The sequence below is a fragment of the Enhydra lutris genome, unplaced genomic scaffold (assembly GCF_002288905.1).
Source record: "Enhydra lutris kenyoni isolate GAN:26980312 unplaced genomic scaffold, ASM228890v2 scaffoldscaffold57, whole genome shotgun sequence".
Classification (NCBI taxonomy): domain Eukaryota; kingdom Metazoa; phylum Chordata; class Mammalia; order Carnivora; family Mustelidae; genus Enhydra; species Enhydra lutris.
The window spans coordinates 9,957,809-10,101,987 of NW_019154141.1; the positions used below are offsets into that span (position 1 = coordinate 9,957,809).

At 37.9% G+C, this 144,179-nt stretch overlaps 2 protein-coding genes across 2 annotated transcripts in view; both read right to left on the bottom strand.

The window, feature by feature from the left end:
• Positions 1-14,003: 14,003 nt before the first annotated feature.
• Positions 14,004-105,327, bottom strand: LOC111158199 (EF-hand calcium binding domain 13). The gene is made up of 22 exons (XM_022520115.1): positions 105,298-105,327; positions 101,573-101,733; positions 93,661-93,775; positions 91,240-91,370; positions 90,357-90,439; positions 88,225-88,368; positions 75,125-75,268; positions 69,925-69,996; positions 56,366-56,860; positions 53,906-54,043; positions 52,380-52,451; positions 48,667-48,810; positions 45,493-45,567; positions 40,125-40,268; positions 37,427-37,498; positions 33,734-33,877; positions 33,149-33,220; positions 28,032-28,082; positions 24,321-24,464; positions 20,782-20,853; positions 17,813-17,956; positions 14,004-14,176 (listed from the first exon to the last, which is right to left on the bottom strand). The coding sequence occupies exons 1-22, from the start codon at positions 105,325-105,327 to the stop codon at positions 14,004-14,006; spliced, it is 2,820 nt and encodes a 939-aa protein (XP_022375823.1).
• Positions 105,328-120,233: 14,906 nt separating this feature from the next.
• Positions 120,234-144,179, bottom strand: part of LOC111158107 (integrin subunit beta 3) — a 48,848-nt gene continuing 24,902 nt past the window's right edge. Inside the window, exons 5-15 of the mRNA XM_022519953.1 lie at positions 142,881-143,043; positions 142,087-142,248; positions 140,158-140,253; positions 139,551-139,640; positions 138,431-138,565; positions 136,794-137,223; positions 132,396-132,618; positions 131,404-131,504; positions 129,136-129,255; positions 123,552-123,718; positions 120,234-121,636 (exon numbers count right to left, since the gene is read on the bottom strand). Coding sequence (XP_022375661.1) covers positions 121,571-121,636; positions 123,552-123,718; positions 129,136-129,255; positions 131,404-131,504; positions 132,396-132,618; positions 136,794-137,223; positions 138,431-138,565; positions 139,551-139,640; positions 140,158-140,253; positions 142,087-142,248; positions 142,881-143,043 — 1,753 coding nt within the window. The 3' untranslated portion in view covers positions 120,234-121,570. The remainder of the gene's footprint in view (positions 121,637-123,551; positions 123,719-129,135; positions 129,256-131,403; positions 131,505-132,395; positions 132,619-136,793; positions 137,224-138,430; positions 138,566-139,550; positions 139,641-140,157; positions 140,254-142,086; positions 142,249-142,880; positions 143,044-144,179) is intronic.

Below are 144,179 nucleotides of genomic sequence, written 5' to 3' on the forward strand. Positions count from 1 at the left end.
AATATATAAAATTATTAATCTTTCCAAGTAGTAAAAACTCTTACAAAAACCTAATAGCTGAATTTCAATTTCCTCTGAATTATCCATAACATCACACATAAATATTTCTTATTCTTTGGAGGACAGGGTTCAGGATACATTACCCACAAAACACAGCACCTCAACATACTGAATATTTTAAGCTGAAGAAATTTGAGAAATGGAAGGTGCAGTTAGGATTCAGACTTTCCCATCCTCCCTGAAGCAGGTCATTAAGACTCTCACATGAGAGATGCTCTTGCTATACCCAGAGGAACAGAGCATCCTTATCTCTAAAGACTGAGGGTTGGAGGGACACCCAGAGGAAAGTGAAAGAACAAGCCTTGTTAAATTTCTCCCAGTTTACCACCCTTAGCTCGTATCATTTTGCCCTATCACATTTTCCACCACTTTCTATCCTTTATCAAACATAACATTAAAACATTAGGGTTTAACCACTTCTTTGGGTCTTCATTTCCTTATGTATACTCCCCTTTCACGTAAGTTTATATTGAATATATATGCTTTTCTCTTGTTAATCTTTTGTTACAGAACTCCAGAAGAGTTCTAGAGAACCTAGAAAGGTAGGAGGAAAAGATTTTTTTTTCCCCCACTCCTATAGAATCCTGCTTCAGGGATCACAGGCTCACAGACTGAATATAACCGAGATACAGTCATTTTCATTGTCTTAGGGAGTGTTGGGGTTTTCTTCTCATTTGAATTTAATTATCTTAATATAGGATATGTGCCCTCAAGTTACCCTACAGTCCACATCCCTTCCTTTCATCTTATACCTAATTCATTTTATTAATTTTCATTATGTCCCTGGCTACTGCAGACATTTGAGTCAGCTGACTCTGGTCTGCTTCAAAAGTTACCCTTCTCTGGAAGCCCACTGTAATTTGTTTAAAGAGCAAATATTGGAACTATTGCACTGTATCTCTTGAAGTGGTGGATGATTTGACCCATCTTTCCTGTTCTTTTTTTTTTTTTTTAAGATTTTCTTTATTTACTTGTCAGAGAGAGAGAGAGAGAACAGGGAGAGCAGCAGGCAGAGCAGGGGGAGGGAGAAGCAGGCTTTCCGCTGAGCAGGGAGCCCGATGAGGGACTCCGTCCCAGGACCTTGGGATCATGACCTGAGCCAAATGAAGGCAGATGCTTAACCAACTAAGCCACCCAGGCTCCCCCCTTCTTTCCTGTTCTAAGCAGTTAGTTTGGCCTTAAGTATTTCCTCACTCTTGAGATTTTTGTAGATTGAAAGTTTCTATAGAGACTGCTTGTATAGAAACCTGGAGTCGTTGAAGAAAATATACCAAATGCCTAAATAACGAGGAAGAATTTCTCCTGAGTCAAAGAAGCAGAGAGAAAGAAAGAGAGGGAGGGATTAGGAGGGCCGAGGGGGAGAGAGACTAGAAGTCTGATGGGAAAGAATGAGAACTGCCCTGTGGGAGCACCCCGTTCCCAAACCCCTTCCCATAGATGCAGGATTACCATAGGCTCCGTCCACTAGGTGTCAGTAGAAACAATGCAAGGGAGGTTTTTTGTTTTTGTTTTGCTTTTTAACTTTTTATTTATTTATTTTATTAACATATAATGTATTCTTTGTTTCAGGGATGCAAGAGAGTTTTAAAAGTTCTTCCTTTATCTCCCACATTATGGTGCAACCTTAGAATTGGAGAGGGTGCCAGTAATGAATTAACCTAGATATCTGGATCAACCATTCTACTAAAAAGGACTAAAAATTTTAAGTAAAATTATTGCTTTAAAATTACCTTAAATCAATTTGCTGCCAAGAAAGTAAGAAATTTCCAGACTAACAACCGATTGAAGGCTGTAATCCAGAAACATGATTACTGTTTTTCACCCAGAGTATTTGCCAAAGACAAAACAAAACATTGGACAAACTTAAGTTTGTATTTTCAAAGGTCTGACAAAGCCTAGGTTTCTCCCAAATTGGGGGGTTTATCCTCAACTTACAAAAATGTTTCTCTAGATTTCAATACCCAGAGAAAATATCCAGAATAAGAAAAAATTCCTTTTATAGATAATTCGGCTTTTCTCTCTAGCTACTTTAAGATTTTCTTTCCTTCTGGTAGGCTGCAGTTTCATCATGATAAACTTATGTATGTATGGATTTCCTTTCATCCTATGTGGGATTCACTGGACTTCTTTAATTGGTAGGTTTAGGTCTTTCTCGTTCTGGAAAATTCTCTGTTATAGTTCTCCAAATATTTTCTCTGCAACCATTCTGTCTCTTCTTCCCTGAATGGATATATATCATGTCTACTCGTTTTTTCTTTTTCTAGCTTTACTGAAATATAATTGACATATGGCATTATATTAATTATAATGTAAGTATAAAGTATGTAACATTGTAGTCTGATATACATATATATTTCAAACCAATTCCTGCAATAAGTAGCCTTTTCATTCTGCCTTCCTCTTAGCCTCTTTCTTGTATTCTATCTTTCTATGCTGCGTTTTGTATAATTTCTTCAAATTATTTGGCAGTTCATATTTCTTCACCTATGTTTAATCTGCTGAGATTATTGTCCATTAATTAATTTTAATTATTACTTTTTTAATTTCTAGAAGTTCTGTTTCTTTTTTTCAAATTTTAGTCTCCCTCATATGGTTCCAAATTTATCTTTTTTTCTTTAGAAGAATAAGAATACAGGAAAAGTGAAATTAAATGAATGGAAAATACTTACATAAAAAGGACAATATATCATGAACAAAATGGGTTCTTCCAAATTTTAGGTTTCATTTGATACTTTAAAATTAACATAATTCTCCACACTCACAGATTATAAGAAAAACCCCTATGATCTATCTAAACAGATGCACAAAAATTGTTTGGGAAATTCATGATAAACCAAATAAACAAATATAAATTCAATCCTTTAGCAAACAAGGAATAGAAGGCAATTTCCTCAGTCTGGTGAACAGCATTTATGAAAAATGCCACAGTAAATATCACATTTATTGGAGGAGCTCTGTTTTTAAGAATTATCCTATCTCTGGAATCCAGAGTTGGAGAAATGGAAGAGCAGGGCTCTATCGTATTTATTATTGTGACCATCATAATCTAATAAAGGAGTATCTGGTTTTGAAACATAGATAACAAGAATACTTGCTTCTATTCGTCTTCTCCAAATAAAGACTATCCACATGCTTTCCAAAAGGGTTCTAACAGTTCACAGTGACCAAGATTTACACATCAGTTCTATAACAACCTTCCTAAATATACAGCATTATTATTCTTAAAAAAAGATTAGCCTGTGTGAGCGTGTGTATTCTAAACAGGAAACCTGTGAGGTAACTCAAGTGCTCACCATCTGTTGCAGAGTTCAGTGATGCCTCAGGTTTTTCTTCACTTAAAGGTTTCTCCAGGTTCTCCAAGGCAGATAAAAGGTCTTTAAGTTCAACTTTCCCATCAAAGACACTATTAACAATGTTGGATGCATCTTCTATTTCTATATAGAGAAGTGACAAAACGTGAAGATATTAGTTGGCCAGTCTATCCAGATAAGCATATCACAACTTGATTTGGGTGAAATGTATTCATTTTCTTGAAAACAGTCTTGAGGGTTTTGCTTCTCTGAAATATGCTCCAAACCGAGAGCCCCCAAAATTTATAGGTTTAAATGTGTGCATTAAAAAATAAGAAACGCTTGCTCCTCCTCTGGCTCCCTGCTCAGAGGGGAGCCTGCTTCTCTTCCTTTGCTGCACCTCCTTGCCTGTGAACTCTTGCATGCTCGCTCTCGCTCTCTCTCTCTCAAATAAATAAAATCTTAAAAACAAAAACAGGAAATGCTGAAATATTTTATTAGTTCAACTCGTGAAGCTCAACAAAAACAACAAAATATCAAAATGACCCCAAAGAAAACCGCACCATTATTGGGGAAGTGGGGGAAGCAGCCCATTCTGTCTTCATCCAAATGTTTGGAGATAATGACAGTGTTGTTGATGAGATGCCAACAACTTGGTGATTTATTAATCAGTTTTAAGTATTATTCATTTATATATTTTAATCTCATTTGTATCCAAGTTATGACGGTCTTCTTTTTTATGTCCTATTTTTTTCCCTTCATCGTACTTCCTAAAGCACTCTCTGTCAATCTTTTGAAAGAACAAGGTTTTGGTTATATGGATAATTTCTCTTGTGTGTGTGTGTGTGTTTGTGTGTGTGTTCTGTTTCACTAACTTCTACCTTCAACTTCGTTAGCTCCTGACTAGTACTTTTTGGGGAGATTGTTTTTGCTGTTTTGTTGTTTGTTTCTTGTAAGCTTCATGAGTTGAACATTTAAGAAAAATTATCTTTTAATGTTTCTTTTTTATTATTAAATTCAGTTAGCCAGCATACAGGACATCATTCACTTTTGATGGAGTGTTCAACAATTCAATAGTTGATATAACATATAAAGCATTGTGTGTTATTCATTTATCCTATTTTTTCCTTTCTTCATGGAACCACATTATTACTGAGGTCTCTCTCTGGTGCAAATGTAAATCTAGTTATTGTTATGGTGTGTAATATGTATGGACCATATTTTATTCAACCATTTCCCTGATGATGGAGGTCTACGTTGCTTTCATTTTTATCCTCCCATAGTTTTGCAGGAAACACCCTTGAACATGTCTCTAACAAGAAACTTCTCTGGGTTATTTATCTAAAAACAGAATTATTGAGGGGCACCTGGATGGCTCAGGCCTTAGGTCTTCCTTCGGTTCAGGTCATGATACCAAAGTCCTGAGATCAAGCCCCACATTGGGCTCCTTGCTCAGTGGGAAGCCTGCTTCTCCCTCTCCCCCTGCTTGTGTTCCCTCTCTCACTATGTATGTCTCTCTCTCTCAAATACATAAATAAAATCTTTAAAAAAAAAAAGAATTATTGGGCCATAAGAAATATGCATACTTGACAAGTACTGCTAGATTGCAATCCAGAATGCTGTACCATTTTACCTACTCACCAGCAATTCGTGAGTATTTCCAAATCTCTTCATATATATATTTACCTATTTGGGCTTCACCTCCTGTACTGACTCCTTAGATCCTTGCTTATTTTTCCAATTGATTTTTTTTTTCTTCCTACTGCTGATTTGCAGAATTTCCTCATATTTGAGATATTAATCTTTTGTTAATTATCTTGTAATTATCTTTTTCCAGTCTGTTATATACTTTAGAGTTCTTCATTTAGCAGAAATCCTTAATTTTGATGTAATTACATCCTTTTTCACCCTATGGTTGCGCTTTGGGGGAGTAGTATTTTTAAGAAGGGATCCACCACCATAAGGCACAATATTTTTCCTTACATTTTCTTCCATCAGTTGTATAGTTTTACCCTTGAGATCCATTTTCATATCCATTTGATTCTTGAAGGTTATTTTTTTATATGGTATGAAGCGGGATTCTACTCTGTTTTCTCCCACATAGTAAGCCAATTTTCTCAAACCATATACTAAATATCTTTAACCCCCTGACTGACGATGTCATCTCAATTACATTCCAAGTTCCCATTAACAGGAGTCTCTGCTGGTCTGTATTATAATGCATTGGTCTATTTGTAACACTATATTGAAATAGTGTTATGTAAAACTAATGAATCACTGAAATCTACATCAAAAACTAATGAAGTATTATACAGTGGCTAACTGAACATAATAAAGAAAAAATTTTAAAAATAAAATAGCATTGTAATATGTACTAATATCTGATAAAGCAACTTCCTCATTATTATTTTTTCAAAAGGGTCTTAGCTATTCATAGACCTATAATCTTCAAAAAAAATACAGAATTATTTTGTCAAGTTTCCTTCCAAAATGATCCTGAGATAGTGATGGAAATGCATTCAAAGTGCAGATCAATTTAGAGAGAATCCACTGATTTCAATACTCATTTTATTTTTTTTTTTTTTAAGATTTTATTTATTTATTTATTTGACAGAGAGAGATCATAAGTAAGCAGAGAGGCAGGCAGAGAGAGGAGGAAGCAGGCTTCCCACTGAGCAGAGAGCCCGATGTGGGGCTCGATCCCAGGACCCTGAGATCATGACCTGAGCCGAAGGCAGAGGCTTTAACCCACTGAGCCACCCAGGCGCCCCTCAATACTCATTTTAAAACCCCAGACTGAGGACCATAATTCTCAATCTCAATGTCTGTGGTCCAAGGCTGTTTCAGTGTCTCCATGATAGAACTGTGTTGAAATTTCAAAAAGGACTGAAAAAAGTTAAGCATTTAGCTTAAGTTTTTGACAAAGAACTATAGAATAAGTGTAAAAAAATAATAATAAAATGGGGAAATAAATAAATAAGAACAGAAGAGAGCAAAAGTCACTAGAGGTGATTAAAAAAACAAAATCCAATTACTTTGATAAGAAAATGGATAAACCTGTCAGCAATAATAAAGAAAAAAGAGAAAAAAGTAATACAAGGGGTGCATGGGTGGCTCAGTTGGGTAAAGTGTCCAATTCTTGTTTTTTGGCCCAGGTAAGGATCTCAGGGATGTGGGACAGAGCCAGGGGTGGGGCTCCTCACTCAGCAGGGAGTCTGCTGAAAAGATTCACTTCCTCTGCCCCTCCCCCCCACTTTCTCTCAAATAAATAAATCTTTTAAAAAAGGTAATTCAAGAATATTATAGGGGCTTCTGGGTGGCTCAGTCATTAAGCATCTGCCTTCGGCTCAGGTCATGATCCCAGAATCCTGGGATGGAGTGCCGCATTGGGCTCCCTGCTCAGCAGGAAGCCTGCTTCTCCCCCTCCCCATTCCACCTGCTGGTGTTCCCTCTCTTCCTCTCTCTGTGTCAAATAAATAAATAAAATCTTAAAGAAAAAAAAAAGGATATTATGGTATGAAAATTATGTGTTCATATGTTTAAAAACCTAGAGTTTAAAAAATATACACATCAACTCTGTTTAAACAAGAAAAAGAAAAAAAGGAGCTTGGTAAAGTATATATAAAAATATACATAATTTATACACACACATAACTATATATACACCAACCCCAAAAAATGAAGTTTCTTTTTTCATATTCTTTTCAAATTCCATACTTACTTTGGCACTCGATAAATTCATCAGTTTTGGTCAATGTTCTGATAAAATCCTTAAAGTTCACCACTTCATCTTTTTTTAAAAAAGAAAAAGAGAAAGAATTTAGATTTTCTTGTAGAGAAGACCATCTGATGGTATAAACCAGAACTATAAACACAAAAATAATGGGAGGACTGGCAATCCTATTGTGATGTACATGATATGCAGATTAGAACTAAAATAAAGTTATAGGAGATATACTCTGAAAATTAATTCCTTCAATACAAACCCATCAATTGAAAGAAAAGAAAATACATTTTCAATTTTTCTTTTTAAAGATGTAAAAGGGATATATCTTCTTGAGCATATACAGTGAAACTTCTGAAATACTAAAACTTTGTTATTTTAAATTGAAATAATTACTCACCATTAGGATTAGTATTATCCAAAGCCTCCTTTATTTTATCATCTGTTAGATAGATTCCAATGGGATTTAAATTTTGCTTAAGGTCAGGAATGGCTGTAAGTTCATTTTTGTGAATGTTGATGTCGTAAAATTGGTTTTTATCTCCTGGGAAGAGATAATCACCTCCAATTAGAGAGAAATTTTCATGTATCTCCCTTATGTTTTAAAGATAAGTGGGAAAAAATATTCTAATATATAAAATTATACTTAAAAGTCAGTATTTGTATTTATCTATGTACCTCTCTGTTCCTAAAATAATTTAAAATAGGTGACAATAGTCATATATAGAATTTAAGAAATAAAACCAAAGAGCGTAGGGGAAGGGAGGGAAAAATAAAACAGGATAATATCAGAGAGGGAGACAAACCATAAGAGACTCTTAAACATAGGAAACAAACTGAGATTTGTTGGAGGAGAGGCGGGTAGGGGGATGGGGTGACTGGGAGATGGACATTAAGGAGGGCACATGATGTAATGAGCAATGGGTATTCTTTTTTTTTTTTTTAATGTTCAGTTAGCCACTGTATAGCTAACTGATAACTATAATTAGGTTTTGATGTAGTGTTCTATGATCCATTAGTTAGTATAACACCCAGTGCTCATCATTACAGCACATGCCCTCCTCAATACCCATCACCCTATTACCCCCTCCCCCTAGCCTCCTCCCCTCTGAAACCCCCAGATTGTTTCTCGGGGTCCAAAGTCTCTCATGGTTCATCTCCCTCTCTGATTCTTCCCCCTTTGGATTTCCCTCCCATCCCCTGTGGTCCTCTGTGCTATTGTTTATGTTCCACATAAGAGTGAAACCATATGATAATTATCTTTCTCTGCTATATTTATTCCACTTAACATAATCCCCTCCAGTTCCATCGTATCAATGCAAATGGTGGGTGTTCATCATTTCTGATGGCTGAGTAATATTCCATTGTGTATATGCACCACATCTTCTTTATCCATTCATCTGTTGAAGGGCATCTCAGCTACTTCCACAGTTTGGCTGTTGTGGACATTGCTGCTATGAACATTGGGGTGCACATACCCCTTCTTTTCACTACACCTGTACCTTTTGGGGTAAATACATACTAGTGAAATTGGTGGGTGGTAGGGTAGCTCTATTCTTAACATCTTGAGGAACCTCCATACATTTTCCTTAGTGGCTGTACCAACTTGCATTCCCACCAACAGTGCAAGAGGGTTCCCCTTTCTCCACATCCTTGCCAACATTTGCTATTTCCTGTTTTGTTAATTTTTGTCATTCTAAGTGGTGTAAGGTGGTATCTCATTGTGGTTTTGATTTGTATTTCCCTGATGGCTAGTGATGTTGAGCATTTTCTCACAGAACTCTGGGTATTCTATAAGACTGATGAATCACTGACCTCTACCTCTGAAGCTAATAATATAGCATATATTAATTAATTGAATTTAAATTAGAAAAAAAGAAACCCCTCAAAAAAAGGAGATATAATAGACAAACACTAAACAAGAGAGAGCAGTATAGCTATACAAATATGACAAAGTAGACCTTAGTGAAGAGGAATTTTTAGAGATAAAGAGAGACATTTCATAATGATATTTTTTTTTTCTTTTTTTTTTTTATTTTAAAGATTTTTATTTATTTATTTGACAGAGAGAAATCACAAGTAGGCAGAGAGGCAGGCAGAGAGAGAGGAGGAAGCAGGCTCCCTGCTGAGCAGAAAGCCCGATGTGGGGCTTGAACCCAGGACCTGGGATCATGACCTGAGCCGAAGGCAGCGGCTTAACCCACTGAGCCACCCAGGTGCCCCTCATAATGATATTTCAATCCACTAGATGGACATAACAATTCTAAATTTGTATGTACTTAATGATAGAGTCTGAAAAACATGTAATGAAAAAACTGAAGGAACTAAACAAAGAGATGGATAATTATATTGTGAAATTTTTAAGTGCACCAAGAATAATTATTTTCTTATATTGCCTATGGATGATTTAATAAACTCTCTGTAAAATAATTTAGCAATATCATTTAAAAGCTTTATTTTAAATAAAATAAGATACATGACAATAAGTACATAAATGTATAAATGTAAGTAAGGAAATTGGAGGAAAGGAATAGAGGAGCAATAAAAATAAGACAAAAGACAGCAATAGACAAAGTACATGACATAACTCCTATGGTCATATACATAAATTCTGCAACACCAAATGTGTACATCTAACAAGAGCCTTCTAGTAAGCTAAAACTTACAGAATTAAAGGGAGGAATAGATGAACCCACAATAAGCTGCAGATAAGGGCATCTTGCACTTAGTAATTAATAGAACATGTAGAATAAACATCAGTAAGAATTAGAATATTCAACCAAACTAGCAAACAATCTAACCTAATGGATATTTACAGAACACTACCGGATAACTATAGAATATACATTCTTTCAAGTGTACATGGAATATTCACCTAGATAGACCACACGCTAGTCTTTAAAACAAATCTTAATTAATTTAAAAGCACTTAAATTGTGCAAAATAAATTCTCTGACCAAGGTATATTAAATTAGAAATCAGTAACAAGAAGATACCTAGAAAATATCCAAATATCCAAATATTTGGAAATTAGTACATTTCTAAACAACTCACATTTCAAAAAGCTATCACAAGATAAATTAGAAAATATTTTAAATAAGTGATTATCAAAACATAATATAAAATTTTGTAAGATGCAGTGAAATTGCTCAGAGGGAAATCTGTAGCTTTAAATAATGGAAAGGCAGAAAAGCAGTGGTATTAAAAAGTACTGTTATGAAATTCTTTTTTTTATTCTTTTTTATAGTTGTACAGTATAGAAGCTATAGTTTATTTAACTAATCTCCAAGGTTTACACTTTAAGTATTTTCCATTATTTTGCAATTTCAAATAAGTCTGTAATGAATAACTTTATGCATCTGTATTTTCACATTGGTGCAGGATATCTTCAAGGAAAATTCCTAGAAGTGGGATTGCTGAGTCAAAAGGTAAACGCATATGCAGTTTTGTTAGACATTGCCAAATTCCCTCCAAAAGAATGGTAGTATTTTACATGCTCATGAGCTACAGATAAATGCCTTTTTCTCTACAAACTAACAAACAGAGTATGTTGTCAAGGTTTTCAATTTCTGTCAGTCTAATGGGTGAGAAATTGAATCTCCATTTTAGTTTGCATATTTCTTTTTTTTTTTTTAAGATTTTATTTATTTATTTGACAGAGAGAGATCACAAGTAGGCAAAGAGGCAGGCAGAGAGAGAGGGGGAAGCAGGCTCCCTGCCAAGCAGAGAGGCCAATGCAGGGCTCAATCCCAGGACCCTGAGATCATGACCTGAGATGAAGGCAGAGGCTTTAACCCACTGAGCCACCCAGGTGCCCCTAGTTTGCATATTTCTTATTATGAATAAAATCAAACATCTCAATATGTTCTTGGGCCATTTTATAAATTTTTAATTATTTCTATATCCATGACTTTTGGCCATTTTTCTATATTTCTTCTGTGATATACACTGCAAATAGTTTCTCCCATTTTGTTATCTGTTCTTTGACTTTACCTATGGTATTGTATTAATAGACAAAATTTGGGGTTTTTAAAATGTTTTCAAAGACTGATGTCAAAAAGCTTACTGCCTATGTTTTCTTCTAGGAGTTTTGTGGCTTCAGGTCTTATGTGCAAGTCTTTAGTCCATTTTGACCTAATTTTTGTGCACAGTCTAAGATAGCAGTCCAGTTTCATTCTTTTGCATACAGCTGCCCAGTATTCCCAGCACCAGTTACCAAAGAGTCTGTCTTTTCCCATTGTTTATTCTTGGCTGCTTTGTCATGGACAAATTGACGAAATACGCAAGGGCTTATATCTGCACTCTCTGTTCTGTTCCATTGATTTCCATGTCTGTTTTTATGCCAATAACATACAGTTTTTATTACGATAGCTTTGTAATAAAGTTTGAAATGAGAAAGTAGGATGGCTCTAGCTTTGTTCTTTCTCAAGATTGTTTTGGAGCTTCAGGGTCTTCTGTGGTTCCACACAAGTTTTAGGATTATGTGTTCTAGGTCTGTGAAAAATGCCGTTGGAATTTTGATAGGGTTTACACTAAGTGTGTAGGTTCCTTTGGGTAGTATGGACATTTTAACAATATTTGACTTTCCAATCCCTGAGCATGAAATATCTTTCCATTTGTTTGTGTCATCTTCAATTTCTTTTGTCAGCGTCTTATAGTTTTCAGTGTACAGGTCTTTCACCTCCTTTGTTAAATATTTTATTCTTTTTGATGTAATTATAATGGGATAGTTTTCTTAATATTTTGTCCGATAGCTTATTAGTGAATAGAAATGCAACTGGTTTTTCTATATTGATTTCATATTCTACAACTTTACAAAATTTATTAGTTCTAACAGTTTTTTTGATAGGGCCTTTTGGGTTTTCTGTATATAATATGTTATCTGCAAATAGGAATAGTTTTACTTCTTTTTTTTACAATTTGGATGCCTTATATTTCTTTTTCTTATGTAATTGTCCTCAGTGGACTTCTAATACTGTGAATAAAAGTGGTGAGAAAAATTAAAGCATGGGGAATATAGTCGTTAATACTGTAATACCATTTTGTGGTGACAGATGGTAACTACACTTATCATGGGGAGAACTGAGTAATACACAGAACTGTTGAATCACTATGATGTACGCTTGAAACTAATACAACTTTGCATGTCAAATGCACTTCACTAAACAAAACAAAACAAAAAAGTGACCAGAATGGGCAACCTTATTTTGTTCCTGATCTTAGAAGAAAAGCTTTCAGTTTTTCACCATTGAGTATAATGTTAGTTGTGGCCTTCATTATGTTGATGTTCTCTCTATACCCACTTTGTTGAGAGTTCTTATCATAAATGAATGTTATCTATCATAAATTCATATTTGGCAGTTTCTATCAATTTAAATACACACTTACCATATATCCCAGCAATCCTACTTCTTGGTATTCAGCTAAGAGAAATGAAAATATATGTACACACAAAAACCTGTATATAAATGTTTATAGAAGCTTCATTCATAAGCATCAAAACCCAGAAATAATTCAATAGTCTATCAATTGCTAAATGGATAAACTGTACATTCATACAATGGAATAATATTCACCAATAAAATGAAACAAACCACATGCAAAATGTCGATGAATATAAAGTATAATATGCTACGTGAAAGGAGCCAGACTCAAACAAGCTTCATATGTTATGATTTCATTTATGTGACATTCTAGAAAAGACAAAACTTTAGTGTCAAAGAATACATCTGTGGTTACCAGGGATGAAGGTTCAGAGAGGGGATGGACTATGCAAGGACACAAAATCTATCAGTGCCTTCTATGAACAAGGTCTATCCTCAAGAGCAAGGAGAAACTATCTTACTGGAGCCTAGTCAACTAAGGGGAAAGGGAGTCCAAACTCCAGCCCCCTTTCACCTTCTAGTCTCCCTATGCTAGCCTCCCCCCAAGGGAGAGTGGGTGCTGGAGCGCTCTTCTAAAGCTCACAAAAGACAAACCTAAGGCTATAGAATTCTGGACTGCTTTCCTTCCCTCACACCCTAGCACCACATCCCTGCGTCTCCTATGTAATAACTGGGAACACAATGGAAAGAACTACACATCTCTTAACCTTGAAGTTTCTAGGGAGCCCCAAAGACACTGACACCAGAGGAACACTTAGCCTTTGACACAAAGCTTTTTATTTTTTTAAGGGCAATTTATTGTGCTCCCAAGGGACCATGAAATTCACCTCTGTAGTCTGCAATCCAACTTAGTACATTTGGAACCATGCAGTTATCACCCTAAAGATATCCCTAATGCCCTTCATGTCCCCTCTTCCCACCTCCTGTCCAGGCAACTATTAATCTAATTTCTACGTAGATCGGACTCTTGGCATCTTGTAGACGTGGGATCGTGGGAATGTCCTAACTATTTTGTTTTTGGCTTCATGCCCCCACCCCACCCCCCACCGGCCCCTCGTAAAAGAAAAAAAAAAAAAGAAAAAGAAAAAGAAAAAAAAATATATCTGGGGTGATATATTCTATGTGCTATTTAGTAATGGTTACATGACATTATTATCAACAATTCAAAGAACTGTACACCTAAAATAGGTGGTTTTACTATATATAAGTCACATTGTAATAAACATAAACTTGTCCTAAAATAGTGTAGTCAAGACAGTGGCTAAGGATACATTAAAAACAAAGAAGATAAGCATAAAATCCCCTTTGCTAGGTTTGTCAAAGTTTTAAAAATTATTTTCCAACCATTTATAATTTTCTAATAAATTTAGGTCAGGTATACCTAGCAAATAATCTCAGAGAATATTATATAATCCAGTAATTTTCTAGCATGATTAGGGTATACCTACAGTTCTGAGTTTAGGGAAAGCTTAGCAGTCTTTGCCAAATAATTTGGACAAAAATTATATAACCCAATATTGTATTGTTTTATCTTCATATTGTTTCTTACTTATCTATGCTCTCTCTAATCCTGTGTTGTTTTAACATGAAAACCACTGCTTGCCCTTCCAGATATAGGCAGTAGATACCTATGAAGTAAAACTCACCTGTATCTTTAGGAACTCTTAATGTATTGCAGAACTTAGTTAAAAATTCTTGAATGGTAATCTTGCCATTTTCTGTAATGCAAAGTAAAATTTGGCTGAAAGAGCTATTGCTTCTGAATTAATATACCAGAAACTAAGAGTCAAATTATAATCAAAGTGAAAAGCCTGGGAATCAGCCTATCCTGTTCCTTCCTCCTTAACTTCTGCAAACAATATGATTACCAACTTCTATTTAATTATTTCCAAATACTTCTTGAATCTATCACTATGCTAGTTAATGTCTGCACTATTACAACAGCATCGTTAAAACTAGCCACAATAACCAAACTATGGAAAGAACCTAGATGTCCATCAACAGATGAATGGATAAAGAAGATGTGGTATATATATATATATATATATATATATATATATATATATATATATATATACAATGGAATACTATGCAGACATCAGGAGAAACGAAATCTTGCCATTTGCAACAACGTGGATGGAACTAGAGAGTATTATGCTAAGCAAAATAAGTCAATCAGAGAAAGACAATTATCATATGATCTCTCTGATATGAGGAATTTGAGAGGCAGAGTGGGGGGTCATGGGAGGTAGGGAGGGGAAAAATGAAACAAGATGGGATTGGGAGGGAAACAAACCATAAGAGACTCTTAATCTCACAAAACAAACTGAAGGTTACTGGAGGGGTGAGGGGGTAGGGATAGGGTGGCTGGGTTATGGATATTGGGAAGGGTATGTGCTATGTTGAGTGCTGTGAAATGTGTAAGCCTGATGATTCACAGACCCGTACCCCTGAAGCAAATAATACATTATATGTTAATAAAAAAAAATCTATGCCATTAGTCTCATTTCTCTACATTTATTTTCTGCAATGCAGCAAAAGAGGTCCTTCTCTTTAAAAAATCTGGTTACTCCTCTGAAGAAAATCCTTCAGTAGCTCCTACTTGCCCCCAAACTATAAGAAAACAAAAACAAAAACCCAAAACAAAACAAAACAAAACAAAAATAACCACATCGTGGGTAGGTAAGAGGCTATAGACCAATATTCCTTACAAATGTGTTAAAGTTCAAGTAAAATACTGGAAAGTAGGACATAGCAGTATATCCAGAAATTAAAGTTCTAGATATGTTTAAGACATACATCCTCATGTAGAGCAATAGGTTTTCAAGAAGGAAAACCAGTTCTTAGAGGAGAAAAAAAAAATCTTAGCTATTACAATGGTTTGTGGCCATGGGACATCAGTAAATATTTATCTATGACATTAAATGTTCATAGGCTGTGGGGTGAGGAAAAAGAACAAAAATGTCCAGAGTCCAGAAATAAACCCCCACATATACTCAACTAATATTGAACAATGGAGCCAAGAACATTCAATGGAAAAAGGATAGTTTCTTCAATAACCGGTATTGAGAAACTGGATAACTACATCCAGAAAAATGAAATCACTCCTCCATCTTATACCACTCACAAAAATGTTACCTCAAAATGGATTAAAGACTTAAATGTAAGATCTGATATTATAAAATTCCTGGAAGAAAATATAAGGAAGCAGCTTTCAGACACTGGTCTTGGCAATAATTTTTTCACACGACACCAAATACAAACAACAAAAGCAAAAACCAACAAGTGGGACTACATCCAACTTAAAGGCTTGTGTACACATCAAATGGATACTATTTGGGATATACTGTCACAAATAAAACATAGTATTAAATTCAAAAAAAAAAAAAGGCTTGTGTACAGGAAAAAAAAAATCAGCAAAACGAAAAGGCAACCTACAGAATGAGAGAAAATATTTGCAAACCATGTATCTGGTCAAGGGTTAATATCCAAAATATATAATTCACACAGCTCAATAACAAACAAACAAGCAAACAAAATGATGAAAAAAAATGGGCAGAGTAACTGAATAGAAATTTTTTCCAAAGAAGACATCCAAATGGCCAACAGGTACATGAAAAGTTGTTCAACATCACTAATCATCAGGGAAATGGAAATCAAAACCACAATGAGATATCACTCACACTTGTTAGAATGGCTATCATCAAGAAGAGATCAAGGTTTGCACAGATGTGGAGAAAGGGAACCCTTATTCACTGTTGTGGAGATGGAAATTGATACAGCCACAATGGACAACAGTATGGAGGACTGCCCCAAAATTAAAAATAGATCTAACATATGATCCATCAATCCCCCTTATGGGTATATATTCAAAGGAAATGAAAACAGGATCTTTAAGAGATATCTACACTTCCACGTATTTTGTAGCATTGTTCACAAAAGCTAAGATATGGAAATAACCTAAGTGTCCATCAACAGATGAATAAAGAGATGTGGTATGTATATACAGTGTAATATTATTTCAGCACAAGAAAGAAGGAAATTCTGCCATTTGCAATAAAATGGATGGATCTTCAAGGCATTATGCTTAGAAGAGATAAGTCAGACAAAGACAATTACTGTATATATCACTAATATGTGGAATCTAAAAAAGCCATTCTCATAGAAACAGAGTAGAATGGTAGTTAGTAGCAACTCGGGGGGTGCAGTGAGTTGGGGAGATATTGTTAAAAGGTGCAAATTTGCAGTTAGAAGATGATTAAGTTCTGGAAATTTACTGCTGTGCTGACCTAAAACTGTATTATATACTCGAAAGTTGCTAAGAGACTAGACCTTAAATGTTCTCACCACAAAAAAACAAATTACAGTCATGTGATGTGATAGAGATGTTAGCAAACACCATAGTGATAACCATTTGCAATATATATGTATCAAATCAACACACTGTATATCCTAAACTTACACAATGTTCTATGTCCATTATATCTCAATTTTACAAAAAGGTAAAGAAAAATTCTGTGGAGACTGGGTGGGAAAAAAAAAGCTCCAAATCACTTATATTGAGAATGAAAATGAAGATATTATTACTGATCAGGCAGACATCAAAAATGATAAAAAGTAGAGGTCAAGGGCAACTTTATCCAAAAAATTTGAAAAGTTACATGAAATGGATGAATTCCTATAAAAATACAGACTGCCAATATTAACAAGAAAGTATGGTATTTTCTTTGTAATCCCATATAATTTAAGAAATTAAATCAATAATCCATAACTTTCCCGTAAATAAAACTCTCGGCTCATTAGGGTTCGCCTTTGAGTTCTACTTAACATCTGAGGCATCTCTTACAGATAAGAGAAAAATAAAGACTACTGCTCCTCTCTTTTGAAAATGTAGCAAAGATAACATTCAACAATACCAATCATTAAAATAATGAAATTATTTTGTATGTTTATAAATATACGCTTCCCTGAGCCCCAAAACCATGTGCAATACCACCAGAGGTATTCCTGGATATCAGCAGTTCACCTTCCAACGGGTTGATACCTGGCAAAGGGCCTCAAGGACTCTGTTGTACTCTGTGCATGGCATTCTGATTGAGTACTGCCCATGCCAGCCAAAGTAGCCTCATCTCCCAAGTACCACCACCGACAGAGATAAAGTAGGCCCTGATTTACCCCTCCATTTGGTTTCACAGGGCTCAGACTTGGCACACCAGGGTAGCACTGGTGTTCCTCAGTCATCCCACTGCAGCTCCCACAGCATGCCTTCCATTGTTGTGTATCCCATCCATACATCTCCCACCCCCACTAGTAGACGATGGCCTTTATAACACAGATGCATTCAAACTACCAACCATGTTCAGGTTCATGTCTTAATACTTCATTAAGTAAAACATTAGCTGCATGAAAGTCATTGTTTATCAAAAATTCTTCAAGGTCAGAGGCATCAATTAGATCATTCTGGAGAATTTGGGTAGTAGCTAAGAGTAGCTGTGTAGCTGCAAAAAAGAAGAAAACAAATATTTCAACAGCAGAAATAAGAGTATATTACCTACCTTCACTTAAGCTTGGATTGCATAAAAGAATTTTATTTTATTTATTTGGAAGAGAGAGACAGTGTGTGTGTGTACACCAGAGAGCATGAGTCGGGTGGGGGGGGAGAGTGAGAAGAAAGCTCCCAGCTGAGCAGGGAGCACTACACAGGCTCGATCCCAGGACAACAGGATCATGACCCGAGCTGAAGGCAGATGCCCAACTGACTGAGCCTCCCAGATGCCCCAGAATAAAAGAATTTTACATGAAACTACTAGTATAGTTTTAAAAACCATTGTATATTGTAATAGTTAGCAGTTACTGAAAACTTACTAAGTGCTAGAGACTGTTCTAAGTACTTCTACTTTACCTATTTAAACCTTATAATAATTCCAAGATAGGCATTACTATCCCTATTTTTAAGATGAAGAAATTGAGGTTAGTGAGATTAAGTGATTTGCTAAGGAATATATTGGTAGTAAGTGGCAGGACCAGGATTTAAGTCCAGGCACTGCAGTTCCAAAACCCATGCCCTTAACTAATGTACCTTTCAAGTTGACATGTTAAGTGGTCAACCTTTATGCCTTTGGCTACATAATACTTCATATGTGGCCCCTGAAATAACTAGGAAGCATTACAAATTACAAATAAGTTTACATCAAAATTTGCATTATTTCACTTAAGTTATGTTACAAAGACAAAACAGACAAGCAGCAGCAACAGCTGCTATTGCTGCTACAAGTCCCGCTCTCTGTATTTATCTTACAGCCCCACAAATCCTGACAGCTTTGGCTGCTTTCCAATGCCTTCAAATGGTTGTGGTCGTTAATGCAGTTTAGTTTAGTCCAGATTTTACTAGTTACTCTCAGTAGGAAGGTTGGTTTGATATAAGCTACTCCATCATAGCCCAAAACTAGAACCAGGTGGATCAAACTTACATGTAATTCTGATGCCCGGCTCTGGTTAAAGATTCCTGCCTAGGTTATCACTTTACCACAAAGCTATAGTAATCAAGACCATGTGGTTCTGGCATAAGAATAAATGAAAATCAATGGAATGGAATTGAGAGTTGAGAAATAAATCCGTACACTTATGATCAATTGATTTTTGGGAAGAATGCCAAAACCCTTTAATGGGGAAAGAATAACTTTGTCAACAAATGATGCCGGGATAACTGGATACCTGCATGCAAAAGAATTAACATGGACTCCCATCTCACTCCATGTGCAAACATTAACTCAAATCAAAGATTCAAATTAAAAGGCTAAAACTAGAAAACTCTTAAAAGAAAACATCAATATAAATCTTTATGATCTTGGATTATCTTTAGATGTGACATCAAAAGAAGTGACAAAAGAAAATATAAATTGGATTCCATCCAACTTAAAAATCTCTGTGCTTCAAAGGACACCAACAAGAAAGGAAAAAGACCCATGAAATGGGAGAAAAGATTTGCAAATCACGTATCTGATAAAGGTGTATAGTCCAGAATATATGAACTCTTATAACTTGACAAATAACCCAATTTTAAAATAAGCAAAGGATACACATCTCCAAAGAAGATATACAAATGGCCAATAAACACATGTAAAGATGTTAATAACTATTAAAGGGTACAGGGTTTCTTTTTGAGGCAATGAAAATGTCCCAGAATTAGAGCATGATGGTTGCACAACTTTGTGAATACACCAAAACCCACTAAACTGTACACTTTAAAAGGATGGATTTGATGGTATGTGAATTATATCTCAATAAAAATGTAAATGCGATAAATAATGCCATCAATTATAAAGGTGTTCTAATTTTAGAGATATTAAAATGTGAAAAAGAAAGGAAATTTGGGGGTACCTGGGTAGCTCAGTGGGTTAAAGCCTCTGCCTTCGGCTCAGGTCATGATCCCAGGGTCCTGGGATCGAGCCCCACATTCGGGCTCTCTGCTTAGCGGGGAGCCTGCTTCCCCATCTCTCGTCTCTCTCTGCCTGCCTCTCTGCCTACTTGTGATCTCTGTCTGTCAAATAAATAAATAAAATCTTTAAAAAAAAAAAAAAAAGAAAGGACATTTGTTTCACCAAAGCATTTAGGAATACATTGTTGACAGGGGTGTCTGCATCTGTGGAGATTTCTCCGGTAGGTGTCCCCTGTAGATGTGGGGTTAGGAAATGATGCCAGTATTGAAATTTCAATACCTCCCTAATTTCAAGAAGGATGAAATGAACTTCAGGGACAAAGACGAAGCGATAGTCTTTACACAGGAGGGGCAACGTGATGTAGTTAGGCAACAGAGATGATATGGCAATAAGAATGATATGTGGATCAATACCATGAAGATTTAGAGAAACTGATTAGTTGAAGATTTCCGTAAATAAAATAGATGGGCAATCCAGCTGAGGAGACCTGAAAACTGCAGAGGCCTAACCTGAGATGGCACAACAGACAGTAGTGATGCCTCCCCTGATTTCCAGACCAGATTTCCTTCATAGATCCAGTACCCCTTGAATGAAGAAAAACTTATCTCCTCTTGAGGAAGGACTTTGTAAGAACAGCAAAGGTGTTTCCTATGTATCTTCTTCAACCCTGTTTTATTTCTTTTCCCTCCATTATAACTTTTTCCCATTTTCCTCACTTGTCTTTTACATTCTTATATTATTTATATTTTATAAGTGCCTTAAATCCTTTTTAAAACTATAGAGATTACAGAGTAAAAACATGAAATCTGGATATTGATTTTTTAATATCATTTCATATCTTTATTTTACAGTCATTTGTCTTTGAACTAGTAGTATTCACTTACCTATGGACTCTTTGAAAGATGGACTTTCTTTAATTCTTTCAAAGAAATCTTTTAAATTCACTTCATTATTATCTGTAAAGTCAAAATCAAGCATGCTGACATTAAAAACCCGATACTGTGAATTTCTACATAAAGGTTCTGATTTACAATACTTAAAATTCCGTTCTACCTTATTTTCTATCTCAAATGACTGAAACTATTGCAAAATAACTTTTCATACTTTTAGGAACCATCTATTGAACAGTTAATGATCTTAATAGCTAATTTTCTTGAGTTCTATATGTTGGCTAATTGAACATAATTAAAAAAGAGAGAAAAAAGAACTTACATAATGTTCAGTTCCTTATACAGACTAAGGATCCTTTTATGATGCTTTACATTTATTAACCAAAATCTTCACAATAATTCTATAACATGGTTATACTTGATATGCCTGTCTTTAAAAGATGAAAGCCAAGAGAAATTAAATAAGTTGTCTAGGTCACAAAAGCCAGAAAGTGCTAGAGGATGTGGTATTTGAACTAAGGTAGTCTCAGGCCAGAGGTCACAAAGTTAACTATTAGGATACACACACACACATGCGCGCGCGTGTGCATGCGCACGCGCACACACACACACGAAGAAAAACGCAATAATGCTATCATAACAGAAAATATAGAGTTATCAACTACATTAAGGAGACTTTAACTTATAACAAAATGGCTAGCTGGGTAGCACAGAAACCATCAGACTACAAATCCCTAGGATGCTGTATGAACTACAATATTCTATAAATGCATTACTAAGATATATGAACAGGAAATATTAAGTTAAGTGGACACAGAGATCAAAAGTAGAAAACAGTGAGTACTGAGCCTATAACTATTTGGGGATACGTATCAGATCCCAAAGTGGCAAGGTGCTTGATTTAAATATTCATGCATATTCATAAAAGAAAATTTGGGTCCATGCTACTTGGAGAGTTTGAATTTAGATACCAAATAAAACTTGAATGCTTAAAACCCTATCAAAATCCCATCTATTTTTTTCAAAGAAATGGAACAAATAATCCTAAAATTTATATGGAACCAGAAAAGACCTCGAATAGCCAAAGGAATATTGAAAAAGAAAGCCAAAGTTGGTGGCATCACAATTCTGGACTTCAAGCTCTATTACAAAGCTGTCATCATCAAGACAGTACGGTACTGGCACAAAAACAGACACATAGATCAATGGAACAGAATAGAGAGCCCAGAAATAGACCCTCAACTCTATGGTCAACTAATCTTCGACAAAGCAGGAAAGAATGTCCAATGGAAAAAAGACAGCCTCTTCAATAAATGGTGTTGGGAAAATTGGACAGCCACATGCAGAAAAATGAAATTGGACCATTTCCTTACACCACACACGAAAATAGACTCAAAATGGATGAAGGACCTCAATGTGAGAAAGGAATCCATCAAAATCCTTGAGGAGAACACAGGCAGCAACCTCTTCGACCTCAACTGCAGCAACTTCTTCCTAGGAACATTGCCAAAGTTAAGGGAAGCAAGGGCAAAAATGAACTATTGGGACTTCATCAAGATCAAAAGCTTTTGCACAGCAAAGAACACCGTTAACAAAACCAAAAGACAACTGACAGAATGGGAGAAGATATTTGCAAATGACATATCAGATAAGGGGCTAGTGTCCAAAATCTATAAAGAACTTAGCAAACTCAACACCCAAAGAACAAATAATCCCATCAAGAAATGGGCAGAGGACATGAACAGACATTTCTGCAAAGAAGACATCCAGATGGCCAACAGACACATGAAAAAGTGCTGCACATCACTCGGCATCAGGGAAATACAAATCAAAACCACAATGAGATACCAGCTCACACCAGTCAGAATGGCTAAAATTAACAAGTCAGGAAATGACAGATGCTGGCGAAGATGTGGAGAAAGGGGAACCCTCCTACACTGTTGGTGGGAATGCAAGCTGGTGCAACCACTCTGGAAAACAGCATGGAGGTTCCTCAAAAAGTTGAAAATAGAGCTACCCTATGACCCAGCAATTGCACTACTGGGTATTTACCCTAAAGATACAAACGTAGTGATCCGAAGGGGCACATGCACCCGAATGTTTATAGCAGCAATGTCCACAATAGCCAAACTATGGAAAAAACCTAGATGTCCATCAACAGATGAATGGATAAAGAAGATGTGGTATATATATATATATATACAATGGAAAACTATGCAGCCATCAAAAGAAATGAAATCTTGCCATTTGCGACGACATGGATGGAACTAGATGGAGAAAGACAACTATCATAGAATCTCCCTGATATGAGGAAGTGGAGATGCAATGTGGGGGGTTTGGGGAGTAGGAAAAGAATAAATGAAACAAGATGGGATTGGGAGGGAGACAAACCATAAGAGACTCTTAATCTCACAAAACAAACTGAGGGGGACCGGGGGGAGGGCGGTAGGGAGAGGGTGGTGGGGTTATGGACATTGGGGAGGGTATGTGCTATGGTGAGTGCTGTGAAGTGTGTAAACCTGGCAATTCACAGACCTGTACTCCTGGGGCTAATAATACATTATATGTTTATAAAAAATTTTTAAAAATTAAAAAAAAACCTTGGATGCTTAAAGAAGCTCAATCCAGTGAAAGGGAGATTAAAACACTGTATTCACTGGCCCAAGTAAACAACAAGGAGATGTAAATCTTCCTAATTCTGAGAGGCAGTGGGGAAAAAATCTCCTGTGAAGGATCTCCTGCATCTCATGTGGGTTCGGAGTCTAAATTGATACTGCTCTCATGGTATGAGAAACCCCAGGTCAAAACATATAAATTGATTGAGGTCAATAAAAATCTAGAGTACCTGGCAAAGGCAATAACCAAACCGTGCTCAGGAGGTACTCTTAAACCCACACTCATCAGATTCCCATAGAAAAAACAAGCTGGTTAAGATAAACCCCAAATAAAAAGCCACCTAAAACCAGTGTAACTTACCAGCTCCAAATTAAAGTGTTCCCACATGATTTGACGCTTAAGAGTGAATATATATAGGAAAGGAGACCAAGTATATACTACAAGAAGTTAAAAATGGAAACCACAGATAAATATATGCTCACTTAGAAACGACCAAAACTCAGTAACTGTTCTTCTAAAATGTAGTGAAATTTGGGGTATTTCTTTTGGTTAAAAAACAGAATGAGGCAAGTACTATATAGAAGGACAGATGAAGGTGATCTCCTCTGAAGAAAGACTGCATATCAAAATGAAGCTGCTGGTATCATGTCTTTGTTTTATCACAATGGAATTTTCCCACCCATGCTTATAAGAAATGAATAGTAATTACTAAATAAGCATATATACCTAGATTAAGTGTGAATAGAAAGATATGGTCAATAAATATTTAAATTAGCAGACTATTTTGGCTCTAATTTGTATCAACCTAAGTCTCCAGTGTGACTGTCCTTAGCATTTTACCCACATATATATGCTCTAAGACTGTTTCTTATTAACAGGGAAAAATGAAAAGGACCTCACGCCAAAATAATCCTTACCATTGATGTCGCAACACTGGAGGGCTTCACTGATGTCCTCCTCAGTCAAACTGACATTCAAACTTTCCAGGGCATGCTCCAAGCTAAGTATATCAATCTTGCCATTATCAACACTTGACAAGATATGAGTAGCTTCTTCAATCTCTACAAAGATAAATAAATATATGTAAGATACTATGTTTTAAAAAGTGCAAAATAGTTTGTCCAAAGTCCATTAGAGGTGAATTCTCGAATTAAGCTTATATATTTAACTAAAAAAAAAAAGCAAAATATTTTCCAACAACCCACTTATATCAAGCAGCATTTAAAACCAAAAAATTACATGCCAAAGAGAATATGAGTTATCTGAATCCATTAACCCACTAAATACTGAATGAGCTGTAAGCTTTTCTTAAATAATAGTTAAATCCTTTACATGTAAATATAAAGATTTCTATCAACTGATAAAGTAAACAAAAAAAAGGATGAAATTTGAGATTAAAGCTCTTGATCCCCAGGGCCACCACCAGTCTATATTATGCTTTTGTGTGACTGAGAAAGGGTCCCCTTTGTATGTATCTATTACAAAGAGGCACACCTTCCTCTGGGCAGCTGAAATCTAGCCCTGGTGGTCCAAGTCTGAAGAGCGCAGTGAAATATGGAGTGCATTTCAGTCTCTGCTTGTACCCTACATCCAGGCATCTTTGTGCAAGGCAAAACCCATACAACCATGGAGTAGTCCTGTTGATACCACACCAATTTAAAATATAAAACATATCATTATTGGGTGTTTCAATTTTTCATCAATACCATTTCCCACTCTCTTAATTCCAAAATGAAGTCATTGTGCATGTTTCCACAGTCTGAAAATTATTGTGTTATACCAACAGATCTAAACCTTCACCTGGAAAGAAAACATAATACCATTTAAGACTTTTATTTATTCTACTAATAATTTTTTTGCAGCTACCGAGCCCAATAATGAAAATTTCAGCCCTTTCATCAAAGAGTTTTCCCGTAAAAAAGTTTCCTGTGAATTCCCAGAAAACAAAGACTGAATCTGTCATGTCTATAAATAAAATGATAATACATCATACAGTTGGTATGATGAGAAAAATATGCACAGGATATTATGAAAGCACTGAGACAGTTCACCTAACCTACAACTCTGAAAAGTCTTATGTGACATTTGAGATGAGTTTAGGGGAAAAAAAATGTGAGTTTGTCTGACAGGAAATGTATAGAAAGGAAACAACACATACAAAGATATGGAACCAAAAGCAAATAGAGCCAGTTTAAATTGTAATAAGTACTATGGCTACAGAATAAATACAAATGCAGAAGTGATGAGAGATGAGACTAACGAGATAATAAAGTTTTATTGTCATTGATTCATTCCATAAATATTTATAATTATATGAGTTGATAACATAAAAGATTTAGAAAAATACCTAGCATAGTAAATACTGTATAATATTAATTATTTTTTAAGACTTTATTTATTTGACAGAGGGAGAGAAATCACAAGTAGGCAGAGAAGCAGGCAGAGAGGGGGAAGCAGGCTCCCTGCTGAGCAGAGAGCCCAATGTGGGGCTCAATCCCAGGACCCTGGGATCATGACCTGAGCCGAAGGCAGAGGCTTTAACCCACTGAGCCACCCAGGCTCCCCATATAATATTAATTATTAATAGTAGCTACTTCTAAAAGCCTGCTGAAAGCCAGGATTGTGCCAGGATCTAGAGAAACAATACTAGGATATGGAGCAAAGTAGAGACGTGGTCCTTGGTCCAATGACTCTTCCAGGCATGTAAGAGAAAGAATCATTAATCAAATAATTAAAACGATGACTGGAAAACAGTCAGATTTTAACATGGGCAGAGGACTCTGAAGAAAACATTACAAATAGCCAACAGACACTAGAAAAGATATTCAACATCACTAATCTAGGGGAATGCAAATCAAAATCACAATGAGGTGCCTATCACCTTACACCTGTCAGAATGGCTAGAATCAAAAACATAAGAAATAACAGGTGTTGGCGGGGATGTGGGGAAAAAGGAGCCCTTGTGTACTGTTGGTGGAATGTAAATTGGTACAGCCACTAAGGAAAATAATATGGAGATTCCTCAAAAAATTAAAAATAGTAATACCATATGACCCAATAATTTCACCACTGGGTATTTACCCAAAGAAGACAAAAACACTAATTCAAAAAGATATATGCACTTCTATGTGTATTGCAGTATTACTTACAAAAGCCAAGATAGGAAAGTATCTCAAGTGTCCATCAGTAGGTAAATGAATAAGATGTGGTATATTTATGGAATATGACACAGCCATAGAAAAGGATGAGATTTTTTTTTTTTTTTTTTTTTTTTTTTTGCCATTTTGCCAACATGGATGGACCTAAAGGGTATTGTGCTAAGGAAATATGTCAGACTGAGAAAAACAAATACCATGTAATTGTACTCATAAGTCGATTCTAAAAAACAAAACAAATAAAAAAACAAAAAGTAGAATCAGAGGGCGCCCGAGGGATTCAGTTGGTTAAGTGTCTGCCTTCAGCTCAGGTCATGATCCCAGGGTGTTGGGATTGAGCTCCCTCCCTCTCCCTCTACTGTTTCCCTTGCTTGTGCTCTCTCTCTCTGTCAAATAAATAAATAAAATCTTAAAAAAAAAAAAAAAAGGCAGAATCAGACCTATAAATAGAGAACACACTGATGGGTGTCCAGAGAGAAGGTTGGTAGGAGGATGGGCAAAATGGGTGAAGGGGAATGGGAGAGACAGGCTTCCAGTTATGTAATGAATATGTCATGACACAGTGTAGGGAATATAGTCAATAATATTATAATCACGTTGTATGGTGACTGATGGTAGTTACATTTGTGGTGAGCATGGCATAATGTATAGAGAAGCTGAATTACTATGTTGTACACGTGAAGCAAATTAACATTGTATGTTCACTATACTCAAAGAATTTTTCATTAAAAATTGTATTATTTTGATCCTAATGAATTAAGATGATTTAAGTTATTTAATATTTTTGTTACTTTATTTTTTTCTAAGTAAGCTCTATACTCAATATGGGTCTTATATTCCTAACCCTGAGATTAAGAGTCATATCCTCTACTGACTGAGCCAGGCAGATGCCCTTAATTTTTCTTACTTCATAATGAAAATATACTGAGCATTTCTAGTATCATTTTAAAAATATGAATGAGTACTTTTAATATGAAACAAATGCTATGAATGAGACATGGTTTAAGGAAAGCATATTAACAGAGGAAGTTGACCTAGACTAGCAGATAATGATTGGCTCCCCTAGAGGAATCTGACCTGCATCTGAAAGATGAGTAAACTTGAATAGGCAAAGAGGGTCAGGGAAAAATATTCCAGGGAATAAAATATGCAAAGCTTTGTGGTGGGAGGAAAAGAGAGATCTAAGAAAATGAAAGGCAATGTATTTGAAAGTATAGAAAACAAGGATAATGGTACAAGATTGTTAGAGGACTAGGACATATAGGATGGATTTTGATCTTTAACAGCAAGGGAAAATGTTTAAAGAGTTATAAATAGGGAGATATAACATAATCAGATTACTTTTTTGAAAAAAAATATTACTCTGGCTGGAGTGGGAAAAATGGACTAGGAATCCATTGGCAGCTGGCAATGATTCCTAAAGAGTAACTCTTTTATAGGGAATGTTTTCTTATACACATATAAAGTTCCTACCATCTGCTTTTGGTAATCTCAGATTTGAAGACAAAGCCTCTTTCTTAAAATCTGCAAATTTACAGAGAGAGATTATGCCATAAGGAACAGCATCCTGATTTTATCCAGTTTGAAAGAAAGCCTAGACTAAATACTTCATCTCTCAGTAACATTTCCCATTGACCATTCTCTTCCTCTCAAAATCATCCACTGGCTTCCAAAATATTTTTTCTATTCATCTTCCTCTTACTTCTTTGAGTCCATGGATTTGTCAACCTCCACCAAGCTCCTTAAAAGTGACTGAGATTCTAACGTCATAAATGTTTCTCCTTTCTTCCAAAGAGGGCAGGTTCATCTCCAGGCCCATATATTTGATAAAATGTTTAATTATTAGTCTGAATTGTCCTTCTCTAGTTCTGCTTGCTTACCTATCTATCTAATCCTGGAGCTTCTCCTAAGGACAAGTTGCAGTTATACCCCTCATTCAATATACTTTCTACAAAAATGCAAATTGCTACAGAGATCTATTTGAAGGACAAGTGATAAAAATAAAATATGTCCATTTGCATAGATGGACCATATTACAGTTGGAGAGATGTTTAGAATAACTCACAACTAGTCCAGATATTACCTTAAAACAAAAGGAAGTTAGAATAAAAACACATTATATTTACCTTAATTTTTTTACTTGTTCTAAGCAAGATTTAAAAAAAAAAAAAAAAAACAACTAAGCTATTAAAAAGTACTTTCAAAATAGTAGGTTTGGCAATTTTATAAGATAATTCTAAAACAGGATTTCTCAACCTCAGCAAAATTGCATCTGGGTCCTGATAATTATTTGGGGGAATACCGTCCTAGACACTGTAGGATGGCTAGCAGCGTCCCTTGCTTCTACTCACTACATGCCAGCAGTCCTCCACCCATCAGTTTTGACAATCTAAACTGTCTTCACACACTGCCAATTGTTCCCTGAGAGGCAGATCTGACCTTATTTTTTAGCTGAAGCTAAATTTAAAGGCAAGAAATGGCTTTCCAAATATGGATAAAGTCCATCTGGATATATCCCAGCTGAGAATATAGATGGGTCAGGTAAATTCTTTGTAGATAGAGCAAAGAGCAGCTCAACACTTACATATGAGTGTTATATAGAAAAATGTTTTAATTGTTCAACAATAACTTGTACTTTTCAAAGGGCCTTTCACCTAAAAAAAAAACCAAAAATCTAGAAAATGATTAAGACCTCTCTAAAGTTCATAGAAGGAAAGGGATTAACTTTGAAATGAAATTACTCTAGAAAGAAATATTTCAAAGCCATACAACAACATATATAAATACTTGAGGCCAACTTTACAATCTAGTCCAAGAGATCATCCAGGAATTTGATACTGTAATAACTAAATGGACATATCTGTGGATATAGAATATAAGGTATATCCCTAAATTTGGTCTGCAGTAAATCACATTTCAATACATTTATGGTATTATTTAGGAACTAAATATTATAATATTAACTAAATATCATTAGGAACTAATTATTACCATTTAACTAGTATTTTGGTAAAATATTTAAAAATCCTTAGATAAAATTTTAGAAGAAATTTTTATTACAAGTTGCTCCATCAACTCACCCTCAACAATGGACTCATCTAGTATTTTTTGAAGACTATTATCAGTGAAATGAATTCTATTGATATTTCCAGGTACATCTGCATATTTGTCCTTATCAAACTGATCACTTTCTTCCATAGAATCCAATGTATTGATGATATCATTCAATGCTACAAACACAGAAAATATACACACAACATGTACTTCAGTCCATGGTTCCAAATCTTTGGAATATAACAATGAAATTGATGGACTCTTTGAGATTTGCGCTGTCCAAAATGGCAGCCACTACTCATATGTGGCCATTGAAATAAATAGAGCAATCCATTCCCCACTATAGTTTTCTATAGCCCCTCATCTTTATTCTTAAAATTATTTTGTTAAAACTCTAGGTTCTGGATGGGCTATTCCTATATGAAGAGAAAAGTACACCAGAGTTTCTCTAGTTATCAATATTGAGCTCACCATTTCAGTAAGAAATACCCTCCATTCTTCACAAGTGCTCTCAAACCCCAATCTTTCCCTTTCCACTTTCCTTCCCTACATCTTTTAATCTTATCACCTCATTTCACACAATTTAGAGGATCAGCAAAGCCTATTATGGATAGCACATTAACATAAAACATCTAGATTAGGAAATCCATGGCTGACCTCCCTTAATTAAAAAGCAAAACAAAACTTCAGGGGCACCTGGGTGGCTCAGTCGACTGGGCATCTGACTTTTGATTTCAGCTCAGGTCATGATCTCAGGGTCTTGGGACAGAGCTCCTGCTGGGCTCCAAACTCAGCATGGAGTCTGCTTGGGATTCTCTCTCCCTCTGCTCCTCCCCACACTGGCTCTCTCTCTCTCTCACGGGTTTGCTCTCTCTCTCTCTCTCTCTCTCTCTCAAATAAATAAATGAATAAATAAATAAAACATTTTTTTAAAAACCTTCATTTCTAAAGTATATATCCAAAAAATCATCTCTTAGGATTCATTAAGAGAAATGTATAATAAATTACTTTAAACTAGCCAGTTTATGTAGAAGTAGTATTTAACTCTTTCTGTTGTTCCATGATTTAGTCATTAGTTATTGGTAAAACGTTTCAAAAATAGGCCACATGAGTAAGGGCTGAAGGGAAATGTGAGTCTAGAGAAAAGACGATTCGATGTGAAATGAAGAAAATATAAGAGTTCTCTTCACATCTCTGGAGGGCTACTGATAGGAGGAAGAGTCCAAATGTTAAATATGGTTTGGGAATGGAATTATAAGGCAGGATTTCTACCAAATATGTGGAATAATTGACTAGTTCCACAGCTGTCCAAAATTATGGAATGGGCTGCTTCAAAAGGTCATAAGGATTTCCAAGACAAATAGTAGGATGAGTGTGCATTACCATTAGCCTGTCCCTGGAAGCCATTAATGTAGTTTTTAAATAACATATAATAATTGAAGAAACTCCAAATCTAACAAGCTATCAAGGCCTCTACTATAGACCATAGTCTCTGACCACAATAAAACTAAAAAAATAAATAACAAAGATAGGGCAATAATGAAATTCAAATTGCTTTAAAATTTTAAGTTTTCTCTTAAACAACTCTTACATCGAGGAGAAAATCAAAATATGACTGAAAATACTTAGACAATAACAACAATAATAAACGAAGACTGTTAGATAAACCAAAGTTTTACTAAAATGAAAATGATAGTCTTAAACATTTAATGTCCAGTAAGAAAAAAGTATAAATTAATAATTTAAATAACTTAGAAAAGCTATAAAATGGGCATAAGAGAATAAAAAGGACTTAAAAGCAGAAATTAATTTTTTAACTATGAACAGAAACACTAAAGATAAATTTAAGAGGTAGTGCTTTAAAAAGAGAGCTAAAATGTTCTGTTAGTAAACATAGAAAAAGTTAAGGTTATATATATGCAAATTTAAGAATGAGAAAATAACCAGATTCAAAAAAAATCAAAAGAATTATCACTGCATAGGGCTGTATTCCAATAAAACACCCAAATAAAATAAATTTCCTAGGAGAAAAAAAATACCAACACTGACAAAATTACACCAAAGATGGCAAAAAGCAACCCACCAAAATCAAAGATGAATAATAAACTAGGAAAAAACTTCAATAGGACAGAATGTTAATGTCCCTAATATAGAAAGACCTATTTACAAATTCAAATTCATATGAAAAAGACAATCTAATTAAAATATAATCAAAGCACACTTGACAATCATGAAAAATATGTTTTACCTCACTAGTCATTAAAGAAGTGCATATTAAAATAATAATAAATTTTTTTACTGGAAAATTTTTTAATAACTAATACCCATTATTGATACAAGTAAATTTTTACAACCCTTTGGGAGGATAAATAAGCAATAGCTATTAACATCTTACATCTGCATAGATTTCAGTCTAGCACTGTGACTGCTGAGGAATTTATCCACCAGGAAAACTTTGTGCACATATATACATTCAAGGATGACCATCAAAATGTTTGAATGGCTAAAAATTGGCAATAACCTAAATATCATCAAGAGTATATGGGGCGCCTGGGTGGTTCAGTGGGTTAAGCCTCTGCCTTTAGCTCAAGTCATGATCTCAGGGTCCTGGGATCGAGCCCCACATCAGCTCTCTGCTCAGCGGGGAACCTGCTTCCTCCTCTCTCTCTGCCTGCCTCTCTGCCTACTTGTGATCTCTCTCTCTCTCTCTCTCTCTGTCAAATAAATAAATAATCTTTAAAAAAAGAAGAGTGTTGTGGATAAAATTATAGTCCATCCCCGTAATGGAATATTATGCAGTCCTTAAAAAGAATGAGGTAGTTTATATGATATAATGGAACATGGAATAATATCTAAGATATGCTATTAATTTCTTTACAAAAGCAAGTTGTGGAATATTATGAACACAGTAATTTAATTTTTAAATAACAATTTAAGAACATACAAATACTCACAGATGTAAGTAAAAAAGCCTAAAAGGATACTTACCAAACTTCAACAGGGATATTTTCAGAGGGTGACATTACAAGAGCCTTATGCTTTATATTTCTTACCCTTCTGGTCACTATATTTTTTTATAACAGTTTAGAAATTGCCATTATTATATAATAAAGTTTTTTTATTTAGCTATTGGAAAACATTACAACCTCATGATTTTCCCAATCCTTTCCACTAAAGTAAAAATTATTTTTTTAAAAAAGATTTTATTTATTTATTTAGAGAAAGAGAGATACATGTGCTTGATCCCATGTGGGGCGGGAATCTCAGGGGCCCTGAGATTCCAACCTGAGCCAGATTAAGAGTTGATGCTTAACAGACTGAGCCACCCAGGTGCCCCTCAAATAAAAATTCTTAAATGAAAAAAAATTGTAGTAAAGTTTGCCATAAGTGCAAATGTTCAAATATTAATGAAACAAACATTTGGCACAGATACTACTACATAGAAGATTTAAGCAACAAATATAGTGTTTGACTAGGTGACCTTTAAATGAGTCCTGTGTTGTGGCCATTCAGCAGTTTTACCATAAAGCTCTTACCAATAAAATTGGAAAATTTCTGGTTGTCCTTCAAAACCTTCATACAGTCTTTAACATTCACCATGTTGTCATCTGGAAGAAAGAAAGAGAGAGGTGATAAACAAGAAACCCTGGACAAAGTAATATTAAAAAGCTAGTATAAAAATAAGAATCAGCATACAAGATAGTTTGGATTCATTTTCACCTATTATGCTTTGCAATTAACCTTACAAGGCTGTAGATACACTAGTTCTGATTCTACCTGTAAGGGAACTAAAATACCAAGAAAGTTATAAGTCCAATAACTTTACTTGGCGCAAAGTGGCAAAGCTAGGTTTTCTATTCAAAGAACTGGAATTTCCAAGCCCACTTCCCACAAATTTTTGACCTGCTGTTAAAAAGTATTCTCCTAACTGCAAAAGAGGAATGTGAAAGAAGAAAGGCTCCCTTTCAAGACCTTTACAGGAATACAAGCAACTACCTATAGATATTTGCTCAACAAAGGAACGCCATTTACCTAAACAAAGACCTTGCACACTTTCATTACAGGGTCTCCTATCCAAAACAAACAAACAAAAAAACTGATAGTAATATTTAAATGCTTACCAGAAACAAAATCTGATTGAAGAATTTTCTCTACCTCCTCTTCAGGTGACTTAATCCCAATATTTCCTAGAAAGCTCTCCAAGTTCTTCCCAGGTATCATGTCACCTTCAAGTGCATCAAGGGCTAAGACAATGTTCTGTAACTCTAGAAATAGAAAAAAGTTATTTGGTAAATGAACTAACCTCTGATTTAAAAAACAATGGTAGCTATCACTAAAGACTTTTATCAGTGGCAGTCTGAGATTTATTATAACATCCTGAATTGAAGAATAAGAAATCTCAGTGAAGAACCCAGGCCTCAGGGAATTCTAAGTCCAGCAACACAATGCACTTGGTCCATCATGTTTCTTTGGCGCTAACATAAAATTGGCACAACCAAAATTATTCATATAGTTGAATATTTCACTGCAATTACATAAAGTAGTTATTTTACCATGAAGCTCTAATGGTAGCCAACAAAATTAACTCATTCTGAATGAAGTGAAATGAATTTCAGAATCATGAAAAATGCAAAATATGAAACACAAGTATCACAAGGACTCATTAGTTTTTTTTTTCCCCCAATTCTATCACGATGCAGTTATACCCTGGCTTCTGGAATTGTTTCATTTCCAACCCTTTCAAAGGAGGCAGTGTTAAGTCAGATAGACTTGCATTCATATCCTGGCTCCAGGATCTGTCACCTGGAACTGTGTGACCTTGATCAAATTATTACTACTTAACCCCTCTATAAAACTCAGTAGTCTTATATCTAAAATGAGATAGTAATACTATTACCTCACAAGGTTAATGTGGAGATTAAATATGATGATGTATAAAAAACAAAACAATTCTAGATATATGGCAAGTACTTAATAAACGTCATATTAATAGCAATAAAATAACTACTACTACTACTACTACTACTATTACTATTACTACTACTATTACTAATCAGGAACTAGCTATAAATAGTAATCACAGCTCCTTAGCACCTTTGAACCTGCCTCACTTTCTGTCCTAACATCATGGGGAGGCAACTGAAAATGGCAATCTGAGCTTTGCCGGCACCTAAAAACCTGCATCAGTTCTGCTTCTTCGTTTTCACTAATACTTGGTTTCCTTTAAAATATGGTTTCCTTGCACAACCATCTTGGGTGGGGGCTGCTCATCGTCCCAAGCTCCCATAGGGCCAGGAAGCAGAGAAGCACCCCTAAATTTCTGCTGCTGCTGTCAGGCTACTTTGGTTCCACCTTCAGTCAAACCTTAGCCCTTCGTCTGAGGTTCAGGCCTATCATTCACCTACACCACCCTCCTGACACCATCATCTACTACTGTCTGAGCACACTTTCACCATCTCTGAGGATCTTGGCACCTTGCTCATAATCCTTCCTCAACCCCATTTTCCGTTGTCATCTGATGACAATAAGGATGACCTTGACCTCTTAAGTTCAAAAAGTCTTCACTTACCTTCCAAAGTCATCCAAACCAACGGCTATACTTAATCTTCATCATTACCTAGAATTGGCTGCCCCACCACTAAAATCTTAAAGTAAAAGATCAGACACCTCACCATAATCCTTTATAATTATGCGGTATGTTGAAGGAAAGCATAGAACTGTATTCACAATATGCCCATTTTTAAGGTCTCTCCAAGTTTGCCAACAAATAGTCTAGGCACAATGAACTAACCTTATCCATTATTAATGAAGTGAACATTCTGAAAGCCAAGTTCTCATGTGTCAGCCAGTCAACCTTGCAAGCAGGTTTTTCTAAAGAGGGCAGCTTCAGGCCTGCTACGTTAACACTGGTATTCTAGGGGGTGCTTCCTAACTCTTCCCTGTAGTTATTGGCCTTACACTGCACTATCTGACAGATTCCAGTGCCATTCCCCTAACGATTGTGACCATTTCCCAGATTCAGGTACTTAAACTGTATCTGTTCTTCTTTTCCAATGGCTTAATTTCAAAAATTTTTCCTTCCTCCTCATTCACTGTCCTGAATACGAGTCTCCTTCTGAGCTCTGCTGTCTGATTTCAAAATTAACTACCATTTAACAAGTATATAATATGTGCCTAACAATTGGGTTATACATATGCTTTACATGTGTTTTTGCTCTTGAACCTGACAATTCTATGACAAACAGGATTTCATTAGCTCCCCTGTTTTAAAGGTGAGGAAATCAGAATGGCCTACAGAGATTACCCAGCTGGTAAGTCAAAAAACCACAAACCACCATACATCATACCCCATGGGCTGTGTTCTTTTCTACCTCTATTCATTGTTTCCTAGAGCTCAGCTAACTGTACTTTGTTGACACTAATTATGTTATGTAACCCAGGTAACATATTTATGTCAACAGGGACTTATTAAACACTTTTCTTAACCTAAAAGAGAAACAATAACGTCAGAAATTTCCTATGCAGATCAGAGTGGTTACTGAAAATCCGAGATTTGTCTACTTCTTTATACACAGAAATTTTTCTGCATCTGTTTCCCTAAATATATTGTCACCTTCGCGAGGTGGGGATCCTGGTGATTGGAGCCAAAATGATGGGACTACCGAGGGATGATCAGTAGATAACTTTATTTCTTACAATCGTTTCTTTTATACTTTTCACAAGATCCAGTTACAAACAGGATCTAGATTTACGTGCAGGACATGAACTGCGTGTGAGATGTGAGTTACGTGCAGGACGTGGGCTACCTGTAGGCAATCAAGTGCCACAAGCCAACAACTACAACAACAACGACAACAACAACAACAACGATTATCTCTTAGCTTTAAATAACAAAAGCAAGTTAATGATTCTCCACACTTATCAGATCCATCTAAAGGAGGATGTGAAAGTACTCCCAGGATCCTCCCATGTTTATTCCAGGCGTCAGCCCAGGAAGACTCTTGCCCTCCATCTCCTGGAGTTTTCTCACAGGATCTCACATGACCCCAGTCACATTGCCGGGGATACAGATTGTGTTCCAACATAAATACCTGTGTTTTATTCTTTTCCTGATAATGCTTATTGACCAAATAATCACGAGTGGTTATTCAAATAAATTACATTAAATTTTTATAATTAATTAATAACCATTAATCACCATTAAATGGTTATTCAAATAAATTTGACATTAAGTTTAAAACTTATTTTCTAAACAAAAAAGTACACAAACTCCACAAGTATAATCTTCATTGGTTTTAGTTCTGTTTTAATTTTTAAGCAAAAATAGAAGTCAAGTAGTAGAAATTACCCATGCTACCAAAATGTACATGGTCTCTCTTGTGTTTTAATAAAAAACAAGAAAAGGAACATAAGGAATGTCTACTAAAGGAAGCAGTAGAAGATTCCTGAGAAATTTTATTGAATAATGTAGAAGCCTATACACTAGGTAGAATCCTAAGTCTGAGGCTTAAAATTATACAGAAAATATTCATATCTGAAAAAATTTAAAGCCAGTAACTGACTTTATATAAAGCCCAAACACAAAAAAGGGATTTAAAATAGCATTACACAGACTCTATTCCAGAAAAAGCCTTTTTTCTTTCATCAAGGAAGCTGTCAACTTTTAATCAAAACCAAGTTTCACCTGCTTTAAAACAGATCAATGCCAACATGTTAACCAGAAATTAGCAGAACTAGAAACACTAAAAAACAAAACAAAAAGACATCCATGCAATAAAAGTAAATTTAACAGTCACAAATAATCTAGTACTTACCTTTTAACCTGGAGGCATCACGCATATCCTTTACCACTTTTCCAAATTCTTCTATTTGCACTTCATCACCTTCTGCAAGAAAAACATTTTTATATTATTATATTCAAACATTTTTAGTAGATCAGCCTTACTAAGCAAAATTCAGGATCCAATGCAGCAATCTCTAAAAATGTAAATCATTTGATGTACTCGTATTTCCTTTTCATATTGTTGACTATCCAAAAGATCAATTTTATGGAATAAATAAACCTTAAGATTATAGGAGAAAGGCTGAGTTTTCAATATCCATCAATCAAGAGAAACTGTGTAATCCGTATCCCTAGAGATAACACTAAGAGACAAACCTCAATTTTAGTTTAATCTTTCAAATGTTTACAGATAAAAATACTGTACCAGATTAACTTTAAAGATTTTTCCAATGCCAGATGGTTCTATAATTTCCAACACATGTTTACACTCATTTCTTACAAAGAACACACAGATACTAGAAAGCCAAAGTAACAAACACAGGAGGCAGAGGTGGCTTTGCTTTCCCAGTCAGGAACAGGGAAACTTAGCACAAGGATTTAGAATTATTATAGTCTATGGTCACAGGATAGAATACAGGTGCTATAAAATGAGATATTGGGGAAGTATTTCTAAATTTGCTAAATGATAAATATCTTTTCTATTTTTCAATGTCTTTTTGTAACCACCGTAAAAATATTTTTTACGGACACCTGGGTGGCTTAAAGTGTCCACCTTCAGTTCTGATCATGATCCCAGGGTCCCGGGATCCAGCTCTGCATCCGGCTCCTTGTTCAACTGGAGCCTGCTTCTCCCTCTGCCTCCCCCCACCCCTTCTTCTCTGTTTGTCTCTCTCTCTCTTTCTCTGACAAATAAAATATTTTTTAAAATATTTTTTAAAAACTTCAAATGTACTTTGAAATATTAATGAGTTAATACAGAATACCATCAAGAACCAAGAAGTAATAATTCAATCTCACTAAGTAGAGGGAACCTAAACCATTTTTTTCCTTTTTAACACACCATGATCAAAAAAGAATATCCTTGGTAAGTAATTTTTTTTTTTAAGATTTTATTTATTTGACAGAGAGAGAGCCAGTGAGAGCAGGAACACAAGCAGGGGGAGTGGGAGAGGGAGAAGCAGACCTCCCGCCAAGCAGGGAGCCCGATGTGGGCCCGATCCCAGGACTCTGGGACCATGACCCGAGCCGAAGGCAAACCGTCCAATGATAGAGCCACCCAGGTGCCCCAGGTCAGTAATTTTTAAGTTCTTCTTCATGTTTCTAGGTCTCTGTTGAGCTACTTAAGCAGTTCACTTGGTCATTTCCCCCACTTTAATCAGAGAAACTCAAGTTTTATGATTTATATACTAAGGTACTCTGTAAGAGTTCATTTAGAAGAAAAGAATTCTACTGCTTTAACAGCACCAAATATAAATACAAAGCCAAAAATACAAGGTTCAAAACTTTGCACACCACTGCATTAAAATAAGAATTAAATCTCTGTACTGAAGTTCCAATGTTAAGAGAAGAAATGGTATGACAGATGGGGCACACAACATTTTCAATATTATGCACGTTATTTGGATTTAGATGGTAGAATGTTCTACATTTTACACACTGCATTTTTGCTTTATAGGTATATAATAATGAATAGGATACAGTATTTATTCTTTATTATCACAGTAAGTAATTTCATAGATAGCTGAGTTATTTTTATAGCTCATAAAATGATACGTTATTAGTCTGATTAAAATAAATGCTATATAATACTTTCTCTGGTACATGTTGCCTTCAACTTCCACTCACTCTCTCAAGGGAAACTGAAGCTTTGCAATGAAAGAGAGGGCGGAAATCCCTACTATCAAGTCATAAATATCCTTCTATTTTGATTAACCCTCCTCATCTCAAATATCTCAATAAACAAAACAATCAACACACTTAAAGTCCAAAATTACCAGCATCACCTAAAAAGGAGCTTAATGGAGAAAAAGGGGCGATTAATCCTCACAGGGAAAGACAGTTCTTTGACAAAGACCCCAGAGGCATGCTTCTGTTACTAGGCTAGTTTGGCATAAGCTTTCCACATACAAGAGTACAATAATATATTTGTAACTTTATGAGGGAGTGGAAATGTTTGCCTGTGGTTGCGTTCTCACTCCTGCCTACAGAACATCAGCAGTAAATGATAATCTTATCTTTAAAATTTTGGTCTTTGGTCTTTGTTTTATAGTACTTTTTCAAACTTATTTTTTGTTTTGTTTTAATCTTTTTTTTCTAATTTGCTAAGTAGAAGTGGTAGCCACCATTAGGTGTTGTGTTTTTCTACCAAATTAAAAATTAAAAGCCTATTTCAACAAATTGTATGGACATCCCAAGTAGTGTTAATAAAAAACCAGAACAGATCTCTTAACATTCCCTAACAATCTCTTCTGTGTTCACTGGAATATGCCATTTTCCAGTAACATGTTACACAACTTGAAGGTAAGTCAATGCATATTTGATCAATTCAGAGTAATGATAAGTTAGATACTAACATTTTTTTCTGTAGGACAAACAATCTGAGCTTTCTTTATATTTCCTAAATGTGTATATTGGCATATCAACCAAATACAAGATACAAGGAAAAATAAAGATAGAAGATAGAACCATATTCTTAGATATCTTTTAATTTTAATATTTGAAGTACTTACCATCAACTGTTGCTAATTTCAGTGCACTTCGGAATTCTTTTATTTTCAAGTTACTATTCATCCCAGACAGAGTGTTCCACAGGTGAGAAACATTCATCTTCTCTTTGCTTAAATTGTGGAGGTTTTCAAGAGTATCAGGCAATACTGAAGGGTAGATAACACACAAGTTTTACAACATGCTTGTCTAACAAGTTAGTATAGTAAACTATTATCGGGACTAGTCAGGAATTAAGGCTTTTATGGTTAATAGTAATAACAAATACAGCATAAATGATTGCCAGTTTTCTTTCTTTTTTTTTAAGATTTTATTTTTACGTAATCCCTATACCCAGTGTGGGCCTGGAACTCACAACCCCGAGATCAAGAGTCCCATGTTCTATCGACTGAACCAGCCAGGCGCCCCTGCCAATTTTTTTTTTTTTTAAGATTTTATTTATTTATTTATTTGTCAGAGAGAATGAGCACAGGCAGAGGCAGGGGGAGAAGCAGGCTCCCTGCTGAGCAAGGAGCCCGATGTGGGACTCGATCCCAGGACACCGGGATCCTGACCCGAGCCGAAGGCAGCTGCCCAACCAACTGAGCCACCCAGGCGTCCTCCTGACAATTTTTAAATATTAAAACACAATAAAATATTTAACATCAGAATTAGTGTAACTTTGAGGATTCTGAAATATTTCAAGAACTTATAGTGATGCCACCGCTGAGTAACCACTATAAAGTGCAGTTCACATTGAACTATACAGATTTATAGAAGTCTGAGTTCATAAACAAGCCCAACTGATAAAAACATGAACTAAATAGCTTTTGCTCTACATCACCCCTCAAAGATCTTCCCTGGATCTTACTTTCTCTTCAATCTACCATTGCAGACCATGGGAGGAAGTTTTGTGTGTTTTTTTTTTAATTCCAATAGAATTTAATGGAAGGTTTAATGTGGGTGGTGGTGAAATTATCTCATTACAAATGTGTAGAAGATCACTTTGCTGCTGTATAGAGAATGGACTCTCCGGAAGATCAGGCAGCTAGGAAGCTACTGTAGTAGTTCAGAGAAAAAGATGACAGTGGCTTCGACAAGGGTAATAGTGACGAAGATAATGAGAACTAGACAAATAAAAAGATGTGTTTTGAGAATGAAGCTGAGAATATTTAAGATTTTATTTATTTTTATTTTTTAAGATTTTATTTATATATTTGACAGAGAGACACAGTGAGAGAGGAAACACAAGCAAGGGAAGTGGGAAAGGGAGAAGCAGGCTTCCCTGGGATCATGACCTGAGCTGAAGGCAGACACTTAATGACTGAGCCACCCAGGCACCCCTAAGATTTTATTTTTAAGTAATCTCTACATCCAATGTGGAGCTCAAACTTACAACCCAGAGATGAAGTGCCACACGCTCTACCAAATGAACCAGCCAGGTGCCCCAAAGTTGAGATTATTTTGTGGTGAATCAGACTGGGTCCATGAAGAACTCCTAGGTTTGAGAACTGAGCAACTGGGTGGATAGTGGCATCAAAAACTGAGAAAAGAGAGACTAGGGAAAGAATAAGATTATTGGAGAGCAAGAATTCCTTTTTATACATATTAAGTATGAGATAAATGGGGAGTCAAAAGGACAGAGATATTTAAAGTAGTAAGATTATTTGGGAAGAGGCTTAGAGAATGGGACTCAGAATGGATTCTGGGATCGTGCTAACATTTAAAAGTAAGCTAGAAAGGAAGCAACCAGCAAATAAGATGAAAAAAGAAGAGCAATTTTACAATAGAATATTACTCAGCTATTAAGAAAGAAGGAAATCTTGGGGCGCCTGGGTGGCTCAGTGGGTTAGGCCTCTGCCTTCAGCTCGGGTCATGATTTCAGGGTCCTGGGATCAAGCCCCGCATCAGGCTCTCTGCTTGGCGGGGAGCCTGCTTCCTCCTCTCTCTCTGCCTGCCTCTCTGCCAACCTGTGATCTCTGTCTGTCAAATAAATTTAAAAAAAAAAGAAGGAAATTTTGACATTAGTGAAAATATGGAAGAACTTTAAGGACAATATGCTTAGTAAGATGAAGCAGACAGAGAGAAACAAATATTGTAAGGTCTCACACCTAAAAAGCACTCAAAAATAATTAATTAGTTAATTAATTACATTTTTTAAAAAGAGTAGAATGGTAGTTACCAGGTGGAGAATTTGGGAAGATGTAGTTAAAAGGTACTAATTTACAATTAGAAGATGAAGAAGTTCTGGGGATCTAATGCACAGCATTGTGATTATAGTTAACAATACTGTATTATGTACTTGAAAGTTTCTAACTAAATCTTTGTGTTCTCACCACAAAAAAGAAAATGATAATTATAATTACATGATGTGATGAAGGTGTTAGTTAACACTATGGTGGTGATATATTGCAATATATAAGTGTATCAAATCAGTACTTTGTATGGCTAAATTTACACAATGTTACATGTCAATTAAATCTCAATTTTTTTTAAAAAAAGGAAGAGCCAATAAGGTGGGAGAGAAATTAGAAGATTACAGTGTCACAGAAAACACAAGAAAATTTTTGAGTAAACATATTAAATTAAAATAAGAATAGTTGTTGAATCCTTATGCTGTATACCTGAAACTAATACAACACTGTACATAAATAATACTTGAAGTAAAAAAACTGCTGGAGGTAAAGAAGATGAAAACAAAAAATTAACGATTAGATTTAACAAAATGAGATTTAACTTTTGTGGAAAAAAAAAAAGCTACTATGGAGTGGCAAAGTCAAAACCTGAATGAGTATTTTTAAAGAACTGGCAATATAGTATTCTAACAACAGCCACATTCCCCTTCAATTTCCAACACAAAACATATTCTATACTAAGTCAAAATATCAATAAAAATAATATTTGGTAATAAACTGAATGAAGGAAGAGGGTGGTGGAGCTAGGGACATAAGGGAAAAAAGATCAAGAATGACTCCTAACTTCGGGGCCTAAACAATTGAATGCTAAGCTCAATAGAAAGGGAAATCATCAGATACCAGGAACGGGGAAGAAATATGATTTATGTGTGTGCCTATGCTGATGCCATACCAGTCAGCTGGTATAATATAGAAGTTAAGAGCATAAGCTTCGGGGTGCCTGGGTGGCTCAGTGGGTTAAAGCCTCTGCCTTCGGCTCAGGTCATGATCCCAGGGTCCTGGGATCGAGCCCCACATTGGGCTCTCTGCTTGGCAGGAAGCCTGCTTCCCTTTCTCTCTCTCTGCCTACTTGTGATCTGTCTGTCAAATAAATAAATAAATAATCTTTAAAAAAAAAAAAAAGCATAAGCTTCACTTGAGTTCTAATCTTAACTCTACCACAGACTAGTTACATGACTTTTTTAACCTCCATGCCATGGTTTCACAACCATAAAATAAAAAATAATAATAGAGTTGATATGAAAACCAAATGACTTAATAAATAAAAAGTATTTAGAAGAGTACTGGCACATAGTAAGCATTCAATAAATATGAGTACTAGTAGTAACTATTATTGTTATGTGGTACAGATATGATCTATCTAGAACTATAACTGAGATGCCTACTTAAAACAAGCAGCCTGGAAAGTCTTCCATGCTAAAAATTATAACTAAAAACACTCTGGTCACCTTTTTAGGAATTTAAGAAGAAAGCTGTTCTATGCCTGAGGCATGAATAGGGGGAATAAATCTCCAACAATAACCTAAATCCCAAGGCTATGTTGGGTTTCAAATCAAATGATTTGTTTAATACATAAATTTAAAACAGAGAATTAACATAAAACTGTCATAGCTAATTATCCTTATGGAAAAAAAATTGGATCCCAATTTCGCTCCATACTTAAAAATCAATTCCAGATGAATTAAAGACTTAAATATGAAAAAGAAAAACTTAAAAATGTTTAAAAGAATATATTTGGAAATATCTTAATGTCCTCAAAATAGAGACAGGCTTTCTATTTTTCCTATAAAGGCAAAGTTATCTGCTAAACGTAAGAAGGGTAGACACTGGGGTAGGAATGGAAGTTTGAGAGATGGAGATTTTAAATAGTTACTTCAGAGAGTGGAAAAATATAAGCTAATTGGGGAGGAACAATCACATAATTCCTAGATAATGTCAAGGGTCAGCAGACAGTGTTGATCAAGACTTTATAGTGGAACTCTATTCGATCTGCTCAACAGTGTAATTTTCTCTAGAAATGCTGTCAGCCACAAGGAGAAAGCAGGGTTGGGAGTTTTGTCAGCTAGGTATAACAAAGGGGCAAGAGAATTTAGGGTATTTGAGACACACAGACCAGAGATATTTTTTAAGCCGAGTTAAGAAAGAAAATTGAGAACAGGAAGAGACTGATGGGAAAGGAGAAAGTAGAGGGGGAAATGGATGGAAGGTCCCAATGAGGTATACAAAACCAATAAGCAGTCTGATGAAGATATGAGCAATCAAATGAAGAAAAGAGGAAAAGCAATAAACATAAATGTGCAATATTAAGAATGAGAAAGGAAATTTAACTACAGATATGAATATGTGCTAATAAAATTTTTATCTCCATGAAACTGAAATTCCTAGGAAAAATGAAGTAATTAGCAATGCAAATAATCTCTTCGTCCAATTAATCTATTGTTTTCTTGTATAGAAAACAAATTAAATGGATTTATATAAGGTAAATAACTTACTTAAAATACAGTATTACTTAATAAGCACAAAATAACAAATTGCTACTTTTAACCCCATTTTTTTAAAGTAAGGTCCACACCCAGCATGGAGCCCAATGCGGGTCTTGAACTCATGACCCCAAGATCAAGACCTAAGCTGAGATCAAGAGTCAGATGCTTAATCGACTGAGCCATCTAGGTGCCTGTAACCCCAATTTTTAAAATACACATATATGACCTTGTATTTCTTTAGAATGAGCTTCTGAATGGCAAAGAATGTCTTTCTCAGCTTACCATACTCACAACTTAACATAAAGTCTGATACATAACAGTGGCTCAAGAAATGTTACTGAATAAATTAGAAGATGAAAAAAAATACAGCTTTAAGTAGAAAATCTGCATATTAGTACTCAACTATAGTCACTAGATGGCATCACTTCCCCAAATTGGGAAGACATTTAACTCTTTCCAAAATGAATTTTATATACGCATTTCTAACTCTCTATAAAAAGTGTGAGATTATGATTATTTTCAACTCATTTGCACATAGAAGTCATTCTGGATTTAGGGATCATTACTGGAGAAGATTAAAGCCAAACATATCAGCAGTAAGCCAGGCGTTTATTTGCCTGATGAACCGTAGGATGTCTTTTTGTAAATTATATTCTTCTAAAATCTATCACACCATTTGATCCACTAAAAGCACAAAAAATGATTGTTTTACATACATAATTTTTCAGAGAAGCGTTCCGTATTGGTCAACATTGTATCAACAAATTCCTTAAAATTCGCCTTTTTTGTTTCTAAAAGGGAAAAGAACATTTTTTTCAGTATCTTCAAGTATTAAATTATTAAGACAAATATTGAATTATGTAAAATAAATTATTTAGGGAGATAATATAATTAGAGCCATCAGCTAATATCACTAAAAATATATGGTTATAAGAGGGAAAAGCAATTCAACTTACAGGAAAAAAGTAAACGCTGAAAATTGCCAGGAAAATTAATCAAAATCTTTCTAGTCACAAGTGCACAACATTTTTAATTTTAACTTATATTACCTTGCCTTGGCCTTGCAACAACTCACTAAGATATGTAGGTGAAGAACTAGTATGTTTTAGAAAAAACACTTATACATGATATCATGACTTTTTTCCCAGGTCACAAAAGGAAATAGAATATCAGAGATTAGAAGGGAGCTCTCTTGACTTGTTTTCTTCCGTATCAGGCTACCATTCACACTGCTATCTTTATTCCAGTATACTGTTGAAACTATTAAACACTTTAATAGTCATTTTATACTTAGAAAATATCTCTCCTTGATTATATATAATCTCCCAATATTGGAATGGATAAAAATTTCTAAGAATTTTCTAAGGCCACTTTAAGGGTTTTACATAAATATAATGAACTTTTGATAACTCTACACCTTTGCTTATCCCACTTAAAAAAATTCTAATTCTAATCTATAAAAGATAAGGTACAGCCTATTGTCCTATTCTCAAGATTAAATATCATTGAAAAGTTTACTTTAAAGAGCACCAAATCACTTTGTGTTCTTAGTCAAATATTTAGAGACTTAAAAAAAAAATGCGACTTCAAAAAATTCTGGGGGAATGTTAGAGTTAATGAAGATTTATATTCACTGACAGAACATAGAACTTTCTAAAGCAATAGATTCCCTTATTTTGGTAAGGTCTATTTGATACACATATGTTTCAGCTGAACCACTGAACCCACCATCCATTTGAAGAACATTATTAATACCACTACACCCGCTTCTGCGCTTTTTCAATTCCTTTCTACTGTCTCTCTACAGAGAGAGCATTGCTGAATTTTTCAGTATTACCAATCTCTTGGTTTTTTACATATAAGTTTAAACAGGATAAACAAAATATTCCTTAATTTTGTTTTACAACTTGATAAAAATTATCAGATTCTTAGAGCAATCTGAGACTTGTTTTCATTCAATATTATATTTCCAGGAATCACCTATATAGTATATTGTTTTCACTAATGTACAGACTATTAGTATTTCTTTATGCACCAACGGGCACAACTTTAACCATTCTATCACTGATGATGTTGTTTCTTTTTTTTGTTTGCTATTAAGATCAGTGCTGCCATGAACATTCTTAAACATGTCTCCTTGTACATCAGTGCAAGAGATTTCTGAGATCTATAGCTAAACGTTGATTTTCCAAGTCATGAAGTATGAAAACCATTCAAAACACTACATAATGTTTTTCAAAGTTCCTTTATCACTTTTGTCTTACTTACCAACCATTAAATGAACAGATTTCTCAATTTTTGCCAATCTATTGGGTATAAAAAGACATTTCACTGTGACCTAAATTTTGCATTTCCCTGATTACTAGGGATGTTGAGAGTCTTTTCATATGATTATTAGCAACTTGTGTTCCTTCATCTTGCAATGGCTGTTCTTATAATTTAGTCATTTTTCTATTGGGTTGTTAATTTATAGGGGTTCCCAATATATTCTCCACAATGATCTTTTGAGGTTCAAAGTATTACAAGTAATCTTCATTCTATTTGTGGCTTGTATTTTCATTCTGTTTGTATTATCTTTTAATAAAGAAAAGTCTTTAAGAGTAGTCAAACTTACCAATCTTTTCTAGTTAGTGATTTTGTATCTTAAAAATAATCTTTCCTAACTGTAAGTCAGAAAAATTTTCTTCTCTTTTTCTAAAACTTTTACTGTTCACATCTGGAAATTATTACTGAATATTATACATAGATAGGGATCTGATTTCATTTTTTGCATTTGAATAATTAATTATCCCAGCACCATTTATTAAATGGTGTTCTCCCCCCCCCCCGTGATCCGCCACCTCATTATATATGTTTTCATATGCATGTGGGGATATATTTGTAAGTTTCTTATCCTGTCAATTTCTCAATCTCTGTGCCATTCTCACACTGTTTTATTTACTATAGTTTTATAATGAGTTTTGACATCCAGAAGAGAAAGTTCCCTCCAACACTACTCACACACCTCGATACATGTTTTTTACCCCCCTCAAGAGTGTTTTAGCTATTCTTGGCTTTTGTTCATGCATACAGATATTAGAATTAAGTCATCAAAAAATGTCAAGGTTTTAACAGAATTGCTTTGGATAAATAAATTATTTAGGAGAACTGACTGTTTAGAGTCTCTGAATCCATGAATATGGGGTATATCACCATTTATTTAGGTATTATACAATGTTTTAACTAAGTCTTACCATTTTTTTTCTCATAGGTTTGCTCCTATTTCTTTTTCACTTTTTTTTTTAATTTTTATTATGGAAAAATTTACATATACACAAAGTAAAAGATATATTGTAATAAAAGCTCATTTACTCTCCCCCTAGCTGTAAATATTCCCAATTCATGTCTATTACCATTTTACCTAAAAACCCCACCCATTTGTCTACTTGACTACCAATCATCCCCTTTAGAAAAGTAGCTGCTAAGTTATAAGGCTAAAACTCATCAAAGTTGGCTATTTATAACTATAACAAAGTTAGCTAGTTATAAGGGTCAAACTAGTACCTTCATTATGAATTGCAGGCTTTGACATAATAGAGTCCTTTGTCCCATTTAGTGCCCTTTGTCCTGACCTCTATCTTGTCAGAAAGCAAAATCAGAAACCCTACTTTTTGTTTTCATGTTTGCCTATAGGAAAAAAATGTCTGAAAATATGGTTATTACTGGTTATGTCTGGATAATGGGATTTTGTGTATTTTGCTGTACTTCTGAGAATTTTTCTGTATTGGTTTACTTTTAGTGACCTTTCTTTCTAATAAAAATAATAAAGTCATAATTCTGAGGAGAAAAAATAGCAAAGCAACCGTCTTTCATATGTGTAAGCCCTGTTTTCCTAAAAATATATCACTTACCATCAGCTTCAGTCAACTCTATGATCTTCTCAAATTCTGGCTTAGAAAGGTAAACCCCAAAATCCTGAAGACAAGTATTCAGATCCTCCAAATCCATATTTTCATCTTTAATTTTATCAATGGCTTTAATGACATCAGTCAACTCTGAAAATAAAGCAATATGCTATTAAGTATTAAATATAAAAGTTTAAAAGAAAACACCAATAGTAAGATGAATTTTAGTTCTAATACTAAGTTAACAAACAAGAACTTCAGAAATGTTATGTATAAAAAGAAGTACCAGAATCTTTAATAGTATTAAAAACCAACAAGGTACAAAATCAGAGCCAAAAACATATTCTACTTTGCTATAGTCTCTGTATCTAAGGAAGCGCCAATTTAATTGCAATTTGAATGCATAGGAACAAAAATATTATTTAATTTCCTCATTTAATTCTCTAATAATTTAAAATTTCCTAGTAGTATGTTTCTCGGTAGCAGAAATAGAAGTAGAAAACCCTCAATCCCAAATGATGAATGGGGTAAGGTTTCATTGCAATATATGGCTCAGTCTTTGGTTAATTTATCTTGGTTTATCTTCTGTATATATAAGTATTATTACTTGGAAATAACTATTCTACATGTCTTTTTATAATACTTTTGAATATATGCCTCACAAATTTGGGCAGTATTCCATTCATTAAATTTAAACAGATAAATTTTTACTGCAATAAAAGCTTTCTTAAAATAACTTGCAAACATATAGCATTATTAAGGGGGTTGACAGATGTGGGGGTGGGGGTATGTAAACTTTGGAACAAATTAAACTCAAATACTTTCCCTAATAGATTAGAATAGGTAAAGTGAGGAAGCTGGGCAATGGAGGGCATTAAGGCCATTATCTGGAGTTAATCAATTTTAGGCAATCACTGGCCATCATTACGCTAAACAAAGAAATGATCAAAATGATGTCTGAGTTAGATGACTCTTAAAAAAATGATTCTTTTTTATTTTTAAGATTTTATTTATTTATTTGTCAGAGAGAGAGAGAGAGGGAGAGAGAGCAAGCACAGACAGACAGAATGGCAGGCAGAGGCAGAGGGAGAAGCAGGCTCCCTGATGAGCAAGGAGCCCGATGTGGGACTCGATCCCAGGACACTGGGATCATGACCTGAGCTGAAGGCAGCTGCTTAACCAACTGAGCCACCCAGGCGTCCCAAAAAAATGATTCTTATATATAAATATGTACAAGATACATGTTCCTATCTTGTGAAAGTGAAAGAAATTTTCATGTAAAAGTAAAGAGCTGATGAGTGACATCAGCATAATGGTTCAATAGGAAGTCTAACACACTGCTTCGTAGAAATTCAAAAATAAATTCCCTTTGTGAGAAACCAGAAACTAACTGAAAGGTTCTTACACCCCAGGAGAAGGCAAAACCAGATGCACTGAAGCTGGCAGTAAGATTTGGGACAACCTCCTGCAAAAGCTGGAGAGCCTGCCCCCAGTGCAGCACTTATGATCCAGAAGAGCTCCCAGCTTCATCCAAGGGAAAAGAGCAATTGGTTCACACATCCACCAGTCCAACTTTTCCAAAAGGCCTTCTCAGAAGACTGGCTCTTGTCTTGCCAATCTTGGAGCTCTGATGATTCTAGTATAGCCTAGTTGTTTAGAAAGAATAAAGGTGGTGGCGTGGGCTGGCGGATGCCAGTGATCCTCCCTTCTGCTGAGCACAGAGCAGATTAAAATTCCCAACTCTTAGTCCACCCCCACCCTCCAAGAGGAAAAGCGTTTATTCATGCATTCAGCACCTCAGCTTTTTAAGAACTGGCATGTGTCTTGTCAGTCCTAGAGCCTGGGTAAGGAAAAAGTCCATAGAGGCCCAGAGAATATCTGCTGGACTGATTGGTGAGGGTCTTTCCTGTTTAAGGCCAGTATGTGAAGACTGAGAGAGCCAACACACACCAACAAAGTCCAAATGGAAATTTCATAACTAAAAAATACAATAACTAGAATAAAAAGCTCAGCAGATGGACGCAAGAGTTGAAGGGAGGAGAGAAAGGAAAGTATCAATGAACTAAGAAACAGAAATAGAAATAACCCCATGAACAACACAGAAAACTGACAAAACAAAAAAAAAGGAATAATTTCAGACACCTAGGAATATAAAAACAACCTAAGGGAGCACCTGGATGGCTCACTCTGTTAAGCATCTGACTTCATTCAGTTCAGGTCATGATCTCAGGGTCCTGGGATCAAGCCCCACATCAGGCTTGTCATCAGGCTCCCTGCTCAGCCAGGAGTCTGCTTACCCCTATCCCTCTGCCCCATCCCCCTGCTCATGCTCCCACTTGCTCTCTTTCTCTCTCTCAAAAACAAAAAACAAAAAATCTAACACTTGTGTCCCAGAAGAAGAGAAAGAGACCATGGTTAAAAAGATACTCAAAGAAATAATGCCTGAACATTTCCCAAATTTCAAAAACAGCAATGAAACAACAACTGAGTTGGTGAATAACCTTACATGGTGTAGCATTCAAGAAACTGATTTGCTAATAGTGTCTTCAAGAAATCCAGACACTTAAGCACTTACATTTATCAGAAAGGACAAAGGATGAAGTAGCTTTTAACATGAGACTTTTTTTTTAAAGATTTTATTTATTTATTTGACAGAAAGAGATCACAAGTAGGCAGAGAGACAGAGAGAGAGGGGAAAGCAGGCTTCCCTCGGAGAAGAGAGCCCAATGCAGGACTCGATCCCCGGACCCTGAGATCATGACCTGAGCCGAAGGCAGAGGCTTAACCCACTGAGCCACCCAGGTGCCCCAACATGAGACTTTTTATCTAAGTATAAGAGAAAATCTTTCCTTTGGATTAATTTTCCCTTCTCTGAGAAATCTTTTGGGAAGAAACAAAAAGCTTATCTTTCTTCTTTAGCATATGAATAAATAAAAGGAAATATAAACAATAAGCCTTATCTTTTATTTTTTAATCTTGCTGAAAAATATTTAATTGTTTGTATAAAAAATAAAATCAGTGCAAGCAAAAATTTTTTAAAAACTGGACTGTAGTTATAGTTATATGTCTGTAAATTTCATAAAAATTGCACAGGTGAATTTTATGTATGTAAATTATACCTCAACAGAATTGTTTTTAGAAATGCTCTAAAACAAAGGCAAACCAAACCAGTGTTTCATTTAAACAAGTCCTTTACAAAAAATTAAAAATCAGGGACACCTAGGTGACTCAGCTCAGGTCGTGATCCCAGGGTCCTGGAATAGAGTCCCGCACCATTCCCATCATTGGGCTCCTTGCTCAGCGGGGAGCCTGCTTCTCTCTCTGTCTGTCGCTCCCCTTGCTTGTGCTGTCTTTTTCTCTTTCTCTCTCTCTCTCACAAATAAAGGAAAAAAGTATTTAAAAAAATTAAAAATCAAATCACCCATCAATTGCTAAGAATGTAGCTAATTACCTATTTCATCTCTTCATTTCCTTACTATTACTCTACATTTATGTAGTACTTTACAGTTTTTAAAATCCACATAACAACTCTGGGAGGTAAGCAAGTTAGCTATTATTACCTTGACAGGGAAAGTCTTTAACAAACTGGCAAATGGCTTGCCTGAGGATTTCAGGACTATTAAGTATCTATCCAAAAAGCAAACTCAGTTCAGTTGAACCTAACTCTTTTCAACCTGTTTCTTTCCTCCAAATCATTTTAAAATAAACTTCCCACTTACCATCATATTCAGGAGGACTTTGCTCCATGGAAAGAGCATTCATAAAGTCATCTAAGTTCACCATTCCACTTTCTGTAAAATAAAGAGTTGGATTATGCATTGTTATGTTTTTGCATAAAAGGTAAATTTGTTTTTTAATACAACTAAGAAAGAATTACTTCTCCTTCACTTTGTCATCATCCTATTAAGTCTTCATAACTTGTTTCCCCTAGATGAGTCTTTCTAAATTAGGTCAGTTCATTTCATTTCAACAATTACTTAACAATTTTTAAATATCTATGATAAAGTGCAATGGACTGAGTTAGGTACTCAGTTGTTGATAGATATAGGAAAAAGGAAAAGTGCCCATACAGATGGACCATGAGAAATTTGAGTCTATTTCACACCATCATGAAAACCCACTCAATATGCTAACCATTAAGACACCTTGACAATACTAACCACTCCTTACAGACCCAAGTGTCCCCATCTCTACCTCCTACATCCAGCTGATCCAAATAACTATCTATTTTTAGGTACAAAGCCTCCACAGTGATCATACCAATCCTGATAAGCAACAGAAAGGGCTCAATAGGGGTGCCTGGGTGGCTCAGTGGGTTAAGCCTCTGCCTTCGGCTCGGGTCATGATCTTGGGGTCCTGAGATCGAGCCCTGCATTGGGCTCTCTGCTCAGTGGAGAGCCTGATTCCTCCTCTCTCTCTGCCTGCCTCTATGCCTACTTGTGATCTCTCTCTGTCCGATAAAGAAATCTTTTTAAAAAAAGAAAAGAAAGGGCTCAATAATTTTAGTAGCACCTATTCCTGAGATTTTTTTTTTTTTAACAAATCTTATTTTCTATTTATTTTAGCTAGGAAATTTTGCTCAGGTTCTAAGAATTCATTTCTAACACAATCCCAAGTCAGTCTTTTCCCAAAATGTTGCCTCTGCCTTCTCCTCAACTAAACTTCTGCTATGGGCAGTTCTTACTTAATGATAGAACAACTTCTTTAATACAACAACCCTTCCTGGAAACTTAAACTCTGCCTTGAACTTAGGCTGGTGACTGGGATATGCCATTTAACATCTTCTAGATGCTAACTGACTGCCTTTTTGTTTAAGTAGCACTAGCCCTAAATTCCTAGCTGTAGCACTCCTCCTCCATTTTGGAATCTCCAATGATTTCTTCTTGGATCCTTGGGCTATTTGCTCAGAGATTTTGTGGTTTTATTGCCTAAAGCTCCCTATAACTGGATCAGACTTCCACAGTACATGTTCCAAACTAGAAGGTATAGCTAAGGGATAGTCATGGAGTCCCACATAAACAATTGAGATATAAAAGGCCTAGCTCCTCCAAACCAATCCATTAGGTCAGACTTTCCAGCAACTTTTTTTAAAATACTGTTTTCCATTTTTGTATCTGTTCTTTTAGAATCATCTTTAGCATGGCCCATTCTGCTCCATTCCTAGTTGAATGAACTTATTCCATCATTTAATACTACCCATAAAACTACCTAATTTTCTCAAGAAGCTTGGCATTATCAGTCTCACCATTGTGAGTAGTATCTGTCACAATCTTCTTGAGCTCTTTGTCCGATAAAGTAATTCCTAGTGAAGGCAAAACGGACTGAAGTTCTTCTGCAGCAATGTAATTTTCTTGGAGTTTATGGATAGCTTCACAGATGTTTTCTAAATGTACAAAATGTAAAGTACTATTCGGCTACAGAATTTATGTGTCTTAAGCAACAATTAGCGCCCAAAATCTTTATCTAGTAATCAGAAAGCAAGTTTTATCTACTTATTATTTCACAGGACTGCTTTTTCTTCATATTTCTGTTGTAAATATTTCCCTTGTAGTTCAAACAGAAAACAATCTTGAAAATTCTATAAGCATTTATGAACTATTTGCTTGGAGGAACAACCTGTTCAAGTTGCTCAGCCAATGCTGCTTGCTTCTGATTAAAATATAATATACGAGTTCAAGAGATCATAACACTAATGTGTTCAAATTCTAGGATTCCAAGCAAAAAAATGAGATTTCGTGCCCTTCCCATCACTTTATTGTTTTCTTCTTGTTTTTTTTTAATTATACATTAGTCACCATATAGTACATCAATAGTTTTTTATATAGTGTTCTGTGATTCACTGTTTGCGTATAATGCCCAGTGCTCCACTGGTCTACCATACTTTCCGTTCACAATCTTCAAAATCATTACATTTTAAAAGCAGATATAAATGGCCATGATGAGCCCCCTGATATCATGCACTGAGATGGGCACAATATCACTTCAGTAATATTCCAGCCAAAAATGTATAACCTGAACTTATTCATTAATAAATACAAGGAAAAATCCAAATGAGGGACATTATACAAAATAACTAGTGAATACTCTTCAAAAGTGTCATGGTCATAAAACTACCCCAGATCTGAGGAGACTTGGGATACATGACAATTAAATGTAATCTGAGATCCTGGATGAAACCTTGAACCAGATATCTCATGAAACAAACTGAGGGTTGCTGGGGGAGGGGAGAGGGATAGGGTGGCTGGGTTATGGACATTAGGGAGGGTATGTGCTATGGTGAGTGCTATGAAATGTGTTAGCCTGATGATTCACAGACCTGTACTCCTGGGGCAAATAATACATTGTATGTCAATTTTTAAAAAAGAACATTTATGGAACAAATGAAAAAAATCAAATAAGGTCTTCAGAATAGTAAATAATATTATATCAGTGTTAATTTCCTTGTTCAGTGCATTTACCATGGTCCTACAAGATCTTAACACCTAGGAAAACTAGATAAAGACTATATAGGAATGTCTTTACCTTTGTGTAATTATTATGATTTTAAAATGATTTTTAAATGAAAAGTTAAAAATGTTTTTAAAATGTAAATCAAGTGACAGTCACATTTCATAGATGTTCAATTACCATCAGTTTATTTTGGAAGTCATACCCTATTTCACACTTCTCTATACACAGAACATGAAGCATGGCAATGGTAGGTAATTTGATTTTAGTGACTCCGGGAAGATAAATAACCACTTTCTTCCACAGTCTTCTAGTCACTGGGTAAATGCTTACTATTCCATTATTCCTTTAACTAGGTTTTTAATTCTTCCTGGAATATAAAGAACTCAGAAATAGGAATGAGGCACAGAGTAATAGTAGGGCATTGGTAAAGGACTCAAACAAACATCGTTGTGCCTCCTTAATAGAGCACACTCCCTTTCCAACTGAGTTATTGAAAACATGCATTACTGTGTATGAATCACTAATATTTCACTAAGCACTCATTTTAACAATTACATGTAATACGAAGTGCAATAAAAAGGTCACTATGTTTCTTTAAAGAAAATAAACATAACTTAAGCAACTTCAGTCAAGGACTACAGGAAGGAGTATTTAATTAAGTTCTATACACAGTATTTCTGATAGAGGTACCACAGAAGTACGAAAACATGTATCATTTGGGAAACCTTACTTATCATTTTTTTTAAGCCTTACTTATCTTTGAGGAAGACTATAAAGCCAAGGGCAGCTGAGATGTATGATATTAATTTTCTCTTGATATTCCCACATCCATAGGAAATAATATCTGAGGTATTATTTTATCATACAGCATATGGATATCATAGCTTTAAATTACGGAACCTGAGCAAATATTTCACATAGACTTCCTACCTACTTTGTTAAGTAAATGATAAAATAACCATTTCCAAAAGAAAACAGGCCTTCTATTTTCTAGGGAACTTGAGTCAGTCCGGTTAATTACTGAGTAAGCTTCTTGGTCAAAGTGAGGAATCTGAAAAAGGGAGCATCTGGAAAGGCACAACAGTCAAAACCACAGTGTTCTATGCATTGGCCTATAGACCAGAAGTGGCAGTTACTCAAAGGTACTGACAATTAAAATGCATACAACTATGTAATAACTGATTAATTCAGCTCATTCCTGTGATAACTCAAGAACTCAAGGACCTAGATTTTGACTCACATATAAGATACTGACCCAGAGCATTCATTGCAGTTTTTTCCTTTGATGAAACCTGTTTTAGGGGGCTGGAATGCCTTCTCACATCTGGCTTCTGAAGTCTGGGGATCCTAAAAGTATCACTTTTATCCAGAGACTTTTTGAGGCTTGTAATCCTCTTCAAGTTATACGGTATAGACTTTGAGTCATGAATTTCAATCTTCTCTGAACGTTTCTTAGAGTTTATGCCGTCCTTTGAATATGGTTCCTGGAGTCCTATATTGCTACTAGCAATCCCACTTGGGAATTTTTTTATTTGCAAAGGATTTTTTAATCTTTTATATTCAAGGTAATCATTATCCTCCATAATTTTATGATATTGGAGGTTTTTTCCATTTAACTTTGGGAATAATGATGGTTCAAACAGTCTGGAAGATAAAGTGCTTTTCTTCCTATACTGTAGATAGCATTCTGAAATATTTGATAACTTTCTGTTAGAAGTAGATTCATCCAAGGCTGACCATTCCATAATTGCTAAGCAAGAGAAACATAGTTAATTATTTCATTTACCAGCAAAATTTGAAATAGTTTTTTTTTTAAATAACTAAGTCCTCATTAAAGCTCTTCAACAAATTATCAGTTGCTTAAATATAAAATAAATATGTTTAAAAAATTACAGAGGTAATAACCAAAAGACTGAACTATTAACTAGGTTAAATATAATCTTCGGTTTAATAGATTTAAATTCCTTCATCCAAAGCTATTCAGAGTTAAACTACATCAAAGGTGACAGCCTCGTAAAGCACATAGTTCTCATTCCCCACTCTTTGTCAACTTTGAAAGATAATAGGCTGATATGTCAATATAGCTACAATTCCCTTAGTTAATGGGCATACCAAACTAAAAGGAAGTTGTAGTGGGGAAATTTTTATTTATAAAATCAGAATACAAATATTTACTCTTCTAAAGATTCTCAATACTTGTGGGAGTAAAATAACTGTATATAAAATAACATTTTTAGAAAAAATGAATACAATATCCCACTAGGGCTTCATTTATGAAGTCCACCGGATGGCTCAGGATAGTATGTTACATTTGAATAACACATTTTAAAGAATTTCAAATGTTATACTACTTGGTCATCAAAACAACTCTATGAGATCATCAAGTAAAGTCAAAGAAAAACAAGAAACTTCAACAGAGTAGCAGTAATCTTGACTAAGAAATCATTTCACTTAGAAAAAATAAAAATTTTCTTAGTTTAGTGTGCATTAAAATGAAAAGTAAAGGAAAATATTTGGATTTTCAATGTCTGGAAATCTTTTTTGAAATTAATTCTTTTTTTAAATTGACATATAACATTGTATTAGTTGTAGGTGTAAAAAGTTTAGAAAACTTTAAAGATAGTGACATGGATCTCTAGGTTCTATCAAAAAGAAATAGGCTAGTGAATGGATTAAAAAAAAAAATCTTTGACACTTCTGCTTTGGGCTAAGACACTGCAATAGAGACCAACTTTACCCTCAAAACTTAAATAACTGAAAAATTGGACAATTTATGTGGGGTGAAAATGTTTTCAGACATTGGACAATAAGTAGCACAGGACTAAATAATCCTTTAAAGAAGGGAAACAAACCAGCTAGAAACCCTACAACTGTACCAGCTTACTGTCTGGAAGTAGTTTCCACGTCATAGCATAGGAGAGTAAAACCTGAACAGAGCACGCTGGTCTGAATGAGTAGAGGAAAGAGAGATAAGTGAGATATGAGGAAGGCTAAAGAATCTAGAATATGAGAGTAGAGTGCCAAAGAAGAAAGAACTGCTGAGTTCTGGACATTAGCATTAACTCTTTGGCTGAGTATTAATCTGCACATACATGAGAAGATACTACCGAAGGACAAGGAGACAATTACCAGAAAATTGTAGTTAGGACAATTCCTGTAGCTCCCTGAGAACTAAGAATGATTTCTGATCCCATTAACCAGAGAAGAAAGATCATATAATACATGGGGCCTCCAGTAGACTCATGTGAAGAATACTGCCTTAGTAGTAGAGCTAAGTTAACATAAAAGCAGCTATGTGATCATCATTAAAAAGCTTTAAAAAGCAAGCTTCGAAAGGACCCAACTGATTCCAAGTAATTCAACTGCATCAGAACCAAATCTAACATTATTTAAAGGAGCTCTAGGAGACTATAAAGCACCAAGTAAATTGTGAAGGGGGAGCAGCTCAGGAAAGTAACTTCATAACATTGGGTTCACGCTGAGCTACATGGATTTGATACTAAACAGTATACCATAAATTCTGAGAACTGAACTCCAGGATAAACCACCATCTAGGTCCCAGGTGGGCCACTGGATGTCCCACATATCTGAATAGTACTGCAAAGGCTGTGAAAAACAAATTGACACTGAAACTACTAAACATGGAAAACTGATTGAAACTTGTAGCTTGAACCAAATTGAGTCAAATTTCTGCAAAAACAAATCAATATTTTCCATAGGAGTTGAGATCCACAGTCTCATAACTTAATATTCAAAATGTCCATGATATTAATTCAAAATCACTTCATATATGAAGAACCAAGAAAATCTCAATCTGCTTTGGAAAAGACAATCAATAGATGCCAACACAACCAAGATGACAAAGATGTTGGAACTTTCTGATAAAGACTTCAAAGCAACTATTATAAAAATGCTCCAACATACAAAGAAAAAACATTTTTGAAATTAATAGAAAGAAAAAAAGTGTCAGAAAATGACATAAAAGACATAAAGAGGAACCAAATGGTAATTTTAAAGCTTAAATATAATAATATATAAATATATATTTATATATTATATTTTATATAATATATAAATAAATATAATAAGTTAAATATAATAACCAAAGAAAAAAAGAAAAAAATTTATCAGACAGGCTCAATAGTAGAATGGAATCATCAGTTTATATATGGAAGAGTTTATATTTGAAGATAGATCAATAGAAATTATCTGAACAACCAGAGGAAAATAAGAATGATCAGAGTCTCAAACACTTGTGGGGCAATACGGAAGAGGGCTGACATTTGTGTCAGTGGAGTCTCATAAGGACAGGAGAAAAAGTGTGGTGGAGAACAAATATTTGAAGTTATAGTGGCCAAAAAAACCTTCAAATTTGGCAAAAGACAGATTCAAGCAGCTCAGTGTATCTCAATAGAATAAACTCAAAAAATCTACTCCCAAACAAACCAAATCAAACTGCCAAAAACTAAAGACAAGTATCTTGAAAGCAACTAGAGAAAAACAATTCATTTCATGATTTGAATAATATCAGACTTCTCATCAGAAATTGTGGAATCCAGAAGTAAAGAAATAACATTTTTAAAGTGCTTAAAGAGGGACATCTGCCTGGCTCAGTCAGTGGAGTGTGGGACTCTTGATCTCAGGATTGTACATTCATGCCTCACATCAGGTATAGAAATTGCTTAAAAATAAAATCTTTTTTTTTAAAGATTTTATTTAATTATTTGACAGAGATTACAAGTAGATGGAGAGGCAGGCAGAGAGAGGAGGAAGCAGGGTCCCTGCTGAGTAGAGAGCCCAATGGGGGGCTCGATCCCAGGACCCCGAGACCATGACCTGAGCCAAAGGCAGAGGCTTTAACCCACTGAGCCACCCAGGCACCCCCAAAATAAAACCTTTTTTAAAAAAATACTGAAAGAAAAAGCTGTAAACATATAGTCCTATATCCAATGATAATGTCTTTCAGGCATTAAAGAGAATAAAAATATTCTCATATAAAAAGAACTAAGCTAATTCATTTTTAGTAGATTTACTATTTTAAAAATTTTACTAAAAGAAGCTATTCGTGCAGAATGGAAATGATATACACATAAGTTTTTCTTTCTTTACAATTTTGGAATACAGTTTCTTCTAACAGACCGAAATACATACAGAATCTAGTATACTGCCTTGTTGTCTTTGCCTATCTGATTATATTCTCTTTTTTAAAGTCTTTTATAATTTTCATCTTTATAGTTACATTCTATCATTTCAATGTATTTAATTTTATTTTTGTATATATTTTGTATATTATATATCAAGATATATAAAAATTACATAATATATAATATAACATATATTTTTATATAATGTATATTATAATTTATAAATTTATATTTATAATATGAGTTAACATATAAATACATAAACAAAATATATTATGAATTTATTATATATCATATATAATACATATAATATAATATAGAATATAAACACACACACACACATATATACACATACCCCCTTTACCTTCTTTACAATTTTGGGATATAGTTTCTTCTAAAAAACAGACCAAAGCAAACACAGAGGATCCAATGTATTGCTCTGTTCTGCTCACCTCTCTCTCATTATATTCTCTCTTTCTCTCTCTCTCTTGTTGTTTGTTTGTTTCAGGTCTCTTCTGATTTGTTTAGTGTATATTTCTCTGGAGCATTTTTGCCATTTTAGTATTTTGTTCTCTCATTCATTTATTCTTCTCTGGATAGAATGACAACACAAAAAATCTCACCATGAGAAAAAGAGAACAAGAGGTAGTACCAATTGACAGGGACCTAATTAGTATGGATAGAAGTAAGATGTCAGAAGTAGAGTTCAGAATAATGATTATAAAATACTAGCTGGGTTTCAAAAAAGCATAGAAGACACTAGAGAATCCCTTTCTGGAGAAATAAAATCTTATCAAGTCAAAATCAAAACAGATGTTAATAAGATGCAATAAAAAATTGAGGCTCTAGCTGCTAGAATAAATGAGGCAGAACAGAGAATTAGTGATATAGAAGACTAAATGTTGGAGAATAAGGAAGCTGAGAAAAAGAGAGATAAACAACTACTCGATCACAATGGGAGAATTCAAGAGAGAAGTGATACGATCAGGTGAAAGAGTATTAGAATATTTAAGCTCCCATAAGAGGAGGAAGGGGGGCGCAGAAGGTATGTTGGAACAACTTATAGCAGGGAACTTCCCTAATCTGGGGATGGAAGCAGGCATTCAGGAGGCAAAGATAACACCTCTCAAAAATCAATAAAAATAGATCAATACCTCAACATATAATAGTGAAGCTTGCAAATCTCAGAGACAAAGAGAAAATCCTGAAAGCAGCTCAGGACAAGAGGTCCATAACCTACAAAGGTAGGAACATTAGGCTGGCAGCAGACATATCCACAGAGACATAGTAGGCCACAAAGGACTGGAATAATTCAGGGTGCTAAATGATAAAAATATGCAGCTAAGAATACTTGATCCAGGGGAGAAGAAGTAAGATGGAGGATAAGTAGGAGACTGAAATATCATCAGGTCCCAGGAGTTCAGCTAGATAGTTACCAAATCATTATGAACACCTATACAAACTCAACAGGAGATAGAAGAGAAGAGCAGCAATTCTAGGAACAGAAAATCGACCACTTTCCAGAAAGTAGGACATGCAGAGAAGTGAATGAAAAGCAACGGGAAGAAAGACCACAGGGGGAGGAGCTGGCTCACGGCAAGTGAGAGAGCAGCAGAGCACAAAATTGGAACTTTTAGAAGTCTGCTCCACTGAGGGAGGTCACTCCAGAGGCTAAGAGGGGGGTGGAGCCCTCACGGGGACAGTGTGGTGTCAGGATCCCCGGGATCACAGAAAGACCAGGGGTGCCTGAGTGTGGCAGAGCTCCCGGGTATTGGAACAGGGAAGCCAGCTATAGAGACGGAGCCCAGGAGTGCGCTCTCAGCTCAGTGTTACCTTAAACCATGATCCAAGGTACAGTCGGGCCAATGCTCTTCAAGCAGGGACTCCACAAGTGGAGGTTTCCAAGAGAGCGCCTCCTTCCTCTGCTGGGAGGAGCAGCGCGGGAGCATGCAGCAGGAAATTGCTGGGTTTGGAGAGTCCAAACGGGGCCATGCACCAGAGATAGAAACTCTCAGTCACAGGCTGGGTGAGCCTGAAGTAGGGTCAGAGACCAGGGAGATGGGATTGATTGACTGCTTTTCTCTGAGGGTGCACTGAGGAGTGGGGCCCTGAGCTCTTGGTTCCTATGGGCCAGAGATTTGGAGGCTGCCATCTTCATTCCCATCCTCCAAAGCTGTAAGAAAAGCATTCAGGGGACAAAAGCTACTGAGAGTGAACCCAAGCAGATTACTTAGCCTGGCCACCAATAAGGACGGTGCAATTCCGCCTCAGGCAAAGACATTTGAGAAACACTGCAATAGGCCCATCCCCCAGAAGATCAGCAAGAATATCCAGCCAAGACCAAGTTCACCGATCCATGAGAACTGCAGAACTCCTGAGTTAGGGGGAAGCAACAAAAATTCATGGTTTTTTTCTCATGATCCTTTAGTCTTTCAAAGCTAAATTTTTTTAATTTTATTTTTTTCTCACTCTATTTTTTTAACCTTTCTTATTTCCTATTTTAACATTTTTAAACTATTTTATCTTATCAGTACCTTTTTAAAAAAATCTTTTTAAGTTTTCATTGTTATAGTCATATTTTATCCCTTCATTTTAACCTTATTTTTTGTATACATATAGGCTTTTTTTCTTTAGAATTTTGGGATACAATTTCTTCTAACAGATCAAAATATACCCTAAATCTAGTGCATGACTTTGTTCTAGTCCCCAGCCTGATCACATTCTCTCTTCTTATTTCTTTTTCTAACCAACTTATCTTATCAATTCCATTTTTATAATCTTTTCAAATTTTCATCTTTACAGTAATATTCCATCTCTTCATTGTGTTTACCCTTATTTTTGTGTATACATATTTTTTTTCTTTAAAATTTTGGGAGGTAGTTTCTTCTAAGAGACCAGAATACACCCAAAATCAAGTGGGTGGCTCTGTTCTATTCACCAGTCTAATATATATATTTTTTTTATTTCTAATTTTTTAATTTTTAATTTTTTCCCCTTTTCATCTCAACCTGGTTTTGGGTCTCTTCTGATTTGGTTAAAAAATAAAAAATAAAAAAACTCAACACAAAAAAAAGAACCAGAGGCAGTACCGACATCTAGGGGCCTAATCAATACGGGCATGAGTAATATGTCAGAACTAGAGTTCAGAATGATGATGATCAAGGTGCTAGCTGGGCTTGGAAAATATTAGAGAATCCCTTTCTGGGGAAACAAAATCCATTTCTGAAGAAATAAAAGAACTAAAATCTAATCAAGTTGAAATTTAAAAAGCTATAAGTGAGGTACAATAAAAAATGGAGGCTCTTACTGCTAAGATAAATGAGTCAGAAGAGAGAATTAGTGATATAGAAGATCAAATGATGGAGAATAAAGAAGCTGAGCAAAAGAGAGACAACTACTAGACCACGAGGGGAGAATTCAAGAGATAAGTGATACCACAAGACAAAACAATATTAGAATATTTCGGATGCCAGAAGAAGAAGAAGAAAGAGGAAGAGAGGCAGAAGGTATATTGGAGCAAATTACAACAGAGAATTTCCGTAACATGGCAACGGGAAAAAGCATCAAAATCCAGGAGGCACAGAGACCCACCTCCAAATCAATAAAAATAGGTCCACACCCTGCCATTTAATAGTAAAACTTACAAGTCTTAGTGACAAAGAGAAAATCCTGAAAGCAACTCAGGACAAGAGGTCTGTAACCTACAATAACAGAAATATTAGATTGTCAGCAGAACTATCCACAGAGACCTGGCAGGTCAGAAAGGACTGGCATGATATATTCAGAGCACTAAATGGGAAAAATATGTAGCCAATAATACTATATACAGCTAGACAGTCACTGAAAATAGACAGAGAGATAAAAAGCTTCCAGAACAAACAAAAACTAAAAGAATTTGCAAACACCAAACCAGCCCTACAAGAAATACTGAAAGGGGTCTTCTAAGCAAAGAGAAAGCCTAAAAGTAACAGACCAGAAAGGAATAGGGACAATATATAGTAACAGTCACCAACAATGGCAATAAATTCATATCTTTCAATAGTTACCCTGAATGTAAATGGACAAAATGCCCCAATCAGACACAGGGTAACAGAACAGATAAAAAAAACAAAACCCATCAATACGCTGTCTACAAGAAACTCATTTTAGACCCAAAGACACCTCCAGATTTAAAGTGAGAGGATGGAAAACCATTTACCATGCTAACAGACATCAAATGAAAGCTGAGATGGCAATCCTTATATCAGATAAATTAGATTTTAAGCCAAAGACTATAATAAGAGATGAGGAAAGACACTATATCATACTTAAAGTGTCTGTCCAACAAGAAGATCTAACAATTTTAAATATCTATATCCCTAACATGGAAACAGACAATGATATAAACCAATTAATAACAAAATCAAAGAAACACATTGACAATAATACAATAATAGGGGCACCTGGGTGGCTCAGTGGGTTAAGCCACTGCTTTCGGCTCAGGTCATGATCTCGGGGTCCTGGGATCGAGTCCTGCATTGGGCTCTCTGCTCAGCGGGGAGCCTGCTTCTCTCTCTCTCTCTCTCTGCCTGCCTCTCTGTCTACTTGTGATCTCTCTGTGTCGAATAAATTTTTTTAAAAATCTTAAAAAAAAAATACAATAATAGTAGGGGACTTTAACACCCACCTCACCAAAATGGACAGATCATCTAAGCAAATGATCAACAAGGAAATAAAGGCCTTAAATGACACACTGGACCAGATGGACATCACAGATATATTCAGAACATTCCATCCCAAAGCAACAGAATACACATTCTTCTCTAGTGCACATGAAACATTCTCCAGATCACATCCTGGGTCATAAATCAGGTCTCAACTATTATCAAAAGATTGGGATATTTCCCTGCATATTTTCAGACCACAATACTCTGAAACTAGAATTCAATCACAAGAGGAAACTTAGAAAGAACTCAAATACATAGAGGCTAAAGAGCATCCTACTAAAGAATGAATGGGTCAACCAGGAAATTAAAGAAGAATTTTTTAAAAATTCATGGAAACAAATGAAAATGAAAACACAACTGTTCAAAATCTTTGGGAAACAGCAAAGGCTGTCCTGAGAGGAAAGTATATAGCAATACAAGCCTTTCTAAAGAAACAAGAAAGGTCTCAAGTACACAACCTAATCCTACACCTAAAGTAGCTGGAGAAAGAATAGCAAAGAAAGGCCTAAACCCAGCAGGGGAAGAGAAATCATAAAGATCAGAGCAGAAATCAATGAAATTGAAACCAAAAGAACAGTAACAAATCAACAAAACTGGGAGCTGGTTTTTTGAAAGAATTAATAAGATTGATAAACCCCTGGCCAGACTTATCAAAAAGAAGAGAAAGGACCCAAATAAATAAATCATGAATGAAAGAGGAGAGATCACAACCAACACCAAAGAAACAGAAACAATTATAAGAACATATTATGAGCAACTCTACTCCAACAAATTTGACAATCTGGAAGAAATGGATGCATTCCTAGAGACATATAAACTACCAAAACTGAACCAGGAAGAAATAGAAAACCTGAACCAGTAAGGAGATTGAAGCAGTCAGCAAAAATCTCCCAGCAAACAAGAGCCCAGGACCAGACGGCTTCCCAGGCGACTTCTACCAAACATTTAAAGAATTGATACCTATTCTCCTGAAACTGCTCCAAAAAAAGAAATGGAAGGAAAGCTAACAAACTCATTTTTTAGTCCAGCATTGCCTTGATCCCAAAACCAAAGACCCCATCAAAAAGGAGAATTACAGACCAATATACTTGATTAATACGGATGCAAAAATTCTCACCAAAATACTAGCCAATAGATTCCAACACTACATTAAAAGGACTATTCACAATAACGAGGTGGGATTTATTCCTGGGCTGCAAAGTTGGAAATCAATCTGGTGATACAATATCTGGATATCAATCAATGTGATATAATACATTAATAAAAGAAAGAACAAGAACCATATGATACTCTCAATAGATGCTGAAAAGGCATTTGAAAAGTACAGCATCCTTTCTTGATCAAAACTCTTCAAAGTGTAGGGATAGAGGGTACATACCTCAATATCATCAAAGCCATCTATGAAAAACCCACAGTGAATATCATTTTCAATGGGGAAAAGTGAGAGCTTTTCTCCTAAGGTCAAGAACACGGCAGGGATGTCCACTATCACCACTGCTATTCAACACAGTACCAGAAGTCCTAGCCTCACCAGTCAGACAGCAAAAAGAAATTAAATGCATCCAAATTGGCAAAGAAGTAAAATTCTCACTCTTTGCAGATGATATGATATTTTATGTGGAAAACCCAAAAGACTCCATTCCAAAACTGCTAGAACTCATAACGGGAATTTAGTAAAGTGTCAGGATATAAAATCAGTGCACAGAAATCAGCTGCATCTCCATACACCAACAGCAAGACAGAAGAAAGAAAAATTAAGGGGTCAATCCTATTTACAATTGCACCCAAAACCATAAGATACCTGGGAAGAAACCTAACCAAAGAGGCAACAAATCTGTACTCAGAAAACTATAAAGTACTCATGAAAGAAATTGAGGAAGACACAAAGAAATGGAAAAATGTTCCATGCTCATGGATTGCAAGAACAAATATTGTGAAAATGTCTATGCTACATAAAGCAATCTACACATTTAATGCAATTCCTATCAAAATACCATCAATTTTCTTAAAAAAAATGGAACAAATAATCCTAAAATTTATATGGAGTCAGAAAGACCAGGAACAGCCAGAGGAATGTTGAAAAAGAAAGCCAAAGCTGGTGGCATCACAATTCTGGACTTCAAGCTCTATTACAAAGCTGTAATCATCAAGACGTATGATACTGGCACAAAAACAGACACATAGATCACTGGAACAGAACAGAGAGCCCAGACATGGACCCTCAACTCTATGGTCAACTAATCTTTGACAAAGCAGGAAAGAATGTCCAATGGAAAAAAAAACCAGTCCCTTCAACAAATGGTGTTGAGAAAATTGGACAGCCACATGTAGAAGAATGAAACCGGACCATTTCCTTACACCACACACAAAAATAGAATCAAAATGGATGAAAGACCTCAATGTGAGACAGGAATCCAAAATCCTTGAGGAGAACACAGGCAGCAACCTCTTCGACCTCAGCAGCAGCAACTTCTTCCTAGAAACATTGCCAAGGGCAAGGGAAGCAAGGGTAAAAATGAACTACTGGGACCTCATCATGATCAAAAACCTTTGCACAGCAAAGGAAACAGTCAACAAAACCAAAAGACAGTTGACAGAATAGAAGAAGATGTTCGCAAATGACATATAAGATAAAGGGCTAGTACCCAAAATCTATGAAGAACTTATCAAACTCAACACCCAAAGAACAAATAATCCAATCAAGAAATGGGCAGAGAACATGAACAGACATTTCTGCAAAGAAGACATCTGGGTGGCCAACAGACACATGAAAAAGTGCTCCACATCACTCGGCATCAGGGAAATACAAATCAAAACCACAATGAGATACCACTTCACACAAGTCAGAATGGCTAAAATTAACAAGTCAGGAAATGACAGATGTTGGCAAGGATGCGGAGAAAGGGGAACCCTCCTACACTGTTGGTGGGAATGCAAGCTGGTGCAGCCACTCTGGAAAACAGCATGGAGGTTCCTCAAAAATTTAAAATAGAGGTACCCTATGACCCAGCAATCGCACTACTGAGTATTTACCCTAAAGATACAAATGTAGTGATCCGAAGGGGCATGTGCACCCAAGTGTTTATAGCAGCAATGTCCACAATAACCAAACTATGGTAAGAACCTAGATGTCCATCAACCAATGAATGAATAAAGAAAATGTGGTGTATATATATACAATGGGATACTATGCAGCCATCAAAGGAAATGAAATCTTGCCATCTGCAATAACATGGATGGAACTAGAGGGTATTACGCTTAGTGAAATAAGTCAATCAGAGAAAGACAATTATCATATGATCTAATATGAGGAATTTGAGAGGCAGGGCGGGGGTTATGGGGGGTGGCAAGGGAAAAAATGAAACAAGATGGGATCGGGAGAGAGACAAACCATAAGAGACTCTTAATCTTACAAAACAAACTGAAGGTTGCTGGGGGGTGGGGGATAGGGATAGGGTGGCTGGATTATGGACATTGGGGAGGGTGTGTGCTATGGTCAGTGCTGTGAAATGTGTAGGACTGATCATTCACAGACCTGTACCCCTGGGGCAAATAATACATTATATGTTAATAAAAATAATTTAATAAAAATAATCAAGCATATAAGGGTGCCTGGGTGAGTCAGTCAATTAAGCATTTGTCAGACTCTTGATTTCACCTCAGGTCATGATCTCAGGGTCATGAGACTGAGCCCCACATTGGGCTCCATGCTGGGTATGTAGGCTGCTTAGGATTCTCTCTTCCTCTGCCCTCCCCTGCATCTCCCTTTTAAATTAAATAAATGAATAAACAAATAAATATATTTAAGACCAAGCAAATAAATAAAAAAGACAATTTTTAATTCAAAGAGGGAAAAATTTCTGAGGAAAATAAAAGTAACCACAAGATACTATATAGCTCAGCTATGAACAGTGTTCACATAAACCTACTAGCATAAATTCTGAATTAAAACTTAATCAAACTACCATGTAACTATATTGGGAGGGTGGATAGGTATGGGAAGAGTAAGTGGATATGGTGGAGACAAGGAAGATAAAACAGCTAAATTCTTATTTTTCATAATTAGGAAGTTTACTATATCTACCCCAAATTTTAAAAATCAACAAGTAAAATTACAACATGTTTTTTTATTGTCATGAAGACAAATGTCAAGTAATTGTCTAAAATATTTAAAATGTTTGCCTCTGGAGAAGCTGAGGAAAGGAACAGATCAGAGACTGTTTTATTTGCAGTAAGCTTATTACAACTGTATAATCCTTAAAATTATATACATAGATAATCTTGGTCAAAAGATATTTGGACAAATTAGAGAAAGAATAAGGAATGACAAGATGTGCAATAGGAAGAGATTTTAAAAAGTACTTAATGAAGAAAAACTGAACTAAATCATGAATGATAGTGAAGAATATACTAAAAATGTTTAACTATCAGTATCAGGATGTTCAAATGACCCAAGATTTACAAATTAAATATCTTTTTTCAGTGTTACTATTTTGTTTTAAAGTTTACTTTGTGTTAAAAAATACTAAGGGAAAGATAAAAGTAGAAAATTAAGAGATATTTATGTAACCAATTTTATTTTATATTTTTTATTTATTTTTTTTATATTTTATTTATTTATTTGACAGACAGAGATCACAAGTAGGCAGAGAGGCAGGCAGAGAGAGAGGAGGAAGCAGGATCCCTGCTTAGCAGAGAGCCCGATGCGGGGCTTGATCCCAGAACCCTGGGATCATGACCTGAGCCGAAGGCAGAGGCTTTAACCCACTGAGCCACCCAGGCGCCCCTGTAACCAATTTTAATTAGGTATACTTAGGATATTAAACTTTACCTCCCTAATTTAAGAGAGCAATGGTTTCAGAGAAGGCTTTAAAACTCGTATGATAAAACCTATCAATGAAGGTTTAATTTAAAAACAAGTAATTTATAAACAAAGCTTATCATAGCAACAAGAGCTCACTTACAAAAACCCTCATACTGGTGCTGTAGTTCATCCAAAGTAAATATAATATCTCTAATATCAACCCTGTGGTTACCTGTAATAGAAAGAATAAGTTCAAACATTGTCTTTCTTTTTTTGAACATAAATATTACTTCCATCCTATTCTAATATGAAAATAACACGGAGATGTGTGGAATGCAGAGTGGAGGGCCAGCTATTATAGGTTTTGAATAATAACTGGAATTGTGAATTAATAATTCAGTACACATTGAAATGTAAGACGAAGACCATTATTTTCTTTTCTCCTTAATAAGAGTTTCCCGTCAAAAGAAATTAGTCACCTTTTAAGCCTGAAAGCTAGGTAATCAGGATAATATTTTAATAAAACACTTTTTCTGAGAGTTTACCATAGGTAGAATTTCAAGTTTTAATTCTTGTCTTCCTCACTAGATCATGAGCTCTTCAAGAGCAGAGAAGGTGTCATTTGTTTCCCCAATGCCTGGCAAAGTATCTACTTCCCAACACTTAAAAATTATTTTTTTAAGACTTTATTTATTTATTCATGAGAGACAGAGAGAGAGCGAGAGGCAGAGGGAGAAACAGGCTCCCTGCAGAGCAGGGAGCCCAATGCGGGACTCGATCCTATGACCCTGAGACCATGACCTGAGCCAAAGGCAGATGCTTAACCAACTGAGCCACCCAGGTACCCTTAAAAATTATTTTTGAATGAATAAAATAAACTGAAGGCTGTAAAGAATAATGCAATGTCCACATTGTGGATAGCAGAAAACCATTTATTTAGCATCTTCTATGTGTCTGGCACTCATAAGTATAGTTTCCTATCATTCCTGCCCTTGCCTTTGTCTAAGACCATTTTCCTTCTTAGATAGTATATGACAGAGTATGGGTTCAGAGGCAGTGACCTTAAATAGGTCATTCCAATTGCGCACAGAGGTAGAAAATGCTTTTCCCAATAGTTCTTGCCTCCAAATGTTTGACTTTGCTTGACATCCAAGGTGAAAAAGACCAGGAGCTGACTTCCCTACCTATAAAAACACTAGGTTTATTCTTCCGTCTATGCATAAGAAATCAACTGCTCAATTACTTGCATAAGCAAAGACCCTGAAAAAAACGCAAGCTTTTAATGTGCCTTTTGAGTCAAAGAAGAATTATACACAATATAGTTTTGGTGTTGGGTAGGTTTGATTCATTCTGATTTTTGAAAATTGGTAAGCTGCATCAGGTGCAGGCCTTTAAATTACTGCAAAGCAAGGTAAGTATTTGACCCAATCGAAGAATTGCTAGACCAATTGATGCTAAGTTGTCTTCTGATTAGGAACTGTTTCTTACATTCTGTTTTTTTATTTCCTTGGTATTTAATCTCATTCTCTTCTTGATTTTGGTACTAACACCCCCCTTAGTCTCCACAGGGAATTCCTGGCACTTACTGTAGATTGAGTCCATGTCCTAAGTTCTTAGATCATAGCTTAAGTCCTAAAATAATTCAAGGCTTCAGCCCTCAAACTCTTGAATTTGATGAGTGAAAAGTACTCTGTTGGACTATATATAAATTAATCCAATGGAGAAGGACATATTGTCTATATCCACTCTCCACTTAAAAAACTGCCTTATCTGGAAAGAGGTTCAGTATCAACCAGTGAGAATGCAGTAGCTAACTATAGATTAACTAGCTCTTGCTCAAAATTTATTTCTTGCTTCTATACAAAAATAGATCTATCACAAACCTCCCAAACAAATATTATCTATTTAAATAGTCCCTGGTGGCCAAAGAAGCATTACAGAATCTGAAATTACTATTTTGGCTCCTATCTGGTTTATCAGAACCTTAATGAATAATTCCTAGTTAAGACTGAGGCAATCAGTATAGTTATAGACACAATTTATTTCATAAGGTAAGTTCAAAACAGCCTCCCATTCTCATATACATACTTCAGGGGGAAATTCAACCTAGAAAATATAAATATCTAGTGTGGAAAAAAAATATCCTAATCATCAAGGTCATATTCAGGGCAACATTACTTTGAAGGTGTTAAGTGACTATTAATACTGTATTTCCACAATCTTCACAACAGTTCCACAATATTAAAAACCTCGTCTATCAAAAAAATACACTAGTCACTACTTTTCACCCAGTTAAATTATCAGATTACTAATCACCATGAGAGAAAAAAAAACTACTGCACCAAAATATCCTATTTCAAAAACAAAACTACCTGACACTCCCAGAACTCTCACCAAGTTATTTCCCATATTTCTCTTGCCATATCTTAATGAAGCAAATGCTTTTTGGACTTCCTTGCAAATTCCAATGGCGTAATTCTTTCCTCTCATTGTGAATACTCATAAAGATGAACATATTCTCCACATATCATTATTACTCAAAAAAACCAAAGCAAATACAAAAACAAGAAGTTAAAACAGTATCTAAAACAGGGTGTGTTTATGCCTTCTACTAGTTCTATCACTCCTTACTTCAAAATTCTGTTACAGAAGAATGCATATCTCCTACCTAGGTAATCCAAGAATTCTGGCATTCTGGGGTCTTTGGCATTCTTTCCTTTAATATTTAAGGTAAATAGTTCAGACCCCAGACCATACATGATATGAACATAAATCAGTACTCCCTCCAAAATTTGAGGATTCCTGAGTGTTTTATACTCTCGCAATTGATGTGTATTTCTTCTACTCCCCTGGACTCTCGATCTCACTTACATCATCATATTCTATAGGTGCTATAAATCTCTCCACCCCAAGCCTACCTAACACAGAACCTACAGATCTTTATCCTTTAAATACCCACCAACACTACTAACACAAGGCTATTGTACATAACCAACTTTTACTAGACAACTTGCAATTAATGGGAGTAAGGGAGTTCTTTATAGTACAAAAAGCAACATCAAACTATTGTCCCGAGGTCTATAGTTACTCTCTACTGATTACAGGACCCCCAATCCACTCTTAGCTGCCCTCAATCTTCTTCCTCCAGCTGCCAATTAGCCACTATGGTAATCTAAATTCCTGTTGTTTACTTACATAGAGTACTTTACCTTACCTTTTTGCTCAAACTAGGTGTCTCCCAATAGGCTTTAACTTCCATAATCAAACAAACCTATTAAAATGATTTTCCTAGTGAAAAGACAAGGACCTTCCCTGTGAGGAATTTTATCTTAGGTCACAACCAACTTATCAAAATGACATAGTGAAGAAATCTTGTTCTCTCTGGTTACGGGAGATGGAGTAAAGGGTGAGACTTATTAACTCATTCAACATGTATTTGTTGAGCAGTTAATATGTACCATAAGCACTGTACTAATAGGTACTGAGGATACAATAGTGAGCAAAAAGTAGACATGATATCTGCTTTCCTGGTGCTCTTATTTGAGATACAGATCTTAATAAAACAATAAGAAATAAAAATTGCAATTGTGGTTAGGCCTATGAGAGTGATATGAGAATCTGAGCTCAATAGAGAAGTCATGGAAACATCCCAAAAGAGTTGAGTTTAAATCTAAAGTAGAAGTAGGAATTAACTAGGAGGAGCAGAATGTTCCAGGGAAAGAAAAGAACACATGCAAAGGCTATGGCAGGAGGAGGCATGGCATACAACCGAAAATCTGTGAAGGCACAGTAAGCAAAACAGAATGTGGTCTGCGACAAAGCTGGAGACCTACCGTAAAGGCCAGATATTGCAAACCCTTGACCACAACATTAAAGGGTTCTTCATCCCAAGAAGTATTTTTAGATTTTGTGTAGGGAGGTAACATGATGAGATGTGTATTTTTTAAAAAGAAGATTATTCTGACTATAATGCAAAGGGGGAAAGACCAGATATGGGTGGACTTGAGCCCTAAAGACTATTTAATAATATGGCTTGATTAATCTTTAAAATCCATATTTTATGGATATCTTCATTCCTCAGAACATCCCTCCACTTATGTCTACCAACCCAGAACCCACCATAAATGACTACCTGGTAAAATCCATGTAGCCTGGGGTGCCTGGGTGACTCAGTCAGTTAAACGACCAACTGTTGATTTTGACTCAGGTCATGATTTCAGGGTTGTGAGATTGAGTCCCATGTCAGGCTCTATGCTGGGTGTGGAGTCTGCTTAAGATTCTCTGTCTGCCCCTCTGATTCTTCTCCCTCTCAAAAAAAAAAGAAAAAGAAAGAAAGGAAGGAAGATAGAAAAGAAAAGGAAAGGAAAGGAAAGAAAAGAAAAAAAGAAATCCATGCAGCCTGGTTCTATTTCACACCACATTTCAGCAACCAAAGGCACCCTATAAAGCTACCACTAACAAGTGACAAAAACCAGTGGAAGTCCATTGAAAGGATGTCATGTCTGATTATTTTTCTGCCATATTTATACAAACTATTCCCTCAGTCTAAAATATCTTTCTCATTTTTCATTACCACCTTCAACCAATTAACCCCTACTGATCCTTCAAGATTTAGATCAGATATAACATCCTTTGATAATCTTTCCCTGGTGCTTTCAGGATACATTTGCAGCCTATCTACATTCTATAATAGTATTTGCTATACAACATTATAATTCTCATTTTACTTGACTCCTTCCACACTAGAATGTGAGGTCCTTTGGAATAAAAAGTGTGTTCTATTCATCTGTGTATCACCTAGCACAGTTCCAAGCACAGTAGATATTAAATGACTAAATGAATGGATAATCAAAGAATCAATAATTTATCAGTCCACTATTATCAGCCACCCCCTCATGACATGTAAACATGTACTACAAAACATCTGCTAAATATATTTGTAATGTTTAAAAGATATCTACATTTTGCAGAGTAACTGAATAACATAGGAAGATTATGTAATCAAAGCTATCTAAAAAAATTTTTAATTCAAGAAATTTAGGTCTCCAAACTTGTGAAACCAATGCCCTTCACACTACAGAAACTATCTCTACACAGACAAGAAATAACTACTGGAAAAGAGAGTTAAATTTGAAAAGAAAATAAATCCATTTTTCTCTTGGATTTTTACCAAACATACCAGAATACAATTTTAGAAATTTCTCATTTAATTTTCCTAGGCTATCTCTTACCATAAGACATCAGTAAGCAGTGATGATGGCAAAAAGGCAAGAATCAAGAAGAAAAAGGAGAAATAAAGGGTAAATCTGAAAATTGATATCCAAGAAAGATATATACACATATTAATTCAAATAACTCACTGTCTATACTAGCATGTTTTATCACTTCCTGAAAAGTTTCAGGGATTACAGGGATATCCATGCTATCCAAAACAGCAGCCAGTTCTTCAGTGGCAACTCGACCACTTTTTATCCTACAGAAAATCTTCAAGGCATTCTGGAATGCTGCAAAAATGCAATAAAAAAAGAAATTATTTTACCATAAGAACCAACAGCTTTTCTTGGAGGAGCTAATTTTGTGTCAATAATCTACCACAGGAAAATAACATGGGCATAGGGTTTTCTAAAATTTTACTTGCAGGTAGGCATTTGCTCAATTCTGACATTCTTTGTAAAAAATACAATTTTTGCTATTATCACTAGTGATATGATATTAGCAATAATAGCTGGCATTTACTGAATGCTATTTATATGTTGAGCATTGTGCTAAAATCTATGAGCATTGTGCTAAAAGGTATGGGTTCTTTCATTATAGCATATTCACCTCTTAGTTAAAACTTTTAACTGAAATAATTTCTTACCAGCGGTATAATCTATAATAGCAGGGCAGCTTAAACCAAAATTTGAAAGCATCATTAATTGCTTAAAAATGTCATTTAGAAAAAATAGTATAAGAGGAGAATGGAATAGATCACAAAATTTCTCTTTAGATTTTTTTATCATATTACAAAGAATTGAGCAGTGGTTTAACCACTACTGAAAGAACTTCTGTTTCTCCACAGAAACTTCATTTTAAAAAAAAAAAAAAAAAGAGAGAGAGAAAGAAAGAGGCTTCATTTTCTTATGCTAACATAAGTATCAAAAGTACTGGAAAGAACACAGAGAGAATTTTTCCTACACAAATGTCTTTCTTAAAACCTAAACAGATTGATACCTGGTCCTAATGCTGAATTTAAGTGCTCCTCAGAACACTGCATCCCTCAATTTAATTTGATAAGGAAACACAATTCCCATAATCAATTCCAGAGAGCAAACCACTTTATAGTCAGACCACATTTCTTGGAATTCAGGCTATAACAAGCATAATGATCCAAAAGGTTTTAGATTTGCACAGGAGGAAGAACTGGGCATTATTCATTTATTCAACTAGTAGTTATTGATCAAATGAGCAAAAGTGGCAGAGGAAGGATGCCTGAGAATCCTCTCCTCCATAAAAGCAATGAGAACACTGGCAAAAGTTGTCAGAATCAACTTTTCCCAAAAACTCTTGATATAAATCAAAGGATTACAGCAATCCAAAGAGTGTTTTTTCAAGAAAAATGGCTGAATCTCAGTAATAGTGAACTTTGTGGCATTTTAACTTGTCATATTCCCATATCATCATCCCAGCTTCCCAGGAATATTTAAAACTGAGAGCCTATAATCATGCTGAAAAACAGGAGCCTGGCAGCCAATGGGAAAGAATGAGGTTAAATTTCTTCAAAGCCCCATTCCCTAAGAACTGTCATTATTAGACCTGTTTGGTGGTTCTGTGGAAGACCCTACTTGCAAAACTGTCCTTATTTTACCTGACTCAAAGCTTGCCCAGTGCAGAGTCTTTTCCCTGGGAGTACTCATTAAAAACAATCAGAGGCAATTAGTTAACATTATGACTGCCTGAAGTGGTAGGTAACAGTTGGAACAAGCACCGGGTGTTATATGTAAGTGATGAATCACTAAATTTCCCTCCTGAAGCCAATATTACATTAGATGTTAACTAATTAGGATTTAAATAAAACTTGAAACAACAACACAAAGACAGATTCTGAAGCCCTGGTCTTCAATGCTACTGCTACTCTTCCAATAGCATACTGATTTTAAAAAGTCAAATAAACCCACAACTGTACAAAGAATAAAGATAAAAGCAACATAAATTTCCCAGCCAGGGCATGCAAAAATAATGTATTTTGATTAATATCCTACTTGGATACCTTTCTATGTCTCTTTACACACATCGATGACTGTGAACATTTCACCCAAATAAAACAGTAGATATAGTCTACTATCTTTCCACTCAGAAATTTCTAAGTCAATAAAAGCAGCTGGAGCAAACAAAAGGCTAGCAAACAGCTTAAAAGGAAAATCTGGGAAATGAGATGTCCATAGAGGCTTTTGAAAGTGCCAACATATTCCTGAACATCTAGATGGCCATCCATCTATGGCACACATGGATAGGGCCATACCCAGGAAAACCTGAACAGGTCCTGAACTCTCACCTCTGGCTTACCTTGAGGATACACATAAGCAGGAAGTGAAGGCTAAGGAAGAGTTGAAAACTATCTGAGTGTGGAAGGCATGCCCCAGTGCATGCACATAGTCCCTCTGGTTCTCTTCTACCTAATAATTGACAACTAATTTTGCCTTATAAAGACATCATAAAGATACAGGCACACATATAAATATAAACTATAATACAAAAATAAATATATATAAAATATAAAAATATTAAAAAGTTATATTCATTGTGAAACTGTTTATAATACTAAGATAATTAGAACAATTAAATATTCAATAATAAAGGACTAGTTAAATAAATCATAGTATATCTGCATTCTTCAGATACCATGCAGCTATTAAAAAGTAATAGGCTGGGGCTGCCTGGGTGGCTCAGTGGGTTAAGCCTCTGCCTTCAGCTCAGGTCCTGATCTCAGGGTTCTGGGATCGAGTCCCACATCGGGCTCTCTACTAGGCAGGGAGCCTGCTTCCTCCTCTCTCTCTCTCTCTCTCTCTGCTTGTGATCTCTCTCTCTGTCGAATAAATAAAATCTTTAAAAAAAAAATTAAAAAAAATAAAAAAAATTAAAAAAATAAAAAAAAAAAAAAGTAATAGGCTGGGACGCCTGGGTGGCTCAGTTGGTTAAGCAGCTGCCTTCGGCTCAGGTCATGATCCCAGCGTCCTGGGATTGAGTCCCACATCGGGCTCCTTGCTCATCAGGGAGCCTGCTTCTCCCTCTGCCTCTGCCTGCCATTCTGTCTGCCTGTGCTTGCTCTCTCTCCCTCTCTCTCTCTCTGACAAATAAATAAATAAAATCTTTAAAAAAAAAAAAAAGTAATAGGCTGACCTACACCAACTGGCATGGAAAATCTTCTAAGACATATTATTCAGTTCAAAAAAAAATCATGCTAGACAACAATATATTTGGCATGATCCCTTTGTCTTCAAGTAGAAGATAATTCTATTTTTCCCTTCTATTTTCTTGGGTCTCTTGATTCCTAACTGTATGCTTGATTTTTTCACTTGCCTCTGTAGATTTCGTCCTCTTATTCTCCTCTGCCTAGTAACTGATAACTCATTTTGTCTTACAAAATATATAAGTATGTATATATACATATAGATTCATAATTGCACATAAAAAGATTCTAAAGTCAACATTAAATTAACAATCTAAGAAGGATTAAAGAGGGTCTTTTACATATTTTTTATATTTTGCTTGGATATTTTATAAAAATAGCATATTCAAGGATTAGGCATATTGTTTTAAGAGGTGAAAAAGAAACTTGGGACTTTGTTAGTCTCAAAACATTTGACAGTAAACAAAAATAAGGTCAAAATAGCAATCTGGGACTTGAAAAACAAAGGAATACATGGCAGCTAAACTTTGGCTTGAAAAGTAGGCAGCACTTAGGAAACCAAACATACATATACATCTATAGTCAAGGAAAAAACCTTGGTTTTCAAGATGACATAGGAGAACCAGGAGAAACCCAATACTATAGGAGTTAAGCAAAATGTCAAGTAGGAAGTAAGGATTAACAAAAGAAAAGCAAGCCAAGCATTATATCTATATTGTTAATTGCTGCATATAGTAGGCATTTAATAACATTTATTACATTAAGAAATACATAAACATTAAAGTTTTTCTAGCCTTTTGCTTGCTTATCCAGTTATATGAAGACTATCACATTCATACATCCTTGATTCTAAGAAAATACAGTGAGGTTGACTACAAAAATATGTAATCCCAAGAACTGATTATAGGAACTTGATCTTGCCTAATGGAAAAACCAAGGAACTGGCTTTTGTTGAGTTGTGTTGTGTTGTGTTGTGTTTTAAACCAAGGAACAGTTAAAATTAGGTCATGAACACTATCAGACGGAAGCACCGTTTCTATCACTAACATGAATAGTTCTTCCTATCACGTTCTTTGCAATTTATATGTAGTATAAACTAAAAGTTGTTAGGATATCCATCAGTATATGAAATTTTGGGAGAGAAATATAAGCAGTGCAGAGGGTACTGTTAAGCTATAGAAGAAAACAGACATGTTTGAGACTTCAAAGAGAAAAAAAGAAAAACACACATGAACAAAGGTGTGGAAATAAAAATGAAATTGGTAATATTTTTGATTAACTGGAGCATGGGGTTCTTCCCTGGAAAAGACCCTACAGAGAAAGGAGGAATGGCAAGCAAAATTATGAAGAGGTGAGGACGCCAGGCATAAGAGTTTGGACTTCATTCATTTAATCATAGAAAGAACATCTAAATTTTTGAGCAGCAAAATGACATGACAAAAATCACATTAAGAAAACTAATCTATTCCTGGGCTGCAATGTTGGTTCAACATCCACAAATCAATGTGATATGATACATTAATAAAAGAAAGAATAAGAACCATATGATACTCTCAATAGATGCTGAAAAGGCGTTCGAAAAGTACAGCATCCTTTCTTGATCAAAACTCTTCACAGTGTAGGGATAGAGGGTACATTCCTTAATATCATCAAAGCCATCGATGAAAAACCCACAGCGAATATTATTCTCAATGGGAAAAAAAATGAGAGCTTTTCCCCTAAGGTCAAGAACATGGCAAAGCCTCTGCCTTTGGCTCAGGTCATGATCCCAGGGTCCTGGGATCGAGCCCCACATCGGGCTCTCTGCTCAGCAGGGAGCCTGCTTCCTCCTGCCTCTCTGCCTACTTGTGATCTCTGTCTGTCAAATAAACAAATAAAATCTTTTTTTAAAAAAGGGGGGGTGTGCCTGGGTGGCTCAGTGGGTTAAAGAACACGGCAGGGATGTCCACTATCACCACTGCTGTTCAACATAGTACTACAAGTCCTAGCCTCAGCAATCAGACAACAAAAAGAAATTAAAGGCATCTGAATTGGCAAAGAAGTCGTCAAACTCTTACTCTTTGCAGATGATATGATACTTTATGTGGAAAACCCAAAAGACTGCACCCCAAAACTGCTAGAATTCATACAGGAATTTAATAAAGTGTCGGGATATAAAATCAGTGCACTGAAATCAGTTGCATTTCTATACACCAAAAAGACAGAAGAAAGAGAAATTAAGGAGTCAATCCCATTTACAATTGCACCCAAAACCATAAGATACCTAGGAATAAACCTAACCAAAGAGACAACGAATCTGTACTCAGAAAACTATAAAGTACTCATGAAAGAAACTGAGGAAGACACAAAGAAATGGAAAAATGTTCCATGTTCATGGATTGCAAGAACAAATATTGTGAAAATGTCTATGCTTCCTAAAGCAATCTATACATTTAATGCAATTCCTATCAAAATACCATCAATTTTCTTCAAAGAAATGGAACAAATAATCCTAAAATTTATATGGAGTCAGAAAGACCAGGAATAGCCAGAGGAATGTTGAAAAAGAAAGCCAAAGCTGGTGGCATCACAATTGGAATTGGTGGAAATCACTTCAAGCTCTATTACAAAGCTGTAGTCATCAATCAAGACAGTATGGTACTGACACAAAATCAGACACATAGATCACTGGAACAGAACAGCAAGCCCAGACACGGATCCTCTCAACTCAATGGTCAACTAACCTTCAACAAAGCAGGAAAGAATGTCCAATGGAAAAAAGTCTCTTCAACAAATGGTGTTGAGAAAATTGGACAGCCACATGTAGAAGAATGAAACTGGGCCATTTCCTTACACCACACACAAAAATAGACTCAAAATGGATGAAAGACCTCAGTGTGAGAGGAAATCCATCAAAATCCTTGAGGAGAACACAGGCAGCAACCTCTTCGACCTCAGCTGCAGCAACTTCTTCCTAGAAACATCACCAAAGGCAAAGGAAGCAAGGCCAAAAATGAACTATTGAGACTTCATCAAGATCAAAAGCTTTTGCACAGCAAAGGAAACAGTCAACAAAACCAAAAGACAGCTGACAGAAAGGGAGAAGATATTCACAATTGACATATCAGATAGAGGGCTAGTACCCAAAATCTATAAAGAACTTATCAAACTCAACACCCAAAGAACAAATAATCCAATCAAGAAATGGGCAGAGGACATGAACAGACATTTCTGCAAGAAGACATCCGGATGGCCAACACACCACACATGAAAAAGTGCTCCACATCACTCGGCATCAGGAAAATACAAATCAAAACCACAATGAGATACCACTTCACACCAGTCAGAATGGCTAAAATTAACAAGTCAGGAAATGACGGATGTTGGCAAGGATGCGGAGAAAGGGGAACCCTCCTACACTGTTGGTGGGAATGCAAGCTAGTGCAGCCACTCTGGAAAACAGCATGGAGATTCCTCAAAAAGTTAAAAATAGAGGTACCCTATGACCCAGCAATCGCACTACTAGGTATTCACCCTAAAGATACAAATGTAGTGATCTGAAGGGGCATATGCACCCAAGTGTTTATAGCAGCAATGTCCACAATAGCCAAACTATGGAAAGAACCTAAATGTCCATCAATAGATGAATAAATAAAGATGTGGGGTGTGAACACACACATACATACAATGGAATACTATGCAGCCATCAAAAGAAATGAAATCTTGCCATCTGCAATAACATGGATGGAACTAGAGGGTATTATGCTTAGTGAAATAAGTCAATCAGAGAAAGACAATTATATGATCTCTCTGATATGAGGAATTTGAGAGGCAGAGTGGGGGTTCTGGGGGATAGGGAAGGAAAAAATGAAAACAAGATGGGATCGGAAGGGAGACAAACCATAAGAGACTCTTAATCTCACAAAACAAACTGAGGGTTGTCGGGGGGAGGTGGGCAGGGAGAGGGTGGTTGGGTTATGGACATTGAGGAAGATATGTGCTATGGTGAGTGCTGTGAAGTGTGTAGGACTGATGATTCACAGACCTGTACCCCTGGGGCAAATAATACATTATATGTTAATAAAAATAATTAATTAAAAAAAAGAAAAGAAAACTAATCTAGGGCATCTGGGTGGCTCAGTCAGTTAAACGTCTGCCTTTGGCTCAGGTCATGATCCCAGGGTCTGGGGATCAAGTCCCACACTGGGCTCCCTGCTCAGTGGGGAGCCTGCTTCTTCCTCTCACTCTGCCTGCTGCTCCCCTTACTTGTGCTGTCTCACTCTCTCTCTCAAATTAAACAAAATCTTTGAAAAGAAAATTAATCTAGCAGTTGTGTGCATCCAATGGAGATTAAAGAAAGAAAATTAGGTACCATGCAAGGGATCCACATTTTTCAGTGCCTTTTATGAAACAACTCATGTCTAATTTTTTTCAACCTAGACTACTGGGGGAAAATACTGAAAACATTCTGAAAGGGGTGCCTGGGTGGCTCAGTCCTCAGGCATGTGCATTCAGCTCAGGTCATAATCCCAGGGTTCTAGGATGGAGCCTCACATCAGGATCCCCGTTCAGTGGGAAGCCTGCTTCTCCCTCTCCCACTCCCCCTGCTTGAACACCTGCTCTTGCTATCTCTCTGTCAAATAAATCAAATCTTTAAAAAAAAATCTGAAAAAAATTTAAATTCATATAACCACCCCACCTTAAATTCAGTTACAATCACAATCATTCTCTTCCATAATTTTGAAGAATCATATTTTTTACCTGGATCCTGAGAGACCAAATAACAAACATCGTTCACAGCCTTAAGGAAATCTGAAAAGTCCAGCATTCCATTAACTGTAATAATGGTTCAAAAACAGAGTGAAAAAAAAAACTGCATTAGCATACTAAGAATATGAGATAAAAATGCAAACTAAAAATGTGAATAGAATTAACTGATATTAGAATACCATAGTCTATACACAAGAGTAGTCAACATTAACATTAAATATAGAATGTAAAAAGAAAATATACTCAAAAAAGTACATATTGTAATTATATAGTAGTGCTCCACAATAATAAGAATGATACAGACTAGAATTAAACATACTGCAGTGCTCTTTGCTCAAAGCTCTAATTTTTATATTTGTAATTAGATGCAAAAAAAAATCATGCAACATGTCAATTTTATATACATAATGGTGTTAACGTGAAAGAATAGGATTGATTTTAATGCCCTCCTATACCAGTGGTTTTGGGGGAGACTGTGGATCCAGTTGAAATTCTAATGAAAGCTTTGCCTCACATTGTTCCATCACCCTCTCTCCTCTCCTCCTTTCCACTCTTGCTCTCACTCTCGCTCTAATTACATACACATACACACAAAATACATTAAAACAAATGCACAAAATATTGCACAATATTAAACCAATCCTTACCCCCAAAAGTTATCTCATTTCTCAAGCAAAAAGTAATGCCTATTTCTTAAAAGAAGAAAAAAAGATATCTAAATTATACAAATGAAAATGTCAGTAAGAATTTTTTGATTGGCTTGCATGAGAAGTTGAAATTATGACTTTTTTGCATGATAACGCACAGGTCATGTCTAATAGCAACTAGAGCTGAAAACCCAGATTTACAAAGTGTGATAAAACACAGAATCAGGATTCTTAAATCCCATTTTCTAGACAAGCATAGATCTGTGTCAAGGAACATCTGAATTTTTCAAGATTCTGCAAGTTAAATAACTATGAAGTCATTTCCCTCTTAGTAAATATGGCCAACTTTGAAAGGGTTTATCTATTTCTGAAGAAATGATTATAAACCCAAAATTCCATTTAATATCATCTGAACCAAGTAACTTATAAAAGAACATTTCAGGGCTTCTAGTGGTCTGCAGGCTTTTACCATCAGAGAAATTGACAAGGCTTAGTTGTTCTCATTTCTAAACCACAGAAACTCTTTTTCTAATATCAGAAAGTTTGTCAAGTTGTCTGCCTCAAAACTTCTTTTTCAGAATAATAACTTGAGAGTGGCTTCTCCTTCAAAAACAATGAAACAACTGCACAAATTTCAATCAACTACTTTGACTAGTTTTCTGATTTCTATGTGATCTAGAGTTAAACAAAAACCTTTTGGATAAAACATCAAAAACACAATCTATAAAATAAATAATTGTAGACTAGACTTCCTCAGAAGTATGAACTTACACCTTTTGAAAGACATTCTTCAAAAAATGAAAAGACAAGTCATACACTAGAAGAATGTATTTACTAATCATATCCAGGAAAGAACTCATATTCAGAATATATACTTTCAAAATGCAATAAGAATACAAACATATTTTTAATGGGCAAAAGATAAATAGATAGCAAATAAGCACATGAAAATATGTTTAAAATCATTGGATCATTCAGGAAATATAAATTAAAACCACAATGAGATAATACCATACATCTATTAGAATGACTACAATTTTTAAAGGCTCACCAATTCCAGGATTGTCAAGGATAAGGAGCAACTAGGACTCTCATATACTGCTCATGGCAATGTAAAATAATTTAGCTGCTTTGGAAGCACAGTTTAGCAGTTTCTAAAAAATTTAAATATATATCTACCATATGACCCAATCATTCTACCACCAAGTATTTACCCAAGAAAAATGAAAGCATATCACCACACAAAGACATACAAATGAGTGTTTATACCAGCTTCATTAGTAATAGCCAAAAACTGGAAACAACTCAAATGTCCACCATTAGTGAATGGATAAACAAATTCTGGTATATCCATAAAAGTGAATACTACTTAGCAACAAAAAGAAATAAACTTCAGTGTATAAAATCGTAGATTAATCTCAATATAATTATGCTGAATGAAAGAAATGAGACTAAAAAAATGAGTACTTACTGCATGATCCCATTTATATAGAATTCTAGAAAATATAAACAATCTGTAGTGACAGAAGCAGATTAGTGTTTACTTGGGGAGTGGTGACAGGGCTTGTGGAGAGAGAATGAGGACTTACAAAGAGGTAGATAAAAGAGGTACTGGCTTGTCACAATACATAGGTTAAAATTTTCAAACTGTATACTTTAAATATTCTGATTATACCTCAATAAAACTATAAAATATGCAGATAATTTAAAATTCCACTGGTATAAACAATTATGATATACAACCATATCATCCAGCAAGCTCACTTCTGTGTATATATATTCAAAGGAAATAAAAGCACTATCTTAAAGAGATATGTGCACTCAGCATTCATTGCAGCATTATTCACAATGGCCATGAAATGGAAACAGCCTAAGTGCTCACCAACAGAGGAACAAAGAAAATGTGGTATTTATGTAACTATATATAAACCCATCTGATAGACTTTGGGGCATGGAGGAAATGGGCAGATGTTTGTCAAAGGATACAAATTTTAGGTATAAGATGAAAAAGTTCTGGGAATCTAATATACAACATGGTGACTATAGTTAATAATACTATATTATATATTTGAAATTTGCTGAGAGAGTACATCTTTTTTTTTAAGATTTTTTATTTATTTGACAGACAGAGATCACAAGTAGGCAAAGAGGTAGGCAGAGAGAGAGGAGGAAGCAGGCTCCCCACGGAGCAGAGAGCCCGATGTGGGGCTCGATCCCAGGATCCTGAGATCATGATCTGAGACGAAGGCAGAGGCTTTAACCCACTGAGCCACCCAGGCACCCCGAGAGAGTAGATCTTAAGAGAACTTAGTGTTCTCATCACATACACACATGTAAAGTAGCTAGGTGAGGTGATAGATGTGTTATTTACTTGACTGTGGTAACCATTTCACAATGTGTATGTATACCAAATCATCATGTTGTATACCTTAAATATATACAATATACGCAATTTTATTTGTCAATTATATCTCAAGAAAGCTGGATGAAATAACAATTTGACATAAGCCATTTTCCTATGACATATGCATATCCTATGACCAAGCTTCTTCACTTCTAGGAATCTATCCTATAAAAATATTTACACAGATGTGCAAGAATTATGAATAAGAACATTCTTTGTAGCATTACTTGTTACAGCAAAAATTTTAGAGGTAATTTCACATTAATCAACCTGAGACCAATTAAAATGTAACATTGTATGTTGGTCAACTTTCCATATAAATAAGTATAGGTCCATATTACCTTTTTATTCTATTTTTTTTAAAGATTTTATTTATTTATTTGACAGAGACAGATCACAAGTAGACAGAGAGGCAGGCAGAGAGAGAGAGAGAGAGAGAGAGAGGGAGAGGGAAGCAGGCTCCCCGCTGAGCAGAGAGCCCGACGCGGGACTCCATCCCAGGACCCTGAGATCATGATCTGAGCCGAAGGCAGCGGCTTAACCCACTGAGCCACTCAGGCGCCCCCATATTGCCTTTTTAAATGGCTGTGAGTTATTCTATGGGATAGATCAAAAAACCAAAACAAATTGTTCTGAAAAATAAGCTATATAACAAATAATCTATATAAGTATAAATTATTTCTAATATTCTTACAGTTACAAGCATTGTTTTCTCTCCCATCAGACAAAAGATAGCTAAAACTGAAATTGCTATGTCAAAGAATGTGAAATTTTTAAGGTTTTTAGTAATATTGTTATTAGAAATCCAAGGCATGGAAAGTTGACTAACATATAATGCTAACAGAAAAAGACTGTATGCATATGAGTCCATGTATATTTTTAATTATGTGTTCATGCTTGTGTGTATACCACATTTACACACATACACACAAACACACACACTCACATGCTTAGGACAATCCTAGAAAAATATATGTAAAAATACCAAAGTTTGCCTTTATGTAGTGGGATTACACATAAGTTTTACTTTCTTCTTTATATTCTCCTTACTTTCTTCTTTATATTCTTCTAGAGAATGAAGTTATTTCCACTTTGAATAATTATTTTAATATAAATCTCCAAAAAAAATCACCAAGAAAATTAACATATGGATAAATAAACATGTCAGAAAAAAATAGAGCTGCTTCTTAACTCTTCTAAAAGTTTTATTTATATCATTTTATTTTTATACCTTCTGAAAGCTGTCTACAGTAGACACTCAAAAAATGATGGGATGATTTGGATAGCTGGACAGATTGGATACATACGCACTATTGCAACTTTTCAATTCAATACTACTAGATTGCTTAGTAACATTCTATGGGTGGTCCATACCTCTCATAGGATTTTCCATCCACAAATCTTTTATAATGATAAATCCACATCTTATATTTGAACAGCTTGGTGCTTTCAACCTTAGAGTATTACTTTGCATTTATGTATACTGAATTTATTTTATTTCTGGCTACCCCTTCAACTTATCTATTCCATTTTTATTCTAAGCTTGTCTCTCCTCCCTAACAAGCTTAGAATGGTCTGTAAAGGTAATCAATTCTCTATTATGTACTTCTTTAATTAAAGTACTAGACACTGACTACAAAAGAAAAATTACTTTTCTAGGTGATTTTAAATGAAATTATTCAGTTTTTGATTTGCATTTCCTTGGCTACTAATGATAGAACATATTTTTATATGACAATTGGCTATATATATTTTCTTTTATGTGAAATACTTGTCCATGTATCTTACCCATTTTTCTATTCTATTACTGATTTGTATGAGTTCTTTACACATTCTATAAACTAATCCTTTGCCAGTTCTGTGAGTTGCAATTATTTCCAAGTTTGTAACTTATCTTTTTACTTTAAGGTGTCTTTTGATAAATTAAAGTTCTTAATTTTAATATAAATATATTAATCTGTTCTCTTATACTCAAACATTTTGCCTTAAGAAATTTTCCCTATCCCATCCCTATCCTATGCAATTAGCAAAAATTAAGAGTCTAAAAATAACAAACATTGATGAAAGTATGTCATAATCTAATGCAGTAATTAAGAATCCAATTATTACCTGAGGCTCAACTTTCAATCTCATTACCATAAATGTGCAAAAGAAGTTTTTACAACATATTATAAAGCTTAGCTTTCTTATGATTTGCAATTAATCTGACCAACATATCATTTATATCTATGTTTACAGACTCTAAAGTAATAATTAAAACATAAAACTTACCATCAATATCAATAGTCTTTAGAGCTTTTTGCATTTCTGAGTCACTTATAAAAATCTTCAACATGTGATGGATCGTTGGCAGATCATTCACATAAATCTTACCACTCTGGATTTTGCTGAAAATTTTACAGGCCTTCTGAAGTGCTAAACACAAACCCCAAAAACAGTTAATTAATTCCAATGAATAACTATCCTTATCCCTGCGACACCCTCACTCAAGGAAAAACAACAACAATAATCACCAAAAGAAGAAAGAGAGCAAATCTTTGTGTTCTAACCCTTTGCTTTAAAATGGATCTTGTGACTTTTTTAGGTCTGTCTCTGTGAATGGCCTCCAAATATGTAAGTTTCCTAAAGAACCCTCAGAAACTATAAGAAAGTCATGCAAAATTGACATCATAAAGGCTCCCACAACTTTATCTGGGAATGTTAAATCCCTCTTCCATGCTCCTATATACTAGGTATGGATCTCAGTCAAAGCTCTTGGTATTGTGACTGTTTGCATGTTAATACCCCTCACTAAACTGTCAACTTCTAGGGGGCAAGATTTTTCATTCTTCAAGTGCTAGTGTCTAACTCAGGATAGATCCTCAAAAAATGTCTGCTGAGTTGAATTTAGTTCAGTATGGATACAACACGTAATATTCAGAAAAAGAGATGCAAGATGACAGTGCTAAATACCAGAGAAAGACTAAAACATTGATAATACTGACTTTAATAATAGTTTTAATAGGGTATTGGAGATGGAAACCAGGTGTAAGTGAAATGGGAAGTAAATATGTAATTAAGGAAAACAACTCTTTGAAGAAGCTTCTTGGAAAAACAGAGTATAAAGTTGACATAGTCCTGGGGCACATGGGTGGCTCAACTGGTTAAGCATCAACGACTTGGTTTCCGCTTAGGTCATGATCTCAGGGTTGTGAGACATAGCCCCGAATCAGCTCCAAGCTCAGTGTGGCGTCTACTTGAGATTCTCTCTCTCTCTCCTTCTGCTTTTTTTTTTTTTTTTTAAAGATTTTATTTATTTACCTGACAGAGAGATCACAAGCAGGCAGAGAGGCAGGCAGAGAGAGAGGAGGAAGCAGGCTCCCCTAGAGAGCAGAGAGCCCGATGCGGGGCTCGATCCCAGGACTCTGAGATCATGACCTGAGCCGAAGGCAGCGGCTTAACCCACTGAGCCACCCAGGCGCCCCTCTCCTTCTGCTTTTGTCCCTCCCCCTGCTCTTTCTCTCTCTCTCTCAAATAAATAAATAAATCTTTTTAAAAAATTGACATAGTCCCTGAGGAAGTAGAAAAAAATTGCATGAAAGAAAATCAAGAAGTGAAAGGGCATTTTCTCCAATGAGAAAATAGGGAAGGCCATGGATGTTTACAATCCTAAGAGTTCTCCCCACAAGGGAAATGTTTTCCTTTTTTCTGTATCTATATGAGATGACAGATATTAACTATTGTGGTAATCATTTCACAATATATTTAAGTCAGGTCAATATGCTGCACACCTTAAACATATACAGTGCTTCATCTTAATTATATCCCAATAAAAATGGGAGATAAAAGATGCCTAATACAGGGGTGCCTGGCTGGCTCAGTTATAAGAGCATGCAACTCTTGATCCTGAGGTTGTGAGTCTGAGCCCCATATTGGGCATAGAGATTACTTTTTAAAAAAGGCCTAATATGATGACCAGAGTTAAGGTAAGAGGGAAAATATACCAAATGACTCCATAAATATAGAGGAGAGACCCAAGATATGGAAGAATTCAGTGTCAAGAAGTGAAGGGTACTATGATTCTTAATATTAAGATACCAAGGACTAAATCCCAGTAAAATCAGTGACTCCAATGCTCACTAATACATTAATTGGATGTAATATCCAGACTTTTTTCCCAAATAATTTGAACTAGAATAAGTACATGTTATATTTTGCCTATCTCATCAATACGACAGAAGATATTCATGAATACTTAATATACTTATGCCTTGCTCACAGGCTACAGCATTTGCCATATCATGTAATATTAATTGATATTATATGCCATTAGGAGTAAAGAAAGAGATACTAACCACTGAAACAATTTCTATTAAGCACACAATCAGGAAATTAATTCAAGAAATTCTAGAACCTATTATTACCACTTAATTCTTGTGAGTATAAGTTTCTTTGAGGTTCTTCATTATATAATGTCTTGTAGAGGCTAGAAATCATTTCCCTTTTCCTGTCAAAGAAACAGCCACATTAGAAAGCAGCACAAAAACAAAGTAAAACAGCGCACGCGTGCGCACACACACACAGACACACACACACACAATATTTATGCCATTTTTCCATTAAAATATTAATAAACCTATCAATGGTTTGAGAGTCTCCAGTGTCTTACTCCATAACAACCTTTCTTAAAGAACTTTCTAAGTGATAGTGAATTATATATTCTTCATCCCAGAATCCCCCCGCTTGCTTCTTTTAGGTGCTCTCTGGAGCAAAATTTACCCTAGTCAGTGAGTAGTGCCCACCATCCACAATCATTTGGCTGTTACTCTTAATTCAAGTCACAGCAAATTTTCAGAGTTATTATAGTAAGGAAAAATAGGAATATCTTTAAATAGCAAAGAATCCCAGATTCCACAACTTGTCAGTAAAAACATTTTGAAAAGGTGATTTATCTAATCCCATAATGCATAAAAAACTGAAATCATAAAATGTTAGTGTTAGAAGAAATCTTAAGGGTCCATCTAGTACAAGAATCTTGCACAGATGTGGAGACTGAGGCCCAGGGATACAAAGTGAATTGTACAAGAGCCTAAGCTAGCATGTGAGGTCAATAAGGACTCGAGTCCAAGACTCTCATTTCCATATACAGTAAGCTCAGCTCTACATCACCCTTCCTAAAGCATAGTCTTAGTTTGCACAAACTATTCTGCAGTATGCAAAATATGTGGAAAGGATAGATGATTCCAAAAAAGAAAAAAAAAATCTGAATGCAATATTTAGGGTAAAAAAATACAGTGACTTAAATACCGAATAATTGAGGAAGATGTACAAAGGGGTGGTAAAATCTTGTGAACGCTGTACTGATTCGGCAACTTGAATAAAGAGTTTTCTTTCCTGGTCATCTTCTCCTTTGACAGCTTCACTGAGGAAGAGGCGATCTAGAGCCAAATACAAGAATGTTGATGCCTGAGATCACAGACCTCTTAAAAGGTAGGCACCTCATATCATATCTAAGCTCCTCATTGATGTAAAATTGCTTTTTATAAGGAAATTAGTTTACATATACTAAAATTTGAAATAAACTATACAATAATTTTTTGCAAAGCCACATTTTTCTAAGCATGCAACTAAATCATCTCCTAATTAATATTAATATTCTGTTTATAATAACTGATTTTACAAAGCACGGCAAATCTATGGTACAGTAAAGACAAGACCACCAAATTCTAGACTACACATATAGGCTCTGACTATATGAGCAAAACAGTTATTTAAATAATACAGGTAGTGGGATGCCTGGATGGCTCAGTCAGTTAAGCATCTGTCTTTGGCTCAGGTCATAATCCCCTGGGGTCCTGGGATCAAATCCCACATCAGGCTCCTTGCTCAGCAGGGAGCCTGGTTCTCCCTCTGCCTGCAGCTCCCCCTGCTTTTGCTCTCTCTCTCACACACAAATAACAAAATCTTAAAAAAAAAAAAAAAAAACCCACCACCAAATAACATAGGTAGTTATGCTTTTTTTTTTAAAGACTTTTATTTATTTATTTGACAGACAGACATCACAAATAGGCAGAGAGGCAGGCAGAGAGAGAGGAAGGAAGCAGGATCCCCGCTGAGCAGAGATTCCCACCCCCACCCCAATGCAGGGCTCGACCCCAGGACCCTGAGATCATGACCTGAGCCAAAGGCAGAGGCTTAATCCACTGAGCCAGCCAGGCACCTGGCAGTTATGCTTTAAATTATCCTTATGATTGAGAAAATGATCCACTTAACATGTACGTATAAACAAGATTCAGAAGTGGCAAGTAGCTAGATAGATAGAAAAGCGTCATTTTAGAAAATGAGGACTATAATAGTAGGTGTCTTCAATTTTACATGGAATCTAGAGCCTTGTCTTTCTAAGACCATGCAGGATGTAGAAAGAAGACTCTGAAAACATATAAGATTGGTAAGAATTGGTACTGAGATCCCACATAGAGCCAAAATTTTCAAAAGGCAATGTTACCAGCAAGAATAGGCTGGGGGGAAATAGCAAAACAAAAACAAAACAATTTATCCCAAACAGAACTATGCAGAATAAAATCTGTCTTTGTCTCAGCTCTTGGCTGGAAAAAGAGAGAGAAAAGAGAGTACTCTTCTTGATTAGTTATAGCTACAGTCTACCCACACATAAGTACAGAACTCAAATCTACACTAAATACATGGGCTAGGAAAATAGAAACCAAAAAATTCATTTAAAGTGGTTCCATGTTTGTAACAATTCTAAAGTGCAGGGCAGGAGTGAATTCAAATTCTCCTGGAGGAGAGTACTCTAAATCCAGAGTCATCATGAGATTCCCACAGATTTAGATCAAATATATAGTTTGATATATAGGATATAAGGATATAAGTTAATGAGTGAGAATTAGACAAAGCAATAAATAGCAGATTTAGATCCCCAAGGACTTTATATTAGGTTTATCAGATATCAATCTTGAAACAACTATGGAACATGAACAAAGAAAATGACAGAAGGCAGATTTTAAAAAAATAATAAATAAAATTTCTAGAAGTAAAAAATATAAGCACTGAAATTAATATCTCAATAGACAGGTTAAACTGCAGATTAGATTCAGCTAGAGAAAGAAAAACTAGAAAACAGATGGGAGAAATTATCCAGACAAAAGAGAGTGTATCTAAGTACATCATATAGTGAATGTAGTAGATTGAATGGCAGCCCCACAAAAAGATATGCCCATATCCTAATCCTTGGAACATATATGTGACTTTATTTGGTAAAAGGTCTTTGCAGATGGAACAAAGTCAAGGATCTCAAAATGAGATCTACAATGATGTGTTTATAAAAGTAGAACAGGACCTAGGATACAAACACAGGTGAGAAGACCATACACAGAGCAAGTTGGAGGCCAGGACTGAATTTATGCTGCCACAGCGAAGGAATGACTAGGTCATTATTATAACAGCGGAAGTATTAACAGAGAGCACCTTTATTTCATAAAAATGAAAGTCTAATGGAGGAAAAGGGGGAAAAGGGTTCTTTGTTATATTAAAAAAAAAAGGAAGAAGAAGAAAAGGAGGAAAAGGGGGAGGATTGAAAGGGAGAAGAGGAAGAAGTGGAAGTATTTCAGATTGTGACATTTCAATACTTGAACTAAAATGATATGGAATGTCTGAAAGCCAAAAGCAACACTCAAAAGTAAAATAAATATTTCCAGATCATTAATTTACCTCAGTCCTTTTAGTATGCAATTGTCCTTGTAAAGTTTTCTCTCTCTTGACATTTTCTTCTCCTGAAAAATCAGAGAATTTTTCTTCTCCACACAGGAATACTGATGTTGCGTTCCTAAAATGCATATAAAAATGGAGTAATTCCTGAATTACTTTTTTTTATTACTTATTGTTTTTCATCTTTTATTTGCAGAACTTTTCAAACATATACAAGAGTAGAGTAATGTGATAATTTTCCCATGTACCCATCACCCAGCTTCAATAATGGGCAATCCTATTTCATTCAGATACTCCCATTTCTTATTATTTTGAAGCAAATTCCAACATTATATTATTTCATGTGAAAAAATTTTAGTATGAATTTCTAAAAGGTGTTTTTTTAAATATATTTGGAACACAATGATGACACCCAAAAAATTAACAATAATTTCTTAATATTACCAAACACAGTCAGTGTTCAAATTTCCAACTGTTTCATAAATATCAAAAATTTTTAACACTTTGCATCAGGATTCAATAAGGTCCCCATTACAGTTTGTTGATGTGTCTTTTAAATCTCCATTTATCTATAGGTTCTCCTACCATGTCTTTTATCATCATCAAGATCATCATTTCCAGGCAATTTGTCTTATAGATTTCCCAGTCTGGATTTTGCTGATTGTATTACCACAGTTGTAGGATTTTTTTTTAAAGATTTTTATTTATTTATTTGTCACAGAGAGAGAGAAAGAGAGAACGAGTGCACAGACAGGGTGAGTGGCAGGCAGAGGGAGAAGCAGGCTCCCCACTGAGGAAGGAGCCCCGTGTGGGATCATGACCAGAGCCAAAGGCAGACATTTAACTGATGAAGCCACCCAGGCATCTCTGGTTGTAGGACTTTAAAGATTTAATAGGATTCACAGTTTTTATTTGTTTTTTCAGTAAAACCACCATACAGATGCTGATGTTTTCCACTGGGAGGTATATAATGTACAAGTGGTTCTCTAATTGTGGTATTAGCTTCTATACTTATACATAATAACTAGACTCAGCAAATCATCAGGGACTATAAAATATTTATACCTAAAACGATCATTCCTTCTTCACTCATTAGATATTTCTATAAAGAAAAACTTCCTCTTGGGTATTATTGGTTACTCAGTGGTATAGTTCATATAGAAAGGTGGGATAATTACTTTATTCTTTTCCTTTATTTACCACTTTTCATAACAATGACTTGGGTCACTTGTATCCTCCATTAGTGACAAAATAATTTTTATACTATTTTGTACCCTTGGATTTACATACATTAAATTCATCTTACTTCCTTGTAATTATTACCCTTATTGACACCCCAATTGTCACATGTATGGTGGGAGTCTCTTTAAGTAGGCTCTTGAGTCCTTTTGATGAATCTCTGATAGGAGTCTTTATTAGTTTCCTTATTTCTGTAGCACCAGATGCTCCAGGCTCATGTGTACATTTCCTTTCCCAGACATGCACTTCCTCTAGGGCACTGTGTGTCCCCAGGTGTTAACCTATTTTACACAGTTAATAAAATAAAGTAAAGGAACACTCTACCACCTCCCATTCCTTCCTTGACTTTTGTCATCTAACACAAAGGAATAGTGAGAATCCCCATGAGACTATCAGCAGATTTGTCAGCAGAAACCTGCAGGCCAGAAAGGAGTGGTATGATATATTCAAAGTGCTAGGGGAAAAAAACCCTGCCAACCAAGAATACACCACCTCACAAAGTTGTCCTTCAGAATGGAAAGACAGACAAAGAGTTTTAAAGACCAAAAAAAAAAAAAAGTGAAAGGAGTTCATTACACTAGATTGGCTTTTTAAGAAAGAATGTGACTTTTGATCTCGGGGTTGTAAATTCAAGCCCCACATTGGGCGTAGAGATTACTTAAAAATTTAAAAAAGAAATTTTTTTTAAGTATATTACTAGAGAAAAATTACCAAATCACAAAGGAAGAGAGCAAGATAAAGGAACAAAGAAATTATAAAACAGCCAGAAAACAATCAAAATGACAATAGTAAGTCCACACCTATCAACAGTTACCTTAAATATAAGTGGACAAAATTCTCCAATCAAAAGACATAGAGTGACTGAATAGATTAAAAGAAAAAAAAAAAAAAGACCCAAATATATGCTGCCCTCCAGAGGATCACTTCAGCTTTAAGGACAAGTATAGACTGAAAGAGAAGAGATAGAAAAATATATTCCATGCAAATGGAAACCAAAAGAGGGCAGGGGTAGCTATATTTACTTTAGACAAAATAAATTTCAATACATGTTTTTAAGTCAAAAACTGTAACAAAAAATTCATTATATTATGATAAAGGGATGAATTAATCAAAAGGACAAAGCAATTGTAATATTTATACATCCAACATAATAGCACTGAAATATATAAAACTAGTATTAATATATCTGGAGAGAAATAGACAGCAATGCAGCAATACTTAGAGACACTTCAATACCCCACTTTCAACAATGGATAGATCAACAAGACAGAAAGACAAAGGGAAACATTGGATTCCAACTACATCATCGACCAGATGGACCTATAGGGACAAACATATAGAGAACACTCTATCCAACAGCAGCAGAATACACATTCTTCTCAAGCATATATGCAACATTCTCTAGAATAGATCAATTGTTAGGCCACAAGTCGTTTTTTTAAAGATTTTATTTATTTATTTGACAGACAGAGATCATAAATAGGCAGAAAGGCAGGCAGGGAGAGAAGGAGGAAGCAGGCTCCCCGCTGAGCAGAGAGCCCGATGGGGGGCTCAATCCCAGGACTCTGAGATCAACCACTGAGCCACCCAGGCACCCCCAAACAAGTCTTTAAAACCTTAAGAAGACTGAAATCATATCAAGCATCTTTTCTGACCACAAAGGTATAAAACAATAAGTTAATTACAAGAAAAAAACTGGGAAAAAACACATATGTAGAGATTAAACATGTTCCTGAACAACAAATGGGTCAAAGAGAAAATCAAAAGAGAAATTAAAAAACATCTGGAGACAAAGTAAATGAAAACATGACATACCAAAACTTACTGGATGCAGCAAAAGCTGTTCTAAGAGAAACATTTATAAAGATAAATGCCTATATAAGGAAAAAAGAAAGATCTCAAATAAACAGCCTAATTTTATACCTCAAGGAACTGGAAGAAAGAAAAAAGTTAAGCCCAGAGTTAATTGAAGAAAGGAAATAACAAAGATTAGAGCCAAACAAGTGAAACTAAAAAGACAGTAGAAAAGATCAAAGAAGCTAAGAGCTTATTTTTTTAAAAGATAACCAAAATTAACAAATCTTACTAGACTAAGAAAAAAAGAGAAGACTCAAATAAATAAAATCAGAAAAAAGAGGAGACATTCAACTGATAACAGAAATACTAAACATCATAAGAAACTACTATGAATAATTATATGCCAACAAATTAGGTAACCTAGAAGAAACATATAAATTTCTAAGTTTCTAAAACCATGTAAGAATGAATCATGAAGAAACAGAAAATCTGAAAAGACAAATTATTAGTAAGGAGATAGAATCAGTATCTATCTCCTAACAAAGAAAAGTCCAGGATGGCTTCACTGGTGAATTCTACTAAATATTTAAAGAATTAATGTCAAATATTCTCAAACTCTTCCCAAAAATTGAAGAGGAAAGAACACTTCCAAACTCATTTTATGAAGCCAGCATAAGCCTCAGCAGAGCAAAGCCAGAAAAGGACACAACAAGAAAAGAAAACTACAGCCCAATATCCCTGATAAACATAGATGCAAAATTTCTCAACAAAATACTGGCAAACCAAATAAACATTACATTAATGATCTAGTGGGATTTATTTCTGGGATTCAAGTATGGTTCAACATAGGCTAATTAGTAAATGTGATACAGCACAGTATAGGGAAAACCCATTCCTCTGTTTCTCCTTTACTCTCACATTACTACCATACTCACAACACTTCTGACACTAGATGTGTGAGGTACCCCCCATCCCATGAAGCAATTCTCTGCACACCAGCTGGGTGTCCTACAAATTAACTCCATTCTGACACGATCTACCTGAATATACTGTCAGATTCCACAGGTTAAGGGCTCAGTCCCACAAGACTGCCCCCAACCTACTTGTGGAGTCACAACTCTGACTGATAAGTTATAAATCAGAGATTCCTACTACAAGGCCCTCCTTGGATTTGATTACTTTTCCAGAAGAGCTCGCAGAACTCAGAAAAATAGTTACTTATGTTAACAAGTTTATTTTTCATATATGATAGAAGATCCAGATAAAGTCAGATGAAGAGACACATATGGCAAAATCTGGGAGGATCTCAGCATAGGAGCTTCTATTCTTCTGGAGTTAGAATACATCGCCCTCCTGGTATGTGGATGTTTACACCAACAAGGAAGATCTCTGAACCCCATACTGCCGAGATTTTTATGGAGGCTTCCTCATGTAGGCACGATCAATTATTAATTCCATTTCCAGCTCTTCTCCCCTCTCTGGAGAGATTCTGGGTTGGTGAACACATCCACAAACTGGGAGGGTGACACACCCCAACTCCAAGAGGACAAAAGCTCCTGTGCTTGGGACGCTCCCAAATCTCACTTTGTGTATATCTTCATCTGGCTATTCACCTGTATACTCTGTCATATCCTTTACTAAACTGGTAAACATGAGTGTTTCCCTGAGTTCTGTGAGATGTTGTAGCAATTAATTAAACTCAAAGAAGGGTCATGGGAACCTCTGATTTGTATCTAAATCCAACAAAAGTTATGGGGAAATTGGGAACTTACTACTTGAGATTGGCATATAAAGTGCATGTGGGGGAGGCAGTCTCATGTGACTTAGCCAACTAACCTGTGAGATCTGATGCTATCTCTAGGTAGATAGTATTAGAATTGAGTTAAATTGCAGGACATCCAACTGGTGTCACAGAATAGCTTAGTGTAGGATACCACACATCTGGGTGTCAGAAGTGTTATGAGTATGGTGGTAGTATGATAGTAAAGGAGAAACATAGGAGAACTGAGGTTTTTCCAAATAACCACATTAACAAAATGAAGGATAAAAATCATATGATCATCTCAAAAGATACAGAAAAAACACTGATAAAGTTCCATTTTCTTTCATGATAAGAGATCCCAGCAAAGTGGGTATAGAAGGAATATACATCAACACAATAAAGGATATATATGACAAGCCAGAGCTAATATGATACTAAACAGTCAAAAACTTAAAGCTTTCCCTGTAAGATCAGGAACAAAAGAAGGGTGCCGACGCTCACCACTTTTCTTCAACATAGTATTGAAATCCTAGCCAGAGCAATTAGGCAAGAAAAAGAAATAAAGGCATTCAAATGGAAAGGAAGAAGTTAAACTGTCTCTATTTCCAAATGATATGATCTTTTATATAGAAAACCTTAAAGACTCTATCAAAAAACTGTTAGAAATGGGGCTCCTGGGTGGCTCAGTCGTTAAGCATCTGCCTTTGGCATGGGTCATGATCCTGGAGTCGTGGGATAGAGCCCTGAATCAGGCTCTCTTGCTCAGCAGGAAGTCTGCTTCTCCCTCTACTACTCCCCCTGCCTGTGTTCCCTCTCTCACTGTCACTCTTTCTGTCAAATAAATAAACAAAATCTTTAAATTTTGTTTATTTAAATAAATTTTTGTTTATAAATAAATAAATAATTTTTTAAAAAATTATTTTTATTTAAATAAATAAACAAAATCTTTAAAAAAAAAACCTGTTAGAACTAATAAATAAATTCAGTAAAGTTGCAGGATACAAAATCAATATACAAAAATCAGTTGCAGAAATTTCTATAAACTAACAACAAATCATCAGAAATAGAAATTAAGATAACAATCCGATTTACAATATCATCAGAAACTAAAATACTTAGAAATAGATTTAACCAAGGAGGTGAAAGATCTGGACACTGAAAACTATAAAATATTAATTAAAAAAATGAAGAAGACACAAATTAAGTGGCAGTATATTCTGTGTTTGTGGATTGGAAGAATTAATATTGTTAAAATGTCTATACTACCCAAAGTAATCTATAGAATCAGTGCAATTCTTACCCAAATTCCAGTGGCATTTTTCACAGAAATAGAACAAATATTCCTAAAATTTGTATAGAACCACAGAAGACCTCAAAGAACCAAAGCAATCTTGAGAAAGAAAGAGCAACACTTCTAGAACATAGGCAGTAAACTCTTTGACATTGGTCTTAGCAATAATTTTTTGGATTTGATACCAAAAGCAAAGGCAACAAAAGCAAAAATAAACAAATGTGATAATATCAAACCAAGAAAGTTTCTGCACAGCAAAGGAAACCATTGACAAAATGAAAAGGCAACCCATGGAATGAAAGAAAATATTTGCAAAACCACATATCTGATTAATTAACATTCAAAATACACAAGGAATTCATGCAACTCAATAGCAAATAAACAAATAATCCACTTTAAAAAGTACCTGCATAGACACTTTTCCAAAAAAGATACACAAATGGCCAGCAGGTACATGAAAAGGCGCTCAACATCACTCATCAAGAAAATGCAAATCAAAACCACAATGAGATATCACCTCACACCTGTTAGGATGGCTATTTTCAAGAAAAAACAAGTATTGGCAAGCATGTGGAAAAAAGGAAGTACCTATTTACTGCTGGGGGGAATGTAAATTGGTGCAGCAACTATGAAAAACTGTTGAGTTTCCTCAAAAAATTTAAAATGTAACTACGATATGATCCAGCAACTCCACTTCTGGGTATATGTCCAAAAGCAATGAAAACAGGATCTCAAAGAGATACTACACTCCCATGTTCACTGCAGCATTATTCATAATAGCCAAAATACGGAAACAATCTAAATGTCCATCAACAAATAAATGGTTAAAGATGTTATATTACTCTCCCTCTCACACACACATACACACTAAAACTGGAATCTACCCAGCCATGAGAAAGAAGGAAATCCTGCCATTTGTGACAACATGGATGGACCTGAGGGCATTATGTAAAGTAAAATAAGTCAGACAGAGAAAGGCAAATACTGGATGATCTCATTTACATGTGGGATCTAGTAAAAGCCAAATTCAGGGGCACCTGGGTGGCTCAGTCAGTTAAGCCCCTGCCTTCAGCTCAGGTCATGATCCCAGGGTCCTGGGATGGAGTCCTGGTATTGAGTCCAGCATTGGGCTACCAGATGCTCAGCAGGGAGCCTCTTTCTCCCTCTCCTGCTGCCCCTCCCCCTTGCTCATGCTCTCTTGCTCATGCTCTCTCTCTCAAATCTTTTTTTTAAAAAAGCCGAATTCACAGAAACAGAGAGTAGAATGGTGGTTTCCAGGGGTTGGGGGTATGGTAAATAAAAATAGGGAGAGGCTGGTAAAAGGTTATAAAACTTCAGCTAAAAGATAAATAAGGTCTGTGGGTCTAATGTATAACATGATGACTATAGTTGATGATACTGTATTACATAATTGAAATTTGCTAAGAGAGTAGAACTTAAATGTTCTCACCAAAAATAAATAAGTAAATGAGGTAAATATGTGAAATGAGTAAAAAGTGTCAATCATTTCCCAATGTAAACATATGTTATCACACAGTACATTTAAATATATTACTTAAAGACAAATTAACAGACATATGGATAATTGCTCTCCTATAACTGGAAATCTATGATGGCTTATAGGTTTCCACAAAGTTGTGAGAGAAGTGAGAAAAAAAAAATGAAGAGAATGGCTATCTAGGAATTAAAACTATACTTCTGAAAGAATGGCCACAAATATGCATGATCCTCTACATTTTAATACATTAGGAGAACTTATGAGCTACATTTTTTATTCTCTCAAACTTACAGAAGTATAATTCAACTAACTTCAAAGTTTAACTTACATTTTTTTGTGTTCTAGTCTCAAATCCCTAATTTCATGTGAAATTCTCTTTTGCGTTGCTTTAGAAAACTTGACGTCTTTCTTGTTTTCAGTATGTCTTGATGACAGGTTGGTTGCAAATGAATTACAGCCATGATCTGATAAACTGATATTTTCTTCTGCCTGGGGATCAACCAAGATCCATAGTCAACTATGTTCTCTTTCCACATATAAATTAAATATGACATTCTGGGTAAAATCATTCATTGTAGATCAATATTTTCTCTAAAATGATGCTACCAAACAGAATTTTATTAAAAAGGATTTAATTATTAGTGCATTAGTCCAGATTAGGTACATATTCTAAATGCCACCAACTATCTTCAGTGCATTATGCAGCTATAAAATGCCCAGCATTCATGAATGTATTTAATGGTTGTTGAATCTAGTTTTTAAGGCATCTTTAAGCTTACTTCATTAAATTAAAAACTTCTGCTCCATTAAAGACTCTCAAGAGGGTAAGAGGACAAGGCACAGACAGAGAGTAAATATTTATAAAAGATATCTGATAATGGGCTGTATTTTTTTGTATATTCAAAAATATACAAAGAACTCTTAACTCAATAATAAGAAAAAGCACAACCCAAATTAAAAATAGGCAAAAGATTGAGGCGCCTGGGTGGTTCAGTTGGTTATGCACCCAATTCTTGGTTTCAGCTCAGGTCATGATCTTTGGGTCATGAGACTGAGGCCCACAACAGGCTCCATCCTGGGCATGGAGCCTGCTTGGAATTCTCTCTCTTCATCTCCTTCTGCCCCTGTCCCCAATGGCACATGCTCTCTCTCAAAAAAAAAAAAAAAAAGGGCAAAAGATCTTAATAGACTCCTTACCAAAGAAGATATACAAATATCAAATAAATACATGAAGAGATGCTTGGCATCATGTCATTAGGGAATTGCAAATTAAAACATCAAGATACCACTATATCTATTAGAATGGCCCAGATCCAAAATACTGACAAAGCCAAATGCTGGCAGGGATGTGGAGCAAGAGGAACTCTCATCCATTGCTGGTGGGAATGCAAAATGGTACACTTAGAAAAACAGTCTCTTACAAAACTAAACATACTCTTACCATATGTTGCAACAATTGCACTTACTGGTATTTACCCAAAGGAGTTGAAAACCTATATGCACACAAAAACCTGCACACAGATGTTTATAGCAGCCTTATTACTAATTGCCAAAACTTGGAAATAAACAAAATGACCTTCAGTAGATGAGTGGATAAATGAACTGTGGTACATCTAGGAAATGGAACACTATTTGGCACTGAAAAGAAATGAGCTGTCAAACCATGAAAAGATGTGGCAGAACCTTAAATGCATACCACTAAGTGAAAGAACCCCAACTGTCAAGATGGCGTGCTGTATGATTCAAACTATATGATATTCTGAAAAGGCAAAACTACGCGGACTAAAAAGACCAGTGGTCGCCTGTGGTGAGGAGGGGTGGGGAAAGTTGAATAAGCAGAGCACAGAAGATACATAGGTCAGTGAAACTATTCTATATGATATTATAATAATGGCAATATGTCATTATCCATCTTTCCAAATTCATAGAATGCACAACACTGAGTCAATCCCAATGTAAACTATGGACTTTGGGTGAAAATGATATGCCAGGGTAGGTTCACCGTAACAAAAGTACCACTGTGGTGTAGAATATTGATACTGGAGGAGGCTGGAAAAGCATAGGGGCAGGGGGCGTATCGGGGCTCTCCACTCAATTTTGCTGTGAATCTAAAACAGCTCGAAAAAATAACGTCTATTGAGAAAAAAAAAAAAGCAGCTATATTACTTCTAAATAGATAGGCCCCCCCCCCAACAAAAATGAAACTAGAGCCTAGAAGCAATGAACATGTTTAGAAAAAGAGGAATGAAGTTAGAAATAAACTCTTTTGAAATCTGGCTGTTTGCTTAAAACAACTGGAATGCAACTAGTTGATCTAAGGTCTATTAGTTTTTAACCCCTGAAAAATTAACACAGGCAATTTATAAAGCAGATCACCAAAGGAGTTTAGAGAACTTCTATTTCTGCATAAAATGGAAATGAAGGGAACTACTTCAGTGACTTATAGGGTCTGCATATATTTGTCTTACAACAGAGGCACACCTTTAACAACTTGCTTCATAAAAAGGCAATCTGATTTGCTGCCTTAACAAGGTGTTTATTAGGAACGATGAAAAGTTTCCTAGAGGCATTCAGAAAAATGACTCAAAAGAAAAACCAGGAAACTAAAAAGAGGAAGATCTAAAAAAGAGAGGCAAAAAACCTGTCATCAAAGACCAGAGGCACAAAAGTGGTCAAGTAGTGAACAGAAACTTTGATGATAGAGAAAATGAAACAACTTCTGAAACTCTATGGTTAATTAAAGATGTAAGAAGTATAAACTATATAGCCAATGGAAGACAAACAGGTATGGTATGTTAACATTGTTAATTATTTTAATTTTAAGAATTCATCTTCAAAATCAGGTTATGAGGGCCCAATCAACAAAGAATTAGGTATAAAAAGGTGGAACAGGTTAATATGTATATCACAAACCTTGGTACTTAGCAAGAAGCCTTGGGGGTTTTTTGTTTTGTTCTGTTTTGGATTATAGTATAGATACATGTATTACCTGGTGGCACCAAATCCATTAAAAGCATAAATTTAAAAGGGTAAGACTCTCACTGGACAGCACTGAGTTCTACCTGAGTCCTATGCTTCCAGAAAACAGTGAAAATTAAAGGAATCCCCTCACCCTTTTGTCTTCTGGAAAATGGCTTACTGCAAAGAACCCTTCCTCATATACTTTAGATAAAACTCACAGATGACCACCTTGTTTACCTATGACAAAGCCAAAATTCCCTTTCTTTCCTTCATGCATGATGAGTCAAAATGTTTAATCCCACTGACTAATCAGAACAAAATGCTTATGAGCCAAAATTGGTTAAGCTTCTCTTCTTCCTCCTGGCCCCTAAAATACTCTCTGATCTATTTATCCAATCATGCCATTCTTTCATTCCACTTCCCCACATCCAGTTCTTCCTAGCCTTGTTGACTCCTGTCTATTAAGGGAAAAAAAAAAAAGAAGAAAGCTCTTTTTGCCTAGCCCTTGAGATGTTCGCAGATCTTCTGGTCACAGCTTTCTCCCTGTTGTAATAGTCCCCCCTCCTGCTATTTCAATAAATAGTCCCTTTTCCCTCTCACAATAATCCTTTCGAATAAAGTCTCTTCTTACTAAGTTCAGGTTTGTTTTTTGTTTGATACAATACTGGCCAATGGATAAGAGTACCCCATGAATCACAGATAAGAAGGCTAGAGAAACTTGGTATCTTTTATATTACCGTCTGGATTCCCACATCATTAGTTATGTCATCTACAACCTCTCATGTAGGTTTAAATCCTTTATTCTCCTGAAAAAATTATCCCAGTTCCTACCCCCAAAATACTCTCATCATACACCTCAGATCTCTTGACACTACATAGATGGCTGGGATGAGAAGTTTCAGCATATGCCCATGAAAAGACCTGAGAAGTTACCTTAGTTGTTAAGCAAGATCTTCTAACTATATTGCTCTATGAATCTGCTTACTGGTTAAGGATGTGAGATAATATAAAAAAAAATTTTAATGTAAACTAATTAAAAAAAAAAAAAAGAAGAAGAGGAAGGAGTCTTTAGAAACGATTTCGAAAAAATACCTGGCAGAATAAAGGTACTTTAGTTTCCATTTTTCGGTTTAGCAGTAAATTCTGCCCTTGAGGACTCAATGGCCTTGATGAACAAGTACGAATGACCAATAGCACAAAAGGATTTCCTGTCCAAAAAAAAAAAAGAAAGAAAGAAAAAATCATATACCCATTTAAGAGACTTAATTATATTTATCTACCTGAAGTTATCTTTGTATTGTAACACTCACAGCATAATATGGAATAGGTATGTGTGCAAAAGCTAGGAAAAAAAACAGTTAGTATAATGTAATTCATAGGAGTTCATCCAGTCCCTTAACTTTACCTTTTGTGGTATAAGAAGAAATAGAGAAATCCAAATTCGAATGACATAAAAAGCAGAAAAATCCAGTTATATTTATTTATTCAGATAAACCCAGAGAAGCAGAACTACTAACATGACAGCAATCACCAATGCTACTAAATGCTTACTATGTACTAGACACTATGATAAATACTTTGACATAAATTATTTCATTTATTCCTCATAAATATCTCTTAAGGAATTACTATTACCCTTATTTTACAATGAGGAAAATAAAGACTTAGATCAAGTTGCACAAGATTACAGCCAACAAATAGTGGAGTCAGAATTTGAAGTTAGGCAGCCTAACTCAAGCCCCATGGTCTTTAGCACCCTGTAATATTGCTGCTCAAAAAAATGGTATTGCAAACAAAAGATGCCTTAGCTTGCTTGTTTTCAACCAGAGACTTCCACATCACATACCAAGCATCTAGAAATTCCCCACATTTTCACATTTTTATACCCCCCATCTGAGTCACATTGGATGTGCTATTTATTACATTGCTAGTTATACTACACTGTTAGTTGCAATGACCTGTCATTTTCATACTGTGACATTTAATGGCAAGTATTAATATTCTAATAGAGACAGCACTTTAAAATCACTTATTTCTGAAGTTATCCTAATTATTATTGAATGTGATATGTCCAACATTCCTGGAATTCAAAACACATTAAAATAAAATGAAACCATGTGACAAATATCCATTTCAGAAGACATTAGATGACTATGCAGATTTCCCCAGCAATCCATTGAATTAACCTCTTCTAGATCTTTTCTAGCCAGTTCAATCTTTACCTCTAGACTACTTGGTATAACACCGACTTCACCATTGTTACTGTCTTCACTATTCAACTGGCATTAATCATTTGCCTTGTACTTTTATCACATATATCTTTTATATCAACTATAATCTAAATTTCATGAATGGACTGAAAGAAATGGAAGAGTATCTTATCATTCTTTGGATTATTTTCACAATACCAAACACAATGCTGTCTGTATATAATAAATGAAGGAAAGAAAGAAGTGAGAAAGAGAGGGAGAAGTGAAAGAAGGAAGACATTTCCTCTGTATTAAGTTACACAGAGTTTCTTAAGGTATCAAAGTACTTAATTTTTTTAAGATTTTATTTACTTATTTTTGAGAGAGAGAGAGCACCACGAGCCAGAGTGAGGGGCTGAGGGAGAAGCCAACTCCCCACCCAAGCAGGGAGACTGATGGAGGACTCAATCCCACGGCCACACGATCATGACCTTAAGTCAAAGGCAGATGCTTACCCAACAGAGCCAACTAGGCACCCCTCAAAGTACTTAAGTCAGCAGAGTAAGCTTTATTTAAATTACCTTGAAAGGAAGAATTGTTTCATAATTTATAGACCTATCAAAAAGTCAATATGTTTTAATCTGCTGGATGAATCAGATACCACACACCATATACCACAACCCTCTCCAATCTAAGAGAAAAAATAGTACAGGAAGTCTCTTCTCCATAAATTTGACAAGAGAATTGTTTCTCAACTCTCAACCTATGACACATATCTGAACTTGCAAGGACAAACCAAGAGAAATGAAGAGCTGTACCCCTCCTTTTCCAATCATCTATCCATTCACCCCTCCATCCATGAAATTCATATAAATTTAATCCATATGAATTCAACATTTATATATTGTATGCCTACTACTATGTACTAGTAAGAGCTGTCCTCCTGGATCTGGGGATACAGCAGTAAAAATGGGAAGAAATAGATCCTGCCCTCATGGAGCTTACATTCTTGTCAAAGAGAGACGATAAAATCAACAAATTAATAAAATATGTAGTATGTCTTCTGTGATAAGTATTAAAAGAAAAAATGTAAAGTAGGGGAGAAAAATATGAAGTATGGTGTTTGGAAAAAGATGCAGGAACAGACAGGGTAGGCAAGGGAGACTTTACTGAGAGGGAGACTTTAATTATAGACCTGAAAGAATTAAAGTAGGAAGCCAATGAATATATTAGGGGAAAGCATTTCAGCCAGATAAAACCAAGTACAAAGACTCAGAAGTAAGAAGGAGCTTCACTGTTCAAGCAACAGTGGGTAGGCCCACAAAGCTGAAGCAGAGAAAGCGGAGTGAAAGGAGGAGAGGAGAGCAGCAGGGATCAAGAGAGGGAGGCAGATATAGAGGGCCCCTAGATCATTTTAAGAACTTTGGCTTGTGCTCTGAGGTGGGAAATCACTGGAGTGTTTTGAGCAGAGCTATGACATGATCTAAAGTCCTTTCTGAAAAAAATCACTCTAGTTGCTACAAGGAGGAAAATCAAGTGAGTCTAGATTCCTAAAAGCCAAGTGAAAAAAAAAATTATTCAAAAGAAGAATGACTAATGAACTGTGACAAATACTGCCGTTAGGTCAAGTAAATGAGCACTAAATGACTGATTAGGTTTTCCAACATGGAGGACACCAACAGTAGAAGCTATTTGGGTAGTAGCATGGTAAGGAGATAATGTTCTTGGAGTGAGTTCAAGAGACAGGGAGATAAATAGGAGACAAACAGAAGAGATGATTATCTCAAGGAGTTAGGCTATAAACAGGAAGAGAAACAAGGTAGTAGCTGAGGGGTAAAGGAGTTATGAGGGTTTAGGATGGGGGAAAATAAAGGCATGTTCATATGTGGGTGAGAATAATCTACTAGAGGAGCAAAAATTCATCACATGGAAGGGCAGAATTACTGAAACAATATTCTCAAGTAGGATAAAGGAGACGAAATTTAGGGCACAAGGGCAGGGTTTGTTCTTAGCTAAAAATATACTCATAGGAATAGACGTGGCAGAGTGATTGGTTTAATTACATGAAGAGTAGGATGTGGCTGTGGAAGCTTGTGAAAATCACCTTATTGCTTTAGTTTTCTTCTATTTTATATATATATATATATATATATATATATATATATATATATATATATATATTTTAATCTTAAATAGGCTCTATACCCAACATGGGGCTTGAACCCATGACCCTGTGATTAAGAGTCACATGCTCTACCAATTGAGACAAGCTGTGCCCCTGATTGCTTTAGTTTTCTTAGTGAAACAGGAAGCAACATAATCAACTGAGAATAAGGACTTGAAAAGAAATGCTAGATGTTTGAGGACAGAGGTATTGTTATAAAACAGCCCTCTAGGAGAATGGAAGAATTAATAGCCCAGGGATACTTGATATGGTTGCTGGACAGCATCAGGGCCCCTTGAGGAAGTGATCATGAATTTAAAGGGAAACCAGTAAGCATGGTTGTGTTTTTTCTCTAACTATGTTCAATGTAGAAATGCTTGCAGTGAGGCAGAGATCTAGATATAATCTAGGATTACAATTCAGCCAAGAAAGTAAAATGAACTGAAAATGCAATAAAGGAACAGTGGGGGAGGGGGAATGCAAGGGAATGGTTTTAATTATTGACCATGAAACAAACTGAATAGGTAGGTGGGAAATAAGCAAAAAAAGAGGGTGAGTGACATTAAAAAAAAAGTGGATTGAAGATCCTGGTGGGATCCAAGGATTATTAGAGTCAGAGTGAGCCTGAAAGATAAGAATGTGATAGTTGGAGAGTGGGACATACAGTACTCCCCCAACCCTTATCCATGAGGGATCCAATCCAAGACCCCCAGTAGAAGTCTGAAACTACAGAGTACCAAACCAGTATATATTGTTTTACCTATACACATATCCCTATGATAAAGTTTAATTTATAAATAAGGCACAGTAGGAGATTAACAATACATAATAATAAAATAGATTATAACAATATAATAAAAGTTATGTGACTATTGTCGCTCTCAAAATATCTTATTGTACTGTACTCACACTTCTGATGATGATGTGAGATAAAAAGTGATTAGATGAAGTGAAGTGAATGATGTAGGCATCATGACATAGCATTACGCTACTACTGACCTTCTGATGGTAGGTCAGGAAAATCTTCTGCTGAACCACGGTTGACCATGGGTAACTGAAACCATGGAAATTGAAATAAGGAGGTACTAATGAGAATAAGGTGGGGGGACTACTGTATTAGGAGAACAGAGTTGCAATTATTGGTAATACAAGATTGAGAATATGAAAAAGGGAGCAAGTGACTGAGGAAAGATTAAATTACTGTAGGAGGACAGGAATTGAGAGATCAGGATACTAGAAGGATCATCTGTATTATTGCTAAAGTCACAAGAATTATGACAGGAGTACAGTTAGAGCAGGAGAAAGCCAGGAGCTGAAATTTGATTGAAGCAAAAGGAAATGGTAGTGGGTGGTATAATATGATAATGTGAGATGCAAAACTGAGCATTTTGAGTATGAGATGAAAAAATGTCTGGAAGCACCTATTAGAATCAAGAAGGGGGGTCATCTATTTCCCCTCTTGTCCTAGTGGTACTAGGAGAGTGAGAGAGAAAACGGCCACTACCAGCCATACCTGTGTTCTGCCCACCACACTCCCAACTAAACACTTCTTTCTTCATTTTTCCCTTACATCTTGGCTGTCACCTGATTCATCAAAAACTATCAAAAAGAAGTGAGGAAATTCAAAACCCTCTGATACATCACAAGTATTTTTTAAAGTATCATATTGATTCAGTCCCTATGTAGATCAAGCTATCATATTCTTACTAAAGGGTTTTCCAATTCTTGGCAAAGTTATAATAGATACATGTTACAGTTAGGGGAGGAAGACATACAGATGGCCAAAGGAAACATGAAAAGATGCTAAACATCACTAATCTTAAGGGAAATGGAAATCAAACCCACAATAAGTTATCACCTCATCCCTGTCAGAATGCCTAAATTTAAAAACACAAGAAACAAGTGTTGACAAGGAAATGGAGAAAAAGGAATCCTTGTGCACTGTTGGTGGGAATGCAAACTGGCACAGCCACTGGGGAAAACAGTATGGAGGTATGTTAAAAAGTTAAAAATAGAAGTACCATATGGTCCAGTATCACACTACTAGATATTTACCCAAAGAATACAAAAATACTTTCAAAAAGATATATGCAGCCTTAGGTTTACTGCAGCATTATTTACATAGCCAAATTATAGAAGTGACCCAAGTGTCTGTCCGTCAATAGATAAATGGATAAAGAAGATATATATATAGATATCTATATATCTACAGATCATCTATCTATATATCTATATATCTTAAGATATCTATATCTATATAGATATATATATCCACACACACAGGAAAATTACTCAGGCACAAGAAAAGAATGACATCTTGCCATTTGCAACAACATGGACAGAGCTGGAGAGTATAATGCTAAGTGAAGTAAGTCAGAGAAAGACAAATACCACATGACTTCACGCATCTGTGGAATTTAAGAAAGAAAGAAAATGAAAAAAGAAAAAAAGACAAACCAAAAAACAGACTCTTAACTGTAGGGAACTAATGGTTACCAGAGGAGAGGTGGCTGGGGCGATGAGTGACATAGGTGATGGGGATTAAGAGTATAATGAGTATGGAGTAATGTATAGAATTGTTGAGTCACTATAATGTACACCTGAAACTAACACTATATGTTCACCATATTGGAATTTAAATACATAAATAAACATATTTTAAAATAAAGTGAAGGGAGATTGTTTCTTGTTAGAATGAACTCTTCCTGCTCTTGCCTTCCACTGGCTTCCCTCACAAGCCACCCCCTCACTCATTCACTCCTCCCTTGCTATGCTGACTGCAAACGTCCATTAGAGCAACCGCATACATCTCTTCACCGCACCTGCAGCCCTTAAAGATCAAACATGACATGCATCACCCCAATCACCATCTTTAACAAATATTGAGTGAACTTCCACTTCATGCAAGAACCTGCGCCACGGAACATTCCAATAGGCCCTGCTTGTTTCGACTTCCAGGGAAGAAAGTAAGCAGACATGTAAACAAGTTAATCTACCTACCAGATGAAAACAGGTGCTCTAACACAGATTCAAGTGTGTGCTGAAGGAGCCGGGCAGCTTCCCAACTACGATGACCTCCACCCTTCTAGAACCACCAACATTTCTGAGGCACTGTCAGACCCAACTCCGTCATCCCTCTGCCTCTGCCCCTTTACTGTCTGGCCCAGTCATCTCGCTTCCCCTTCTGGAATCCTCCTCCATCTCTGTAACTGTTCTACTTTGTCCCTCGCGCCGTGCTGCACGCTCTTCCCTCTCTCAGTAAGTCTAACCTCCTACCTCTGTTCCCTGAGAGCCCCACCGTGGACCCCGTGGGGCCCCAGGTGTGTCTCCCTCTTCCCTCCTCTCAGCTTGAGGCCCCCAGTCCTCCGGGATCATCAGGTCCTCGCCACAAGCCCCCCAATGCCTCGCGCTACCGCGCGCTCCAGCTCCGCCACCTTCCCGGGCTCCCACGCGGCGAAGCCCCGCCCCTAGGTCACCTGACTGAGACCGACGCTCCGCCCACCAGGCCCGGGGCGCCGATGGAGTGCGGGACCCAGGCTTCCGCTGCTGCCGCTACCACCGCCACCGCCACGGCCCAGGGGCTTCGGAGGCCGCGGAGAGCGGCTGAGCTCGCCGCCGCCTCCGCGCCGACTGGGCAGCACTGCGGCCCCAACGCCCTACCCCACCTCACAAGGGCCTGTGACCTCACCAAGCCGGGCTCAGGGCTCTCCTCTGGGCACTTGATTTCGCCGTCCATCCTGCACTCCCTACCTTCCTGCTGCTCTCTCCATTCTCCGGTGCGCTGTCCCTGCCTAGTCTGACCACTAAAAAGACCACTTTTCAGTGTTCTCTTCTATCCATCATTTGAATATTTCTCGCCCTCGCTTGTAAAATACTCCATCCTTCTTGGGTTTCCACAACTCTCTAACGGACTTCAGTGCAAAGACCCCTTGTTCCACTACCTTGCTGAAATTTGTTCCAAGCTGCCTTTCAGAGGACTAACACTTCCTTTGTTTTTCTTTCGAAAATCAACTTCTTGTGTGTGTGCCTCCTGCAGACCAAATGATATTGGTAAAAGACACAAAGCAATTTTGAATGGCTTTCCCCGATTATTATGTCACTAAAACTTAGGAATCCAATTCGGTGAAATTAATCTTTCTAAGGTCTGATATACTAAGGTTGTAAGTGTTCTGTCAAGCAAAGAATGTTTTCCAAATATTTTCTCCAAAAATCCCACGATTTGAGGCATATTTTCTTTACATGTAGGTAAATTCATTCACATTAATTGTGGATCTATTCAAATTCAATTATTCAGCCAATTATCCTAATTATTCGGCCAATTATCCTAATTATTTATGGTATGCAGTTTTGTAAACTTCTCAGTCTCTCTAAGCCTCAATTTTCTCATTCTTTCAGGATTGTGGTAATTCAAAAATGTATATGTGGTGCTCAATAAATGCTAAAACAATTCTTTCAGAGATAACTGATGTGCCTGCTTGTACCCTAAATCCTGATCTGTAGGCATTCTTTAGTGCTTTTAGCATGTATGTGGTTTATCTCCCTAAATAGTCTATAAATAATCTGAGTTCTGAGACCATGTCCTTTTTTTTTTTTAAACACCCCACCCTCCGGGTGCCTGAGTGGCTCAGTGGGTTAAAGCCTCTGCCTTCAGCTCAGGTCATCATCCCAGGGTCCTGGGATGGAGCCCCACATCAGGCTCTCTGCTCAGCAGGGAGCCTGCTTCCTCCTCTCTCTCTGCCTGCCTCTCTGCCTACTTGTGATCTCTGTCAAATAAATAAATAAAATCTTTGGGAAAAAAAAAACAAACACCCCACCCTCCATTCCCTACTTCCCCATCCCCCACACTGTTTACAGTCACCTCTATTAATGGACTCAGCCCATTTCTGACATATTCATAAAGTATCAACTTCTAACATGTAAGGATTATAATGGTTTTAGACTCTGTGTTGGTCAACAGATTGTGGATGCTTCACAAATGTTGAACACTTACAGTTTTTAGTACTGAATCTATGGACCAGTTAGTTTCTATATTAGTCAGTTACATAGACACCCCCTCCCCAATAGCATCAAGAGTATATGAGTCAGTATTAGATTCTTTTCCCAGTAACAGAAAATCCCTAAATAATAGTGGCCTAAGATAGAATTTTATTTCTCACATTCAGGAGATTCAGAGATAATCGCTTGGGAGGCAGATAATTCTTTACCACAGTTGCAGGCACAGCCATCTTGTATTTTATTGCTCCGCTGGCTTTCATTCCAGTGGCAGCTTCAGGGAGGTACAGCAGAGTACCCTTTAATCAGGCAAAAGCCTTGTAAAGGTTTTAAGTTTGTGCTTCTTAGAGCCTCTCATTCAAATAATATGGCTTCTGGCTTCCAAGAAGCGTAAGGCTTTTGTCCTTCTGCAGAAGCCCAAGGTACAAAAAGATGCAGCTCAAAGATATTTATGGGTTGGGCTCTTATCTCACAGACCAAAACCCAAAAAGATTCATAGGAGATTCACAGTTTTTTAGACTGTTGTCAGACACACTGCCAGCTTGGGCTGAAAGAGTCCAGGTACAAAAAGAAAAGAGGACTTTGGACCCTCTAGTTCTATTAGCAGGAAGCAGGCAGAGAAAACTGCTTAGAGGTAAATGCATGCTACCTTTAATGGAAAAAAGATGACTTAGGGGGTAAATCCAAGAGCCTAGAGGGTGGAACCAAAATCCATGGAGAATTCTTCCCAGGCCTTGAATGTGGAGCTATAAACCTGCGCCCAATGAATTTCCGAATTGCTGTGGACCAGGGACTTCTGTGAACCTCCTGTTTTCTTCCTGTTGGAACAGGATTGACTTTAGCAGTTACCCTATCTTTCACATTGGTTGTTTTAGGAAGGAAGCATATAGCTTTTTTCTGTAGGACTTCAAATTGAGAGGTACTGTACTCAAGCGACTGAATATAAGGAATATATCCAAGAAGCTTTGTCGGCCCCACGACCTATTTAGAGGACAAGACTCTGAACTTCGAATGAATGCTATAATGAGATAAGACTAGGGTCTTGGGATGGGTGAGTGCATTTTGCATGTGGGAGGACTATAAATAATTTATGACCAGAGTGTGAACTGTGGCAATTTTAAAATACTCCACAAATTCTTTGGTATATTAGTTTCTTCTTGTTACTGTAACAAATTACCACAAGCTTAGTGGCTTAAACGACAATTTATTATCTTACATTTTTGGAGGTCTGATATTCCAAATTAGTCTTCCAGGGCCCAAATCAAAGGCTGCATTCCTGAAGGCTCTAGAGGAAAATCTCTTCCTTACCTTTTTCAGCTTCTAGAGGCTATACACATTCCTTGGCTCATGACCATCTCACTCTGACCTGTTAGCATCATTACATTTCCTACTCTCACTCTGACTCTCTACCTTCCTCTTATAAAAACCTTTGTGATAATCAGAGTACCCTGATAATCCATGAGATTTCCCTGTTTCTGTCCTTAATTACACCAACAAAATCCTTTATTCCATGCAAGGTAAATATTTGCTGGTTCTAGGAATTAGAACATGGATATCTTTTGGGGGAGGGAGTGGGCAGGGACAATGATTCTATCTACTACAATGCTCATCTCTTCAAAAGATGGCACTAGTCCACTCTTCTTGAATGTGGGCTGGATGTGTGGACTACTTAGAATTAATAAAGTAGGGCAGAAGTGAAAATATGACACAAAACTAAGTCACAGGGTTGCCTGGGTGGCTCAGTTGGTTGGGTGTCTGACTCTTGATTTCAGCTCAGGTCATGATCTCAGGGTCTTGAGACCAAGCCCTGCATCTGGCTCCATGCTCAGTGGGGAGTTTGTTTGAGATTCTCTCTCCCTCTCCCTCTGCCCCTCCCCTGCTCATGCTCACTCTCTTTTCCTCAAATAAAAAAATAAATATTCCAAAACAAAAAAACTAAGTTATAAGGGTGTCTGGGTGGTAGAGTTGGTTAGATATCTGACTCTTAGTTTCAGCTCAGGTTGTGATCTCAGGGTCATGAGATCAAGCCCCATTGTCAGGCTCTGTGGTCTACACAAAGTCTGCTTAAGTCTCTCTTTCCCTCTTCCCCTGGCCCTCTCCCCACCGCCAAGCAAATAAATCTTAAAAAATAAAAATAAAAAACTAACCCATAAAAGACATTGCAGCTTCCTCTTTTGAAGAGGATTACTCTTGGATTACTCACATAGGGAGAAGCCAGCTGACATGCCACAAAGATACTAGATTATGGGGTAATTTGTTACGTAACACTAGATAACTGCTACAATCCCTTAGGTCACATCCTGATCCACGATATCTGCTTAAATTCTAGCTATTATCTCTACATTCCAGCCTTCCTGAAAAAGGAAGGGGAGAAGAAAAGCATGCTCCCCCCCTTAAGTGGCATTTACTGGAAGTTGTATGCACCTCTTTCATTTACATCTCACTTCTTTGAGATGGATGTGGCACATCTAGCTGCAGGGGAAGCTAAGAAACAGGATTTATCCTGGCAGCCATGTGTCTGACTGAAAATTAGGATTTTTTTAATTATTTTTTTAAAGATTTTTATTTATTTATTTGACAGAGAGAGATACAGTGAGAGAGGGAACACAAGCAGGGGGAGTGGGAGAGAGAGAAGCAGGCTTCCTACCAAGTAGGGAGGCTGATGTGGGGCTCGACCCCAGGACCCTGGGATCATGGCCTGAGTCGAAGGCAGCCACTTAACGACTGAGCCACTCAGTTGCCCCTAGGAGTTCTAATATTATGTGAGAAGGGGAAAACAGATGGGGGCACAATTAGCAACCTCTGTCACAATGGGTGATTATAAGGGTCGGGAAAAGCAAAGTCTAGCATATGTCCATCAACATTTTCCCTTTTTCTTAACAAAGTATTTTCATTGGTAACCAAATACTATTTACACACCCAGCACTCTGCTCTCTCCAAAGAATCATGCCAATAGTGTATGAGTCACAGGAAAACCCAACTAATATATTATATAAACCACAATGAATGATGAAATTTTTTTTCTTACAAAGTTCTTTTCAGGGACACCAATAAGGAATAATTTACTGTGGAGATTTTGCCTAAAGGCTCTTAAATTTCCTAAATGTTGCTTTCTAGATACTTATATTCTGTGAGCATATTTTGATGCATTGTCAGAAAATACACAGCTGATGGAAATTGTTTCCTCTATGCAAGTAGTTGGGGAGACCTCACTATGATAGCAGTTGCAAGGAACACAATCATGTTCCTGACAGTTTTTTTTTTTTTCACATACTAACCATTCTTGGGTAGCCACATTAAGTGGACTTTATTTAACAATATAGTTAACCCCCAGAGGATCACAGAGGAAGAGAGGGAAAAAATAAACAAGATGAAACCAGAGAGGGAGACAAATCATAAGACATTCTTAATCATTGGAAATAAACTGAGGGTTGCTGTAGGGAAGGGGCATGGGGGGATGGGGTAACTGGGTGATGGGCATTAAGGAGGGATATAATGAGCACTGGGTATTATATAAGACTGATAAATCACAGACCTGTACCTCTGAAACCAATAATACATTATATGTCAACTAATTGAATTCAAATTAAAACATAAAATAAGACTTTTAAATAGAAACCAAACAATATAGTTAACCCCAATTACAAGCATGGAACACTGCCTCCTTGTATGCTTTAGTCAAACTACAAAAAATTAAAAATATGCATTTCCAGAAATATATTACAAAGCCAAATAGAAATTATTTTCAACAAGTATTATATGGCTTCCTTGCAAAGCGTGTGTTATTGTTTCCTTACACCAGGGTGAAAAATGAGTGCACTGTAATTTCTAAGACGATCTGCTTGTAATTGGTCCCAGTGGTCATTAGATGGCTGCTACTATAGAGTTCAGACTACAGAGACCAAGAGTTGAGGGATTACTAATTGATTTGACATATAGCTTTTCATTTCATTTTCACACAAAGTCCTCCCATTCAGTCATCAGTTGCCATGACATAAACAAAACATAGTCAGTCTTACAAAATTTCACCATAAAAGGACTGTCTATGTTCACGTAACCTTTTGATGATGTCACCCAGTGTAATGGGTTTTTAAAAATGTACATTATGTAAGGAATGCAAGACTCAAAGGCAAAGATTATGAGTGTTCTGTAAAGTAATTCAATCCCATGCTGTGGAGGCTCAATACATTTTAAAAAACAAAGTGAACTTACAAATTCTAAAGTCTTATCCTATAGAATGATAATGCAAATAATGAAGATATTGATCCCATCCCCTGTGAATAAAAGGTCTTCTTAGATGCCTGCCAAGGATCCTGTTAGTTGGATTTTTCCCCCTGTGATTTTTGAGCTATTACTTCTTTTAGTTTTTCATGGAAATTAGTGGCTGAGAGTGAACCTAAAAAGCCTTTGATCACTTAACTTGGAAAATGGATCAAAGCTATATGTGAGTAAATATCAGGTTTTCTTAATCTACCATCTAAACTATGTTCATAATTTTTAGTAACTGAGCTGATTTACTGCAAACATATTAAGCCAGAAGGATAGGTATGTGACTCTTTATGTCAGTAGTTCTTAAACTAAAGTATGCAATAGGAACACCAGGAAGACTTACTGAAAAAGAATGCTGAGCCCCACTCCCACATTTTCTGAGTTAGTGGTTCTGGGGTGTGGCCTGTGCATTTTCATTACTAACAACTTCCACATGATACAGAAGGCCACTGGTCCTAGACCACACTCTGAGTTTCAAATCCTGATATAAATTTGGGCATTTAAATGATCCTATAAGTAATTGCCATTAAGCTTTTCTTGTACCAATGTATGCCTCCTGCAAATAAAACCTAGGCTAAACTGACAGTCTGTTCTACTGAAGTCGTACACATTCCAAAAAATCCCCAATTAAAAAGCTAAACAACTCTAACTCTTAGAATAGTGATAACCTACTTGCTTTGAAAATGTTACTACAGTTTAAAGAAAAACTCTGGGTTCTAGAGTGAACTTCAAGCTTTGCGCAGTGGCAGTATCGTAGCCAATGAGGTTTATCCGAGGCGCGATTATTGCTAATAGAGTGAACTTCAGTTCCTGTAGCAATCATCATTCGGTTACATTTAGAAACATGCTTCTTCTAAAATAATCATTTTTGAGGCGATGACACTTACTCTTTTCACCCAAAGAAAACAAAGAACAACACAGGAAGAACTGGGCAGGCTTAGGTCGATTCATTTTGGAAAGCACATTTAATTCACTGTTGCACAACTCAAGCAGAGGGGGTGGATGGGAAGTCAGGAAGGCACTTAAGTCATTTCAACCAAGAATGCTTAAGAAAGAGAAGAATCTTGAAGTCGTGGATGGCCAAAGAAAATCTGAGAGGTAAAGAACTGACTCTTTACGTGACAACTTGTCAGGAATGTTCAAAGCTTCCCATTATTGTCCACGAACCCTGAGATTGAACAGGAGGAGCTGAGCACGAATAACCTTTTGGAGCTGTGCCGATGCCAAAATACTACTTAGGTGTTCACCCCACATGAGGCCAGAACTCACTGCACTTTGCTATCTCATAGACAGGTTCTCCCCACATACAGACAAAGGCCCAGAAACCTTGTTCCAGGAGCTCAGACAAGAGACCCACTGGTTGTTGTTGTTGTTGTTATCTTTTAAATATGGGTTCTTCCTCCTTTGATATAACTTCTTCATACCAACCGTCTTATCTAAAGAAAATGTCCAACTACTACTCCAATGGACACTTGTCTCAGTAGCCAAAAGGTATAGTTAGGTTTGAAACTTCTTGGATTCAACTCTCTATTGCACTACCATCTCCTTCAGTAAAGGGTGATTCACGGGTGAGACAGGCTCAGTCATTTGCCGCATTCCTAATTCCAAAAGCTTATTCTCAGTGAAAACCCATGGATACAGAAGACTTATTTCAACTACTTCTTATGGATGCCTCTTCTCCATATGTGGATGCAAATGTGTGCAAAGTGACCTAAGAAATGATACACTAAGTGGGGCTTGAGTGCCACATCAGGAGATGGAACTGCTAACAAATGTTGGGGAAGGGGTTCTAAAAGAGGCTGGAATGAGGCTCTTTCATTGAGAAAGGTGTTGTGGAATGACATCTGCTCTTGCCAAAGCCAGGTCTCTCAGATCTCCCAACTAAAACAACACACAGTAACAACATCTCACAGAATCTTGACTGTATGTTTAATGCCACAGGAAGTCCCAGCAGCTTTAAATATCAATACTGAAAGAGACCTTCTAGAGTGGCTGGTTTGGACCTATCATTCTTCCAACTAGAAAACTGAGCCCCAGGGAGAAGAAAGAGGCTTGCCTTAATTAAGGTTAATGATTCCTTAGATGCAACACTGAGGCCGGGACTTAGATTTTCTGATCATCAGACCACTGTCTATAAGTCCTTCCCTTTTTCTTGATGAATGGGGCTGAGGGTGGTTGTTAATGTTAGACTAAGGTGAACACCAGTGGAGCAACAGCTATGGAGAGGAAAAAAAGAAGAGCCTGTATCCCACCTCCTCAGAGAAGGCCCAGCATGCCCACGAGCCTGACCCCACAAGCTTCCAGGATGAGAGAGCCCTTACAGACCCAGCAACAGGGCGGCAACTTCCTATGAATGATGCCAAGTGGGAGGGCCTGTATCCAGGACAAGTCTGTGTAGATCGTTTTTTTTTTTTAACATTCTCCTTCCTCACCACCAAATAAAATTACAGATACAATGCAAGTGTGTTTCTATACGTATTCCTTTAGATTAAGCAAGCCTCATCATGGTTTCAGGTGTCTCAATGAGAAAAATAAAATAAAATTGCACTTGTGGCCTCTCAGATTAAAGGCTGAGCTAAAATGAGGTTGCCCAGCCCACAGGAGGACAGGCCACACATGCTGATACAACTGGCCCAGCATGTCAAACCTGGAACTTGTGCTCAGCAGACTCAGAGACCCATGGGAACAATTCCTTCCCCCAAGGACAGCCAAGAGGTAGATAAATGCAATCAGCCACATGGATGGACGTAGCACACAGAAGCACCAGGTCGGTGGTGTAGAGGTGTCTTGGAGGAGGGACGGAGGGCCTGAAGGGTGGGGCCAGACTCTGGCTCTAATCACAGCAATTCCCCCTCCGAAGGAAAAGTGTTTGGTCATGAAAGAAATTCCCAGTACGCAGCAAATGTCTACAGCAGTGAGAGTGTGGAAGTCGAAGGTAGAGAAGTGATGCTGTTTTAAGGGTGACACACTTCTTCTAAAGGAACTACCAGGGCAGAGCTGCCTATAAGACCCATCTGAAGGGTGATGATGATGAACTGGGGGACCCTGGCACATTCATCCAGGCCGTGCATGACCCCTGAGTGGTCCTACCATCCTCGCTCCCCATAGAACTGCTGGCAAAAACTCCCCTCATGAGAGAACCATACTGGATCGAGGTGATGGCAAAAGGCACAGGCAACTCTGAGGGTTCAGTTTGCCTTCAATTTCTCCTTCAGCCTGAGGGAAGGGAAACGAGATAAAGGTCCAGATGATGCAACAAGGCTTCCAAGCCAAGCAGTTGCTATCAGAGCCACTGAGCGTCAGGCCCAGGAACCATGAACTCAGAGTGGAGTCAAGGCCCCTTCCTCTGGAATGAGAGGTTCAGCTCTGCCCTCCTCCTCAGGAAAAAATATCCTGAAAAGGAAAGCTGGCTTCTCACTGAGGTCATGTAGAACATCTGCTCAGCTGTGTCAGTCACCCTCAGGTTAAGCAGGAAGAATCCCTGAAGGAGGCATTCTGTGGATGAAGGCTGAGGCGCTCCGCTTACCTGGGACACACCACAAGTTTTAAATTACACACTCCCCCACATGCAGCACACTCACACATAACACATGCACAGAGACCCACGCCTCCACTGACTGACGTTCTTCTGACCCACCCCACACCCAGTCCTCCATCCCGCCCCAAAGATATCGTTCCCTGTAAACATGACAGCAGAGATGTCCACAGTTCTGGGACAGCCTGATAGTGATCTGAGGATAAGTCCTTGTCATTAAGTGCCCCGGTAGGTGATGTTGGTGAAGGTGGATGTGGCCTCTTTGTACAGTGGGTTGTTGGCCTGCGGAGAGAACAGAGCAACAGTGAATTCCTCAGCTCTCCCCTACCCACAAGGATTACGTTTCCTCTGAAAAGTCTACCCAAGACACCCTTCGCTGGGATATACCATAAACAAACGACTTAATGTTCCTTGTACCCCATATTCGCTCTTAAGATGGGAGTGGAGAGGAAATAAGAGTAGAGAGAAGGTAGAACATCATCCTCCTGCTATTTCTAAGGGGCTGAATCTAGCCTATTACTTTTTGGGGATCAGCAAACATTTCAGGATCACTTTTTGTCAGTATCATTTCTTGCCTCTCTCCTGAACTCTCTCTTTTGCCCTTCTCCCCACTTTTCCTTCCTTGTGACCGTGCTGGGGGACGTGAGCAGAGACAGGAAATGTAATAGGTAGTAGCTGAAACCAAGAGGACAGCTTTGGCTCAAAATAATTTTAATTTGTTCTCATCTCATCCCTCCAAGCCCTACCCACAAATTGTTGTGTTAGCAGGAAAAAATAAACCCTCTCTGGGTTTCCCAAGGTCTTTTCTTTTTTTTTTTTTTTTAATATTTATTCACTTATTTGGGTTGGGGGGCAGGGGCAGTGGGAGAGCATCTCAAGCAGACACTGTGTTGAGCACAGAGCCCAGTATAGGGCTCGATCCCACAACCCTGAGATCATGACTCCAGCCAAACCAAGAGTCACAGGCCTAACCTACTGAGCCACTCAGGCACCTCCCCCACCAAAATTTTTTCTAACAAAAAGTGACAAATACCATTAGATCTGGTGGTCTTTCCGAGTCATTTCAAGAACTGCAACACATTTTCACATGCCTCAGAGCTTCCAGATTTCTGTACTACACTACCAGAAACATCAGAAGTTTCTTGGGACCCTTGGGTACAAAGGCCTGAAGTCACCAGCAAATGAGAATAAGCTTTCAGCTTCCACCTGGACATGCATGGAGTCAAACAGCCGTTTGAGAGGTCCAGAAAAAAGTTAAAATGTGAAAAATGAGCCAAAGAAGAACTCAGTAAAATTAAGCATACAGAAAGTTTTCAGTAGATGCTTGTATCATTTAATTCTATCAGGATAAACTGCAAGGAGGAAATTTTTTAAAGATTTTATTTATTTATTTATTTATTTGACAGAGAGAGAGAGAACATGCACAAGTAGAGGGAGTAGCAGAGGGAGAGGGAACAAGAGTCCCTGACTCCTGAGCAGGGAGTCAGACAAGGGGCTCGATCCCAGGACCCTGGGATCACGACCTAAGCCAAAGGCAGATGCCTAACTGACTAAGCCACCCAGATGCCCCAAGGATATTTTTTAAGAGGTTGGTCCAAAAAGTAATTCCCATCATAACTTAATTCCCTCCCACAATTGGGCAAGCTGCTTAAGCTTTCTGTGCTTAGTTTCCTTACCTATAAAGTGGGAATAACAATGCTGCCTCCTATCTAGGGCTATTGTAGGTCTGGAAGAAGTTAACACCTAAAAGTCATTTAGAATACTTCCTGGCATACGGTGACTCCTCAGCAAAAGTTAGCTGTTTCTTTTTTTTTTTTTTCCCCTGTTTGTGTTTCATGCTTTGGACTTCATCAGTATATAATGTATTATATGTTCTCAGTGTAGGATTCTCAAGTTTGTCCTCTCCTCCTCAATTGGAGAAGTAGTCTCGTTTTCGTTGCATCAGTGTCCAGACAGAGCTGGGCCCTACCTGTGTTCAGACAGTACTCATTGATGTGGCCTGTTGTCACTGCACGGTAGGGAGAGAATTGGTGGTTTCCAGTAGGAATAAGGATAATGGGACCATCTCCCAATTTCCAGAACAGAGGCTAACTGGGAGATCAAGGGCTAGCTGAACCTGGCCCCCTTATGCACCTACAGCTTCCACCCGAGCCTCTCAAACCCATGACTTGAGAACACACCCAGCCCAGGCTCTTACTGTGTCCCATTTTGCTCTGGCTCGCTCTTCCTCAAATTTAGCAAACTCCTTCCGGTCATGGATGGTGATGAGAAGCTTCCAGATGAGCAGAGTAGCAAGGCCGATGAGCAAAATGGCCCCCATCACTGAAAGCAGGACCACCAGGATGTCAGGACCCTTGGGACACTCTGTCAGGAGAGAGCACAGAGCAAAAAAGTTGTGAATGTAGCAGGAATCACTTGAACTGGCTAGGAATAGATCTTCTTGACCAAGTAAGAAATTACTAGAAAGTTCTCTAAGGGAAACAAGACTTACAAAACACATCAACTAATTTTTTTAAAGGAAGAGGTGCTGATCTTTAAGACAGCAATAATCTGTCCCGAGTGGTTTAAGTTAGAGGTCATAAGCAGGTCACCCATGGCAGAATTTGACCTAAGTGTTTATTAAAAATCTGATTTTATGTTCACTACACAGGCATTAAAATAAAAACTTAATAAAAAATTTTCAATTTTTGTTGGCAACATTGAATAATCAGGAGATTCTTCCCCTGAAATTTCAAATTCTTCTTCTCTTTATTTTTTTTTTAAAGATTTTATTTATTTATTTGACAGACAGATTACAAGTAGGCAGAGAGGCAGGCAGAGAGAGAGGAAGGGAAGCAGGCTCCCTGCTGAGCAGAGAGCCCGATGTGGGACTCGATCCCAGGACTCTGAGATCATGACCTGAGCCGAAGGCAGCGGCTTAACCCACTGAGCCACCCAGGCGCCCGAAATTCTTCTTCTCTTTAAAAAAAAAAAAAAAACTGGGGCACCTGAGTGGCTCAGTTGTTAGATGTCTGCCTTTGGCTCAGGTCGTGATCCCAGGGTCCTGGGATCAAGCCCTGCATCTGGCTCCCTGCTCAGCGGGAAACCTGCTTCTTCCACTCCTTCTCCCCGTGCTTGTGTTCCCTCTCCCGCTATGTCTCTCTCCGTCAAAAAAATAAGTAAAATCACTAAAAAAAATTTAAAATAATAAAATAAAAAGGTCTGAAAACTCTGAACCCACAGGGCATCCCTGGTGAGATGTGAGGAGAAGCTGTCCCCTGTAGATGGGACACATTTTATAGTTTGCCAGAATTCTCACCATCCTCTTTTCTCCACTAAAGAGAAGCAACATGTAACTTGTCATTGAGGCCATGCTACCTTGCACTCTGGAGCTAGACTGCCTGGGTTCGAATCCTGGCTTACCACTTACTTTGCTATGTGACATTTAATAAATTATTTAAACTTTCTGGGTGTCTGTTTCCTATTTCTCCATGTTTAAAATGGAGAAAGTAATAGCACTGAACTCTAAAACTTATATAGAATAATTAAGTTAAATATATTTCAAGTACTCAGAAGACTGCCTGGCACAGACTCGTGCTCAATAAATACCAGCTACCGTTATTACTGGCCTTCTTGTTATATCTGATTGTTTTCACTAAGTTATTTACCTAGCTCCTGTAGACATTTGTGTTACCCTGATTCAGATACATACATCCCTGAGGGCTGGGAACCTAATGACCTTGTTAGAACACTTAAAGACCATGAAGCCTGCCAACCAAGAGAATATTTTGGGCTCCTTCCCAAAATATTTCATCATCTAAAATCCCAACCCTATTGAGAGGTGACTTCCTGTTTAAACCGAGTCAACAACCAACAAGGACAGAGGTGCGTCACCCTTCTGAGAGCCAAGTTGAATATGCTCCACAGAGCTCTGTTTCCCATAAACCACAGGTGTCTGATGGGTGACCTCACTCCAGTGACTTCTCAGGTGTTATGTAATTAGGTGTTTGGATATTTAAGTATTGATGGGTCTGGAGAGGATGTCACACCCACTTTCCACACTGTCTCCCACCTTCTTCTCTAAACATACACACTGCGCTCACCGCACACGACCCAAAAACAACCACCAACACAAACCCAAGCTGGCTATTTCCCAAGCCACCAAATTATAACCTGTCTATAATTAAAGGAACATCTGGAGAGAGGCTCTGAGGTCCCAGTGTCTGAATTCCCAGGAATGAAGGGTCCCAGTTCTTCTGGGAAAAACAATTGTGAATTCTCTGGAAGACAGGGCTGACCCTCAAACCTCAAAGTAAAATCTCTTCAATTCTGCATGTCAGTATGGGCAGGACAGGTAGAATGTCAGGAGACCTTCAGGGAGGGGCGCCTGGGTGGCTCAGTGGGTTAAGCCTCTGCCTTCAGCTCAGGTTGTGATCTCAGAGTCCAGGGATTGAGCCCCCGGATCGTGCTCTTGCTCAGCGGGGAGCCTGCTTCCTGCCACCACCACCCCTCCCCCACGCCTGCCTCTCTGCCTACTTGTGATCTCTGTCCATCAAATAAATAAATAAAATCTTAAAAAAAAGAGAGAGAAAGAGAGAGATCTTCAGGGGAAAACATCTGTTAAGCATTTATCCTGAAAGGGGTGGATGGCAAGTTTCCTGGTCACAGAAGCCAAGATCAAATGATCTCTAGACAGCTCCCCTAGCCACAGTGATGAGGAACCAAGAAAGACTGGGCAGGACTAGCAGATTTCACAGAAGTATAGGAAGTCCAGTTAAATGTGAATTTCAGATAAACAATGAATAGCTTTTCAGCCTGAGTATGTACTACATATTGCATGGGATATACTGTATTTGCCAGGCAACCCTATCTGGGAGTGATGAGGACCCAGCTCAGGGGATCCCACTCCATGCAGGCTGAACCCCACCCAGCCAATGCCAAGCCCTTTGGCAGTGCTCTCTCTACTGCCCTGAAGTGGCCCAGCCCTTCAGGGAGAGCATCTCCAAGGGCATGAGTTGGGGAAGAGAATGAGAATAATCTCCTTCTGTACTCCAGGACCTCAAGTGCTACATTCTGCTTGAAGCCAGAGCCCCTGAAAATCATCGGAGGTGGGAGGTGAGAGGAGAGGCATAACTTGGAATTCCGTGGCAACAAGATAGGAAATGTAGGTCTGGGATCCCATTTCTGAAGGGGTCTCCATCAGAAAAGTTACCCCCTCAGGGGTTATTTGTACCAGCTCAGGTTAGCACCATCTTTGTTCCCCACAACTCCAGGTAATAGGTTCTGGTCTAAGAACACCAAGCCAAAAGATTTTGGTAAGTGATACAGCGGAAGCATCAGCAAAGACTGTTGTAGGAAAGTAATGTTAAACCCAAAATTTCTTCCTTCTGAAATGAGGAAGGACAAAGGTGCAGACAGGGTGGGTATAGAAAAATCCATGAAATGTGTTAACACAAGTGGATGGGAAAGTGTTGGGGGGCCATGGCCAAATAACCCACATCCGCTCCCCCCAGATACATACCCACACTCCTCCCTTTCCCCTTCCCATGTCAACTTTCCCTTAAGTTAGTAAACAAAACAAAGGCTAGACCCTTTCTTTACCTTCCTTCTCCCTTCTAAAAGTGAGAGCCCTGGGAAAGGCTGGTGAACAATATCACAGGTGGGGGGCACCATGCTTTCCTCTACCCATGGGGCCAGCAACACGCTGGCTTATACAGATGTAGCAGTGCTTCTTCCCACTTTCACCCCCTTCCTTCTCCAAGCAGCCCAAATCCTCCTAGCAAGTATCAAGATGCATATAAGCCTGCCTGTCTCCTGGGCATATTCAGTCCTATGAATTCATTCAAAAACCATTTATCAAGTATCTCGATACTTGATATCATCTTGATACTTGATACTTGCTATCATCTACAGTTTCTGTAGATGACTGAGCCTAGTATGGATATAACAATAGATGAGACAGACAGTCCCTGTGCTCATGTAGCTTGTGATCTACAGAGGGAGATGGGGGACGAAAGAAAGCAATTTAATGCTGTGATGAAGGCCCTTCTAAGGGAAGCACAGTTGCTCTGGGAATGGAATAGAAGCACCCAACCGAAGCAGCAACACGGGTGCTGCAGGAGGTCTGAGAAGGCTCATTAGGAGAAGTGATATGTCCAAGACAGAGGCACTCAAATACTGGGGTGTATCACAATTGCCAGGAACACTAATCAGGAACACAGAGGCTCATGGAAGTAGGACAGGGCTCAGGACTCGGGTTTTGTTTTGTTTTTTAAAAGGGGGAACATACAAAAGTTTGAGACCCACTTTTCTAAAGCAGGGACCAGCAAACTATGGTCTGGGAGCGAAATGTGGCTTGCCATCTGTTTTTGTAAATATGCTTGAGCTTGTGCATTAAATATATGCTGCTTTCCTGTTACAATGGCAGAGTAGTCATGGCAGAGACCCCATGGTCTGCAAAGCCTGAGATATTTAACATCTGGCCCTTTGCAGAAAGAGTTTGCTGGACCCTGGTCTGAAGGAAGATCTGAAGAAATTGCTCCAGCTGTTAAGAATGTCAAGCAACTGACTGATTTAGTCTCTGCCTTCAGACATTGTTCCTTCACTCCCATAAGTTCCTGTCTACCCTCTGCCATACCATAGCCCTTGTCCCTCAACAGGGTCATTATCGATTTACGTGTCCCTCTCCCCCAGCCTGTGAGTGCCACATCTGCTTATTGTGATATTCCCAGCACCAAGTCCACTGGCTGATATATAATAAGTACTCGAAAATATTTTCTAATGATTCATAGCTTAGTCTGTTAAGCGAAAGGAAGGAGACAGAGGAGGTGAGGGGAAGCAACAAATCTACTGTGACTGGATGGGGACAAGCCTGTGGTTGGTCTGTGCATATGACAGATGAGTTCCTCCTGCTTCCAGAGGGCCTTGAGAGCAAGCACTAGCTTTTCAGTGTTCAGGACACCTTGGGTTGTTGCCTCAAACACAGCACCATGTCTCACGGTCAAGACCTTAAACATCAGGCCTTCCCTTGAAGCACCAAGCTGCTTGCCCTGGGCAACCACCGAGCTTTTAGTAGAGCAGGTGCTGAACAGTCCTAGACTTTAAATTCCATACTTCTGGGGCGCTGGGTGGCTCAGTGGGTTAAGCCTCTGCCTTCGGCTCAGGTCATGATCTCAGGGTTCTGGGATGGAGCCCCGCATCAGGTTCTCCTCAGCAGGGTGCCTGCTTCCCCCCCCCCTCTCTGCCTGTCTCTCTGCCTACTTGTGATCTCTCTCTGTGTCAAGTAAATAAAGAAAAAAAATAAATTCCTTACTTCTTAACATTGTCACCTCAAAAACTGCCATGATATATTTTGTCCCTTCATGGGGTCCATATCTACCTCTTTTTTCCAAAAGGTTTTACTTATTTATTTTAGAAAGAGAGAGAGCATGAGTGGGTGGAGGGGCAGAGGATGAGGGAGAGAGAGAATCTCAAACAGACTCCCCGCTGAGCACAGAACCCGGTGCAGGCTCAATCCCATGACCCTGAGATCGTGACCTGAGCCAAAATTAAGTCCAATGTTTAGCCAACTGAGCTACCCAGACACCCCCTACCTTCTTCCTGTCCTTACCCACATTTTTACTTTTCTATCTCCTCAATTAGCAAAGTTGCTTTCTCACTAATATATGTATTTAAATATCACTCATATCCCAACAACAGGCCCTAACTTACCACTTGTAAGGTCAGTCTTAACCTGGTTGTTCTGTGTAAGAAGAGTGATGGGTAGAAATTATTGCCTACCATGGCCCTGAGGGTTTACTCACCTGGCTCTTCTACCACATAGAGAATGGACTTCCCACTCGAGTCTTCATAGTACTGGAATCTGACGACACAGTCATCCTCATTCTTGTATGTACAATTCACTGCATCCTTGCCAGTATCCTCTGAGAAAGAGAAAAAGATGGGAGAATGAAAAACGACTCAATTTGTGGAAGACGGGGCCATCCCCAAGCTGCAGTTATGGGATTTCTGAGAAAGTATGCAATAGGAAACCCTATGCCTTACATTAGGCAAGATGTCTAGATTTGAGATGGCCTGGCAGTTACCTCTAGATGACCCTCACTTCTATATTTTGTTCCTCACTTCTGTATTTTTGTTCCTCACTTCTGTATTTTGTCCCTCATGAGCCCTTTTAGGTTCTTACTCATTATTCTGGAAGAGACATGACATAACACATTACATGGTCTGATTCAAAGCCTTGCTCTCCCACCTGCTAGCTGTATAATATTGAGGAAATTACTTGAACTCATTGTCTCTCTCTTCCTTCATTTGTAAAAGGAAAATGATACCCCACCTCACAAGGCTGGTAGAGAACCCAATGGCATAAAGTGAACAGTACCAAACACACAGTGGGTGTTCCCATCCCTCCCTTTCCCTTCTCTGCTTGCCCAATGATTCGTAACAATTAATTGACTCAGCCCTTATATTTCTTCCATTTCTACTTCTGATCTAGTGTTCCTCTCCAGAGCCATCCCCTCTTCTCTGATTCTCCTCACATTTTGTAGGCTTCATCCCTTCTGATTCTGAACCCTCTTATTCTGACAGAGAAATTACAGGTATCCCTCCATCAGCTCCACTATATCCTCCAGTGATGAAGCCAGATGGGTAAAACTGACATGTGATGAGGTTAAGCAAATGTCCCAAAATCGCACCACAAGTGTATAATGGAGCAGAACTAGAACTTGAGTCTCAGAGCACATCCTACAGCCTGGAACTCAACAAGCCTTCCGAAAACCAGTGGTGTAAGAATACCAATGGAAAGGGTGAGGATTTCCGGATTTAGTTCTAAGCTTAACTTGTTCACGCAGGTTATGTAACTTTCCTGAGATTCCATTTCCTCATCCGCCAAATGAGGATAGCAACAGTCCTACAGTTGTTCTTTACTGGGTTGTAGAGAAAAGGATAAGATGATGGGTATGGAAGGACACTTTCATAACTTTTGTAAGTTATACAATTCCACATAAACGAGCATTCATTGTTATGATTATCATGGCATGGAGGGAGGGGGCAAGAGAAATACTTATCAGCTACCCTGTGATATCCATCTGGTCTAGGTAATAAAAAGCCCTTACATCTCTCTCAGCAGTCTCCCCCGCTCCCAAGTTAATCATCGCATACACCCAATCTCCTCCAGAGAAAAAGCCATCTCTTCAAACTCAATCCCCAAATTACTACCCTCACTCCCAGCCCCACCTCTGATATTAGCCAAAGGGTCCAGAGATCTGACCTTTTTCTATAACACCCCCAGCCAGAAGCTGAGTGACTGGTTGTATCTTACTGGGGCTCTCACTAAAAAAACAAGTTTCCTGCCTTCGTGGGAGATGGTAATCTCTTGAGAGATTACCATCTCCCTGCTACCAGCCAATGCCTAGCTGACCCAGATAATCATATCAGACATTCTGACAGCAGCAAAGATGATCGCCTTTTAAGTCAAGGTAAAGTAAAAACCAGAATAATTGCAAGCAAAAGTTTTGCTCCCCAATGGATTTTTTATCTGCCTTATTCCAGGAAGGGCTCTAGCATAGTGAGTTTAGCTACAAATCCATAAAGGTGAAGGTTTCCCTCCAAAACAGCAAAGTGGTATGCCTGGGCACTGTTTAACACTCTTAGTTAAGTAAACTCTATAAATGCTTATAAGCTTCCTAAAATGATGCCTGTCACTCTGGCCTCAGTTTCTTCGTCTGTAAAATGAGATGGAAAGCAAATTTAGGGCTGCCTGAAATCAGGCATACTTTCAAGGTTACTTGTAGGATCTTGCTGAATCTGTGGGTGCTGGGAAGCAGATCGGGGAGGGACTGTGGAACCAACTAGTAGAGTGGAGGAGAACTCAGGGAAGACAGTTTTTATGGAGTGCCTAGCATGCATCAGACCTACACAACATGCCTTTGAGGTGGGAATTACTCTCCCATGTTACTGATGAGAGTTGGACAGATTCAGGGATTAACTCACAATTTTAGACGCTGTGTGTGTGTGCGCGCGCGCGCACGCGTGCGTGTGTATGTGTGCACAACTCTGAGACATGCTGAACTTACTAAGCTCCTTCACAGACTCGATCTCATCACGACAGTACTGGCTGCAGGTATTGTCCTCATGGAGGGCTCCTCGGTCAAATTTCTTACACTCCACACACTCCCTAAAAGAGAGGACACAGAGATTAAGACAAGGGAGGAACAAACTGCAAGGTTTCAGTCTGACTCGGACCTCCATACACCAGAAAGCTGCTCCACCTCAGAAAACAAACACCTGTACTACAATCCCGGGGGCCCAGAGGGTCAAGTCTGGAGTTCGGGGTGGGAGGCGTGGCAGGCAGAGGGCCCCAGCACCCTCATTAAACTCTGTCATGGCCCATCTGACAGGAAGTGAAGCCTATCAAGTTTGGGGAGCCTTAAAGACAGAATAGCTCATGTAATCTGGGAGCCCAGCGCAAAGGAAAATATTAGGTCCCTTGTTCAAAAATGACTAAGACTTACAACACAGGGCCAGCAAAGCAATAAACCAAGTGTGGGGCCCTTCTAAGCACAGGGTACAGATGCATAGGTTGCACACCCACGAGTCCAGGCCTGCTTAAAGCGGCAAGAGAAATGGCAGGAGCATCCCCTGATCCCCAGATGAGTGATGTGCGTACCCGTGACCTTCTCTCATCCTTGTCCTTCATAACTGCAGTCCCACATCTCCCACAGCATCAGACCATCAGTGCTGGGATGTTCCCTGGAAACTCCCCGGTTTAGCCTTCTTCCCAACTCAGGGTTTCAGGACGCCACCCCCAGAGATCAGGTTTCTCTACCTGGAGTCCCCAAGGGTATTACTTTGACCCCTGCCCGGTTGGCTCTCCCTCCAACATTGCCCCAACTTTCCAGTGGAAAGAGGAAAGCAAGCCTCTTAGCCGTAGCAGACTCCTCTTCTAAAGCTTTGGTGAGTAAGAGACAGACCCTGGAGTTGGGGGTGGGGATGGATTCTAGCCTGGGGGACCCTCCTGCTCCTTCCAGCCCCCAGCTCTCTCCAACTCACTTCAGGGCCCACTCACTTCTTAAAGGTGCAGGCGTCAGGGCAGGTGGGGCACTTCTCACAGGTGTCCCCGTAGGAGCCAGGCTGGATGCACACGCAGCTGCCGCACTCACACTTGCCCCGGCCGCTGCACAGCAGCCCGTTGCTGGACATGCAGGTGTCTGTGCGCGTGGTGCAGTTGCAGTAGTAGCCGGTCCAGTCCGAGTCACACAGGCAGTCCCCACAGCTGCACTGGCCATGACCTGGAAGCACACAATGGGGGGCAGGGGGACAGTAGGTGAGGATCCCCACCATCCCCCCTCCTCCTACCACAATCGCGAGCACCACACTGAATGGTTCACCGCCTTCCTTTTTATTTTTTCATTTTTATTTTTATTTTTATGTTCAGTTAGCCAACATAGAGCAGATCATAAGTTTTTGACGTAGTGCTCAGTAATCCATTAGCTGCTCATCACACACGTGCCCGTGATGGGTATTAAGGAGGACTCAGGGCCTTCTACGTTTTCCTTTGATTGGCCCCAGGCCAGATCAACTGCCTGCCCTGTATTCTTCTGGCACTTACATGGACCTTTATTTTAACCCTTATGATGAGCCCATTTGCTTGCCTATCCGTTTTTCTTTCTAGACTGTGAGCTCCACGATAGGACAGGACACATCAATTTGTCCACCAGGAGAGATTAGCATGACATCTAAAACAGAGGAGGCAGGCAGTTAATGTTTTATTTACTCAACAAATATTTCTTGAGCTCCGGGTGGGCACTGGAGGTTTGTCAGTGAACAAGACAGGCACGGTCCCTATGACCCTGGAGCTTGTGTCCCAGTTAAATTCCTGGGAAACAGACCTAACGTTCACCAGTGTGTGCCTTGTGCTGTGTTATCGTAGTGTGGGAAAGATGCACTCACCGTACTGCAGGAGAGTGGGAATGGGAGCGAGGGGCGTGGGGTGGGGGTTAGGTTGGCTAAATGCAGGTGTTACCTCTCAGAGCTACACCCCCCTGATCACTTAACAAGGCTTGAAAACTTGGCTCCCAAACTCGGAAGAAAAGATGACTCATTCTCAAGGATTCTGAATCAGGAAGAAGGGGATGAATAATAAAAACCTGATTGTTAATCAGAGGAAAGGCAGGGAGCAAGGGGGAAGTAACCTCAGTTCGTCTGAAAACCATGCCACTGATAAGAGCTAAAGAGCCCCAAGGTAGTAGAGGAGAGGGAGGTGCCTAGGCAGGCTCAAACAGCCTGCTCACTGGTGCCTTCTGCCCCCCAGTGACAGCCGCGCAAGCGGGGGGCCCCCACACTGTCCACTACACCCAGCTTTCAGTGACGGCTCCTGGACAGGGAAAGGCCGACACTACAGAGGACTGGCAGCACTCAGAGGCCTTGGCTGCCTCAGAAACTCCATAGTGTTTCCTTTGTGCGGCCAAATAAAGGGATCTTTGAGAAGACGGACTGCCAGGCCAGAGGGGCATGAGGCTGGGCGTCAAGTGGCAGGCTAGAGCCAGCAGGCCTTTCCCAAGCTCTGGCAGGGTCAGCCCTTAGAAGGAAGCCACAGTGTGGTAATGTCACAGGACGGGCACCCCGCCAGCAAAAGGGTGGCTGAGCCTGGGTTCACAGAGAAGTCAGAGGAGGGGGGTGAGGAGTGAAGAGAAAGTATAAAAAAGAGGAGGGAAATAGGAAAGAAGGCAGCAGGGGAGGGGTGGAGATGAGGGAGGGGAAGGGGACAGGGAGGCACAGGCATTTCAGGTCCTGGGGAACACACCCACTTTCCCTAAACAGCTGGACCTTTGGGGCGGATGCCTAGCTCCACTCCCCTGCTTTATGAGCCAGCACTTTGTTTGACATTCTACTTCCTCCATGAAGCCACCCAGGCTTCCACTGCCTACAGTGAGTTTCTCTGCAGTGGACTCGTATAACTAACTATTCCCCCAGGACCCCTCACTTCTGGCAGGTTCTGCCTCATGCTGTGAGTTGTCCGTAGGTAAGTTAATTCAGGGCAAAACTGTCTTATCCATGCCTCTCGATCCCACAATGCCACAGCACAGAGCCCAGCTCGGGGGCGCCCCATCAATCTATGCTCATGGACGTGGCAGGTGGAGGGTCCCTTGAGGACAAGGATGCACTCCCTATTGTCTGAGGCAGGGTGTTGATAACATGTAACCATAAAGGTCATAGCCCAGTGGGAAGGGGGGTGGGGGGAGGTCAGAGGCTGGGGAAAAAGCCAAGTCGCGGCACGCCATCCCCACAGCAAAGAACAGACCACAGGCCAGCAGCTCTGGGGAGAGACAATGATGAACCAGTGTACAAGCTGAGAGGTCAGGAATCATGCACGACCCTGTTCACCCATTTGGACTCGGTGCCTGGCACAGGTGTTCAATAAGTGTGTGTCCCTGAGTATCTATCACTGGAGAGTGTAACAGTGGCACCACGGGGTCTAGACCCCAAACCAGTGGGCACACAACACTCTGGCTGGAAGCCGGGGAGGGAGCCATTTCGGAGACTACAGTAGCTGCCTGGGGTTTCCCCAGGAATTAGGCTGTAGCACACCGGGGACAAGTTGCTCTTGCACTGGTAGGAGGCAGGAAGCAGGCTGCTGACCCGGGCAGCTTTGTTTTCTGGCTTCAGGGTGGCCAGCAGACGAAGGAAATGCACTCTGGACGGGATCCCTCCCACGTGGTGTCACAACAGACCAGGATCCATGAGGAGGTGGCACAGAGGAGGCGTAGACCTCCTTCTGTCCCTGGTGCCCCCCGAGGGGCAGTCTTTAGTCTCCCACATCAAACTTGCCCATTCCCCTTGGCACTCTGAATACGATGGAAGTACTATTAAACATTAAAATGAGCCGAAATTCCTGCCTCACCCCCTAATTCAAACTGCTATTGGTGTGTGTGTGTCTGTGTATACCTGATCTCTCTGTCTCTCCCCTAATCTCCTTGATTCATTTCTCCAATCTCTCTCCCTCTCAGATTTTGTTGGCGTGAGCAAAGGAAACAATGTTGCAGGTAAAAAAAATAAGCCATTTTTCTGTTATGTGGACATGCTTTAGAATGACACAGATTTACCTTTCTGATCAAACTTTTTTAAAGACTGATGTTAGAGTGAACATTTGAGTGGATGAGCTCAGCTCGTTAAGCCCCAATGCAAAGGAAGCCAATCTGAGTCATAGTTTAGATCACCATAGAAGCTAATTACAATCTCTGTGGATTGGCCACAGCATACACCCAAAACCCAATCCCAACCAGTTTGCAAATGTCTTCCATCTTTCTGTCACAAGAGGGATCAAGCCTCAGCCATCAGAGCCTAGCAAAAATCTATCCCTACTCAGAGCTGCCTGTCTGCCTGTCTGCTGCTAAGAGTCAGCATGTCTGCAGATAAAGACTTAATCACATTAGTTTGATTTCTTCCAGCTGGGAAAGCATCCTCGGAGTGGTCTTTGGGGCAAGGAAAAAACAGCTTGAGATTTCCAATGGGGCTCCAGATCTTACTGAATTTTTGTCATGAGAAGGACAAAACCTCAAAATCCTTCAGGGAAGAGGACTCAGCATCATAATTCTGCATCGGCAGGCTGGACCTCTCAACGGCAGGTGCTTTTGCCCATTTATGTCCTGTCCAGCGTGCCGCACATGGTTCCTAAGCAAAAGAGGACCTGACGTTTTCATTTTTTCACTTAATTTAAATTTATTTAACTTTTGCTTACATTATAATTCCACTTGGTGAATTTAAATTTAAATAGCCACATGTGGCTACTATATTTGACAGTGCAGATCTGGGACAAAGTGCCAAGAGTGATAACAAAACAGTGCCAACATAACAACAGAGCTTACAATTTTCCCACCACTGTTCCAAGTGTATGGGCTCCTTAAATGGGCTCCATTGCCTTGCTTTTTTTTTTTTTTTTTTTTTACTATTTTCCAAGTCTTATAATGAAAAGACAAATTAACATAAAAGAAATATTCCTAACTTTACTAGATATTCTGATATATATTTTCCAAACCTGTAGCTACTAAAAATCTAATTACCATCAGTCAGTGATTTTTTTTTTTTTTTACCTAAAAAGGGCGTTGGTCCCTAACCTTGAAATGATTAGGACGAACCAGTGACTTAAAGTATTAGCAGAAGGGCAGATGAAAGAAAAGAAGAAAACTGTCTTCACCTTCGAGCTTCCCCACCCTGCCCCGTGCCATTCTAGGAGGGAAGTCCCTCGGAGCCCAAGCTCACTTCCGCCTCTGTGTGCACCCCAGAAGCAAGGACTTGGGGAGCTGAGAGGGATTAAAGAGAACCTCCTTCTGTTTTCCACTGTGGGAGTGGGACACCATCCACACCATCCATTCGGCTCTGCCTGCCGGGCCTTGGGCCTAAAGTCTCCAGAGGCCACAGACGAGCGAGTGTGCGTGGGGATGGGAATGCGGGTGGTTCTACTCACCTGAGCACATCTCCCCCTTGTAGCGGACGCAGGAGAAGTCATCACACTCGCAGTACTTGCCCGTGATCTTGCCGAAGTCACTGCTGTGGCAGACGCACTGGCCACACAGGCATTCGCCGCGCTGGCTGCAGGCGGGCTGGCCCTCCTGGGGGCTGCACTCGTCCTGCTGGGAGGGCCGGTAGTCCTCTTCCGAGCACTCGCACTGGGACCCCAGCCAGCCGGGCCCGCAGAGGCACACCCCGCACTCAAAGGTCCCGTTGCCATTGTTGCAGCGGGGGCTGGAAGGCTCAGCATGGGCCTGACATGCACAGTCACAGTCGAAGGTGACCTGGACCGTAAGGCTGTCTTTGAAGCCCACAGGCTTGATGGTGAAGGACTTCTCCTTCTCCTGGGGGCAGCCGCGCACCTTGGCCTCAATGCTGAAGCTCACCTGGGAGGAGAATAGGATCGCATTCAGACTCTGGTTGACCCTGTTAACACTCCAGTCCCAGAGGGAAAGAAGCTGGGCCCTGTGCTATCCTGCCCTACCCAGGGAATACCAAACTGGGGGGGGGGGGGGGTTAGCCCCCAGCAACTTGGAGTTCTTCAGCCTCCCCACGACCCAGGTCTGCAAAGCAAAAAGAAGAGCCTGGGGACAGCGGTTCGGTTATATCTGGCTGGGTGCACAGACATAATTTATAGGCGTGGGCTATGCTGGGGTTTTTAAATTCCACATATGAAATAAGCCAGCTCGTGCAGAACAGAACCTGTGATCTTATAAACCTTCTGCTCTGGCCAACTAAGCCAGCTGAACTAAGTACACAATGTCATATGTCTTTGTAGCAAGACACACAAAGCATATTTTGCACCACACAACACCACACAGTGACCAACCACAGGTTTAATTTCCATAGGACATTTCATCACTTGTTCCGTCATATACCTTTCTGGCCAATATTTCTTGGATAGGGTAAGTGCACCTGTTCTAGAATATAGATAGACAGACATATGGACAGGTGGATAGAGATTGGTATATACATGCTGTAGATACAGATGGTCTAGGTATAATAGCTACCCCCCCCCTTTTCGGCTTCCCTCCCTCTTCACCAGCCCCTCCCCTTTAGGCAGAAGCAGAAGAGAACCCACCACTTAGGAAAGAAAGCCCTAGAGGCCACAGAGGGACTGGAGGAGCAGAATGAACACGTGCATTCTGAAAGCCTATGAGAGTGGGTGTTTGGTCTCTTTTGCCGGTTCCGTTTGCTGTTGAATCTCCAGCAGCTAGAACAATGCCTGGCACGAAGTCAGTGCACAGTAAATACCTGCCCATGACACTGCCGTCTCACATTGTAGAGGGAAGAAAGACATTACCTTCGGGGAGGTTGGAGACTGGTTGGAGCTGAATGCAAGAAATATTTTCATTTGCAAACAACTATGCATATGCAAACAGAGGTAATGTAAATGCACATTTTTTAAAAATCCTGATGGTGAAGGTTACCTAACAGAGACATTTAGACAACAGAAGCCTCAGAGGAAAAGGCTGGCAGCTCCACGATATCTAACCTCTCACGACCTTCAGGAAGAAGGTGCTGGGAAGGAAGGGGAGGGGTGCCCAAAGACGCTCGGGGGGTACAGGCCTTGCCCAGCTCAGCCCACCTCACCGTGTCTCCAATCTTGAGTCCGACACAAGACTTAAGACCTGGGATGACCTCGTTGTTGAGACAGGTGGCATTGAAGGACAGAGACAACTCCTCAGGGAGGTCACGCACCTCCAACTCTACTTTAGAGCGGATTTTCTAAGCAGGAAGAAGCAAAAGAAGGTAAGGAGATGAGCTGAGAGGAACTAATTCCATCCCAAACAAATTCTATTGGGGGCCCCGGGATTCACGCTGGCAGTACCGATGCTGAGGCCCGCCTAGAAGCTGCCAGAAGAGAGCACCCCTAGGAGTGTGTTTCTTACTACATTTTCTGCCCAAGACCTGCTTCTCTCTCTCTCTCCCTCTCTCTCTCTGCACTGGTGCCTGGGTGACTCTCGGTAAAATCTAAATCAGTTCCACCCTCCTGCAAGCCTCAAGGATGTGCTAAAAGGGAGTGCCGGTACTGGTCCCCTTGGAGAGTGGCCATTTTTACCAGATTTTTAACCAACCTCACCTTCCCCAGGGCTCAGCTTCTTCTCCTCCTTGCTGCTGGAGCCCTGTCCCTCACCCTGTCCTTCCTCCGATTTCAGGACTCTGCTCCTTCCTGCCTCACCACCCACCCCACCCTCTTCTTCCCTTCCACCTCCTCTAAGCTCTTCACCCGTCGCCCCTAACACTCCTTGGCATTCCTTTCAGAGCCATTTCTCTCATAGAAGGCTGCATTCCTCCCAGGGCCAGCCATCCGCGAGCCTCTAGAAAAATAAGAGGAATGGGGGCGCCTGGGTGGCTCAGTGGGTTAAAGCCTCTGCCTTTGGCTCAGGTCATGATCCCAGGGTTTTGGGATTGAGCCCCGTTCTGGGATCAAGCCCCTTGTCGGGCTCTCTGCTCGGCAGGGAGCCTGCTTCCCTTCCTCTCTCTGCCTGCCTCTCTGCCTACTTGTGACCTCTTTCTCTCTCTCTCTGTCAAATAAATAAATAAAATCTTTAAAAAAAAAAAAGAAAAAAGAAAAGAAAAGAAAAATAAGAGGAAGTCCAGGAAGGCTGCATGGTGGGCTAGCATCCAGGACTCCCGAATCTGAACCCTCCTGGGTCATGCCAAGCGAGGTGGATTCCTAGCAGGCCTATTCCCAGCCCAAGACACTTACGCCATATGCATCAACAATGAGCTGAAGGACATTGCTGGAGTTGGCAGACAGAATCCCCACTGTGGTCCCTGGGATGAGCTCGCTGTAGTTCTAGGAAGACAAAGGATGTGCAAGGCTGACTGAATGAAGAGGAGGGTGGTTTCCCTGGTGGTTTCCAAAGGCCTCCCCAAATCAGACTGAGGGTCTTGAAATGAAGATTGAGGGAACAAAGGGGTGTTTACTTGTTACTGCCAGTAATAAATCTAGCAGTTTTTCAGCCCTGAATAAAATAAAATAAATAAAATTTTAAAAATAAAAATAAATTAATTAATTTAATTAAATAAATATTTTTAACAAATAAAAAAATAAAAACAAGGAACTTCTCATACCCCTCACCCCCACCAAATGACTCCCCTCTGGTTCTGCAAACACCAGCACACCCGTTCTGCTAGGTTCAAAGTTGGGGGAGAGAAACAATAAGAAGGAATGACTAGCTCCTGGGAATAGGCTGGAGGAGGGTTTTTCCAGGCTGGGGACAAGGGCCCATGGTAGGGCATGCTGGGTCCCCAAGACAGTTCTACCCATCATCACAAGCCACACTCTGGGCAGCCCTGGGGGGCATAGTCACCTGGTAGAGATTGACTACATTTGCAGTTACTGCAAAGATCAAATTGATGTTTTTCTGGGATAGCTTCTCAGTCATCAGCCCCAGAGAGGGATAATCCTGTAAGAAGGGAGGACATGGAGGTCGGTTAAGAATTCACCTCTATTCACATACATCCCTGGATCCTACACCTTAGACCTCGGCTGATTTGGGCCGTGGCCCACACAGTGGTGGTGCTTACACGTTTCCACCCCACGATCAGTGTGAGCCACGGGAGCAAGGAGCAACACAAACCCAGCTGTGAACTCCAGGAACAGATGAAGAGGCAGAGGCTGGTGGTGTCAAAACCAAGCATCTCTTTCTTGCCGCTAGACTTCAGTGCGTTCACACCAAGAAGCAGCTTCCATGAGCCAGGTACTGTCAGGCCTCATTTTGTTTTCCATCAACTCATTTAACAAACATTTATTGAATGACAGATATATTATAGTCTCTGCCGCCAGGGAGCTCCTGGTCTGGTGCGGACGACAGATACATACAACTACAAAACAAAGCCAAGATCCAAAGCGTGGCATCTCAGGGTGATGCTGGGGATCAGAGGAGAGGGGTGGGTGAGGGGCAGGAAGTAAGGAGGGAGCAGCAAAGCAGAACTCGGAATCTTCCTACCCCTCGCTCCCTGTCCCACATGTGTCAGGCTTCATTATGAAGTTTCCTCGTTCTGTAGCCACTGACAAATGGCTCTGCCTGGCGTGTGCTTCCTCGTGGTGGTCTCAGCCTTCCTTGCCGATCAGCATTCACGTCTCTCCCTCTTGCACTTACCGCTGAGTCAGCCCACTCTTTGTCCCCCATGGAGTGGTCTTCTTTTTGGTAATCCTTCTCCTTCCTTAGGACCCAGCTCAGGTTCCACCTTCTCTGGGAGGCCTTCCTTGGCCATCCCAGTTCACGTTGAGCGTTCCTCCTCTGGATCTCTAAAGCCCTTATAGATTGTGCTATCCCTTTAGCACTAATCACGTGTCTTGCATTCTTGGTAGCACATCTCCTCAACTAAACCAAAAAGGGGGGGACCTTCCATTGTTCCTTTATCTCCTTCAGCCCCTGGGAAGCTGCCTTGCCTAGAGTAGGTGTCAATGATTACTACTGACTCATCCAATGCCTGGCAGTGCCCGACTTGGACATGGCTGACACCGAGGAACTCAATTCACAATGGATGCTGGTGAATCATGAACAAGTCCCTGGGATCCCTAGGCCTTGCAGGATCATCCAACTCAGACTCCTCCCTTTACACAGGTGTACCATTAAGCCACCTAGACAAGGAGCTGCTGTATTGTCTTTAAGAGATGAAGAGTTCACACCTACCCCCAAATATCCAGGGTATCAGTACTCTGAGGGTCTTACATTTCTTGATGGCTTACAGCAATTAAACTCCCTTCCTCTTATTTGACCCTCTAAAGCCATAGAAAATAACCTTTCAGAAGCCTTCTCAGGTATCAGCTTAACTTCTTTGTTTCAAGCTAAGTGACTCGGACCCCTTCAACCTTTCCCCATGGGAACAGATCTCCATTCTTTTGATGATCTGTGTCTCTTTTTTCTCAGTCTTCTTCCAACAACCACAAGTGAGCATAGTATTCCAAGAAAAGGATGATCTCTACACAGAAGATAGGAAGGCCTGCCTTTGGGTCCATTCTGGATGCCATAATGCTGTTGGTGGTGCTGGAGGCAGTGGAGGTGATGGCAGCAGTGACCCCAGCCAGGACCACTTACAATGGCTGTGCCATCTGTCCCCTGGATGAGGATGTCCAGTTGCTATGAGAGGCAGTGGAAGGAAAGCCCGAAACAAGGCCCAAGCCCTGCCCCGGGGAAGGGCCGCCATTTTCATAGTCACACAAAGGCTCTGCCTGGGTTAGGGCAGCCCTGACCACAGTGAATTGGGACCACAGGTGGTACCAAAAATCTCACCATGGTAGTGGAGGCAGAGTAGTGGTTGTCACTGCCAATGTGACACTGCCCATCATTGGGCTGGACAATGCCTGCCAGCCTCCCATCCAGCGCTATATGGGTCTTGGCATCAGTGGTAAACACCAGCAAGTGGGATGCATCGGTCCTCCAGCCAATCTTCTCCTGTTAAAAAAAAAAAAAAGCAAAAGAGAGAAAGCAACTTTAGCCATGTCATTGGTAGACGGCAAAGACCCAAAGACTTCCACTCCTGAAGGGCTGAGTAAGTCATCTTGAAGAAGGGCTTCAGTCCCAGCCCCCTGGAACACAAGCTGGAGCTTTTCCAGTTCGAGGGTTTCTGTTCTCTTAGGAAAGGAGTCTCAGCTGATTAGTTCAAGCAGCTGAAAGATGCCTACTTCAACTCCAAATATAACTTTTCCAACGATAATCACATGGCCTGTCTAGAAACCCACCTGCACCGGCAGAGCTGGGCGGGGCTAATGAACTCCCATTGAACATCTGCCCACATTGCTTAGGTTAAGTCCACCCAGCCTCGACTCTGATACACTCCTAGAGAAGGCAGGATGATGCTCTCCCCAGAAAACATCCGGCATCACTGAGGTTCAAAAACATGTCAGCTCTGGCCGGGGGTTGATACAAACAAAGGGTGCCTATCAGGAGAAACTTCTTGCTCATGCTGTACAAAACTTGGCTTGGTTCTTCTTCTTTCACATCCATATCCCCACAGTTGAACCACTTCCTTCCCCCATTTTAATCTGTGCCAACCACACCAGGTGCTCAGTGCCCTCCAAACTCACGTCACAGACTGTAGCCTGCATGATGGCATCAAAGCCACCCTCTGGGGCATCTCGGTTCCGCGACACATTCTGCTTCTTCACCTCCTCATTGAAGCGGGTCACCTGGTCAGTTAGCGTCAACACATGTTTGTAGCCAAACATAGGCAAACAGGTGGTCTTCATGCTGGGGAGGAAGGAGGATAGTTTAAGCAGATATCCTGACGGAAAAGGTGGCGTGGGCAGTGAGAGGGACAGAGCGGGAGGCAAACACAGCGAGCACACTGCCCAGGCTAATCCTACACAACCACAATTAACCAGACAGTTCAGACCCCAAGCCCCTCCTATCACCTGAGCCATCACGTTGGCTTTCCCTCCAGCTAGCCTAGAAGGTAAGACAGTGAGTTGTGGAACCAGACTGTCCGGGTTCAAGTCCCAGTTCCCAGTCATGGGACTGTAGACAAGCTTCTCTATAAAAATGATGACATGATTAGTCCTAAGAGCTGTGTGAGGCTTAAAGGAGTTAATTTATGTAAAGCCCTTATACCAGAGTGAGGCTCTAGTCATTGCTATCACCTTGGGCTTAACACTTCTCTAAAATAACATTAACACAATGGTAAGTTCATCAAGAACTTAATGTCCATGAACCATCAACAAATGGATAGATCTGTGCTGGACGGGAGCCCTTCTGTCCCCAGCCCAGTGGCTTGTGTAACTGATGGCTGACAGCTTTACTGGGGAAACTTTACAATCCAGATGGGTTGAAAGGGTACATCATATAATTCTGAAAACTAAAAAGTAAATTTGTGTATTGTCAGGCTCAATAGCCACCATTTTAAGTTATTATACTCTGTGGATTTTATAGTCCCCACCAATTAAATAATAAGCCATTCATTCACTCGTAAGCCAAAGTGAGAACAGAGGCACACTTAACAATTTTTGAATCTATTAGAAGCCTCAATAAATAACATTTCTACTCTTTTTTATTTTCCTCTAGGACATAATTCCTCACATTTTAACTCTGTTAGACTCACACTCTTGATGATGAGGAGGACAAGGGACTCAATCCTTCTGAACTCATAATTCCTCTATTTACTTTTCCATAAATTTCTACTTTTTATCTCATTTCCCTCCCATTCTCTCTTATCTCCTACTTCTTTGTGACCAAGACAAGAAGGTGACTAGTTCTCTTTCTGGAAATTCTCCACCCTTTCTAAATGCCCATCTGCCTAATCCTGGGGGTGCCAAGGGTCACAGAGGTTTTGGTAGTTTCTAACATTCCAAACAGTCTTGGATTCTACTGACATAGCACTCCAGACCCAC

Coding starts and splice junctions, on each gene's coding strand:
- LOC111158199 (XM_022520115.1), bottom strand. CDS start 105,327: ATGGAAACTAAAGTACCTTTATTCTGCCAG. Junction 93,776..101,572: donor AGACTAGAACACAAAAAAAT/GTAAGTTAAACT, acceptor TATGCATTTTAG/GAACGCAACATCAGTATTCC. Junction 24,465..28,031: donor GAGATTACCAAAAGCAGATG/GTAGGAACTTTA, acceptor TTATCTTTGTAG/AGATTGAAGAAGCTACTCAT.